This window comes from Rutidosis leptorrhynchoides, chromosome 8 (genome assembly GCF_046630445.1).
Source record: "Rutidosis leptorrhynchoides isolate AG116_Rl617_1_P2 chromosome 8, CSIRO_AGI_Rlap_v1, whole genome shotgun sequence".
NCBI lineage: Eukaryota > Viridiplantae > Streptophyta > Magnoliopsida > Asterales > Asteraceae > Rutidosis > Rutidosis leptorrhynchoides.
In genome coordinates this window covers 250,343,873-250,488,051 of record NC_092340.1, presented here as the reverse complement: position 1 = coordinate 250,488,051, position 144,179 = coordinate 250,343,873, and the positions used below count along the sequence as shown (strand labels likewise).

The 144,179-nt window shown below is 31.7% G+C and overlaps 1 protein-coding gene across 1 annotated transcript; it reads left to right on the top strand.

Annotated features, from left to right (window-relative positions):
- Nucleotides 1-101,842: 101,842 nt before the first annotated feature.
- Nucleotides 101,843-102,935, top strand: LOC139864101 (secreted RxLR effector protein 161-like). The gene is made up of 2 exons (XM_071852683.1): nucleotides 101,843-102,340; nucleotides 102,876-102,935. The coding sequence occupies exons 1-2, from the start codon at nucleotides 101,843-101,845 to the stop codon at nucleotides 102,933-102,935; spliced, it is 558 nt and encodes a 185-aa protein (XP_071708784.1).
- Nucleotides 102,936-144,179: the final 41,244 nt, after the last annotated feature.

The window sequence follows — 144,179 nt, the reverse complement described above, 5'->3', positions numbered from 1 at the left end:
CGGAACCTGAGCCAACGTTTAACATGTATCTGTGATAGCTCCTTTGGCGTTGTTATTACCCAAAATAACTTGGTGATTCCTTTCAAAGTAGCAAATTTTGTCACAGCTCCAGCAAGTCAGCTTCGACTTTTCGTTCAAAACAACCTTATTAACATCTTGATATATATGCGTGCTCTTTTGTTGTTACCGGGGAACCATTTATATCCCACCATATTATCAGTAGACGTACCAGCAACCTCGTTGCCCCGTGGTTTAAATCCCTCCGACAAATCACTATATTTATCTATTGAAGTCTCGTCAGTTACTCATCCGCATCTTGTAACGAGAACTGCCATATCAATTACCAGGAATCAGCAATCAGTACTTTAAAAACTCACAGCATATCTACATCAACAATTATATGTATGACATTTATCTCTTAGAATTATGATCTCTCATTCTGAAATTCTGAAAAGCACTCAGTCACAAATCAATACTCTGAATGTTAAAAAAAAAAAAAAAAAAAAAAAAACTGAATGAAGCAGCAGAAACCATAGACAACCGTAAACGACCATAACCATCGAAAGTTGATGATAAAGAATAGTATGTTGGAAAAGCTCAGAAACGTTGAAACTGGAAAACGGATAGAGTTAACCATGAAAGAGGCCAAGGACAAATATCAGGACCATACCCTATATTAAAAGAATCCAGATAAATCTGGATTCGTTGAAATTTTTAGAGAATATATTGCTCCGAAGTCATGTTAAAATCTTGCGGAAAATCTTTCTCCATCAACCATCGAACTTAGAAATTCCAAAATATCATCATCAATATTTTCGATATTTCTGAGGATATTTTCATAAATATTCTCGTCCGAAATTATATACCTCTTCGTGCTTCCTGTGTATCATTATATTGGAAACATTCAATAGAAAATTTAGTACCGAAAAGCAGATTATGCGAAACTATGAAGAAAGCCGTGGACAAATCACGAAGAATAAGTTTGACGTCAAAGAATCCAAATGATTCAATGTCTGCTAAAGTCTTTAGTGAATATCTTGCTCCTTACTCTAAACCCTTGCAGATAATAGTTTCTATCATCCTCTGATCTTGGATATTCCGAGATATTATCGTATCTTTCATTATAAATATCCTCCATATTTCGAAAGATATTTTTATAACTACTCTTATCTGAAATCATAAATCTCTTCGTACTATCAGTGTTACATCATATAGAAACTGTTAGTTTCTATATTCTGTAACTTTCGAGCTTAAAATATGAATGTTATTGAAGTAATGTTGGAAACTGATGCATGAGTTAGTATAATATAATAACACTTGATCAACGTGATTATATTACAGTAAGCCATGCTGAGTTTCTAAATGGAACATGATGATTCACAGATTATAACATCATCTTGTGTCATGTTACATAACTCTTTCATTCTGCTTAACTTCTAAACATATCAAGAAAATATATTCTTGATAGTTCTATTCTCAGTGATTCTAGTAAATTGACAAATCAAATCGTGTTATCACGTTCCTTCCTGCTTAGAACATTATAATCATTCGGGACTCTATATCTACAAATTCTGGACCATTAATCGCTTGACTTGAAGTCGGGAAGAGAAAATAAAAGCATAGAGCTTTGAAATATAAGGGAGAATATAAAGCCCGATAACAACACATAAATTACAAACCGTGTATATCAATGTTTATCGCAACATAAAGACACGGGAGAATTAAAAACATTATAATCCCGAGGGCGAAGTAAAAGAAAGCAGATTCCTCTGGTGGAAGTTGGAAAAATAGAATGATTGTTGCTATAATAAGGATGAGGACAAGGATCAGAACTGGATTAAGTATTTTCAAAATCTTTTGGATGTATGAAACAAGAAGGAAAGTATAGGAATGGTGAGAATAATGGAACAGAAGAGTTTAATTTATAATGGAAATATCAGACAAAGTAATCAAAGCAGATCACCGCATTTAATTCGAGAGATCTTAATTTCCTTATTCGCCGAAGAATCAAATCTTTTAAATTTCGAAAATTTTCTTTAAATCCCTTGAATTCCGGAACTCAACCCTCTACGTCAAAAGGTAAGACGCACCTTAATTTTCTAAATTCAACCATGACTAGTGAAAAGTTATGATAAAAACTTGTCTATCTCATTTCACTATTTTGTGATAGCTTCATTCGTACTCTTCGAATAATCGAATTATTTTATTCCATATTACTCAATGATGATAAAACTCAATTTGTCAACTCGTATTCGTCATGAAAACATTTTTATAGTTAGCCATGACGACTTCGATCAAATTTCGGGACGAAATTTCTTTAACGGGTAGGTACTGTGATGACCCGAAAATTTCCGATCAAATTTAAACTTTAATCTTTATATGTTTCCGACACGATAAGCAAAATATGTAATGATGAGTCTCGAAAGTTTGAAATCTATATTCATGTAATCAAATAAACTTTGACCATGCCTGACGATTCACGAACGACTATTTGTAAATAGATGCATACATATTTAAACATAAATGTAATTATATATATATATATATATATATATATATATATATATATATATATATATATATATATATATATATATATATATATATATTTTAATTTGAAATTCAATTTGAAATGAAATACAATGTAACTGCTTAAACCAAATAAATAAAATAAAATACAAATTAATCAGTAGAAATAAATATGTGAAATAATATAATATAATGAAGTTATTATTAAAAACAATATATATATATAAACATATATGATAACTATACATAACTATTATTATATGTATATTGTAATATAGATATAAAGGATATAAATGTTATGAATTGAAATTTATAAATAATATAGTAAATAGATATATAATGATTATATATAACATTATTAATATATTCACATTTACATATATAATATATATAAGGTAACAACAAACTAAAATATAACAGTAATGACAAATTATATTATACTACTTTCGTTATTATTAATATCATTATTTGTGATATTAACAAATGTTAAATGTAAAATTTTAATAAATTTAAGATTAAGATTATTAAGATAAATAATTAAATATAAATATTACTATAAGAATGATTAAAATTATTAATTAATTTAAATATTAACTGTTATCATGATAAATATTATTATGCTAATATTATATATATATATAAAACATAATACATGTAATTTGTTATATTAATATTGTTATTGTTATTTTAAAATCATTATTTAGAAAATAATACAATTTATTTTTAATATCACTAATAATATTATGATTATCATTTTTTTTTACTATTATTATTATTATTACTTATTATTATTATTATTAGTATTAATACTAGACATTAATAATTGTATTGGTAATAATATTAGGATTCGTTATATAAATAAAAATGCAGATACAGATATCGATATATATGGATATATTCATGAATCTGATAGGGATCCTTTTCAACTTTATTTTTTTTTCTTCCTTGTTTGTACGAACGATTCCATTCTGGCTACAAAACAACCGTGATAATTTCTGACTTGTCTCCTCAATTATTCGAATATTACAAGCTATAATCAACCACTTGTATCCTATTTAAAACCTACTGCAAATCGTGGGAATAAAAAAAAACTGAAAGGAACCCGTCGGTCCCTCTGTTGTGTCATTTTTTTTGCCAAACCACGAATTCAAAAACAAATTGAAAATCTGTAAACGCAATCTTGTTAGAAATCAAATACTCAAACTATCTTCAAAATTTGAAGTTCTAATTCTTCCAATCGAATGTTAATTTTCGAGTCAAACTTTGTTTTTTAAAAGTCAAACAAATTTTCTTTGAAGAAATTCGAGTTACATACTTTGTTCCAGGTAAAATTGATAATTTATAAAGTTTCCATGAATGATTAATAACCTAACTCGTGTTATAATCATAAGCTAAAAACACATGGAATTCGAAAATCATATTTTTTTTTTCTCAAAGCCGACGGCAGCAGCAGCAATACCTTTTTTTATATTTTTTTTTCGTGTTTAATTGATCAAGAACCCTTCCAACGAGTTTGTTTCTATTTCGTTTACTAGTATAAATCATACTTTAAATTAAATAGGAGGATTGATCTTCGGTTGATTAAAGAGAGATGAAGAAGAGAGAAACAGAAATGGGTAAATATGTTTTCGGCTTGAATTATTTCAGAAACAAAACAGATAGTGTAGTGGTTATGGGTTGATTCGAGTTTGCGAGAGGTCTCGGGTTCGAGCCTGGCTTGGGACTGCCTTCTTTTTTTTATATGGGGCTTATTTAAAGGTAGTTTGAATTTTATTCTCATTATTATGTTATTATTATTAATTATTATTATTAATATTATTACATTTATTATTATTATTATTATTATGATTATTATTATCAATATTGAATTGTTTAAAAGGTTGTTAATATTATTGTTATGAAAATAAAATCTAAGTACGCTTATTATTTTTTTTTAGTTTCACTATTATTATGATTAAGTGTTACTAAAATTATTAAAGAGTTAAAATTTTGATTAATACGATTTCTAATACAATTAAGATGTAAGCATAACACAAAATGGTTAAATTTCTAATCCTCCAAGAGGTAATAATACGGATTAAGAAGTATTAGTATAATGATAGTATTAAGAATAATATGATGATGGTCATAAACATTAAAATATTAATTATAAAGTTAATTACAAGTATAAGTTATTAAGATAGATATAAATATATATGAGAAAACTAACAATTTAATTTTGATTAATCGATATAATTACTACTAGTATTATAATTATTATTAGTATTATAATTATCATTATAAGTACCATAGTTATTATTATTATCGTTATAAGTATTATTATTTAGGTTATCACGTGTATTATTATATAGTTACTAAAATCATTATCATAATTAGCAGTAACAATAAAATTAATATTTTTACATTCACTATCATTAATATTATTACTAACAGAACTAATAGGACTATTAACATTATTATCTTATTAGTTATATTAAGTATTATAAACATTTTTATCACTATTAATATTATTTTTAGTATTATTCAAACTACTGTTATTAATATACAAATGATATATTTAATACATATAACATAACGAAAACTACTATTTTATCTAATAAAATGAATATAAGAAGCAAATATATTATTTATATATATCATTAATATAAAAAGGATATAGCTAGTAAATTTATATAAAAATTGTTCGATTACAACTGTGTATATTAATGAATATACAAATGATATAGGTTCGTGAATCCAAGGCCAGTCCTGCATTGTTCAATTTAGTCACATGTATTTTTACTACAAAATACAGTATGGTGAGTTTCATTTGCTCCCCTTTTACTCTTTACATTTTTGGGGCTGAGAATACATGCAATGTTTTAATAACTGTTTTACAATATTTATATTCGTGAGTTTCATTTGCCCTTTTTACTCTTTACGTTTTTGGGTTGAGAATACATGCAAATGCTTTATTAACTGTTTTACAATATCTATATGCGTGAGTTTCATTAATCCCTTTTTAAATGCTTTTGCAATATATATTTTTGGGACTGAGAATACATGCGCTGTTTTTATAACTGTTTTACGAAATAGACACAAGTAATTGAAACTACATTATATGGTTGAATGATCGAAATCGAATATGCCCCTTTTTATTAAGTCTGGTAATCTAAGAATTAGGGAACAGACACCCTAATTGACGCGAACTCTAAAGATAGATCTATTGGGCCCAACAAGCCCCATCCAAAGTACCGGATGCTTTAGTACTTCGAAATTTATATCATGTCCGAAGGAGGATCCCGGAATGATGGGGATATTCTTATATGCATATTGTGAATGTCGGTTACCAGGTGTTCAATCCATATGAATGATATTTTTGTCTCTACGCATGCGACTTATGTTTATGAGAAATGGAAATATGAAATCTTGTGGTCTATTGAAATTTATGAAATGATTATTTATGTTAAACTAATGAACTCACCAACCTTTTGGTTGACACTTTAAAGCATGTTTATTCTCAGGTATGAAAGAGATCTTCCGCTGTGCATTTGCTCATTTTAAAGATATTACTTGGAGTCATTCATAGCATATTTCAAAAGATGTTGCATTCGAGTCGTTGAATTCATCAAGATTATTATTAAGTCGTTGATAGTCTGATATATTATGAAATGTGATGCATGCTTGTCAACTTTCAATGTTTGTCTTTCGAAAACGAATGCAATGTTTGTAAAACGTATCATATAGAGGTCAAGTACCTCGCGATGTAATCAACTGTTATGAATCATTTATAATCGATGTGGACTTCGTCCGGATGGATTAGGACGGGTCATGAAACTATAAAGTGTCAACCAAAAGGTTGGTGAGTTCATAGGTTTATCGTAATCAATCATTTCCATATTTTAATAGACCACAAGATTTTCATTTCCATTTCTCATAAACATCATCTCATATCAGGCATTTCGCACTGCATAGAGATAAAAATCATTCATATGGTGAACACCTGGTAATCGACCTTAACAAGATGCATATAGAATATCCCCATCATTCCGGGACAACCTTCGGACATGATAAATTCGAAGTACTAAAGCATCCGGTACTTTGGATGGGGCTCGTTGGCCCGATAGATCTATCTTTAGGATTCACATCAATTAGGGTATCTGTTCCCTAATTCTTAGATTACCAGACTAAAAAGGGGCATATTCGGTTTAATAATCCAGCCATAGAATGTAGTTATAAGTACTTGTGTCTATTTCGTCAAACATTTATAAAGCAGCGCATGTATTCTCAGTCCCAAAAATATATATTGCAAAAGCATTTAAAAAGGGAGCAAATGAAACTCACTATACGATATTTTGTAGTAAAAATATGCATACGACGGAACTGAACAATGTAGGGTTGGCCTCGGATTCACGAACCTATATCATTTATATATATTTTAATACATATAATGGTAATCGAACAAATTTATATATTCTTATTAATTATTAGTTTAGTAAATTATATGTTTCATTAATAACTTAATTAACTATTTTTATTTTATATACTTCAGATAAATAGTTAGTATTTATTATAAAATATTCATATAGTTATGTTGTTAAATATATTTTTATATAACTAATATTTATTTGATAAAATAATATCAATAATAATAAGTAAAAAGTTGTTTTTGATTGTAATAATAATATTAATAATAATAATACTAATAATAATAATAATTATAGTAATAATAATATTAATGTTAAAAATAATTATAATGATGATAATAAAAATAAAATATTGACAATTCTAATAATAATAGTAACGATAGTTTTTAATGATAATAATATGATAATAAAATAAAAATTTTAATAAAAATATTTTTCTTAATAATAATTTTAAAAATGATAATTTTAATGATAATACTAATAATAATATTAATAAAAATAGTAATAGTAATCATAATAACGATAAAAACTATAATAATAATAATTTTACTAATAATCATAATAATAATGATATTAAGACTAATAATACTTATTTTAATAATAATAATGATATTAATGATAATAATAATATAATAATACTTATAATACTTAATGCTAATACTTATTAATGATAATAATATTAATCACATAAGAACAATAATTAATAATAATAAAAATAATAATAATAATTATAATAAGATAATAGGAATGCTACCTCCATGTAACAAGAGTTTTTAAAAAAATAAACACCCTTGCTCGGGCTCGAACCCGCAACCTCTCGCTCACCCAACACAAACCCAAACCAACTGCTCCGCTGACACTTTTCTGTATTATATAGTAATTCAATTTTATTAAACCCAACCGCCTGTTTCCTTCTTCTTCTTAAAATTTTTTTAATCGATCCCACCTCATTTCTTATTTATACGTATATCATATATACAATCCCCACATGTCTCGATCCAGTTTTTGGTCTGCCCAATAGGAAAGATAATTGGGTCACGACCCAATAGAAGAAATTCATGGTCTATGTTTCAAGAGTCCAAAAGTAGCCCAACTAACAGTCCATTAGCATAAATTTGTTTGTGTTCAGTTTGTAAATATAACAGGGAAAAGAAAACGAGTGAGCAGCCGTGAAACAAAAAGGTATAAAGGGTTTTCGGATTTATAATATAAATTAACAGGAAAGGCAAGTGGTAGCAGACACTTACGACCCCTTCCATCATTATCATACTCGTTCCATCATCATTCTTTTCTCTTTTCGTGTTTACTTTCTAGCAGAAAGAAAAGAAAAACAGTAGCAAGTAATAGTGGAATTTAAGGGTGATTTCGAATAGAAGGATATAGTAGTAACGGTTCATGATTGATTGGTTGGATGTGGGGTTCGTTTGTTAATGGGAACACAAAAGCGTTATCATCATTTGAATTATAATCCATCATCATCTTCTTTAGTCATCATCTCTTTTTATTCATCTAAACGTCGCCAGAATTACAAAATAGCAGCAGCAGGAATTTAATAATAGCCTAGCTGCAACCTGGTTCGTTTAGGTTTCGGTCTGAACGAGAACAATAAACAGAAACAATATCGTACAATACGTATCATCATTCTCTCATTACCGGATCATGTATCAGATCAGAGGAATGTGTAATGTTTGTAAAAGAATTTACACGGTTCAGTTTTCTTCTCCATTTATCATTTTCCTTTTCTGTTTAAGACAATTTAGCAGCAACAAGGGTGTATGGTCTGGTGCCCCTATCGAACCAGCAACACGAGGGAAAAAATATAAATAAATTACAGTAGCGTAGATCGTGGTTGTGATGGGTTAGTTACAGGAAGGTTTGCGTTGGTTTGTGATGATGGTGGTGGTTGTTTGTGATCCCATTCATAAACACAAAATAATAGTAATAATTAAACGTATAGCAGTAGTCTTGATGATCTTAATGGTGGTTGTTTCGAAGAGAGGGAGAGAGAAAGATGGATATAGTGATGGCTGTGGATGAAGAAGAGGTGGCAGTTGAGATGGTTTGCGAAAACAGAAAACACGATGTGGCTCATGGTGGTGGTAAGGGTGGATGTATTAATGGGGATTAACGGTGGTGACAGCAAGATAGAAATAGTTTCGAATAAGAGGTGTTCTAATAGTGGTTTTAGTGGGTTTCGAACAACCGATCCAGGAGCATATCGGTCAGTGATAGAAGGTTTTCAAAGATGATGATAATAGTGAACCAAAACAGAACTATAACTAGTAATAGATCGATGATTGAAGGTGTGTAAGAGTGTGGTGGAAGTGAGGGTTTTGTCATGTGGATGAAACAGAAAAACAGTATGGCTAATGGTGAAGTGGGTTTCAAACTAAACAAAAGTGGTGTTTTGTAGGTTGAAGATGGAGGTCACGGTGGTCGATGGTGTAGTGCAGGGTGGTGTGCTCGATGATATTGCAAAGTGAAACAGAAACTTGGAGATGTTGGGGTTCAATTGAAACATAAAGTAAGTGGGTTTTTAGATGAGTGATGTGTGGGTTTCATCAAATAATATAGTGGGTGTGGTTTGTAAATGAATGCAATTTAAGAACCAAAGAAAACATAAAGAGCACATGAGTGGACAAGTGGGTTTGATTCTTGTTTCTCCATATGAATGCATGTGTATTTATAAACTATTAATAATAATATAATGGTGATAGTAATTTAACCCGTGATACATAAATGGAATCCAGCTCATATTTGTTTGACAATTATTTGTGTAAAATATAGATATTCAATTCAAATGTTGATTGAAAGAAAACAGTTGAAAGATATAGGTAACTAATTTGCTATTGCATATATATTCATGGATATAATATATAATATAATATTCCCATATAATACTCTAATGCAGTGATGGAATAAAAATCAAACATTGTTTGAACTGGACAACAGTCATCACATGTGTAATTTAGTGCCGAAAGTTTACACTGATTATTATATCGTGGTTCATTGTTTACTCAGTGGCGGATAAAATATTTTGAAAAGAAATCCCATGTTTTTAAATTAAGTTCATGTATTTATTTTAGTCATAAAATGTGCGAAACATGATCGAGTGTCTCATCTATTATTTATTTTATTACACTCAGAAGCTCGCAACTTATTTAATATTAATCGAAATAATGGGCGTGTGTTATTATCATTTACTGAATAACTTCGGAACTATATTTATATATTAAATATACCTTATATATATATATAAATTAAATAATAATTATTATATATTGTTTTATTTTAAAAAGTTAATTCTAATGTAATATATTTCAAATTATTATTTATATATATTTAATATATACGCATCTATTTACAAGTAATTGTTCGTGAATCGTCAGGAATGGTCGAAGGTCAATTGAATATATGAAACAGTTCAGAATTTTTGAGGCTCAACCTAACAGACTTTTCTTATCGTGTCAAATATATTAAATCGTATCGAGAGTTTGATTTAAAATTAGTCGAAATTTTCTGGGTAGTCATAGTACCTACCCAATAAAGAAATTTCGTCCCAAAATTTGAGTGAGGTAATCATGACTAACAATAAAGATGTTTTCATGACGAATCTGAGTTGATAATAGAGTTTTATCATTATTGATTAATATAGATTAAACGATTTGATTATGTGAAGCGTACTAGTGAAGCTGTCACAAAAGATTGAGATAGAGATTTAACTTTTGACGTAGTCACGGGGGATTTCCGAAATTCAAGGGATTTAAAGAAAATCTTCGTAATCTGAATAAGATCTGATTCTTCGGTAATTAAGGAAATTAGGATCCTCTTTAATTTAATCCGGTAATCTGCCTCGATTGCTATACCTGATATTTCGCTATAAATTAACCTCTCCCGTTCCATTATTTTCACTACTCATATATTTTCTTCCTCAATTCATACTTCCAAAAGATTTTGAAAGTGCTAAATCCAGTTATGAGTCTTGACCTTATATTAACTATTGCCATAATCATCCTTCTATTTCAACTCCCACCGGAGGAATCTATTTACTTCTACTTTGCTATTGGGATTGTTGTATTTATAATTCTCCCGTATCTTTATATTGCTATACACATTGATATATACGGTTTGTAATTTTGTGTTGTTGTCATGCTTATATTCTCCCTTATATTATGAAGCTCCATGCTTTTGTTTTCTTCCCGACTTAAAGTAAAGCAAGTAATGGTCCATAATTCGTAGATATGAAGTTCAGATTGAACATAACTAATGTTCTACACAGAAAGAAGATGTAATAGCACGATTTGATTTGCAAATTACCAGAAATCACGGAAAGATAGAAATATCAAGAAAATATGTTCTTGATATGTTTAGAGGTTAAGTAAAATGAAAGAGTTATGTATCATGGCACATGATGAGGGTATGATCTGTGAACCATGATCACGTTCCATTAGAAATTCAGCATGACTTACTGTAATATAATCACGTTGGCCGGGCGTCATTATATTATACTAACTCATGCTTCAATCTCCAACACTTACCCAGAAATCATTCATAATTAACACTCGAAGGTTATAGAATTTAGAAACTAAAACAGTTTCTTTTATGATGTAATATGGATAACACGAAGAGATAACCAATTTCAGACAAGAAGAGTTATGAAAATTTCCTCAGAAATATCGAAGATATTTATGATGATATTTTCAGAATTTCTAAAATCGAAGGCTGATGAAGAAAGATTTTCCACAAGATTTAACATGAGTACGGAGCAAGATATTCTCTAAAGATTTCATCGGATACAGAATTATTTGGATTCTTTGAATATAGGGTTTGGTCCTTGTATTTGTCCTCGGTCTCCTTCATGGTTTGCTCAATCCGTTTTTTAGTTCCAAATCTGAGCCTTTTCAACACACTATTCTTTAGTATCAAGCTTTTGGCCATTAAGACCATCAATAGTTTTGCCGCTTCATCAGCATTCAAAGTTATCATAACTGGATCATTGGTTATCAGTCGAAGGTGTTTCAAGAATTTCGAAGGATTTGAACGCAGATTGTAATCGTCAAGATATATATGATGAAATCAAGTGGCAAACTTGAAGAATTATTTAACTGTAGTATATGTAACTTATTAATGATATTTTAAATTAAAATATGTTATAATTACTATTTCCTACTCTTTTACTACTTTTTTTTATTTGTCTAATCTTAGTAGTCCAATGTTAATAGTCCAATGTTAATAGTCCAATAGTCCAATATATTATCTCGAGATTAACTAAGACTAGTATATTATAACAGTATTTAAATGACAATATTTAAAATCGCAAATATTAAAATTGCGATAATTAATTTTGATAATTAAAATGACAATAATTAAAATGTAATAAGGAAATACTCATAACGGGTATAGGAAAGTTAGCTAGGATTTGGTTAGTATAGATTTAAAAAATTTTACTTAGTTAATTTAAATGGGTTACTAATCAATTTTATTTATTTTGTCCATTATTTTCTTCATTATGCCACTTGTCAAATGTTGACTTGGATTCTGATCGGTCAAAATCCGAATATGAAATTGAATTTGAATGAAAATAGTTGTTCTTTGGTGAACGGATACGTATATATGTAGAGTTGAGCAGTATTGTTAATGACTGTTGAATCTGAATTGAAGAATGTACAGTGTAACTTATTAATGTGAAATCTAAATATTCATCGGGTACTACCTACCCGTTAAAATATTTTCACCATTAACAGTTTGTACAAAAGAATTTTTAATTATAATCTTTATGAAAATATATATACATATATATATATATTCTTTAGATGTAATCATGGATTTAATGAGTCAATATGATATTAATTTCATTTGATTTATCGTTAGAACTAGAATACATAATCTCTAAAACATTAGAGGTTACATAGTTTCCATGTAGAACGAAGATAAATGATGTAGAACGATATGTAAAATGATGATTATGCTCGAGGTATAGATTGTGATGTTGAGGAGTGTGATGTTGAAACTTACATTGTTAGTGGTACTGGTGTTGATGTTAGTGGTACTGGTGTTGATGATTATTTTCCAAAGTCACTACTCGAGCGTGAAGCTCGTTGACTTCTTCTATTACTCCGGAATGATTGATGGTTTGAAAAAGCAGATGATTAAGGTTTAGAATTATAGATATTATGTAATCGTTGCAAGCTATTCTGGAAATGAGGTAAAAATAGTGTTTCGGACTGGTTCACTGGTAAGTGCTTCAAGTTCTTCGCCAAGAGGTTGTGACGACCCGGGAATTTTCAACCAAATTTAAACTTAATCTTTATATGATCTCGACAAGATAAGCAAAGTCTGTAATGTTGAATCTCTAAATTTATGGAATAGTTTACATGAAACCATTTGCCCTTTGACTAGTCCCGACGATTCACGAACAATTAATTGTAATTAGATATGTGTATGTATGTATGTATGTATGTATGTATATATATATATATATATATATATATATATATATATATATATATATATATATATATATATATATATATATATATATATATATATATATATATATATATATATATATATATAAATACGTGTATAAATAATAATGTGAAATATTAAAATACAAATTAATCAGTAGAACTAAATGTGTAAAATAATATAAAATAATGTAGTTATTAAAAAGAATCCATATATAAACATATATGACAACTATACATACTCATTATTATATGTATATTGTAATAAAAAAGGTATAAATATTATTTGTTGAAATGTATAATATGTATCTTTATTATGAACTAATGTAATATAGTAAATAGATATATAATAATTATATATATAAAACATTAGTAAAGTATTCATATTTACATATATATGATGTAACTAATATGTAAATACAATTACATAATAATAATATATATAAGTAATGTGTAACTATTAAATATTAAATATATGTTATTATATAATATATTATATTACATAAATAATAATAAATAAAATTAAGATATTAAATTAAATTATAAATTAAAACATAGTTACTAAAAATAATATTATTATCACCTTCAAGATTAATATCAATATTAGTATTATTAATATTGTTAAATATTATATAAATGTAAAATTTGATACATGTAATATATTATATCTTTATTATTATTATTATTAATATCAATTATTAATATCATTATTTTAAATTTATGACATAAATATGAAATTAGATGTGTATTAATATTATTATTACCATTTAATAAGTATTAGTATCATTTAAATTAGTATTATTAATAATATTATTTGTATCATTTTTATTATTAATTAATTTTTATTAAACTTATTGAAAATATCATTATTGTTATATTATTACTATTATTTATATAATAATAATAATTAGTATTATTATTATTATTATTAAGATATTTATTAATTTATTAATATTAATTATATAAGAAAATGGTACGAATTAGTTTAAGGTTCCAATCAAGCTTTTACATTTTGTTTGTGTCTGATTTTGTTATCTTTTCAGATCAAATAAAGTGTACGAATCTGTTTTGAGTCGTTGTCCAATTTTTTTATTTTATTATTTATTTATTTGTTTTTTTTTCTTCTCTGGCTCGATTTTCTTCTGACTAAACGTTGGTTATAAAATAATCAATCTTCATTGCAATTAGTCAATTCTTTCGTTATCTCCATTCTCTGTATCACTTACAACCAGTCTTAAACAGAATCAAATTGCCAATTTAATCATTTTTTTTATATATATCGATAACCTCTGTACATGTAACTTTTTCTTCATATCTCGATTTCGAATTATTTTTCAAAAACTAAAAATGGAATTTTGTTAGGAATTCATTACTAAATCTTTCTGCAAAGTTTCAATTTTCAATTCACTCTATCGAGTTCGAATTATTGAGTCAAAGGTTAAAATTCAAAAAGTCAAACTATGTGTTCATAGCAAAATTTGAATTTAATTTGATATTTTAGAAACAATTGAGGGTCCATAGAGTTTCTAGGAATGAAGAACTATCTAATTCATGTTATATATTTTATCTAAAACAACCTCTAGATCAAAAACCAATTTTTTATTTATTTATTGCAGCGACGTAGCAGGCCTTTTATATTTCTGTTTTTATATTTTTTTTCTTTGCTTTCTGTTAATCCAAAAACCATCCAATCAAGTCATATCTGTTCTATAAACACACCTAAACTCAACGGTTGATTCACGGTTATGGTTAATATGGGTCTGATCGAATTAAACTTCAAGGAAGAAGATGATGATTATGAGACACGGGTCAACTAAAATTGTGTACAGAGTTAATCAGAAAAACAGATGACAGAAGAGTGGTCTAGGGAGTGTTTGGGTAACCGAGAGGTCTCGGGTTCGATTCTTGGCTGGGACATTTATTTTTTTTCTACTTCCTTTAAAGGTAGCCCTCATTTCTCTTATTATTATTATTAATTATTATAATTATTATAATTATTATTATTATCATTACTATTAAATATTATAATTATTATAATTATTATTATTATTATTATTATTATTATTATTATTATTATTATTATTATTATTATTATTATTATTATTATTATTATTATTGTTATTATTATTATTATTATTGTTAAAATTATCACTTAAGTATTTATTATTGTTAAAATTATCACTTAAGTATTATTATAAATCTTAACATTAATAATAAAAAGATTATTGTTATTATTATCATCATCAAACTTTTCGTTTCATTTAGAAACTACAGTTATTATCATTATTATTATTAAGATTAGTAATAACACTAAACATTATTGTATGATTTTTATTTGAAGATATTTGAATATTAGGAAGAGTGTTGTGAAATAAAATATTGTTATTACCAATAAAAATTTCTATTATTATTATAATTATCAGTATTAACAATATTATTATTATTATTAAAGTTATTATTATTATTATTAGTAAATCATTATTATCGTCAAAAACTATCTTTTCAAATAGATAGATATTTCATACATAAATATAGTTATTACATGTACTATAATTATAATAAAATTTCGTGTAATTCAATATATCCAATTTATTAAGATTATTTATATAAATACTTACAAATAACAAACTATCGATTTTAAATGTAATACTAAACAATTATGAATATAAATATGGACATATTAATATAACTATACAAATATTAATTTAATTTGAATATATACACAAATCAGCTATACATAATATATAAATTAAAATATAATAAAGATATTTATTCAATTACTATTATATATATTAATGAATATTCAAATGATATAGGTTCGTGAATCCGAGGCCAACCTTGCATTGTTTAATTGTTTAATGTCTTTATATGTATTTTTACTACAAAATACAATACGGTGAGTTTCATTTGAATCCCTTTTACTCTTTTCGTTTTTGGGCTGAGAATACATGCAAATGCTTTATTAACTGTTTTACAATATTTATATGCGTGAGTTTCATTTGCTCTCTTTTTAAATGCTTTTGCAATATATATTTTTGGGACAGAGAATACATGCGCTGCTTTTATAAATATTTGACGAAATAGACACAAGTACTTAAAACTACATTCTATGGCTGGATTATTAAATCGAATATGCCCCTTTTTTATTAAGTCTGGTAATCTAAGAATTAGGGAACAGACACCCTAATTGACGCGAATCCTAAAGATAGATCTATCGGGCCCAACAAGCCCCATCCAAAGTACCGGATGCTTTAGTACTTCGAAATTTATATCATGTCCGAAGGAGGATCCCGGAATGATGGGGATATTCTTATATACATATTGTGAATGTCGATTACCAGGTGTTCAATCCATATGAATGATATTTTGTCTCTATGCATGGGACGTATATTTACGAGAACTGAATATGGAAATCTTGTGGTCTATTAAAATGATGATAATGGTTATTTATGTTAAACTAATGAACTCACCAACCTTTTGGTTGACACTTGAAAGCATGTTTATTCTCAGGTATGAAAGAAATCTTCCGTTGTGCATTTGTTCATTTTATAGATATTACTTGAAGTCATTCATGACATATTTCAAAAGACGTTGCATTCGAGTCATTGAGTTCATCAAGATTATTATTAAGTCAATTATAGTTAGATATATTATGAAATGGTATGTATGCCATCAACTTTCGATGTAATGAAATATTGTCTTTTCAAAAACGAATGCAATGTTTGTAAAATGTATCATATAGAGGTCAAGTACCTCGCGATGTAATCAACTATTGTGAATCGTTTATAATCGATACGGACTTCGTCCGGATGGATTAGGACGGGTCCTTTCAGTTGGTATCAGAGCGGTGGTCTTAGCGAACCAGGTCTTGCATTAGTGTGTCTAACTGATAGTCGTTAGGATGCATTAGTGAGTCTGGACTTCGACCATGTCTGCATGTCAAAAGTTTTGCTTATCATTTCTAGTCGAAAATCATCTGCTTATCATTCTTAGTCTAGACACATCTTACTGCATTGATTGCATGAATAGTGTATAGACAAAATTCGTATCTTAGCGTATCTGCTAATTCATATCTTAGCATATCTGTTATTGTAGACTTTGCCTGACAGCTTCCGTAGATTCCTCCGTAACTTATGGGATTTTAGTATTATATATGCATATGTAAATTATGTATTACAGGGTAGTAATCTACATCCTATAATCTATTTCTTATCGAAAATCCTTCATCTGATCATACGAGATGAATCCCTCAACCAGTTCGAGTCCCTCAGATTCCGATAGCTATTCCGATAGTTATTCTACAGCTATTCCGATATGGAGTTTCACCTAAGCTCCGAAAGCAGCGTCACCAGAATGAATCAACCAATCATCCATCCCCAAATTCATCTGATGGGTTCGTAGTCGACTTAATCAAGGGAGATGCGAAGAAGGCGATCCTTTCCACCTACCAAATTAACCTCTTGACGATGAACCTGAAGCACTTATCGGCGAACCTGTTCGAGACACCATTTTCTCTCTCATTTCCAGAATATCTCGCAATGATTATATAATATCACGAATTCTAAACCTTATTCATCCGTTCGTTCTGACCGACAATCATCTTGGAGTAATGGAAGAAGTCAACGAGCTTCGCACTCGATTAATAAATTTGGAGAATATGGTGCAAAATTTACCAGCTTCAACAACATCACCGGTACCAATAGTACCATCAGCAACAGCACCAGCATCATCAACAATCCATGCCTCAACATCTCATTCTGTACCTCAAGCATAATCATCGTTCTACATGATGTTCTACATCATTTATCCCCGTTCGACATGGCGATTAAGTAATCTCTAAAAGTTTTGGAGATTATTCATTCTAATTCTAACGGTAAATCAAATGAGATTAATATCATATTAACTCATTAAATCCATGATTACATCTGAAGAAAATATATATGTAAGTATATTTTTATAAAGATTGTAATTAAAAATTCTTTTGTACAAACTGTTAATGGTGAAAATATTTTAACGGGTAGGTAATACCCGAGGAATATTCAGATTTCACATTAATAAATTACACTGTACATTCTTCAAATCTGATTCAACAGTCATTTACTATCCTACTTACATCCACCGATATACAAATCCGTTCACCACAGAATAACCATGTTCATCAAATTTCATATTTGGATTTTGATTTATCAGAATCCAACAAGTGGCATAATGAAGAAAATATTTGACAAAATAAAATTTGTTAGAAACAAATAAATTAACTATGAGAAATTTTGTTAAGAATCCACGCTAACTGTTCCTAGCTAATTGTTCCTAGCTAACTGATTACATTTTATTTATCGCAATTTAATTTCTCGCAATTTACATTCTCGTAATTTTATTTATCGTCATTTAATTTCTGTTATTTACTTTAAACACTTTATTTATCGTCATTTAAATTCTGTTTTTATATACGCACTTTAAATATCGGGACACGTATACAAGGTTTTGACATATCATATCGACGCATATATATATATATATATATATATATATATTATTTGGAATAACCATAGACACTCTATATGCAGTAATGATTGAGTTCTCTATACAGGGTTGAGGTTGATTCTATAATAATATATATACTTTGAGTTGTGATCGAGTCTTAGACGTATACGGGTCACGACACGTATTAATTAATTCGAATGTTATATATTAAACTATATATGAATTATTTGACTATCAACTGTGGACTATCGACTATGGACTAATAACATTGGACAATTAAATGAATTAAAATATTGATTATAACATATGAAACTAAATAATTCTTCAAGTTTGCCACTTGATTTCATCTTAAACTTCATTTATATCTTGACGATTACAAACTACATCCAAACCTTTTATGATACTTGAAAACACCTCAATCAAGAGGATGAACCAACCACACTTCATCTACGGAAGGAAAGAATTATGCATATAGTTATGCATCTGGAAAACTCTCAGAACCTGAGTGAACGTTTAACATGTATCTGTACTAGATCCTTTAGCATTATTATTACCCAAAATAACCATACAATCCCTTTTCAAAATAGCCAATTTTGTCACAGCTCCAGCAAGACAACTTCGACTTTTCGTACGAAACAACCTTATTATTATTGTCAGTATTAACATTATTATTATTATTATTATTATTATTATTATTATTATTATTATTATTATTATTATTATTATTATTATTATTATTAAAGTTATTATTATTATTATTAGTAAATCATTATTATCGTCAAAAACTATCTTTTCAAATAGATAGATATTTCATACATAAATATACTTATTACATGTACTATAATTATAATAAAATTTCGTGTAATTCAATATATCCAATTTATTAAGATTATTTATATAAATACTTACAAATAACAAACTATCGATTTTAAATGTAATACTAAACAATTATGAATATAAATATGGACATATTAATATAACTATACAAATATTAATTTAACTTGAATATATACACAAATCAGCTATACATAATATATAAATTAAAATATAATAAAGATATTTATTCAATTACTATTATATATATTAATGAATATTCAAATGATATAGGTTCATGAATCCGAGGCCAACCTTGCATTGTTTAATTGTTTAATGTTGTTATATGTATTTTTACTACAAAATACAATACAGTGAGTTTCATTTGAATCCCTTTTACTCTTTTCGTTTTTGGGCTGAGAATACATGCAAATGCTTTATTAACTGTTTTACAATATTTATATGCGTGAGTTTCATTTGCTCCCTTTTTAAATGCTTTTGCAATATATATTTTTGGGACTGAGAATACATGCGCTGCTTTTATAAATATTTGACGAAATAGACACAAGTACTTAAAACTACATTCTATGGCTGGATTATTAAATCGAATATGCCCCTTTTTTATTAAGTCTGGTAATCTAAGAATTAGGGAACAGACACCCTAATTGACGCGAATCCTAAAGATAGATCTATCGGGCCCAACAAGCCCCATCCAAAGTACCGGATGCTTTAGTACTTCGAAATTTATATCATGTCCGAATGAGGATCCCAGAATGATGGGGATATTCTTATATACATATTGTGAATGTCGATTACCAGGTGTTCAATCCATATGAATGATATTTTGTCTCTATGCATGGGACGTATATTTACGAGAACTGAATATGGAAATCTTGTGGTCTATTAAAATGATGATAATGGTTATTTATGTTAAACTAATGAACTCATCAACCTTTTGGTTGACACTTGAAAGCATGTTTATTCTCAGGTACGAAAGAAATCTTCCGTTGTGCATTTGCTCATTTTAGAGATATTACTTGAAGTCATTCATGACATATTTCAAAAGACGTTGCATTCGAGTCATTGAGTTCATCAAGATTATTATTAAGTCAATTATAGTTAGATATATTATGAAATGGTATGCATGCCGTCAACTTTCGAGGTAATGAAATATTGTCTTTTCAAAAACGAATGCAATGTTTGTAAAATGTATCATATAGAGGTCAAGTACCTCGCGATGTAATCACCTATTGTGAATCGTTTATAATCGATACGGACTTCGTCCGGATGGATTAGGACGGGTCCTTTCAGAGGTGAATTTGGTTGGTGGAAAATATCGCCTTTTCTTGTCTCCATTGATTACGTCGACTTCGAACCCATCCCCAATTCATCCAGAATTGAAGATGATTAATTGGTTGAACCATTCTGGTTACACTGCTTTCGGGGCTCGGGTGAATATCCATGTCGGAATAGCTATCGAAATCCGAGGAATTTAAACTAGTTGCGAGTTTCATCTTGTACGGTCAGATAAATGATTTTCGATATGGAATGATTTTCAGATATCTGATGATATTCTAATTACATAGAATACCTATATATAGTACAGAAAATCCCGTAGATCACGGAGGAACTTTCGAAATCTGTCAGACAAGGTCTAATGTGATGGAATATGAATTCGTCTGTCACCATCTATGCAATAATTGCAATAAGATGTGTCGGGACTGAAAATGATAAGTAGGTATTTTTCGACAAGGAATGATAAGAAAAAAATTTGACATACAGACAAGGTCCAAGTCTAGACTCATTAATGTATCCTAACAACTACTAGGTCGAAGTCCAGACTCACTAATGCAAGACCTGGTTCGCTAAGACCACCGCTCTGATACCACATGTCAGAACCCGTCCAAATCCACCTGGATGAAGTCATCAACATTTGGTCCCATCGCGAGGTGCTGACCTCTATATGCCATGAACGAATCCATGTATTATCTTTAAATTGAGCAAATGCACAGCGGAAGATTTCTTTCATACCTGAGAATAAAATGCTTTAAAGTGTCAACCAAAAGGTTGGTGAGTTCATAGGTTTATCGTAATCAATCATTTCTATATTTTAATAGACCACAAGATTTTCATTTCCATTTCTCATAAACATCATCTCATATCAGGCATTTCGCACTGAATAGAGATAAAATTCATTCATATGATGAACAGCTGGTTACCGACCTTAACAAGATGCATATAGAATATCCCCATCATTCCGGGACAACCTTCGGACATGATAAATTTGAAGTACTAAAGCATCTGATCATTTGGATTTGGCTCATTGGGCCCGATAGATCTATCTTTAGGATTCGCGTCAATTAGGGTGTCTGTTCCCTATTTCTTAGATTACCAGACTAAAAAGAGGCATATTCGTTTTAATAATCCAGCCATAGAATGTAGTTTTAAGTACTTGTGTCTATTTCGTCAAACATTTATAAAGCAGTGCATGTATTCTCAGTCCCAAAAATATATATTGCAAAAGCATTTAAAAAAGGAGCAAATGAAACTCACTATACGATATTTTGTAGTAAAAATATGCATACGACGGAACTGAACAATGCAGGGTTGGCCTCGGATTCACGAACCTATATCATTTATATATATATATTAATACATATAATGGTAATCGGACAAATTTATATATTCTTATTAATTATTATTTTAGTAAATTATATGTTTCATTAATAACTTAATTAACTATTTTTATTTTATATACTTTATAAATAGTTAGTATTTATTATAAAATATTAATATAGTTATGTTGTTAAATATATTTTTATATAACTAATATTTATTTGATAAAATAATATCAATAATAATAAGTAAAAAGTTGTTTTTGATTATAATAATAATATTAATAATAATAATAATACTAATAATAATAATAATTATAGTAATAATAATATACATGTTGAAAATAATTATAATGATGATAATAAAAATAAAAATATTGACAATTCTAATAATAATAGTAACGATAGTTTTTAATGATAATAATATGATAATAAAATAAAAAGTTTAATAAAAATATTTTTGTTAATAATAATTTTAAAAATGATAATTTTAATGATAATACTAATAATAATATTAATAATAATAGTAATAGTAATCATAATAACTATAATAATAATAATTTTACTAATAATCATAATAATAATGATATTAAGACTAATAATACTTATTTTAATAATAATAATGATATTAATGATAATAATAATATAATAATACTTATAATACTTAATGCTAATACTTATTAATGATAATTATATTAATCACATAACAACAATAATTAATAATAATAAAAATAATAATAATAATAATTATAATAAGATAATAGGAATGCTACCTCCATGTAACAAGCTTTTTAAAAAAAATAAACACCCTTGCTCGGGCTCAAACCCGCAACCTCTCGCTCACCCAACACAAACCCAAACCAACTGCTCCGCTGACACTTTTTTTTGTATTATATCATAATTCAATTTTATTAAACCCAACCGTCCGTTTCCTTCTTCTTCTTAAAAAAATTTTAATCGATCCCACCTCATTTCTTATTTATACGTATACAATATATACAATCCCCACATGTCTCGATCTAGTTTTTGGTCGGCCCAACAGGAAAGATAATTGGGTCACGGCCCAATAGAAGAAATTCGTGGTCTATGTTTCAAGAGCCCAAAAGCAGCCCAACTAACAGTCCATTAGCATAAATTTGGTTGTGTTCGGTTTGTAAAGATAACAGGGAAAGAAAATGAGTGAGTAGCCGTGAAACAAAAAGGTATAAAGGGTTTTCGGAATTATAATATAAATTAACAGGAAAGGCAAGTGGTAGCAGACACTTACGACCCCTCCCATCATTATCATACTCGTTCCATCATCATTCTTTTCTCTTTTCGTGTTTACTTTCCAGCAGAAAGAAAAGAAAAATAGTAGCAAGCAATAGTGGAATTTGAGGGTGATTTCGAATAGAAGGATATAGCAGTAACGGTTCATGATTGATTGGTTGGATGTGGGGTTCGTTTGTTAATGGGAACACAAAAGCATTATCTGTAGTGACCTGAACTTTTCCATGTTTATATATATATTAAATGAAATTGTTATTTACATGATTAAGTGTTTCCAACATGTTAAGCAATCAAACTTGTTAAGACTTGATTAATTGAAATAGGTTTCATATAGACAATTGACCACCCAAGTTGACCGGTGATTCACGAACGTTAAAACTTGTAAAAACTATACGATGACATATATATGGTTATATATATATAGTTAACATGATTTTATTATAAGTATGTATCTCATTAGGTATTTTAACAATGAGTTATATACATAAAAATGAGACTATTAATTTAAGAAACTCAAAAACGATATATATATAACGATTATCGTTATAACAACGTCTTACTAGGTACATATGAATCATATTAAGATATTGATACACTTGGTTAATTATGTTAAATGATAAGTAAATATATTATTAAGTGTATTAACAATGAAATACATATGTAAAAATAAGACTACTAACTTAATGATTTCGAAACGAGACATATATGTAACGATTATCATTGTAACGACATTTAACTGTATATATATCATACTAAGATATATTATATATCATAATATCATGATAATATAACAATTTAACATCTAATTTGTTATAATAAACAATGGGTTAACAACATTCAACAAGATCGTTAACCTAAAGGTTTCAAAATAACATTTACATGTAACGACTAACGATGACTTAACGACTCAGTTAAAATGTATATACATGTAGTGTTTTAATATGTATTCATACACTTTTGAAAGACTTCAAGACACTTATCAAAATACTTCTACTTAACAAAAATGCTTACAATTACATCCTCGTTTAGTTTCATCAACAATTCTACTCGTATGCACCCGTATTCGTACTCGTACAATACACAGCTTTTAGATGTATGTACTATTGGTATATACACTCCAATGATCAGCTCTTAGCAGCCCATGTGAGTCACCTAACACATGTGGGAACCATCATTTGGCAACTAGCATGAAATATCTCATAAAATTACAAAAATATGAGTAATCATTCATGACTTATTTACATGAAAACAAAATTACATATCCTTTATATCTAATCCATACACCAACGACCAAAAACACCTAAAAACACTTTCATTATTCAATTTTCTTCATCTAATTGATCTCTCTCAAGTTCTATCTTCAAGTTCTAAGTGTTCTTCATAAATTCCAAAAGTTCTAGTTTCATAAAATCAAGAATACTTCCAAGATTGCAAGTTTACTTCCAAGTTTTCTAAATCCATTCCAAGTAATCATCCAAGTTTTCTAAATCCATTCCAAGTAATCATCCAAGATCAATTTCTATAACTATAACAATCTTATTTCGAGTGGAAATCTTACTTGAAATTGTTTTCGTGTCATGATTCTGCTTCAAGAACTTTCAAGCCATCCAAGGATCCTTTGAACCTAGATCAATTTTTCTCATTTCCAGTAGGTTTATCCAAGGAACTTGAGGTAGTAATGATGTTCCTAACATCATTCGATTCATACATATAAAGCTATCTTATTCGAAGGTTTAAACTTGTAATCACTAGAACATAGTTTAGTTAATTCTAAACTTGTTCGCAAATAAAAGTTAATCCTTCTAACTTGACTTTTAAAATCAACTAAACACATGTTCTATATCTATATTATATGCTAACTTAATGATTTAAAACCTGGAAACACGAAAAACACCGTAAAACCGGATTTACGCCGTCGTAGTAACACCGCGGGCTGTTTTGGGTTAGTTAATTAAAAACTATGATAAACTTTGATTTAAAAGTTGTTAGTCTGAGAAAATGATTTTTATTATGAACATGAAACTATATCCAAAAATTATGGTTAAACTCAAAGTGGAAGTATGTTTTCTAAAATGGTCATCTAGACGTCGTTCTTTCGACTGAAATGACTACCTTTACAAAAACGACTTGTAACTTATTTTTCAGACTATAAACCTATACTTTTTCTATTTAGATTCATAAAATAGAGTTCAATATGAAACCATAGCAATTTGATTCACTCAAAACGGATTTAAAATGAAGAAGTTATGGGTAAAACACGATTGTATAATTTTTCTCATTTTAGCTACATGAAAATTGGTAACAAATCTATTCCAACCATAACTTAATCAACTTGTATTATATATTATGTAATCTTGAGATACCATAGACACGTATAAAATGTTTCGACCTATCATGTCGACACATCTATATATATTTCGGAACAACCATAGACACTCTATATGTGAATGTTGGAGTTAGCTATACAGGGTTGAGGTTGATTCCAAATTATATATAGTTTGAGTTGTAATCAATACTGAGATACGTATACACTGGGTCATGGATTGATTCAAGATAATATTTATCGATTTATTTCTGTACATCTAACTATGGACAAATAGTTGTAGGTTACTAACGAGGACAGCTGACTTAATAAACTTAAAACATCAAAATATATTAAAAGTGTTGTAAATATATTTTGAACATACTTTGATATATATGTATATATTGTTATAGGTTCGTGAATCAACCAGTGGCCAAGTCTTACTTCCCGACGAAGTAAAAATCTGCGAAAGTGAGTTATAGTCCCACTTTTAAAATCTAATATTTTTGGGATGAGAATACATGCAGGTTTTTTAAATGATTTACAAAATAGACACAAGTACGTGAAACTACATTCTATGGTTGAATTATTGAAATCGAATATGCCCCTTTTTATTAAGTCTGGTAATCTAAGAATTAGGGAACAGACACCCTAATTGACGCGAATCCTAAAGATAGATCTATTGGGCCTAACATGTAGTGCCCCGTCCTAATCCATCTGGACGAAGTCTTCAACAGTTGGTCCCATTGCGAGGTTCTGACCTCTATATGCCATAAACGACTCCATGTAATATGAGCAAATGCACAGCGGAAGATTTCTTTCATACCTGAGAATAAACATGCTTTAAAGTGTCAACCAAAAGGTTGGTGAGTTCATAAGTTTATCATAAAACAATAAAATTCATCATTTTGATAGACCACAAGATTTAAATCCTGCATGGTACAAATGGGCCCGAATCCTATACCCACCTGTAATGTACATGCTATATCTTTTAAATACAGTACATGTTTCTCGTGTACGAAACCATTTTTATAAATCATAGTAACCGTACGCATATCTTTTGCACAAAAATAACATACACATAACCTGTTTATAAAATCATTCTCTCGATATATAACATTCACATCAACTGGTGGCAATTATCATGTCCACATAATTCAATGGTGGCAATTATCATGTCCACATAATTCAATGGTGGCAATTATCATGTCCACATAATTCAATGGTGGCAATTATCATGTCCACATAATTCAATAATAATTCGCAGAACTTCTGTCTGCATAATAATTCATTCGAGGAATTTTTTGCTTGTGTCTATCTCGTCAAACATTTATAAAAGCATTTCATGTATTCGCAGTTCAAAATATATTTCAAAAGCATTTAATAAAGCAGTTGTAAAAATAGCGCATGTATTCTCAGTTCCAAAAATGTAAAAAGTAAAAGGGAATCAAATAAACTCACCTAATGTATTTTGTAGTAAAAATACATATGATAATATTGAACAATGCAGGGTTGGCCTTGGATTCACGAACATATATCATTTGTATATATATTAGCACATATACTTGAAGTCGAATAAATTTATATATATATAACTTTATTAGTTATATCATTTTTATATTAATAACCTATATGTCTCGTATATTCATTTTATACATTTAAAATAAATAAAAATATAAATTTTGTTATGTTATATGTATTAAATATATTTTTGTATATATATATCGTTTGTTTGTTACAATTATAATAATACTAAAATAATATTAGTAATGATAAAAATAATAATAACGATAATAGAGTTAAAAATGATACTTTTTCATAAAATATTAATTTTCATAATGATGAATACTAATAATAATATCTATAAAAATAATGATTTTACTAATAATAATAATGATACTAATATTTATATTAATAACTATAATGATAATAATATTACTAATAATAATACTAATACTTATGATAATAATTATAATCAAAATTTTAATATTTATTGTTAGTTTAATAATAATAATAATGAAAATAATAGTTTTTATAATAATACTTAATACTTAATAATAATAATAATAATAATAATAATAATAATAATAATAATAATAATAATAATAATAATAATAATAATAATAATAATTACTAATAAATAACAAAATTTCTACCTCACATAAAAATAGGCTTCAAAAAGAATAGAATGCCATTGCCCGGACTCAAACACTCAACCTCCCGCTTAACCCAAACTCCCTCAACCATTACGCTGTCACTTACTTTTCTGAATTTAATCACATCTTAAATCTATTTATTCTTATTTTCTGTTTGTTTCTATTTTCTTCTTTTTCAAAAAAAAAAAAAAAAAAATGCCACAGTCAGGGATTGAACCCATGACCTCTCATTTAAACATAAACACGGATCCTAATTTAATAGTCTTTAGTCGATGATGAATAAAAGAGACCCAATTAATAAAATAACAGCCCAAGTATCCATTGCAGCTCATAATAAAACAATAGGAACGGTCCATAACCATATTCAGTTGAACTTGGGTTTCGACTAGAAAGAATAATACGCTAACCGTTTAAATTTTATCATCCCACGTGTTATAGCACTACACAAGAAAGATTAATTAAATATGGACCACTTTACCTGCCAATTCAATTATTAATCACTTTCCTTGCTCCACAAAACAAATCCACGTGATTTTTTTTATTGAGGAAGATAAGTGGTGACAGGCTGTTGCTTCGAGGAGAAAGAAAAAGACTAACATCAACAAAACGAATAGTACATGTTTGTGTTATGGGGTTTATCGAAAACAAAGAGACAAGCCAAAGTAGGAGGTAGGTGATTGTAGTGTGGTGATGTCTTGGTGTTGGAAACAGTGGTGATGGGTGGTTAAGCTCGACAAACGGAAAAAAAAAAAATGCAGGTGGTCGATGGTGGTTTCGTGGTAGTAGAAGGTGATGGTTGTGATCATGAAGAAGAAAGTGTTGTGAAGATGGTGAGTTAATTATAAGGTGGTGGCGGTTGGTTCGAATTAAGCAGAAACGTGAGAAGGTGTAGTAGTCTTGTGATCACGATAGTGGTGTTTCTATGAACATGGTGACGATGGTGTTGCTCCGGTTATATCTTGACGGGAAGCAGAAAAAGAAAAGTGGCAGCTGCAAGTTAAAAGTTGAAAGTGGGTTTGGAAATCAACGATGGTTCGATGTTCGACCGAAACAAAAAGAAAAAAACCGTAGCAGTAAGCAACATAGACGAGCAGTTTTTGTTAGTTTTCAATGATTAAATGGGTGGTGATTTTGTGATGGTTTTTATGTAGTTGTTCATGGGTTTTCCAAATAGAAACAAGGAGAGAGATGGAAACACAAAGAATAGAGGTGATGTGGGTGGAGTAGTTATCAACTTTTGTGAATGTTGCATCAATATTCAGTAATACGGAGTAATTATAAGGAAAAATGACCCCCTTTACACTATTAAAATAACAAACACATTGGATCTATCTTAAATTATTAAATCACGGGTTATCTAACTGTTGTTCTATATACATGATTTATAGGGGTGTTATTTCATGCTCCGTTGTTAATCAATGACGGATAAAAGTCTTCAGAAAAATTCTATATTTATAAATTAACCATATTTATTTATTTTGGTCATTATGGTATAAAATTTGAGCATCAACTTGTTAAATAAAAATTACCGCAACTGTCCCTCTCATTTAAGGGTGAAAAATAAAAAATGTTGAAATTTAATAACTAGGTCCTAAATATAATTTTAGTAAGCCTAAAATTTATAGAACTCATTTTCGTGTCACCGTTTATTTTAAAATAATATAAGTTCCTTTTTAATTCGTTTATTATCATTTGAATGACACATGATCGTTCGCTAAATAACTTCAAAATTCTTATATATATATATAAGATACTTTATATATTCACTTTTATAATAAATTTTAATATATCTTATATTAATTTACATATTTATTTATAACAAATTGTATATTGAATATTGTATATAATAGCTTATTAATATTCTTATGCATAATTATTTATGTTTAATTATTTATATATATTTATCTATTTACAAATAATGGTTCGTGAATCATCGGGCACAGACTAAAGGTAATTGATTTCATGAAAATAAGTTTCAAAAGTTTTGAGACTCACATTACAGATTTTGCTTATCGTGGCGAAATCATATAAAGATTAAGTTTAAATTTGGTCGGAAATTTTCGGATCGTCACAGTACCTACCTGTTAAAGAAATTTCGTCCCGAAATTTGAGTGGAATGGTCATGGTTGACAATAAATATGTTTTCATGACGCTTACGAGCTAGAAATTAGAGTTTTTATCATCAGTGAGTAATATAGATAAAATAATTCGATTATTCGAAGAGTACGAGTGAAGCTATCACAAAAGAGTGAAATGAATAAATGCAGATTCGTCTTGCCTGGTAGCGTAGTCACGGTTGATTTTAGAAAATAAAGTGCGTCTTGGCTTTTGACGTAGCCAGGGTTGAATTCCGAAATTCAAGGGATTTAAAGAAAATCTTCGAAATCTAAAAGATTTGATTTTTCGAAATTTAAGGAAATTATGATCTCTATAATTAAATACAGTGATCTGTCTTGATTACTTCGTCTGATATTTCCATTATAAATTAAACTCTTTCCGTTCCATAATTTTCGCCATTCCTATACTTTCTTTCATGGTTCCTACATCCACAAGATTGTGAAAATGCTTAATCCAGTTCTAATCCTTGATATTTTCCTAATTATCATTTCTGTCATCCTTCTTTTCAATCTATCACAAGAAGAATCCGTTTACTTCTACTATTACCTTGGGATGATACTATTCTTAATTATACCGTGTCTTTATATTGCTATTCGTATTAATATCTACTGTTTGTAACCTCCGTGTTGTTATTGGGCTTTATATTTTCTCTTATATCTTGGAGCTCTTTGCCTTTTTATTCTCCTCTCGAGCTCTAGCTAAGCTAGTAATAGCCCAGAATTTGTAAGTATGGAGTTTCAAATGAACATAACTAATGTTCTAAGAGAGAGATTGTAATAGCACGATCTTGATTGGTTAAGTTACCAGAATTTAAGAAAAAAGGTAGAACTATCAAGAGAATTTGTTCTTGATATATTTAAGGATTAGTTAGAATGTAAGAGTTGTGTAAATGGCACATGATGACGTTAGGATCTGTGAATCATCATGTTCCATTAGAAACTCAGCATGACTTACTGTAATATAATCACGTTGATCAAGTGTCATTATATTATATTAACTCATGCATCAATTTCCAACACTACTTCAAAATCATTCATATTGTAAATTCGAAGGTTTGCAGAATATAGAAACTAAAACAGTTTCCTGTTATGATATAATACGGATAGCGCAGAGAGATAATTAATATCGAACGAGAATATTTATGAAGATATCTTCAGAAATATTAAGGATATTAATAGAGAAAGGTACGATGATATCTTAGGATTTCAGAATCAAATTGTGATGTAGAAATTCATTCACAATAATTTAGAGTGGTTAAGGAGTAAGGTATTCGCTAAATATTTCATCAGAAACAGAATCATCTGGATTCTTTATGTACAAGTTTAGTCCTTGTAATTTGTTCAGAGTCTCCTTCATGGTTTGTTCAATCCGGTTCCAGTTCCAACTTTTCTGAGCTTTGCCAGCATATTATTCTTTATCTTTATACCTTCGACGGTTAAGGTCGTGTACAGTTTTTGCTGCTGTATTCAGCTTGTAAAGTTTTTGCTGCTGTATTCAGCTTTTTCAGAATTTGGAGTATTTGATTTGTAGACTAGGTGCTTTTCAAAATTTCAGAGTGGAAGATCATAATTCTAAGAGATAAGGATTATATGTATACTTATAGCTGTTGATGTAGACATATTGCGAGAATCCAAAATACTGATTTAATAATTCCCGGTAGTTGGTATAGTAGTTCTCGTTATAAGATGTAAATGAGTAAACGATAGGGTTTCACTGAATATATATATTTTTCGGAAAGTCAAAGATCAACGGAGTTGTTGGTAAATTTACTGCTATTGTGGTGAGATATAAACGGTTTCTCGGTATCGATGACGAAAAACAACTTATATATCAGGGTTATAATAAGCTAAACCGAATGAAAGGTTGAAGTTGACTTGTTGGAGCTGTGACAAAATTGGCTAATTTGGAAAAGGATTGCAAAGTTATTTTCGGTAATAATAATGCTAAAGGATCTGACACAGATATGTGTAGTTGGATCATCCTCTCGATTGAGGTGTTTCCAAGATTCGTGAAAGATTTGAACGCAGATTGTAATCGTCAAGATTCAAATGAGGTTTAAGATGAAATCAAGTGGAAAACTTGAAGAATTATTTAGTTTCATATGTTATAATCAATATTTTAATTCATTTTAATTGTCCAATGTTGATAGTCCATAGTTCAAAGTCCACAGTTAGCAATTCAAGAATTCATATATAGTTTAATATATAACATTCAAATTAATTAATACGTATCGTGACCCGTGTACATGTCTCAGACTCGATCACAACTCAAAGTATATATATGATTGTAGAATCAACCTCAACCCTGTATAGCTAGCTCCCGCATTACCGCATATAGAGTGTCTATGATTATTCCAAATAATATATATATACATGCGTCGATATGATATGTCAAAACCTTGTATACGTGTCCCGATATTTAAAGTGCGTAAATTAAATGACGATAATTAAAATTGCGAGAATATAAATTGCGATAAATAAAATGTAATCAGTTAGCTAGGAACAGTTAGCGTGGATTCTTAACAAAATTCTTCTCATAGTTAAATTGTTTGTTTCTAACAAATTTTATTTTGTCCAATGTTTTCTTCATTATGCCACTTGTTGGATTCTGATAAGTCAAAATCCATTTATGAAATTGAATGAAAATGGTTACTCTGTGGTGAACGGATTCGTATAGCTGTGGATGTGAGTAGGATAGTAAATGACTGTTGAATTCAGATTCGAAGAATGTACAATGTAACTTATTAATGTGAGATCTAAATATTTTTCGGGTATTACCTACCCGTTAAAATATTTTCACCGTCAACAGTTTGTACAAAAGAATTTTTAATTACAATCTTTATGAAAACATATATACATATATATTTTCTTCAGATGTAATCGTGGATTTAATGAGTTAATATGATATTAAACTCATTTGATTTACGGCTAGAACTAGAGTACATAATCTCTAAAACATTAGAGATTACATAATCGCCATGAAGAACGAAGATATTTGATGTAGAACGATACGTAGAACGATACGTAGAACGATGATTATACTCGAGGTACAGAATGAGATGTTGAGGCATGGATTGTTGATGGTACTGGTACTGTTACTGATGGTACTGTTGGTGCCGGTGATGTTGCTGGAGCTGGTAAGTTTTGCACCATATTCTCCAAATTTATTACTCGAGCGTGAAGTTCATTGACTTCTTCTATTATTCCGGGATGATTGGCGGTTTGAACAAATGAGTGAAAAAGGTTTAGAATTGTGGATAGAATATAATTGTGACGAGATACTCTGGAAATGAGAGAGAAAATGGTGTCTCGAACAGGTTCGCCGGTAAGTGCTTCAGGTTCATCGTCAAGAGGGTATTTTGGTTGGTGGAAAGGATCGCCTTCTTCGCATCTCCATTGATTAAGTCGACTACGAACTCATCAGATGAATTGGGGATGGATGATTGGTTGATTCATTCTGGTGACGCTGCTTTCGGAGCTTAGGTGAACATCCATGTCGGAATATCTGTCGGAATCCGAGGAATGCGAACTAGTGGAGGACTCCATCTCGTACGATCAGATAAAAGATTTTCGATAAGAAACAGATTATAGGATGTAGATTAGTACCCTGCAATATATAATTTACATATGCATATATAATACTAAAATCCCATAGGTTACGGATGAATCTACGGAAGCTGCCAGGCAAAGTCTGTAGTAACAGATATACTAAGATATGAATTTTGTCTATACACTATTCATGCAATTATTGCAATAAGATGTGTCTAGACTTAGGATGATAAGCAAGTGATTCCCTAAGAATGATAAGCAGGTAATTTTCGACACGAAATGATAAGCAAAACTTTTGACATGCAGACTTGGTCGAAGTCCAGACACACTAATGCATCTAAACAACTATCAGTTACACACACTAATGCAAGACCTGGTTCGCTAAGACCACCGCTCTGATACCAACTGTAGTGCCCCGTCCTAATCCATCTGGACGAAGTCTTCAACAGTTGATCCCATTGCGAGGTTCTGACCTCTATATGCCATAAACGACTCCATGTAATATGAGCAAATGCACAGCGGAAGATTTCTTTCATACCTGAGAATAAACATGCTTTAAAGTGTCAACCAAAAGGTTGGTGAGTTCATAAGTTTATCATAAAACAATAAAATTCATCATTTTGATAGACCACAAGATTTAAATCCTGCATGGTACAAATGGGCCCGAATCCTATACCCACCTGTAATGTACATGCTATATCTTTTAAATACAGTACATGTTTCTCGTGTACGAAACCATTTTCATAAATCATAGTAACCGTACGCATATCTTGTGCACAAAAATAACATACACATAACCTGTTTATAAAATCATTCTCTCGATATATAACATTCACATCAACTGGTGGCAATTATCATGTCCACATAATTCAATGGTGGCAATTATCATGTCCACATAATTCAATGGTGGCAATTATCATGTTCACATAATTCAATAATAATCTGCAGAACTTCTGTCTGCATAATAATTCATTCGAGGAATGTTTTGCTTGTGTCTATCTCGTCAAACATTTATAAAAGCATTTCATGTATTTGCAGTTCAAAATATATTTCAAAAGCATTTAATAAAGCAGTTGTAAAAATAGCGCATGTATTCTCAGTTCCAAAAACGTAAAAAGTAAAAGGGAATCAAATGAACTCACCTAATGTATTTTGTAGTAAAAATACATATGATAATATTGAACAATGCAGGGTTGGCCTTGGATTCACGAACCTATATCATTTGTATATATATTAGCACATATACTTGAAGTCGAATAAATTTATATATATATATATATATATAACTTTATTAGTTATATCATTTTCATATTAATAACCTATATGTCTCGTATATTCATTTTATACATTTAAAATAAATAAAAATATAAATTTTGTTATATTATATGTATTAAATATATTTTTGTATATATATATCGTTTGTTTGTTACAATTATAATAATACTAAAATAATATTAGTAATGATAAAAATAATAATAACGATAATAGAGTTAAAAATGATACTTTTTCATAAAATATTAATTTTCATAATGATGAATACTAATGATAATATCTATAAAAATAATGATTTTACTAATAATAATAATGATACTAATATTTATATTAATCACTATAATGATAATAATATTACTAATAATAATACTAATACTTATGATAATAATTATAATCAAAATTTTAATATTTATTGTTAGTTTAATAATAATAATAATGAAAATAATAGTTTTTATAATAATACTTAATACTTAATAATAATAATAATAATAATAATAATAATAATAATAATAATAATAATAATAATAATAATAATAATAATAATAATAATAATAATAATAATAATAATAATAATAATAATAATAATTACTAATAAATAACAAAATTTCTACCTCACATAAAAATAGGCTTCAAAAAGAACAGAATGCCATTGCCCGGACTCAAACACTCAACCTCCCGCTTAACCCAAACTCCCTCAACCATTACGCTGTCACTTACTTTTCTGAATTTAATCACATCTTAAATCTATTTATTCTTATTTTCTGTTTGTTTCTATTTTCTTCTTTTTCAAAAAAAAAAAAAAAAAAATGCCACAGTCTGGGATTGAACCCATGACCTTTCATTTAAACATAAACACCTCAACCATCCCACTGTCTAATCTTTTCTATTTTTATAACCCAGCTAATTGTTTTAACCCGTTTCCTGACTCTACCTCTTCTTCGTTAACATCAACATCGCTTACTCATCCTCATCAACGTTTTCGTGATCCATCATCTTCATCAACATTTCGGCATCATCATGAATTTATTATTATCAACGTCAACTTCTTAGATCAATAGTCACATGAAGTCACGGCCCAATAGATCTTTTACGGCCCAAAAAAAAATCTAATCACAATAGCCCAAATATAAAACGGATCCTAATTTAATAGTCTTTAGTCGATGATGAATAAAAGAGACCCAATTAATAAAATAACAGCCCAAGTATCCATTGCAGCTCATAATAAAAACAATAGGAACGGTCCATAACCATATTCAGTTGAACTTGGGTTTCAACTAGAAAGAATAATACGCTAACCGTTTAAATTTTATCATCCCACGTGTTATAGCACTACACAAGAAAGATTAATTAAATATGGACCACTTTACCTGCCAATTCAATTATTAATCACTTTCCTTGCTCCACAAAACAAATCCACGTGATTTTTTTTTATTGAGGAAGATAAGTGGTGACAGGCTGTTGCTTCGAGGAGAAAGAAAAAGACTAACAGCAACAAAACAAATAGTACATGTTTGTGTGATGGGTTTTATCGAAAACAAAGAGACAAGCCAAAGTAGGAGGTAGGTGATTGTAGTGTGGTGATGTCTTGGTGTTGGAAACAGTGGTGATGGGTGGTTGAGCTCGACAAACGGAAAAAAAATGCAGGTGGTCAATGGTGGTTTCGTGGTAGTAGAAGGTGATGGTTGTGATCATGAAGAAGAAAGTGTTGTGAAGATGGTGAGTTAATTATAAGGTGGTGGTGGTTGGTTCGAATTAAGCAGAAATGTGAGAAGGTGTAGTAGTCTTGTGATCACGATAGTGGTGTTTCTATGAACATGGTGACGATGGTGTTGCTCCGGTTATATCTCGACGGGAAGCAGAAAAAGAAAAAACCGTAGCAGTAAGCAACATAGACGAGCAGTTTTTGCTAGTTTTCAATGATTAAATGGGTGGTGATTTTGTGATGGTTTTTATGTAGTTGTTCATGGGTTTTCCAAATAGAAACAAGGAGAGAGATGGAAACACAAAGAATAGAGGTGATGTGGGTGGAGTAGTTATCAACTTTTGTGAATGTTGCATCAATATTCAGTAATACGGAGTAATTATAAGGAAAAATGACCCCCTTTACACTATTAAAATAACAAACACATTGGATCTATCTTAAATTACTAAATCACGGGTTATCTAACTGTTGTTCTATATACATGATTTATAGGGGTGTTATTTCATGCTCCGTTGTTAATCAATGACGGATAAAAGTCTTCAGAAAAATTCTATATTTATAAATTAACCATATTTATTTATTTTGGTCATTATGGTATAAAATTTGAGCATCAACTTGCTAAATAAAAATTACCGCAACTGTCCCTCTCATTTAAGGGTGAAAAATAAAAAATGTTGAAATTTAATAACTAGGTCCTAAATATAATTTTAGTAAGCCTAAAATTTATAGAACTCATTTTCGTATCACCGTTTATTTTAAAATAATATAAGTTCCTTTTTAATTCGTTTATTATCATTTGAATGACAAATGATCGTTTGCTAAATAACTTCGAAATTCTTATATATATATATATATATATATATATATATATATATATATATATATATATATATATATATATATATATATATATATATATATATATATATATATATATATATATATATATATATATATATATATATATAAGATACTTTATATATTCACTTTTATAATAAATTTTAATATATCTTATATTAATTTACATATTTATTTATAACAAATTGTATATTGTATATTGTATATAATAGCTTATTAATATTCTTATGCATAATTATTTATATTTAATTATTTATATATATTTATCTATTTACAAATAATGGTTCGTGAATCATCGGGCACAGACTAAAGGTAATTGATTTCATGAAAATAAGTTTCAAAAGTTTTGAGACTCACATTACAGATTTTGCTTATCGTGTCGAAATCATATAAAGATTAAGTTTAAATTTGGTCAAAAATTTTCGGATCGTCACATAACAAACCCCATCCAAAGTACCGGATGCTTTAGTACTTCGAAATTTATATCATATCCGAAGGGTGTCCGGAATGATGGTGATATTCTTATATATGCATCTTGTTAATGTCGGTTACGAGGTGTTCACCATATGAATGATTTTTATCTCTATGTATGGGATGTGTATTGAAATATGAAATCTTGTGGTCTATTGTTACGATTTGATATATATAGGTTAAACCTATTAATCACCAACATTTTTGTTGACGTTCAAAGCATGTTTATTCTCAGGTGAATACTAAGAGCTTCCGCTGTTGCATACTAAAATAAGTACAAGATTTGGAGTCCATGTTTGTATGATATTGTGTAAAAACTGCATTCAAGAAACTGATTTCGATGTAACATATTTGTATTGTAAACCATTATGTAATGGTCGTGTGTAAACAGGATATTTTAGATTATCATTATTTGATAATCTACATAAAGCTTTTTAAACCTTTATTTATGAAATAAAGGTTATGGTTTGTTTTAAAAATGAATGCAGTCTTTGAAAAATGTCTCATATAGAGGTCAAAACCTCGCAACGAAATCAATTAATATGGAACGTTTTTAATCAATAAGAACGGGACATTTCAGTTGGTATCAGAGCGTTGGTCTTAGAGAACTAGAAAATTTGCATTAGTGTGTCTTATCGAGTTTGTTAGGATGCATTAGTGAGTCTGGACTTCGACCGTGTTTTCTTTAAAAATGATTGCTTAACATTTTTGTTGGAAACTATATATTATTAACATGTATATATTATGTGATATATTAATCTCTTAACATGTTTGATATTGTGTGATAGATGTCTACCTCTAGCACAAATCTCATTGACTCACCTAATAATAACGAAGAGTCAAATATATATTGGACTGATTCACAAGTTCCCGAAGAAGAACCGGAAGAAGAATCAGAACCTGAAGACTAATCAGAACCGGAAGAGGAGGAACCGGAGGAGGAAATAGAACCGGTGGGGGAAATAATAAAACAGTTAAGTAAAAGAAAATCCTCAACTAACCGACCAAGGTTAATTATGGTCAATGGTGTTTCCGCCAAGGAAGCAAAATATTGGGAGGATTACCAATTCTCCGATGAATCGGATTCCGACGAGAATTCCGATGATGTTATAGAAATTACCCTAACTGAATTTAAAAAGGCAAAAGAAAATAATAAGGGAAAGGGCATAAAAATAGAGAAATCTAATTCCAACCCCGATGAATTTTATATGTATCGTCAACCCCCGAAGCCCTTAAGTTGTAACAATGACCCGGGAACCTCTAAACCACCAGGTTTTTCTAAACCGTTGTGGAAAACGACAGCTCGTATTAGGGGAACATCATATATCCCTAGAAACTTGGCAAAATGAACCAAAACCGAAGAAGAAGAAACGAGCGAGTCAGAATAAGATAGTTGTATTCGTGTGGTGTAATATATGTAATATAGTGTGCTTATGCTTTATGATATATGTAAAAATTGCTTGTATTAATAAGAGACCTACCCAGAGACATGATTGATGAAATCTTGTCTAGAGTCGGTCAGAATTCTTCAGCACAACTATTTACGGCGAAATCAGTTTGTAAGACATTCGAAGAACGTTCCAAGAATGTCTTGGTTTATAAGAGACTTTCGTTTGAAAGATGGGGGATATCACATTGGGAAACCCATAAGTTACGATGTGTTTACTTTGACGCATATATTGCGGGGAACCCAAATGCTATTTTACGCAACGGGTTAAGAAATTATTTTGACTCAATGTATCCGAATATAGGACTTCATGATTTAGAAAAAGCGGCTAACATGCAACATAAAGAAGCATTCTATGCTTACGGGTTAGTAATGTTTGCTTCTCACCAAAGTGAGAATAAGAACATCGGGCTACAACTATTAAACAAAACGTTCCCACAAGTGACGGAGTCGGTAATTGGGGTAAGAAATGAGGTTTTTAGGTTATTACGAGACTGTTGGTCATTACGTAACCCTTGTCCCTTTGACGACGTTACAACACGCTGTCTTATCAATGGCCATAACAGTTATGTTCCACAAGACCAAGTATGGGAAGTAGTCCTAGTAAAACCAGAATGCATGACTTGTTTTTGGACGTATGAATTATGTGTCTTTATTGCCTTTGCTGAACGACTTGTGTACTAGCTAGAATTATCTTCACAACTATCTTGTATCAAAGTTATTGTGTGCTATATTTCATGCTTTATGTAAAATAAGCGGTATTGTAAGTTTGTAAAATATTGTATAAAAGTTTGAACGCGAAATATTATTATAATCAGTTTTTCATATAGAATTGTAGTAGTTGAATTGTATATTAGCTACTAAGTATGAACTTAACGGGTAGGTACTACCAAAATTTAAACTTATAAAATGCTAATATGAAGAAAAAGCTTTTATAAATGAGTTCATATTATGCTACGAAATACTATTAACTACTCTTAATATTCTGTATGATTAACTTGTTCCATTTGACTATTTTGAAGGAAATCGCACCGACTACTCGACACACCGTGAATATGAATGAAGAGGAATTCTGTACTTTTCTAGCTTCAAACATAGCCGCAGTACAGGCTGCGCTACATACCAACAATAAACTTGGATCTAGCAGTACAGGAAATCGTGTAGGATGCACCTATAAAGAATTCACTGCCTGCAAACCTTTGAAATTTAATGGAACCGAAGGACCGATCGGATTGAAACGGTGGACCGAGAAGGTTGAATTGGTGTTTGCCATAAGTAAATGTACTGAAGAGGACAAAGTGAAGTACGCTACGCATACCTTCACAGGTTCTGCGTTAACATGGTGGAATACCTATCTAGAGCAAGTGAGACAAGATGATGCGTACGCACTACCGTGGTCAGCATTCAAGCACTTGATGAACGGGAAGTACCTTCCCAGAACCGAGGTCAATAAGCTCAAGACAGAACTTAGAGGGTTACGAATCCAAGGATTTGATATTACTACGTACGAAAGACGATTCACAGAATTGTGCCTATTGTGTTCGGGAGCGTTCGAAGATGAGGAAGAGAAGATCGACGCGTTTGTGAAAGGATTACCGGAAAGAATCCAAGAAGATATAAGTTCACACGAGCCCGCCTCCATACAACAGGCATGTAGAATGTCTCACAAACTAGTAAACCAGATTGAGGAAAGAATTAAAGAACAGACGGCTGAAGAGGCCAATGTGAAGCAAGTTAAAAGAAAGTGGGAGGAAAACGGTGATAAGAATCACCAATACAACAACAATAGCAATTACAATAATAATCGCAACATCAATCGCAACTACAATAAACGGCCCAACAACAACAACAACAACAACAACAACAGCAACTACAACAATCATCCCAACAACAATAACAACCGCAACAACAACAACAATCAGAAGCAGCTATGCCAAAGGTGTGAAAAGTATCACTCGGGGTTCTGCACCAAATTTTACAACAAGTGTAAAAGAAATGGTCATAGCGCGGCGAAGTGTGAGGTCTACGGACCAGGGGTTAACAGAACGAAAGGAAAAAATGGTGTCGGAATGAGTAATGGTGGAGCAAGTAGTGTCGGAGCAAGTTATGCCAATGTAGTTTGTTATAAATGTGGAAAACCGGGCCACATTATTAGAAATTTCCCGAATCAGGAGAACACGAATGGACAAGGCCGCGGAAGAGTTTTCAATATTAATGCGGCAGAGGCACAGGAAGACCCGGAGCTTGTTACGGGTACGTTTCTTATTGACAATAAATCTGCTTACGTTTTATTTGATTCGGGTGCGGATTGAAGCTATATGAATAGGGATTTTTGTGCTAAATTAAGTTGTCCATTGACGCCGTTGGATAGTAAATTTTTACTCGAATTAGCAAACGGTAAATTAATTTCAGCAGATAATATATGCCGGGATCGAGAAATTAAACTGAGTAGCGAAATATTTAAGATTGATTTGATACCAGTAGAGTTAGGGAGTTTTGATGTAATAGTTGGCATGGACTGGCTGAAGAAGATGAAAGCAGAGATCGTATGTTATAAAAATGCAATTCGCATTGTACGAGAAGAAGGAGAACCCTTAATGGTGTACGGAGAAAAGGGGAACATGAAGCTACATCTTATTAGTAATTTGAAGGCACAAAAACTAATAAGAAAAGGTTGCTATGCCATTCTAGCACACGTCGAGAAAGTACAAACTGAAGAAAAGAGCATCAATGATGTTTCCGTCGCAAAAGAATTTCCCGAATGTATTTCCGAAAGAATTACCGGGACTACCTCCACATCGATCTGTTGAATTTCAAATAGATCTTGTACCAGGAGCTGCACCAATAGCTCGTGCTCCTTATAGACTCGCACCCAGTGAGATGAAAGAACTGCAAAGCCAACTGCAAGAACTATTGGAACGTGATTTCATTCGACCAAGCACATCACCATGGGGAGCTCCTGTTTTGTTTGTCAAGAAGAAGGATGGTACATTTAGGTTGTGTATTGACTACAGAGAGTTGAACAAACTTACCATCAAAAACCGTTATCCACTGCCGAGAATTGACGACTTATTTGATCAACTACAAGGCTCGTCGGTTTATTCGAAGATCGATTTACGTTCTGGATATCATCAAATGCAAGTAAAGGAGGATGATATTCCAAAAACTGCTTTTAGGACGCGTTATGGTCATTACGAGTTTATGGTTATGCCGTTTGGATTGACTAACGCACCAGCTGTGTTCATGGACCTTATGAACTGAGTGTGTGGGCCATATCTTAACAAGTTTGTCATTTTTTTCATCGATGACATACTTATTCACTCAAAGAATGATCAAGAGCACGAAGAACATTTGAGAAAAGTGCTAGAAGTATTGAGGAAAGAAAAACTATACGCTAAATTTTCAAAGTGTGCATTTTGGTTGGAAGAAGTTCAATTCCTCGGTCACATAGTGAACAAAGAAGGTATCCAGGTGGACCCGGAAAAGATCGAAACCGTTGAAAAGTGGGAAACCCCAAAAACTCCGAAGCATATACGTCAATTTTTAGGATTGGCTGGTTACTACAGAAGATTCATCCAAGATTTCTCCCAAATAGCAAAACCCTTGACTGCATTAATGCATAAAGGGAAGAAATTTGAATGGAAGGATGAACAAGAGAAGGCATTTCAATTATTGAAGAAAAAGCTAACTACGACACCTATATTGTCATTGCCTGAAGGGAATGATGATTTTGTGATTTATTGTGACGCATCAAAGCAAGGTCTCGGTGTTGGGATTTAACAAGTTACATAATACTTAAAACCTTTTAAGAATCAAATTAAAGCGGAAGCATGAAAATATTACCAATTGAACTTGTTAATCTTTAACCTTTTAAAGTTAAATCCCAATTAGGATCAAGTTGTGAAATAAGCTTACAAACTACAAGCAAGAATAAGATGTTATACCTATTCCAAGCTAGTTGAAAGTGATGAAGATGATGATGTTGAATGGAGCTTCAAATGTATGAAACCTCAAGAGATTATACCCCAAACTTATGCACCAACACCTTAGCTTTGGTTAGGATTTTATTGACACTTGATAACAAGCTTGCAAAGAAGAAAATGAACCCACTTTTGACCTCCAAAGGCCACGGCCTAACAGCAACAAGAAGAGAGAAAAATGCAGTTTTTTTGCTTGTTATTTTGATGTGTACTTGCATGTGTATGTAACCTTGAGTCAAGGAACATGTTTATAGATATATGGAAAAGCATGGGCAACTAAAGATTGGAATCTCTAGCATGTGCATCTCATTCCCTATGCCACTTCCCTTTCATATTATAAAATAAGTTTTATAAAAGTATTAGATTTTATAAAACTCTTTATAATACTTCCATATATATATAATTGTCATGTACATTTATTTTTATAAAACCAAAACTTTATAAAATGTATCATAACAAAATAAATTATTTAACCTATAAATAATTTAAACTCTTGTTATATATATAAATTAATCCATAATTTATATATATATATATACACATCAAGTAATATTTCAGAAAACCATTTTTCTTAAAGTTCAAGTGTCGCGTATTTGATCAACGAACCAATCGTTAAAATCGAAGACGAATAAGGTGTCGGTAAGTTTGTTATTGGGTATGACCCGACTTGGATCATAACACGTCAGCCACGTTAATTTAATATGTCTCTCGGGCATACGAAATACCTTCAATCTCCCACTTGCACGAGAAACATAAGAAATTAATGCAAGTGATGGATACAGCCTAACACACTGTCCATCACCCCTAATATGTTATGACTTTGTGCCATTCAATAACATCATCCCTTTCGAGTTCCCATATCGAATATGAATAGGTGAATCTTTCATTATTTCCTTTCATCCTAGATGTCATGTTAAATCCAAGAGATACAGAGTGATCACTCTCTTATAGATTTGACTTTTCAGGCCTTAGACATCTGACTCTCAACGAATAAGAGGGACAAATTCCATCTTGACTACATACGTCCTAGATATACACTTTGTAATATACCTGAGTTCTTCCTTATGTACTACCATGTTTCAGAATAGCGAAGGAAAGAATCAAGGCACAGTACTTGGTGAATATCCGAACCCAATATGTATCTCAGGTCAGAGGATACAATGATATTCGCCTTTACTCAAGATTACATGTGATTAACCACAAAGGCTCTATACAGTAATTCTTGAGAGCGGGTCTTCCAATATTTGTTTCCCACAAATATCTATGAACCTTGGTTGCAACCTTGCCCCACATTCAACCTATGAATGTATACCAATCCAAGTTCATAATAGTCTAAACCTCACACTTGTTCCCACAAATGTGATCGACTACGGAAATTTAGAATAATTGCTTATTCATGGATGAAATATGCAAAATAGGAACATAACTCAAATAAATTAACACCATAGTTGTATTAATGAGTTTGAATAATTTCGTTCCGGTACAATACATAAAATAGATCATATCCAATCACTAGAATATCGAAGCCCTAATGCACAAACATGTCCCTCATGTTTTGGCCCATGTAAAAGCTTCGTGAGTGGATCCGCAACATTATGATCTGTATGAACTTTGCGAATACATATCTTTCCTTTTTCAACTTCATCCCTTATGTAGTTGAATCTCCGCTCAATGTGACGAGTCTTTTGATGGGCACGAGGTTCCTTGATTTGAGCAATCGCTCCCTCGTTGTCACAAAAGATCTCAAGAGGGTCCTGAATGGAAGGGACCACTCCTAAGTCGTCGATGAATTTCTTCATCCATGCAGCTTCCTGTGCTGCCAATGAGGCGGCAATGTACTCCGACTCTGTAGTGGATAACGCAACAACTTCCTGTTTCGAACTCTTCCAAGAGACCGCACCACCATTTAACATGAAGACATAACCGGATTGTGATCGAGAGTCATCTCGATCAGTTTGGAAACTCGCGTCCACGTAACCTTTTACAGCGAGTTCCTCCTCACCAGACCCATATATTAGAAACATATCCTTAGTCCTCCTAAGGTATTTCAATATGCTTTTAACAGCAATCCAATGACTGTTTCCTGGGTTGTTCTGGTATCTACTTGTCAAGCTTAGAGCGCATGACACATCCGGTCTAGTACATATCATTGCATACATGATAGACCCAATAGCAGATGCATATGGGACTTTCTTCATTCTCTCTTGTTCATTTTCCGTGGTAGGACACTGAGATGAACTGAGAACGGTTCCCTTTTGAATAGGTACCAAACCTCTCTTAGAGTTTTCCATCTTGAATCTTTTCAAGATTTTATCAATGTATGTACTTTGACTTAAACCTATCAATCTCTTGGATCTATTCCTATAGATCCCTATCCCCAATATGTATTGTGCATCTCCAAGATCCTTAATGGAGAAGCAACTCTTTAGCCAAGTTTTGACTCCTTGCATTGTGGTAATATCATTCCCAAATAATAATATATCATCCACATATAGTACAAGGAACATGATAGTGCTCCCACTAGCTTTCTTATATACACAAGCTTCATCACCATTTTTAATGAAGCCAAATTTCTCGGCTTCCTCATTAAAACGATGATTCCACATTCTAGATGCTTGTTTCAATCCGTAGATTGACTTCTTTAACTTGCATACCCTTTTAGGATATTTTGGATCAACAAAACCTTCAGGCTGAACCATATAGACATCTTCCATAAGATATCCATTTAGGAAAGCAGTTTTGACATCCATTTGCCATATTTCATAGTCGTAGTGAGCAGCAATGGCAAATAATATCCTAATAGACTTTAGCATTGCCACTGGCGAGAAAGTTTCATCATAATCAACCCCTTGAGTTTGAGTGAAACCTTTTGCTACAAGTCTAGCTTTATATGTATCCAAGTTTCCATGTATGTCGGTTTTCTTCTTGAAAAGCCATTTGCAATCAACTAGCTTAGAGCTAGGAGGTTGCTCAACAAGTTCCCACACTTGGTTTTCATACATGGATTGCATCTCGGCGTTCATGGCTTCCTGCCATTTATCTTTATCAATCCTTGATAAAGCATCTTCGTAGTTTGTCGGTTCATCCAAATCAACCGTATAGCAACCATCTACGAGAAACCCATATCTCTCGGGAGGATTACTAATCCTACTAGATCTTCGAACGTCTTGTGTATTTTGATCATCCATTTGATCACTATCAACATTTTCATGTTGAGTGCTAGTGTCAAGCAATTGTGTATCATCTACTTGATCTTGAACCTCTTCAAGATCTATCTTCCTTTCACTATTTCCTTCCATTAGGAACTTAGTTTCAAGGAATTCCGCCTTCCGAGCAACAAATACATTCTGCTCGGATGGATCATAGAAATAGTATCCCATATCATCCTTGGGATATCCTATGAAGATACACTTCGTGGATCGAGCATTCAACTTATTAGGGACGTAACGCTTAGGATAAGCTTCACATCTCCATACCTTTAAGTATGATAGAGATGGAGGTTTACCAAACCACATCTCGTGAGGAGTTCGTTCCACTTTCTTGGTTGGGGCCATATTTAAAATACGGGCCGCGGAGCTTAGACAATAACCCCAAAATGATAGAGGCAACGAGCTTCTTGCCATCATAGATCGAACCATATCCATTAGGGTTCGGTTCCTCCTTTCGGAAACTCCATTAAGCTGGGGTGTTCCGGGTGGAGTAAGTTGTGAGATAATCCCACAACTCCTAAGATGATCTTGGAAGGCATCGCTTAGGTATTCACCTCCTCTATCGGTACGAAGTACCTTAATTGTCCTATTGAGTTGATTTTGTACTTCGTTTTGATATTCTTTGAATGCTTCAAACGTTTCGTCCTTGTGTCTTAATAAGTAGACATATCCGAAACGACTAAAGTCATCAATGAAAGTAACAAAGTATCTTTCACCATTCCTAGTCATGGGTTTAAAGGGTCCACATACATCCGAATGTATTAATCCCAATAAATCTTTAGCCCTTTCATAAGTCCCTTTGAAAGGTGCTTTAGTCATCTTGCCTTGTAAACAAGATTCACATACATCAAACGAATCCATTTCATTTGATTTCAAAAGTCCATTCTTTTAAAGTGTATGCATTCGGTTCTTGTTTATGTGACCAAGGTGACAATGCCATAAGTAGGAATCACTCAAATCCCTTTTGAGTTTCTTGGTGCTTGTATGGTACATTGAGCTACTAGATAATGTGTCATCGTGAACCAATTCATAAATTCCATTTGAAGGTGAAGCCTTGAAATAGAATACATTATCTAAATAAATATGGATATCATCATTAAGAAAATTAAGATAAAACCCACATTGTTTCAAACGGGAAATGGAAATAATGTTTCGACATAAATCGGGTGCATACAAAACATCTTTCAAAATAAGTTCCAAACCACTTGGAAGCTTTAACACAAAGTCCCCTTGAGCCTTCACTTGCACTTTGGCTCCATTACCCATGTAGAGACTCGATGTTCCCGTTTGCTTGCTACTTCTTTTGAACCCCTGCAATGAATTGCAAATGTGAGTTCCACATCCAGTGTCTAATACCCATGTATTAGAAGAAGTAATACTAAGCTCTATATATACCATATATATATTACCTGAGGTTTGCCCTGCATCCCTCTTCTCCTTCAACTCCTTAAGGTAGACCGGACAGTTTTGTTTCCAATGACCCATCTCACCGCAACCGAAACATGGGTCTTCCTTGGGGTTTGCCTTCTCGGCTACCTTTTGCTTCTTAGCCTTGTTCTTGGTTGGGGTAACCATCTTCCCCTTCCCTTTGCCTTGATGGGCGGGTCCTTTCCTCTTAGCCACCTTTGGCTTAGAGGCGTTACCTTTGGATCCACCTTGATCGATTGCTAACACGGGTAAAGCCCTTTTACCCATGCTAGTTTCCGCCGTTCTAAGCATACCGTGAAGCTCACCTATGCTCTTATCCATCCCATTCATATTGTAATTAATTACAAATTGATCAAACCTTTTTGATAGGGAGTTAAGGATAAGATCGGTGGCTAACTCATTGGATATGTTTAGGTTAAGTCGGTTAGCACGATCGATAAGGCTTTTTATCTTGAGTACATAAGATGAAACCGATTGGGTATCGTCCATACGACAAGCATGTAGCGCCCGAACCGTTTCGAAGCGCTCGACACGCGCTTGTTGGAGAAACATCTCCTTCAATTGCGTTATCATGTCGTATGCACTATGGTGCTCGAAATCCTTTTGGAGTTCGGGTATCATAGTCCCAAGCATTAAGCATGAGACTTGAAGGGAGTCGTGGCAATACTTATCGTAAGAGGCCATTGCCTCCACATCATTCTCATCCGGTTGATCGGGAATGGGGTCCTCAAGCACATACATTTTATCCTCTTGTTTGAGGACAATCCGAAGATTGCGGAACCAATCCATAAAGTTGGTATGGTTGAGTTTGTCTTTCTCTAAGAGAGACCTTAATGATAGGTGGTTTAGGTTAAGTGGTGCGTTTGGAATGTTGTGGTTGTTATTGGCGGCCATCTACAAAATTAACAAAGTTCGTTTAAGTATCGATTTTAATTTAACATTCAATACCCTTTTAAATTTTAATTGACTTATTAAATATTAGAATCCAACGGTAAATCAAATTTCGGTTAGGTGACCTTTATCCCGTTATTTGATTTAGCTAGGTAGTCATTATATGACAATTGCAATCCTTTTGCAACTTCTAAGTTATGGGATCATGCAATCCTTTTGCATGGCATATTTATCCCATCAACGCCTATTTGTTCATCATGCTTCGGTGACCCTAAGTTCATGATTCCCAAATCAAGTCGTCCTACTTGTGTAAACATGTAGACTTAACATACAAGTGGTTAGGTGACCTTTATCCCACATGTATGCGAAGTGTACCTTATTCATATTAGTTCGCTCATGATGGTTAGGTGACCTTTATCCCATCAAGAGTTTCCTAATACGTCTAAGTGTTTCCATAAAAGGATGGCGTTTAACTTGTTTGCCTTGTTAATAAGGGATTTTAAGTTTTCATTAATTCTAGTTTGAGAAAACTTTTGCACCATACACCAACATGCATTTAGTGTATGGTTTATTTGAAAATCCATTTTCATGTTATGTAATAAAGCCAATTTTATTACTTTGATATAAACCATTTTATATGTATGATCCTTATCATGTTCTTAATAACCGATTATTAATGTCCTTTTAGCCGTTTTTAATTTAACCATTTAAATTGACGTTTTGCATGTCGTTAATAATGTCAATTTTAACCAATTTAAATTGCCATTTTAGTGTGTTGTTAACTTGTGTGATTAACTTGTAGCATACAAACATACAATCCACATAATCATACAAAACAACCACTCATGCAAAACAAAGATGTTCACAATCTAGCCATTTTGGTAGGCATTTGTTTAGCCGAAAACAAATGCCACCGGTTAAGGGGTTATAACACAAAGTAAGAGATTTCAAAATCTCCCACTCAATCTTGCATCCAAATGCTTCTTCATGTGTTCTTCAAGTCTTCATCATCTTCATCATTTTACAAAATATATCCTAATACATTTTGTCTAGAAAATGAAAATACAACCTAATCTATTTTACATACCAAATATAAAATAAATTACATAACCAAATGAATATTATTACAAACCAATTGAATAAATATTATTACAAACCATAAGAATGAATTAAATCAACCAAACATACATGCAACCATACACAAGGTCAAGGCTAGGATTGTGAACAACATGCAACCAAAATTTGAACCAAATAAAGAGCCCAAAACCCATTTTGGGACTCCTATAATTCGGCCCAAAATACACACCCACCCAAAACCATAAATTTTTTGCATTTTACAATCATGCATGTACATAAAATGCAAAGTTATGGTGAGTTCAAAAACCATCTCGAAGCATATTTCAACAACTTCGGCTCTAGATACCATTGTTGGGATTTAACAAGTTACATAATACTTAAAACCTTTTAAGAATCAAATTAAAGCGGAAGCATGAAAATATTACCAATTGAACTTGTTAATCTTTAACCTTTTAAAGTTAAATCCCAATTAGGATCAAGTTGTGAAATAAGCTTACAAACTACAAGCAAGAATAAGATGTTATACCTATTCCAAGCTAGTTGAAAGTGATGAAGATGATGATGTTGAATGGAGCTTCAAATGTATGAAACCTCAAGAGATTATACCCCAAACTTATGCACCAACACCTTAGCTTTGGTTAGGATTTTATTGACACTTGATAACAAGCTTGCAAAGAAGAAAATGAACCCACTTTTGACCTCCAAAGGCCACGGCCTAACAGCAACAAGATGAGAGAAAAATGCAGTTTTTTTGCTTGTTATTTTGATGTGTACTTGCATGTGTATGTAACCTTGAGTCAAGGAACATGTTTATAGATATATGGAAAAGCATGGGCAACTAAAGATTGGAATCTCTAGCATGTGCATCTCATTCCCTATGCCACTTCCCTTTCATATTATAAAATAAGTTTTATAAAAGTATTAGATTTTATAAAACTCTTTATAATACTTCCATATATATATAATTGTCATGTACATTCATTTTTATAAAACCAAAACTTTATAAAATGTATCATAACAAAATAAATTATTTAACCTATAAATAATTTAAACTCTTGTTATATATATAAATTAATCCATAATTTATATATATATATATATATATATATACACATCAAGTAATATTTCAGAAAACCATTTTTCTTAAAGTTCAAGTGTCGCGTATTTGATCAACGAACCAATCGTTAAAATCGAAGACGAATAAGGTGTCGGTAAGTTTGTTATTGGGTATGACCCGACTTGGATCATAACACGTCAGCCACGTTAATTTAATATGTCTCTCGGGCATACGAAATACCTTCACTCGGTTGTGTATTAATGCAACGGACGAAGGTGATTGCTTATGCGTCTAGACAATTGAAGATTCACGAGAAAAATTATACGACGCATGATTTGGAATTAGGCGCGGTTGTTTTTGCATTAAAGACTTGGAGGCACTACTTATATGGGGTCAAAAGTATTATATATACCGACCACACAAGTCTTCAACACATATTTAATCAGAAACAACTGAATATGAGGCAGCGTAGGTGGATTGAATTGTTGAATGATTACGACTTTGAGATTCGTTACCACCCGGGGAAGGCAAATGTGGTAGCCGACGCCTTGAGCAGAAAGGACAGAGAACCCATTTGAGTAAAATCTATGAATATAATAATTCACACTAACCTTACTACTCAAATAAAGGAGGCGCAACAAGGAGTTTTAAAAGAGGGAGGAAATTTAAAGGATGAAATACCCAAAGGATCGGAGAAGCATCTTAATATTCGGGAACACGGAACCCGGTATAGGGCTGAAAGAATTTGGGTACCAAAATTTGGAGATATGAGAGAAATGGTACTTAGAGAATCTCATAAAACCAGATACTCAATACATCCTGGAACGGGGAAGATGTACAAGGATCTTAAGAAATATTTTTGGTGGCCAGGTATGAAAGCTGATATTGCTAAATATGTAGGAGAATGTTTGACATGTTCTAAGGTCAAAGCTGAACATCAGAAACCATCAGGTCTACTACAACAACCTGAAATCCCGGAATGGAAATGGGAAAACATTACCATGGATTTCATTACTAAATTGCCAAGGACTGCAAGTGGTTATGATACTATTTGGGTAATAGTTGATCGTCTCACCAAGTCAGCACACTTCCTGCCAATAAGAGAAGATGACAAGATGGAGAAGTTAGCACGACTGTATTTGAAGGAAGTCGTCTCAAGACATGGAATACCAATCTCTATTATCTCTGATAGGGATGGCAGATTTATTTCAAGATTCTGGAAGACATTACAGCAAGCACTGGGAACTCGTCTAGACATGAGTACTGCCTATCATCTACAAACTGATGGGCAGAGTGAAAGGACAATACAAACGCTTGAATACATGCTACGAGCTTGTGTTATTGATTTCGGAAACAGCTGGAATTGACATCTACCGTTAGCAGAATTTTCCTACAAAAACAGCTACCATTCAAGCATTGAGATGGCGCCATTTGAAGCACTTTATGGTAGAAAGTGCAGGTCTCCGATTTGTTGGAGTGAAGTGGGGGATAGACAGATTACGGGTCCGGAGATAATACAAGAAACTACCGAGAAAATTATCCAAATTCAACAAAGATTGAAAACCGCCCAGAGTCGACAAAAGAGCTACGCGGACAGTAAAAGAAAAGATATAGAGTTTGAAATTGGAGAAATGGTCATGCTTAAGGTTTCACCTTGGAAAGGCGTTGTTCGATTTGGTAAACGGGGGAAACTAAATCCAAGGTACATTGGACCATTCAAGATTATAGATCGTGTCGGACCAGTAGCTTACCAACTGGAGCTACCTCAACAACTCGCGGCTGTACATAACACTTTCCACGTCTCAAATTTGAAGAAATATTTTGCTAAAGAAGATCTCACTATTCCGTTGGACGAAATCCAAATCAATGAAAAACTTCAATTCATTGAAGAACCCGTCGAAATAATGGATCGTGAGGTTAAGAGACTTAAACAAAACAAGATACCGATTGTTAAGGTTCGATGGAATGCTCGTAGAGGACCCGAGTTTACCTGGGAGTGTGAAGATCAGATGAAGAAGAAATACCCGCATTTATTTCCAGAAGATACGTCAACACCTCCAACTGCTTAAAATTTCGGGACGAAATTTATTTAACGGGTAGGTAATGTAGTGACCCGAACTTTTCCATGTTTATATATATATTAAATGAAGTTGTTATTTACATGATTAAGTGTTTCCAACATGTTAAGCAATCAAACTTGTTAAGACTTGATTAATTGAAATAGGTTTCATATAGACAATTGACCACCCAAGTTGACCGGTGATTCACGAATGTTAAAACTTGTAAAAACTATACGATGACATATATATGGTTATATATATAGTTAACATGATTTTATTATAAGTATGTATCTCATTAGGTATTTTAACAATGAGTTATATACATAAAAATGAGACTATTAATTTAAGAAACTCGAAAACAATATATATAACGATTATCGTTATAACAACGTCTTACTAGGTACATATGAATCATATTAAGATATTGATACACTTGGTTAATTATGTTAAATTATAAGTAAATATATTATTAAGTGTATTAACAATGAAATACATATGTAAAAATAAGACTACTAACTTAATGATTTCGAAACGAGACATATATGTAACGATTATCGTTGTAATGACATTTAACTGTATATATATCATACTAAGATATATTATATATCATAATATCATGATAATATAAAAATTTAACATCTAATTTGTTATAATAAACAATGGGTTAACAACATTCAACAAGATGGTTAACCTAAAGGTTTCAAAACAACATTTACATGTAACGACTAACGATGACTTAACGACTCAGTTAAAATGTATATACATGTAGTGTTTTAATATGTATTCATACACTTTTGAAAGACTTCAAGACACTTATCAAAATACTTCTACTTAACAAAAATGCTTACAATTACATCCTCGTTCAGTTTCATCAACAATTCTACTCGTATGCATCCGTATTCGTACTCGTACAATACATAGCTTTTAGATGTATGTACTATTGGTATATACACTCCAATGATCAGCTCTTAGCAGCCCATGTGAGTCACCTAACACATGTGAGAACCATCATTTGGTAACTAGCATGAAATATCTCATAAAATTACAAAAATATGAGTAATCATTCATGACTTATTTACATGAAAACAAAATTACATATCCTTTATATCTAATCCATACACCAACGACCAAAAACACCTACAAACACTTTCATTCTTCAATTTTCTTCATCTAATTGATCTCTCTCAAGTTCTATCTTCAAGTTCTAAGTGTTCTTCATAAATTTCAAAAGTTCTAGTTTCATAAAATCAAGAATACTTCCAAGATTGCAAGTTTACTTCCAAGTTTTCTAAATCCATTCCAAGTAATCATTCAAGATCAAGAAACCTTTGTTACTTATAGTAGGTTATCTTTCTAATACAAGGTAATAATCATATTCAAACTTTAATTCAATTTCTATAACTATAACAATCTTATTTCGAGTGGAAATGTTACTTGAAATTGTTTTCGTGTCATGATTCTGCTTCAAGAACTTTCAAGCCATCCAAGGATCCTTTGAAGCTAGATCTATTTTTTTCATTTCCAGTAGGTTTATTCAAGAAACTTGAGGTAGTAATGATGTTCATAACATCATTCGATTCATACATATAAAGCTATCTTATTCGAAGGTTTAAACTTGTAATCACTAGAACATAGTTTAGTTAATTCTAAACTTGTTCGCAAATAAAAGTTAATCCTTCTAACTTGAATTTTAAAATCAACTAAACACATGTTCTATATCTATATGATATGCTAACTTAATGATTTAAAACCTGGAAACACAAAAAACACCGTAAAACCGGATTTACGCCGTCGTAGTAACACCGCGGGCTGTTTTGGGTTAGTTAATTAAAAACTATGATAAACTTTGATTTAAAAGTTGTTATTCTGAGAAAATGATTTTTATTATGGACATGAAACTATATCAAAAAATTATGGTTAAACTCAAAGTGGAAGTATGTTTTCTAAAATGGTCATCTAGACGTCGTTCTTTCGACTGAAATGACTACCTTTACAAAAACGACTTGTAACTTATTTTTCAGACTATAAACCTATACTTTTTCTATTTAGATTCATAAAATAGAGTTCAATATGAAACCATAGCAATTTGATTCACTCAAAACGGATTTAAAATGAAGAAGTTATGGGTAAAACACGATTGTATAATTTTTCTAATTTTAGCTACGTGAAAATTGGTAACAAATCTATTCCAACCATAACTTAATCAACTTGTATTATATATTATGTAATCTTGAGATACCATAGACACGTATACAATGTTTCGACCTATCATGTCGACACATCTATATATATTTCGGAACAACCATAGACACTCTATATGTGAATGTTGGAGTTAGCTATACATGGTTGAGGTTGATTCCAAATTATATATAGTTTGAGTTGTGATCAATACTGAGATACGTATACACTGGGTCATGGATTGATTCAAGATAATATTTATCGATTTATTTCTGTACATCTAACTGTGGACAACTAGTTGTAGGTTACTAACGAGGACAGCTGACTTAATAAACTTAAAACATCAAAATATATTAAAAGTGTTGTAAATATATTTTGAACATACTTTGATATATATGTATATATTGTTATAGGTCCGTGAATCAACCAGTGGCCAAGTCTTACTTCCCGACGAAGTAAAAATCTGTGAAAGTGAGTTATAGTCCCACTTTTAAAATCTAATATTTTTGGGATGAGAATACATGCAGGTTTTTTAAATGATTTACAAAATAGACACAAGTACGTGAAACTACATTCTATGGTTGAATTATCGAAATTGAATATGCCCCCTTTTTATTAAGTATGGTAATCTAAGATTTAGGGAACAGACACCCTAATTGACGCGAATCCTAAAGATAGATCTATTGGGCCTAACAAACCCCATCCAAAGTACCGAATGCTTTAGTACTTCGAAATTTATATCATATCCGAAGGGTGTCCCGGAATAATGGGGATATTCTTATATATGCATCTTGTTAATGTCAGTTACCAGGTGTTCACCATATGAATGCTTTTTATCTCTATGTATGGGATGTGTATTGAAATATGAAATCTTGTGGTCTATTGTTACGATTTGATATATATAGGTTAAACCTATAACTCACCAATATTTTTATTGACGTTTAAAGCATGTTTATTCTCAGGTGAATACTAAGAGCTTCCGCTGTTGCATACTAAAATAAGGACAAGATTTGGAGTCCATGTTTGTATGATATTGTGTAAAAACTGCATTCAAGAAACTGATTTCGATGTAACATATTTGTATTGTAAACCATTATGTAATGGTCGTGTGTAAACAAGATATTTTAGATTATCATTATTTGATAATCTACGTAAAGCTTTTTAAACATTTATTTATGAAATAAAGGTTATGGTTTGTTTTAAAAATGAATGCAGTCTTTGAAAAATGTCTTATATAGAGGTCAAAACCTCTCAACGAAATCAATTAATATGGAACGTTTTTAATCAATAAGAACGGGAAATTTCATTATCATCATTTGAATTATAATCCATCATCATCTTCTTTAGTCATCATCTCTTTTTATTCATCTAAACGTCACCATAATTACAAAATAGCAGCAGCAGGAATTTGATAATAGCGTACCTGCAACCTGGTTCGTTTAGGTTTCAGTCTGAACGAGAACAATAAATGGAAACAATATCGTACAATACGTATCATCATTCTCTCATTACACGGATCGTGTATCAGATCAGAGGAACGAGTAATGTTTGTAAAAGAATTTACACGGTTCAGTTTTCTTCTCCATTTATCGTTTTCCTTTTCTGTTTAAGACAATTTAGCAGCAACAAGGGTGTATGGTCTGGTGCCCCTATCGAACCAGCAACACGAGGAAAAAAATATAAATAAATTACAGCAGCGTTGTGACAACCCAGAAATTTCCAACCAAATTTAAACTTTAATCTTTATATGTTTCCGACACGATAAGCAATATTTGTTAAGTTAAATTGCAAGAATTTTAAACTATGTTCATACATTCATTCAACCTCGACCAAGTTCCAACGATTCACGAACCATTAAACGAATATGATTATATATGTATATGTGTATATATATTATAACTTGAAACGTAAACAAAATATTAGATTAAATACTTTATATGATTGTATCTGTTTCAAAATGTTTATCAATGGAATTAGAAGATAAGATCAAATGATTGAATTATCAGATATATTAAATTATGATTACAAGTCTCTGTTGAAAGGCCCACGTTGATTTGAGAAATCTTTCCATTTTAACAATATTCGGAAAATGGTAAAGTGATTTATAAATAAGAACAAATTGTCTTTTATTGAGAACTAGACAAAGGATAGTGGAAGATTGAATCTCATAAAGACTCGATTGATCTATTTAGTTTCAAACGTACAAAAACGTTTTCAGTTTAAAAAGAACTTTATTATTAAAACGTATATAACTTTTATAAATATCTTGAACCACTTTTGACAACTCATTACTTAACTAGTATGATAAAGATAACGATATTTTTATTTTATTTTATTAAATATATATAACGATTTAAATTAATATTATATATATTTATACGCGTATTATACGTACATAGTTTTATATTTTTACTATACTTAAAATTTACCTTTACTTTATTTTTACTTTACTTTAACTTTAATAATTCACTTTAATAATTCACTTTAATAATTCATACTTTAATAATTCACTTTAATAATTCATACTTTAATAATTTACTTTAATAATTCACTTTAATAATTCAAAAATCTATTATAAATAGAATTCAATAGGTTTCATTATTTCATAGAAACTTGAAAATATTTTTCTCTAAACTCTCTCAATCGATTTACATATATATATTTACTCCGTATTATTTAAAGATATTATTAGTATACATAAAATATTACGATGGAGTGTTGTCCGAGTGTTTTCGAAATTATTTTTCGAGTAGGATAGGATTAAGGAAATTATGGGTTATAGCTATGGAGGTGATTGAGTATGGTTCATGGGTATGCTCGTGAGGTCAATTTAGTGTTTATCATTTCCGTTGCGTCTACGTACCTTTCCTGCAATATTGAATCTCAATATTGATACGTGAGTACTTATAATTTAACTTTTACATACTAATAGTGTATCCCTGACTAGTGCTCGAGTATTTAGGATTATGCATGCTTGTACTTTTGATATTGCCCTTAGACAGGTTAGGTTGAATATTGAATTAGTTACACTTGCGGTTGAGATAAGGTATAAGATATGCATGTCCTTGGAAAGCTAGCGAAAAATTAAGGACTTTTCCTTTAGATATCGAATGGTTTCGATGAACGGATTAGAAGTTATAATCAATTGAATTTTCGATATTTTTATTAAAAATGATTATTATTATCGTCGTTTTTATCGTCGTTCTAGTTTTATCTTATTATTATCATTATTATTATCTTTATCAATAAAAGGGATTTATCATTAAAAAAATTTATTTTTTTTATTATTACTATCGTTATTATCGTTAAAGTTATAATTAGTATTATTATTATCCAATTATTATTATTATTATTATTATTATTATTAGTAGTAGTATTATTATTATTATTATTATTATTATCATTATTAATATATATGTCATTATTTAAAAATGGTTATTGTTATTGTTATTATTATTATTACTATATTATCATTAAGATAATTATTAGTATTATCGTTAATAATGTTATAGTAACTATCATTATTAATATTAGTGTAATTAAAACAAATATTTTGAACACCTAATTATTTTGATTACTATTATTATCATTATTATGAACACGATATAAAAGACGATTAAAAGCTATTAAACGAAACGATTAGGAAATAATGAGTAAGAGTATCATGATGAAATTAAAATATTATAAGATATTGATTTAGATAAAATTATCGTTCTTATTATTTTTATCATTACTATTATTATTAAAAGTATCGTTAGTATTAAAACTATCATTTTAACAAAAATTATCATTTTAATAGAAATGTCATTGTTACTATAAAATATCATTATTATTATTATTTTAAATAGAATTATTATTTTAAAGATAATATTAAAAATTATTGTAAATATTAAAGTTATCATAATTAGAATTATCGTTTTATCATAATGTCATCTTAGTAATTATAATTATTGATATTTTTATAATAATAATTATTATTACAAAATAATACAACTTTTACTTACTATCATTATAGATATTATTTTATCAAATAAATATGTGATACAAATATATTTTACTACGTGTAATAACTTACTTTAATAATACCTATAATATTATCTTTATGATATTAAATGAACCCTATAAATTTTATTACTTAATATATATAAAAGTATATTATATTATATAAATTTAATATAATATTTTATTTATTAATAAATAAATTATATTATTTACTCTAATAAATCTTTTAAAAATATTTAAAAATATAAAACGATGATATTTAAACTATATATTAATCATGTATAGATTTTTGGAAATTATTTTGAGTCAAATTTACTTTTGTTGACTTTTGCATATTAGTCTCGAGCATTAGGATTGTGGTACACTATGACTTGACCTAATTTGTTAGACAAATATTGACCAACACATAATTATATATAATTAATTTAGGTTCGTGAATCCGAGACCAACCTTGCACTTGGTCAATGACGTTATATGTATTTTTACTACGAAATACAGTATGGTGAGTTTCATTTGCCTTTTTACCCTTTATATTTTTGGGACTGAGAATACATGCGCTTTTATAAATGTTTGACGAAATACACACAAGTAATTGAAACTACATTCTATGGTTGAATTATCGAAATCGAATATGCCCCTTTTTATTAAAGTCTGGTAATCTAAGAATTAGGGAACAGACACCCTAATTGACGCGAATCCTAAAGATAGATCTATTGGGCCTAACAAACCCCATCCAAAGTACCGGATGCTTTAGTACTTCGAAATTTATATCATGTCCGAAGGAGGATCCCGGAATGATAGGGGATATTCTTATATGTATCTAGTTAATGTCGGTTACCAGGTGTTCACCATATGAATGATTATTTTTTGTCTCTATGCATGGGACGTATATTTATGAGAACTGGAAATGAAATTCTTGTGGTCTATTAAAATGATGGAAATAAATGATTATGATAAACTAATGAACTCACCAACCTTTTGGTTGACACTTTAAAGCATGTTTATTCTCAGGTGTTAAAGAAATCTTCCGCTGTGCATTTGCTCATTTTAAAGATATTACTTGGAGTCTTTCATAGCATATTTCGAAGAACGTTGCATTCGAGTCATTGAGTTCATCAAAGATTATTATTAAATCAATTTATAGTTGGATAGTGGATATTATGAAATGGTATGCATGCCTGTCAATTTTTGATGTAAAGAAAGATTGTCTTTTAAAAATGAATGCAATGTTTATAAAATGTATCATATAGAGGTCAAATACCTCGCAATGTAATCAACTATTGTGAATCGTTTATAATGTATATGAACGGGTCCTTTCAGTTGGTATCAGAGCGGTGGTCTTAGCGAACCAGGTTTGCATTAGTGTGTCTAACTGATAAGTCATTAGGATGCATTAGTGAGTCTGGACTTCGACCGTGTCTGCATGTCAAAAGTTTTGCTTATCATTTCTAGTCGGAAATCATCTACTTATCATCCATAGGAAATTACCTGCTTATCATTATTAGTCTAGACACGTCTTGCTACATTAATTGCATGAGTAGTGTATAGACAAAATTCATATCTTAGCGTATCTGCTAAATCATATCTTATCGTATATGTTACTTTAAACTTTCCCTGACATATCCCGCAAATTCCTTCGTAATCTATGAAATCTTTTGATCTCTATATATAGATATCCTATGTAAATAGAATACCACCCGATAGTCGAAAAATCATTTTATATCGAAAATCCTTTATCCAATCGTACGAAATGAAATTTGTCATCAGTTCAAGTCACTCGGATTCCAAAATGGAATCTCACTCAAGCTCCTAAAGCAGTGTGACCGGAATGGATCAACCAATCAGTCATCACCTATTCTGGATGAATTGAGGATGGGTTCGTAGCCTCCTCAATCATTGGAAACAAGAAGAAGGCGATCCTTTCCATCCACCACATTGCCCTCTTGGCGAAGAACCTGAAGCACTTACCGGCGAACCTGTTCGAGACACCATTTTCTCTCTCATTTCCAGGGTATCTCGTCACGATTATATACTACATCAAATTCTAGATTTTATTTATCCGATCGTTCCGACCGACAATCATCCTGGAATAATAGAAGAAGTCAACGAACTTCGCGCTCGGGTAGTGGCTTTGGAGAATATGGTGCAGAGATTACAAACACCAGCAGCAGCACCAGCAGCATAACCAGTACCACCATCATCAATGCTAATAGTACCATTACCACCTCCAACCACAACCGCGTTTGTAAACCTCAACTTCACAATCTGTCCCACTAGCATCAACGTCATACGCACCATAGATACCAAGGAGTACCAACAACAATAATTGACAAAGTATTAATTCATAACTTCATTGGAGAAACATTTCGCGGCGATTATATAATCTCTAAAGTCTTAGAGATTATCTAATCTATCCCTAACCATAAATCAGTTAAGCGAACCAAAATGATAGAAGGAAGAGTAGAAACCCTGACAAAAATGGTGTGTGATTAACAAGTTAAACTTGTTTTACCAACAGCATCAACAGTACCGTCAACGTCACCAGCATCGTCAGTACAGTCAACATCAGAATCAACAACACCTATAATATCACAAACTCCGTCAGTTCAAGAATCACTGTGGACATCATTACGAATCAATAACGTGTATATTGTATCAACAAGTTATGAAGAATTAACTCATTTCCTCTGAAGAAATTATATATATATATATTATATATATATATTTTGAAATAAAAAATAAATCTTTCCGTGCTAAGCTATTGTGTGTGAATCTTAACTACTCGGTTAATTCATATTACAAATATGCGATAATGTACGTCCCTCGCCCGCGACTTAACCATCGTTAACTACAATCTCTGTCTCAATTCAACAAATTCCAATTCCTAATAAATCAAGTATATATTTGATTTTACACTTCATCATTGATGTAACCGAAACTTTTCAGATAACATCATTCGTACTTTGCGAAGTTCACGAGAATTTAACAAAAACCAACATCACATCTCAATAAATAACGAAGTATTGATTCATAATTTCAATATTATTGAAGAAATACTTATGTAACCTCTAAAGCCTTCAAGGAATTATCCAATTCTAGTTCCAACCGAAAATCGAATGAGTTTAATTTAGTATTAACTCATTAAAATCTATGTTACATCTGAGGAGAATATATACATATATATTTTCATAAAGACTGTAATAAAATTCTTATGTACAAAGTATTAATTGTGAAAAAAATTTTAACGGGTAGGTAATACCCGAGAGATATATATAAATTCACAATTAATATGTTACATTCTTCGAATCAGATTAAGCAAATTATCAATTATACTTCCTACTTTCACAATAATATACATTCTTTCATAGAAATCAAAACAACCATACTCATTCAAACCCAATTACATATTCTGATTTTAAAATCTCAGAATTCAATTCGAGATATAACCGGTACCATCACTTTTAGATTCCTACATCTTTCAAAGCTATACTTTGACTTCAAAAGTGTGTTAGAACATCAAATGTATACAAACAATTACAATCTGTGTTCAAACCCATCGAAAATCTCTGAAGACACTTCAAATAATGAGCAATCGAGATGATGATCCAACCACATATTACCCACATTTATGTACTTAAAAAGCTCTCGAAACTAAAGTCATAATTCAACACATATCTGTGTCAGATCTTTTGGCATTTATTAGCAAAAATAACCTTGCAATTCCTTTGCAAAGTAGCAAATTATATCACAGCTCCAGCAAGACAACTTCGATTTTTTCATTCGGAGTAGCCTTACCATAATTTTGATATATGTGATTACCCTTTTGTTACCGGAGAACCTTTCCACCACATTAGCAATAAACTTACCAACAACTTCACTGATCTTGGGCATTCCGAAGAATCTTTATATTTATCGAAACCTCATCATTTACTCATCTGCCTCTTGTAACGAGAATTTCCATACGAATCATTGGGAATTAGCAATCAGTATTTTGAAATCTCACAGCATGTTGACGCCAACAGTTATACATAACGTCTATTTCCAAGGCTTACATACTTCGAATGTGAAGTTTCTGAAAAACACTCTGAACCGCGAACTAGTTCTCGAAATGATGATGAAGCAACAAAAACTGTAAACGACCTTAGCAGTAAAAAGTTTGATGATAAAGATTAGTGTATTAACAAAGCTCAGAAATAGAGAAGTTTTGGAACTGGAAAACGGATTGAGCAAAGTATGAAGGAGGCTGTGGACAAATCACAAAGACTGAACCTGCCTTCAAAGAATCCAAATGATTCAGTGTCTGCTGAAGTCATTAACGAATACCTTGCTCCTCACACTAAACCCTTACAGACAATATTCTTCATCATCCTCTGATATTAGAAATTCTAAGATATCATCGTATCTTTCATTATAAATATCCTCCATATTTCTGAAGATATTTCCATAACTATTCTTATCTGGAATCATTTATCTCTTTGCGCTATTTGTATTACATCAAAAAGGAAACTGTTTAGTTCCTATACTCTGTAAACCTTTGAGTTTAAAATATGAATGTTTTTGAAGTAGTGTTGGAAACTGAAGCATGAATTAGTATAATATAATGACACTTGATCAACGTGATTATATTACAGTAATTCATGCTGAGTTTCTAAATAGAACGTGATGATTCACAGATCATAACATCATCATGTGCCATGTTATACGACTCTTGTATTCTATTTAACTTCTAAAATATCAAGAAAATATTTCTTGATGATTCGGCCTTTTCCAAGGTATTCTAGTAATTTGACAAGTCAAGATCGTGCCATCACAATTTCCTTCCTAAAACATTAACAATGTTCATTCCGAAATTCATATCTGTGAATTCTGGACCATTACAAGCGGTGCTTAATCGCAAGAAGAAGAAACGAAAGGACAAAACTCCGAAATAGAAATTGGGGTATAAATTGCAGCAAATAAAAGAGAGCATTAACTGTGAATGATAATGATTATAGAAGACAGAAGCAGAGACTTGGAAATATAAGGGAACATATAAAGCCTAACGACAAACCAGAAATTATAAACCATATATATCGATGCATATAGCAATATAAAGACACGGGAGAACTAGAAACACTATTGATAATGCTAAAAACGAACATATATTTCATAGCATTATTCCTCAAGAAAGACAAGCTTTTAGTTGCAATTGTTCTATTTACAAGTGATATTCGTTTAAATAATAAAAGGTGAAGACAAAAGACAGATTCGACGAATTGAAGACGCAAACGACCAAAAAGCTCAAAACGCAAAGTACAAGATATTAAATTGTACGCAAGGACGTTCGAAAATCCGGAACCGGGACCAGAGTCAACTCTCAACGCTCGACGCAACGGACTAAAAATTACAAGTCAACTATGCACATAAATATAATATAATATTTAAATAATTCTTATAATTATTTAATATATTATATTTATATTTAAACCGTCGGTAAACAAAGAGCCAAACTCCTCTGAGCTGTAAAAGTAAACTCCGCGACTCGCGGAGTTTGAAGGCCAAAAAGGCCGCGAGTCGCGGAGCCCCAAATTCAGAAACCCCCTATAAAGCTCGCGCATTCTGATCGTAAAATCATCATCTTTTTTCTCCTCATTCATACGATATATTTATATTTATAATTTATATTTTAATTTTAATTTTAATTATAATTCTAATAATAAGGGTATGTTAGCGAATATTGTAAGGGTGTAAGTCGAAATTCTGTCCGTGTAACGCTACGCTATTTTTAATCATTGTAAGTTATGTTTAACCTTTTTACATTAATGTCTCGTAGCTAAGTTATTATTATGCTTATTTAAAACGAAGTAATCATGATGTTGGGCTAATTACTAAAATTGGGTAATTGGGCTTTGTACCATAATTGGGGTTTGGACAAAAGAACGACACTTGTGGAAATTAGACTATGAGCTATTAATGGGCTTTATATTTGTTTAACTAAATGATAGTTTGTTAATGTTAATATAAAGATTTACAATTGGGCGTCCCTATAAATTACCATATACACTCGATCAGACACGATGGGCGGGGTATTTATATGTACGAATAATCGTTCATTTAACCGGACACGGGAATGGATTAATAGCCACTAGAATAATTAAAACAGGGGTGAAATTATGTACAAGGACACTTGGTATAATTGATAACAAAATATTAAAACCTTGGGTTACACTCAGTCGACATCCTGGTGTAATTATTAAACAAAGTATTAAAATCTTGTTACAGTTTAAGTCCCCAATTAGTTGGAATATTTAACTTCGGGTATAAGGATAATTTGACGAGGACACTCGCATTTTATATTTATGACTGATGGACTGTTATGGACAAAAACCAGACGGACATATTAAATAATCCAGGACAAAGGACAATTAACCCATGGGCATAAAACTAAAATCAACACGTCAAACATCAAGATTACGGAAGTTTAAATAAGCATAATTCTTTTATTTCATATTTAATTTCCTTTATTTTATATTTAATTGCACTTCTAATTATCGCATTTTTATTTATTGTTATTGTATTTAATTGCACTTTTAATTATCGTACTTTTTAATTATCGCAAGTTTATTTTATCGCACTTTTATTATTCGCAATTTCATTATCGTTATTTACTTTACGCTTAAAATTAAGTCTTGTATTTAGTTATTATTTTACATTTGGTTTTAACTGCGACTAAAGTTTTAAAATTGACAAACCGGTCATTAAACGGTAAAAACCCCCTTTATAATAATAATATTACTTATATATATATATATTTGTATTTTTATAAAAGTAAACTAATATAGCGTTAAGCTTTGTTTAAAAAGATTCCCTGTGGAACGAACCGGACTTACTAAAAACTACACTACTGTACGATTAGGTACACTGCCTATAAGTGTTGTAGCAAGGTTTAAGTATATCCATTCTATAAATAAATAAATATCTTGTGTAAAATTGTAGCATATTTAATAGTATTTCCTGCAAAAATTTAATAACTATTTTATACCACTCCGCTACCACATCAAGTATTTTTGGCGCCGCTGCCGGGGAACTCTCTTAAAAGCCGGAAGCGCAACACTAATATAAAAAAAAAAAAAAAAATTATTAAAATTCGTTTTTGTAAAAATACGTTTTAATTATTCGAAAATATAAAAAGAAAAACAAAAATTTATGTATTTTTAGGAGTTTGATAAATATACGTTTTATTTTGTAAAAATATGAGTTTTATTTAATTTATTTTATAAATATATTTTATAAATATAAAAAACCGAAAAAAAGAAAAAGAAAAAATATATATATATATAAATCTATTTTTTTTTATTGTTATAAAGTATTTTATTTTTATCTTAGTTATTAAAGATAAGTTTTATTTAGATTACATAAATATTTTAATAAGATAATATAAACAGAAAATATAAAAAAAAAAAAACGTCGAGTTTTAAACTGTTCCAGGGTTGAATTTTGAAACCCCGCGACTCGCGGGGTTTGTTGTTTGAAATACCGCGACTCGCGGAGTAATTCTGACACCGACAGAAACCCTACTGCAATTAATCACGGAGTAATTATTAATTAATTATTATTATAAACCCTAATTATTATTATTATTATAATTAGTTTTAGTTTAATTTAAGTTTTATTTAATTTATATTTTAGTTTATTAAGTTTAATTAAATTGTAAAATTAATAGTTTAATAAAATAAATAATATAAAAATAATATTTTTATAAAAATTGTACTTTTTATAACTTTTTGTATATTTTTATATTTTGTCCCTTTTCAATCGTTTTAATGTAATATTTGTATTTTTCGCTCATATTTAATTTTAAACTTAGTTTTTGCTATAGTTATTTTTACTCCTAGATTTTTAGGCTTTGCCGTAGAATTCCTTAAGTGCTTTTTCTTAGATTAAGATTTAGGTACTTTAGAATTTTGCGACGCCTTTTTAAGTTTTACTTTCTTTTTAAGTTATTTCCATTTGGGATATAGTTTTTCCTGTAAGCTTTAATATTTTTAGACGACTTTTACCTATGTATCAATTATCATTTCAATTAGTAATATCAATTTGCGATTATAATTTTAAGTTAGTTGTAGTAATAAGGTTAGGTTAGTCAAGTATTTTTAAGTTTTATAAGTTTCTTTTATTTTTTCGTCACCTTTTATTTTTCAACCATTTTTCTTTTTCGACCTTTTTCGACGAACTCTTTTTCTTTCTTATTTCTCGCTATTCTAGTTTTAGGACATAGATTTTTATTCTACTTCTTATCTAAATTTCTTAAAATTACGAAATTTTTTTTTTGAGTGGTTAAATTGATAGACATCAAAATTTTCTGGTTCGTAGTAATAGTTGGATTTGTACGTGGACCGGGTTATTGGAGCCAAACAGTCCTCAATTATATTGAGACCAAACGAATCCTGCCCCTCTGCTGCATCTTTTGGCTATTCGAAACGTGGGCAAAATCAGAAAAGTCTATTGATTGGATAACTTATTATAATTTTTCTTTCCTTTTTAAAACTAATAGGATATTCAGTGAATGCACCGAGCAAGACGTTCACCACCTTTTGTACGTTCACCACCTGTAACTAGATCAAGACATTTAGCAAATATAACCGCCGTTGATTTTTCTTTAGAATCGTCATCCAGTAGACCAAGTACTTCAGTTCAAATTTCCGATAATCCATTTTTTGAACCCGACCTCACAATTGAGAATCCGGAAAATATTCAGGAACGGTTCGTAGATCCTGAACCATTAAACTTTCCTCCGGAGCCACCAATCATTCAAACAGAGATTGTTGAGGAACGAACCATTAAATCAGAATCATCTAGTGATACCGATTCAACAAATTCAATTATGGAGAATCTGGAACCTTTAAGTATGGAAGACCGAATGAGAGCTAAACGCACTGGCCAAGGTCACGCAATTACTCATCCAGACATTAATGCGCCAGATTATGAAATTAAAGGACAAATTCTACACATGGTGACTAATCAATGCCAATTTAGTGGTGCGCCGAAGGAAGATCCAAATGAACATTTACGTACCTTTAATAGGATCTGCACATTATTCAAAATCCGAGAAGTGGAGGATGAACAGATATATCTCATATTATTTCCCTGGACTTTAAAGGGAGAAGCCAAAGATTGGTTGGAATCGTTACCTGAAGGGGCGATTGATACATGGGATGTTTTAGTTGACAAATTTCTTAAACAATTCTTTCCTGCATCTAAAGCCGTAAGACTTCAAGCAGAAATTGTTACGTTTACACAGAAACCAAATGAAACTCTATATGAGGCATGGACAAGATATGGAAAGTTGTTAAGAGGATGTCCGCAACATGGTTTAGACACCTGTCAAATAGTACAAATATTCTACCAAGGATGCGACATCACTACAAGAAAAGACATAGATATAGCAGCTGGTGGTTCTATTATGAAGAAAACCGAAACTGATGCTTACAAAATTATTGATAATACTGCTTCCCACTCACATGAGTGGCACCAAGAAAAAGATATCGTTAGATCATCTAAAGCAGCTAGAGCCGATTCTAGCCATGACTTAGATTCTATTTCCGCAAAGATAGATGCTGTGGAGAGACGAATGGAAAAGATGACTAAAGATATTCACTCAATACGAATTAGTTGTGAGCAGTGTGGAGGACCACATTTGACAAAAGATTGTCTCAGTATTGAATTAACAATGGAACAAAGAGAGAATATTTCATACATAAACCAAAGGCCTGGAAATAATTATCAGAATAATTATCAACTGCCAAGACCGATTTACAATCAAAACCAGAATTATAACAGAAATATTCCATACAACAACCAACAAGGTCCTAGCAATCAACAAGTATCCAATAATACTTACAATCAGCAAAGACCTAATTTTCAAAACAAGCCACCACAACAAACCGATGATAAAAAGCCGAATTTAGAAGATATGATGACGAAGCTAGTTGAAACTCAAACGCAGTTTTTCACATCTCAGAAACAAACAAATGAACAAAATGCTCAAGCACTTAGAAATCAACAAGCTTCTATTCAAAATCTAGAACAAGAAGTGAGTAACTTAGCAAGGTTAATAGGTGAAAGAAAACCGGGAAGTCTACCTAGTGATACAAATGCTAACCCCCGGAGTGAAACAGCTAAAGCCATTACCACAAGAAGTGGCACAACACTTAAACCACCTGAAATACCTGTAACTTCTGATGAAGCCATTCCTACTCCACAAGAACCACAACCTGATCAAGATAAGGAAAAAGAACCGGTAGTTGAAAAGGTTAATGAAGATAACACAGTTAAGGATAAACCTTATGTTAAACCATACCAACCACCACTTCCTTACCCGAGTAAAATGAAGAAAGAGAAACTTGAAGCCGAGCAATCCAAATTCTTGGATATGTTTAAACAGATAAATGTAAATCTTCCTTTCATTGATGTGATTTCAGGAATGCCTAGATATGCTAAATTCTTGAAAGATCTAATTTCAAATAGAAAGAAAATGGAAGAACTCTCGGCTGTTACTATGAATGCTAATTGTTCAGCAGTGCTGTTGAATAAGATACCAGAAAAATTATCTGATCCAGGGAGTTTCACAATTCCATGTTTTCTGGGTAGTCTTAGTTCAATAGAAGCATTGGCAGACTTAGGTGCTAGTATAAATCTAATGCCGTATTCACTATACACTAAACTAGACCTTGGAGAATTGAAACCAACCAGAATAAGCATACAACTAGCCGATAGATCAATAAAATATCCTAGAGGGATAATGGAGAACATGCTAGTTAAAGTTGGTACTTTAGTATTTCCAGTAGATTTTGTTGTTTTGGACATGGAAGAAGATTCTCAAGTTCCTCTCATATTAGGAAGACCATTCTTAAACACGGCTAAAGCAATGATAGACGTGTTCGGTAAGAAACTGACCCTAAGTATAGAGGATGAGAGTGTTACCTTTTCAGTTGATAGAGCAATGCAACAACCACAATCTGCAGATGATACATGTTATTATATTCAAACTATAGATGCACATGCAGAATTATTAGAAGAATTTCCAGAATTACAAGGAACAGGAGAATGTTCTTTAGGAGAAGGTAATGAACCAATTGATGAAGCTGAAATGTTAGCTACACTTATAGCTAATGGATATGAACCAACAACAGAAGAAATTCAAATGCTAAAAGAAGAAGACAGATATCGATACAAATCATCGATAGAAGAACCTCCGAAATTAGAGTTAAAGCCACTTCCAAACCATTTGGAATACGCTTATTTACATGGTGAATCTGAATTACCTGTAATAATATCGTCTTCTCTTACTGAAAATGAGAAATCACAACTCATTTCTGTGTTGAAAGCTCATAAACCAGCCATTGCATGGAAGATTCATGATATTAAAGGAATAAGTCCTTCGTATTGCACACATAAAATCTTTATGGAAGAAGGTCATAAAACGTATGTGCAACGCCAACGAAGACTAAATCCTAATATGCAAGATGTAGTTAAGAAAGAGATTATTAAACTGCTAGATACAGGTCTAATTTATCCAATCTCTGATAGTCCATGGGTAAGCCCAGTTCAATGCGTGCCTAAGAAGGGTGGCATGACTGTCATTACAAATGAGAAAAATGAGCTTATTCCTACTAGGACTGTAACAGGATGGCGTGTATGTATTGATTATAGAAAATTAAATGACGCCACCAGAAAAGATCACTTTCCCTTACCTTTCATAGATCAAATGTTGGAAAGATTAGCCGGAAATAGTTACTATTGTTTTCTAGATGGATTTTCCGGATATTTTTAAATTCCAATAGCACCCGAAGATCAAGAGAAAACCACATTCACGTGCCCTTATGGTACTTTTGCTTACAAACGCATGCCATTTGGACTTTGTAACGCCCCTGCAACCTTTCAAAGGTGCATGATGGCGATTTTTCACGACATGATAGAAGAATGCATGGAAGTTTTCATGGATGACTTTTCAGTCTTCGGTGATACATTTAAATCATGTCTAGCTAATCTGGAACGAATGCTTATTATATGCGAACAATCAAATCTAGTACTTAATTGGGAGAAATGCCATTTCATGGTTAAAGAAGGCATCGTTCTTGGACATAAAATTTCGAAGGAAGGAATTGAAGTGGATAGAGCTAAAGTAGATGTAATTGCTAAACTTCCACATCCCACCAATGTTAGAGGAATTAGGAGTTTTCTAGGGCATGCCAGTTTTTACCGACGTTTCATAAAAGATTTTTCTAAAATTGCCACTCCTATGAATAAACTCCTAGAAAAGGATGCTCCATTCATCTTTTCAGATGAGTGTATCAAATCTTTTAATATTCTTAAAGAGAAACTCACTAATGCGCCGATCATGATAACACCAAATTGGAATCTACCATTTGAACTAATGTGCGATGCAAGTGATTTTGCAATGGGAGCCGTTTTAGGACAAAGGATTGAAAAACGATTTCAACCTATATATTATGCTAGTAAGACATTACAAGGAGCACAAACGAACTATACAACTACTGAAAAAGAACTCCTTGCTATTGTCTTTGCTTTTGACAAATTTCGATCATATCTCGTTCTAGCAAAAACGGTGGTCTATACCGACCATTCTGCTCTTAGATACCTATTTTCAAAACAAGATGCTAAACCAAGATTAATCCGTTGGATCTTACTCTTACAAGAGTTTGATATTGAAATCCGAGATAAAAGAGGAGCAGAAAATCTCGCCGCTGATCATCTTTCTCGTCTTGAAAATCCCGAATTAGAAGTTCTGAATGAATCAGCTATACAAGACAACTTTCCTGATGAATATCTATTGAAGATAGATTATAAAGAAATCCCATGGTTTGCAGACTATGCAAACTACTTAGTTTGTGGATTCCTTGAAAAAGGATTATCGTACCAAAGACGAAAGAAATTCTTCAGTGATATAAAACACTATTTTTGGGAAGATCCACATCTGTTTAAAAGTTGTCCCGATGGAATAATACGCCGATGTGTATTTGGAGATGAAGCTAGTAAAATATTAAATCATTGTCACACAGGACCAACAGGAGGGCATTATGGGCCTCAACTAACAGCAAGAAAAGTTTATGATGCTGGATTCTATTGGCCAACAATTTACAAAGACGCACACCTTCTTTGCAAATCCTGTGATGCATGTCAAAGGGCCGGAAAAATAAGTCAACGTGATGAAATGCCACAAAATGTCATCCAAGTATGTGAAGTATTTGACATTTGGGGTATTGACTTTATGGGTCCATTTCCAAAATCTCATAATAATCTCTACATTCTCGTTGCCATTGATTATGTATCTAAATGGGCGGAAGCACAAGCTCTCCTAACTAACGATGCACGAGTTGTAGTCAACTTTTTAAAACGTCTTTTTGCAAGGTTTGGAACACCGAAAGCTTTAATAAGTGATCGGGAAACTCATTTTTGTAATAATCAACTTGAGAAAGTTCTTAAAAGATATGGAGTAACTCATAAAATCTCCACCGCATATCATCCACAAACAAGTGGACAAGTTGAAAATACCAACCGAGCTTTAAAACGTATTCTAGAGAAAACCGTAGGATCAAATCCGAAGGAATGGTCCATTAAATTGGAGGATGCACTCTGGGCTTTTAGAACAGCCTACAAAACTCCAATTGGAACCACACCTTTTAGACTTGTTTATGGAAAAGCATGTCATCTTCCAGTAGAGATTGAACACAAAGCATTTTGGGCTTTGAAATCATGTAATCTTGATTTACATGAAGCTGGACGTCTACGATTAAGTCAACTAAACGAATTAGAAGAATTAAGACATGAAGCATACGAAAATTCGTTAATCTATAAAGAAAGAACGAAGAAATGGCATGATAAAAGAATCAGAATTTCAAAAGAATTTAAAGAAGGAGACAGAGTTCTTCTTTTCAATTCAAGATTCAAGCTATTTCCTGGAAAATTGAAATCAAGATGGTCTGGACCATTCATAGTCAAAAGAGTTTTCCCATACGGAACGATAGAATTGATAAATTCAAATGGGATTGAATTTAAAGTTAATGGTCACAGAGTTAAACATTACATACATGGTCCGATGGAAGTCGACAACGAAGTTAATCACAATTTCGACACCACAGCTAACTAAGTGTGGGGAGAATCAAGTCTTTAAAGGATAATATGTATTTCTGTTAGAGTTAGATTGTCTGTTTTTAGTTCTCGAAAATGGAACCCGAATGGTCTTTCCCTAGCAGACCCTAAAGAACTAGTCTTCTCCCCCCATTCTGAATTTTTATTTTTTTTAGGTTTTTACAAAATGAAGACTACCTGTGAACTAAACCATGGTCTAATGCTACACGCTTTGATCACTAAACGTAATAATGACATACTACCGAGTGAAATAGTATCAGTAATCAGAGAAAGAATGGACGGAGTTAGAAAAGAATCCAGATGCGAAGATAATAAGTTACAATTTGGTAAAGGAAAATCAAAATCCGCAGCGAAAAGAAGAGCACGACACTTAGAAAGATGTCACAAATGCGGAAAATGGTCACATGGAGGTAAATGTTCAAATAATCAAACCTATTCAAATACCGAATTTGTTACTTTATGCAGAGACGGACCATTCATATGTTTAGAAGAAAAGACACTGAATGCTCGAGGTTACGCCTATGTAGCCATGGAAAATCAATTAAACCGACTATCTTATGAATGGGATAGATCATATAACTAAGAAATCTATCTCACAGGTATGTCTGTACAGTTTTTATTTTTATTTTTATTTTTAACCTTTTGATAATAAACGCTAATTTGTTCGCTAAAAAGTATTAAATTGGTATTGAATAAAATTAGGTTTGGCGACCGAAATTATTGATATCATTCAAAAATTTATTACATCACTGCGAAATTTAACGTTTATTCTTAAGGTATAAATATCTTTAAACAATCAACCCAAAATATTTCAAAAATTCGTCATGAGTTAAATTAGGTTTTGGAACCGAAATTACTTTACCGAAAAGAGGGGCGCATATTTTTGATAATATTTGATTGATTAAAGTGGTATAAAAAGATAAAAAAAAAAGATTTTTAATTTTATTTTTACCATGTTTTTAAAATTAATATTTAAATCTTAAATTAATATTGTAAACTTTGTAAAAACAATATATTTAAAATTGTAAATATTTGAATTTTTAAATTAAGTTTGGTGTGAATTTTTAAAGTATGAATTTTTAATTTTATGCATTTCAAATTTTAAGTTTGGTGTGAATTTTTAATATTAATTTTGAATTTTATATTTAAGTTGTGTGAATTTAAAAACAAAAATTTACTTTATCTCATTAAGTTAAAAATATGATTTTTAAAATTCGTCGTAAGTTGAAGACTAGGTCTTTGAACCGAAATTGCTTTACCCAAGGGAGGGACGAGAACTTTTATTATCATTATTTTTAATCTTATTGAATTAAAGTATGCCAAAAATATTAAAAAACCCAAAAATCTTAGCTTTTAAAACAATCGCTACAAAAAGACAAATTTTAAAATTTTATCGAGGGACGGACTAGGACATCGATCCGAAACGACCTCGTCCTAAATAACAAAGGAAACGAAATTTTAAAATTAAGTACTTAATTGTTTTATAAGTTAATGATTATAAAAAAAAAAAAAAATATCAAACTCCGCGACTCGCGGAGTTTGAAGGGTATTTCACCGCGAGTCGCGGAGGGACCAAAACCCAGAAAAAAATAAAACGTAAAAAAAACAGAGCAGTTTACTCCCCCACCCAAAAATACTGCGAAGAACAGCGAAAAAACCCACGAAAAACCCGAAAAAAACCCCCAAAATCACAATTTTTAACCGTTAATCACCAAATCTTTTACTAAAATCATGTTGAGAAGGATGCTATCTAGGAATTACTCAAGAAAAACGGTAAATTTCTACACCTAAACACCATTTAATCCTAAATTAGTGTTCTTGAGCAATTTTTTCCCCAATTTGATTTTGATGCTTTTTAGTGTAATTATGCTTAAATTGTTTATGTATTATGCTTGTATAACCTAGATTGATGCTGTTTAACAGGATTAGAAGCCTTAAACTTCAAATTTTGAGTAATCTAGGGTTTGTGTTCTTGAGAAAATTTGGGGCTTTTTGATATAAACAGGTTATGGCTGATTTTTGTCATGAATTGTTGCTAAATTGAGTAGTGTAACATGTCTAGGTAGTTAAATGATCCAAACTTTGAGCCTAAACATGATTTTGAGAATTAAAGTGGACTTTTTCAAGTCTAAAATTCATGACCTTGATTTTTGAAAGATAATGCCATTTGAGACTTGTTTAATCGCTAGTAATGATTATTTTGACATGTTATTTGAGTTAAATGCTTATGAACTTGGCGAACATTTTCGTATATGCTTATTTGAAAAAGTGTAGATTTGATGAAAATATGAAAATAAGCTTAAGTTTGATATAAATTGATCATGTCATTGTACTTATTTTGATGATGATTTTGCTGACACTAATGCATATTTAGATGCACAAAAAAATTGTGTTTGATGTGTTTTGCAGACTGAAAGGGGTGAATCTTCATCCCAAGCCCGCAATGCTCCTGCTGAGAATGTGGAACAACAGGAGGTAGATAACTACTACAAGCAGGATATACCTCATCCAGTCATGACCTTTTCTGATATGCACTTGGAAGAATTGCACCCGAACCTAAGATTTGACAGACTTTGGATAGATTATCCAAAATATCAAAGGGGTTTGCATACTCTTCATTCTAAGGTTGTTGAGGTACCGAGGGTCATAGAATGGGGACCCTTAGAAGCTGTAGAATTGGCCGGGCCAATTAGGGAATTACTTGTACAGAGGTATGGTAATTCTACTTTTAATGACTGGGTACGTTTATTCACCATTCGTAGACCTGTATATAAAGTATGGTGTGAAGAATTGTTGTGTAGTATAGAGTTGAATGATTGGGTAGCTAGTTTAACCGATCGTTCTTTTATTAAATTTTTGTTAGGCTGTTCGATGCGCCACATGTCTTTACTGGACATGGCTCAGGCTTTACGTATATATACGCCTGAGGAGTTAGCATCTGCCGATTGTAGAGGGTTGATACTAAACGGTAGAAAGATAGATGAAAATTTTGATACACACGGTGTGTGGAGTCAAATGACAAGCCATCACCGTTTCAAAGGGGGAAATTACTCTTATTTGGATATAGATAGAGCCGAATTAAGAGTGATTCATAGGTTTTTAGCTAATTCGATTACACAAAGGGGTAAAAACAAGGAAAAAGTAAATGAACAGGATTTGTTTTACCATATGTGTATTCGAGACCCACAAAGCGCTGTAAGTATACCATATTGTGTGGGTTATTATTTATCAGCTATGTTCGGGGGATGAGACCGCATAGCATAATAGGAGGTGGTATTTTTATTACTTTGATTGGTGAATATCTCGGTGTGGATATAAGTCGTGGGGGATTATTAGTAGAAGAACCGGAACCTCGCGATACTATAGGTTTAAATGTATACCATGGTGCGAAAGTTTTGAAGAGGCGAAATAACGCCGCAGTACAATACCATGGTAGACATCCACAGGTGGAGAGAAACCAACAGCAAGGTAATGTAGGAGGGGGGAATGAGATGCAAGAAATGCAAAGGTTTATAGCTTCTCAGGAATACGAAAATGCTAGACAGAGAGCATTTGAAGATTGGAAAGTTCATCAGAACCAAATCATAGCTCATTGCCAACATATAGGTAGAAACTATATTCCTACACCGAAACCCATCTTCCCTCCCTGGACTATAGAGATGCAACCACCGTATCCTACGTATAACCCTGCCGAAGCATTCTATAGCACCTATGGTTATGCCTGGAACCCCTATTGGTACCAGTATCATCCCTAGTATACTTTTTTTTTTTAATTTGTAATGATTGATACGTTTAATACTTTTGTTAATATTGTAATCATTTTTATAATTGTCTAACTTTTATAAAAAGACTGGCATTAAGTTCAGCAAAAGCAACTAATTTTGACGACAAGATGCAAAATATATGTGAAATAACAACAAGACGGAATGAACAAATGATGTGCACCATTTATCATTCAGCAAACAAACGCCAATATATTTGGAAACTTTGGTAAAATTTAATCATTTTCACACAAATCACCCTCAATAATTTAAATTGTTACTGATTTCTTGCAAATGAGGGCATTGCAAGATCTTAAGTGTGGGAAGGGGTTAAATTCTTTCGGATTTTAAAAATTTTTACTTTATACACTTGGTTACCATTAAAAATACTAGTAAAGCAGTAGTTGTATTAGAATCTAGTGCTCTCTGATAATAAAGAACAGCCCTGGTCTTATATACTGACTACCCAATTCTAGTAAAATTTTTCAAAATTTTCAATTAAATGAACTAAAAATCATGTTTATACATATTTATGAACGATAAAACTAGGTTTTAACACCGAAATTATTGTTACCTCAAAAAGGACATAAATTGAGAAACAAACCAAAATGTTAAAATTCATTTAAAATGGAATAGAGGACGATAAAAAGGAAAATAAAAGCCAAGTGTGGGAAAATTTACCAAGTTATCTTAAACATATGTCACATATATCTGTAACAAATAACTGAAAATACTTTTGCTTTGGACTAAACTAAACTGTTTTACCCGCTGAAAGAAAAGAAAAGATGGATCAACACGATGAATCAATTCCATCATTAAAAGGAAGTAAGTCTTCCAAAAAAGACACGCGCTTCTTGATTTAGGTCATGAAGTTGTCGTCCAGACCAGCTGTAGGTTGACGAAAAATCTAGAAAAGTCATCACTAAAATCAGCAGGAAATCCACGGACCTCAGCATTAAACAGGGTCGCCAAGTGGTCAGATTTATCCTAACCATGAGAAGGATTTATCTTGTACAATGGGGGGCACCATGCAAATTAGCTGGATAAGACTAATGAATCAGATCCCCAGAAAGGATAATCTCCTTAAAGATTAAAAAATCAGCTTTTAAGACTGATATCACTCAATCCTTGAGATTGACCTTAAAGATTGAGAATTACAAACTCATGGAATTCAATGATATCTAAACTCGAGTTTGAACGAGAAAATATTTTGATCAAAATTACAAACCGATTTGTTTTCTGAAAACCTTATTTTCAATGCGTTCATTACCATTGAACGTAAAATCCTAGGAATTCACCTGGAATTCATTAGGTCACCTGAACTAAATCGGGTGTCAACCGTAAGAACGGTGGTTGCATAGCATGGTCAAAGACAGGACCTTGTGCCAGACCGAAAAATCATAAGGGTGAGCTTTACTATTGCTCCTACCAAGGATAGTAATTGCGTTCGACACGTTATAGACCATAATTAAAAGCATGTCAGGGGACATAGCCTTAACAGTTGCTTGTTCAACGCTTTCCTTTACAACCGGACGGTAGTTTACCGAAAGGTAATATACGGGACAAGTGAACTGGACGTGTTGCTTTCCAAATACAAGGTTAGCAAGTGGGTGACACAAAACCATAAGTTTTGAGCTAAAATTTTCAAATCTGAAACCCACCAAACCCACAAAAATATTTTGCAAACACCGGTAAAGGGTTATCCCGGAAAACTTATCTAGGGTAAAAACTAGATTTAATTTTCAAAAGATCAAATGTTTTCATAAAGATCCAATTTCCTTAATGGATCTAAATTTTTATAGTCATGTGGGACTGTAAACCATATCGTTACTACCATTGTTCATACCACCGTATAGAAATCACTGATGTACAAAGTGTGAAGAATAAAGAAGTGATTCTAGTATTTCAAGACGATATTGCTTGAGGACAAGCAACGCTCAAGTGTGGGAATATTTGATAATGCTAAAAACGAACATATATTTCATAGCATTCCTCAAGAAAGACAAGCTTTTAGTTGCAATTGTTCTATTTACAAGTGATATTCGTTTAAATAATAAAAGGTGAAGACAAAAGACAGATTCGACGAATTGAAGACGCAAATGACCAAAAAGCTCAAAAGTACAAAAGATAATCAAAGAGGTTCCAATTATTGATAAGAAACGTCTCGAAATTACAAGAGTACAAGATTCAAAATGCAAAGTACAAGATATTAAATTGTACGCAAGGACGTTCGAAAATCCGGAACCAGGACCAGAGTCAACTCTCAACGCTCGACGCAACGGACTAAAAATTACAAGTCAACTATGCACATAAATATAATATAATATTTAAATAATTCTTATAATTATTTAATATATTATATTTATATTTAAACCGTCGGTAAACAAAGAGCCAAACTCCTCTGAGCTGTAAAAGTAAACTCCGCGACTCGCGGAGTTTGAAGGCCAAAAAGGCCGCGAGTCGCGGAGCCCCAAATTCAGAAACCCCCTATAAAGCTCGCGCATTCTGATCGTAAAATCATCATCTTTTTTCTCCTCATTCATACGATATATTTATATTTATAATTTATATTTTAATTTTAATTTTAATTATAATTCTAATAATAAGGGTATGTTAGCGAATATTGTAAGGGTGTAAGTCGAAATTCTGTTCGTGTAACGCTACGCTATTTTTAATCATTGTAAGTTATGTTCAACCTTTTTACATTAATGTCTCGTAGCTAAGTTATTATTATGCTTATTTAAAACGAAGTAATCATGATGTTGGGCTAATTACTAAAATTGGGTAATTGGGCTTTGTACCATAATTGGGGTTTGGACAAAAGAACGACACTTGTGGAAATTAGACTATGAGCTATTAATGGGCTTTATATTTGTTTAACTAAATGATAGTTTGTTAATGTTAATATAAAGATTTACAATTGGGCATCCCTATAAATTACCATATACACTCGATCGGACATGATGGGCGGGGTATTTATATGTACGAATAATCGTTCATTTAACCGGACACGGGAATGGATTAATAGCCACTAGAATAATTAAAACAGGGGTGAAATTATGTACAAGGACACTTGGTATAATTGATAACAAAATATTAAAACCTTGGGTTACACTCAGTCGACATCCTGGTGTAATTATTAAACAAAGTATTAAAATCTTGTTATAGTTTAAGTCCCCAATTAGTTGGAATATTTAACTTCGGGTATAAGGATAATTTGACGAGGACACTCGCATTTTATATTTATGACTGATGGACTGTTATGGACAAAAACCAGACGGACATATTAAATAATCCAGGACAAAGGACAATTAACCCATGGGCATAAAACTAAAATCAACACGTCAAACATCATGATTACGGAAGTTTAAATAAGCATAATTCTTTTATTTCATATTTAATTTCCTTTATTTTATATTTAATTGCACTTCTAATTATCGCATTTTTATTTATTGTTATTGTATTTAATTGCACTTTTAATTATCGTACTTTTTAATTATCGCAAGTTTATTTTATCGCACTTTTATTATTCGCAATTTCATTATCGTTATTTACTTTACGCTTAAAATTAAGTCTTGTATTTAGTTATTATTTTACATTTGGTTTTAACTGCGACTAAAGTTTTAAAATCGACAAACCGGTCATTAAACGGTAAAAACCCCCTTTATAATAATAATATTACTTATATATATATATATATATATTTGTATTTTTATAAAAGTAAACTAATATAGCGTTAAGCTTTGTTTAAAAAGATTCCCTGTGGAACGAACCGGACTTACTAAAAACTACACTACTGTACGATTAGGTACACTGCCTATAAGTGTTGTAGCAAGGTTTAAGTATATCCATTCTATAAATAAATAAATATCTTGTGTAAAATTGTAGCATATTTAATAGTATTTCCTGCAAAAATTTAATAACTATTTTATACCACTCCGCTACCACATCAACTATAAACCCAAGAGTATAGTAGAAGTAAATAGATTCTTCCTGCGGTAGATGAAAAAGAAGAATGAACGATATGAAAGTTAGAAGTATATCAAGAATCAGAACTGGATGGAGCATATTGATGAATACTTTAAAATATGAGTTAAGGGGGAAAGAATAGAAGGTGATGAAACATGACTAGGAACTTAGAAATCAACAGATTTAACTCACACAATGGCGGAATAAGTGAATCAAACCCTCTAGTGAATAGGTTAAGTTTTTTTTTGATTAATTTAGTCAAACCACAACTAAATCAAGTGTGATTAGATCAACACCTAGAGCTATTATTCACCACCTGGGTGATTTGGACTGAGAGAGAATCGGAGGAGCTCACTAGATCTGAGTGTGTGTAACAAATGAGAGGCTTAACCTAAAATGAAGAACATAAGACTTTATATACCCCTTCTGTTGACTCACCCATACGATTCATTCATTACACGTACGAGTTGGCTTCATCAGCCGTACGGGTGATCACTCACTCGTGTCTTCTCATTTAGGTTGTAATTGTGACTTAGCTCAGCATCAACCGTGCGTATGAGCCTGTCAGCTGTACTAGTGAGGCTTCACTCGTACGTCTGACTAAGTCTAACATAGTCAAACATCTAAATCTCGTTCCTGCAGTTCCTGTAACCACATACAAACACGGATAGGATAATAACGAGCAATCATGGTGGCCTGTAAACTGTTGTACCTGCAATGGACTTGGGTAGATGTCTAGGGACTTGCATAAAATGCATCAACTGAAGGTGTGAGTTGTAAGGAAATGAAGGAGGTGAATTTATAAGAAAATCTCCGACAGAACAATTAAAATGGATGATCGCATTTAAAGCGGATCCTAATTTCCTTGATTACCGGAGAGTCAAATCTTATTAAGAAGATTTTCTTCAAATCCCTTGAAATCTGGGAATCAATCATATCTACGTCAAATGATAAGATGAATCTACACTTACTCATTTCACTCTTCTATATTAGCTTCATTCGTACTCTTCATATAAATGGATTGTTTATCCAAATTATTCGCTGATGATAAAACTCTAATTTTCAGCCCGTATGCATCATGAAAACATACTTATTATCATTCACGACCTTTCCACTCAAATTTCGGGACGAAATTTCGTTAACGGGTAGGTACTGTGACAACCCAGAAATTTCCAACCAAATTTAAACTTTAATCTTTATATGTTTCCGACACGATAAGCAATATTTGTTAAGTTAAATTGCAAGAATTTTAAACTATGTTCATACATTCATTCAACCTCGACCAAGTTCCAACGATTCACGAACCATTAAACGAATATGATTATATATGTATATGTGTATATATATTATAACTTGAAACGTAAACAAAATATTAGATTAAATACTTTATATGATTGTATCTGTTTTAAAATGTTTATCAATGGAATTAGAAGATAAGATCAAATGATTGAATTATCAGATATATTAAATTATGATTACAAGTCTCTGTTGAAAGGCGCACGTTGATTTGAGAAATCTTTCCATTTTAACAATATTCGGAAAATGGTAAAGTGATTTATAAATAAGAACAAATTGTCTTTCATTGAGAACTAGACAAAGGATAGTGGAAGATTGAATCTCATAAAGACTCGATTGATCTTTTTAGTTTCAAACGTACAAAAATGTTTTCAGTTTAAAAAGAACTTTATTATTAAAACGTATATAACTTTTATAAATATCTTGAACCACTTTTGACAACTCATTACTTAACTAGTATGATAAAGATAACGATATTTATATTTTATTTTATTAAATATATATAACGATTTAAATTAATATTATATATATTTATACGCGTATTATACGTACATAGTTTTATACTTTTACTATACTTAAAATTTACCTTTACTTTATTTTTACTTTACTTTAACTTTAATAATTCACTTTAATAATTCACTTTAATAATTCATACTTTAATAATTCACTTTAATAATTCATACTTTAATAATTCACTTTAATAATTCATACTTTAATAATTCATACTTTAATAATTCACTTTAATAATTCAAAAATCTATTATAAATAGAATTCAATAGGTTTCATTATTTCATAGAAACTTGAAAATATTTTTCTCTAAACTCTCTCAATCGATTTACATAAATATATTTACTCCGTATTATTTCAAGATATTATTAGTATACATAAAATATTACGATGGAGTGCTGTCCGAGTGTTTTCGAAATTATTTTTCGAGTAGGATAGGATTAAGGAAATTATGGGTTATAGCTATAGAGGTGATTGAGTATGGTTCATGGGTATGCTCGTGAGGTCAATATAGTGTTTATCATTTCCGTTGCTTCTACGTACCTTTCCTACAATATTGAATCTCAATATTGATACGTGAGTACTTATAATTTAACTTTTACATACTAATAGTGTATCCCTGACTAGTGCTCGAGTATTTAGGATTATGCATGCTTGTACTTTTGATATTGCCCTTAGACAGGTTAGGTTGAATATTGAATTAGTTACACTTGCGGTTGAGATAAGGTAGAAGATATGCATGTCCTTGGAAAGCTAGCGAAAAATTAAGGACTTTTCCTTTAGATATCGAATGGTTTCGATGAACGGATTAGAAGTTATAATCAATTGAATTTTCGATATTTTTATTAAAAATGATTATTATTATCGTCGTTTTTATCGTCGTTCTAGTTTTATCTTATTATTATCATTATTATTATCTTTATCAATAAAAGGGATTTATCATTAAAAAAAATTTTTTTTTTTTATTATTACTATCGTTATTATCGTTAAAGTTATAATTAGTATTATTATTATTATTATTATTATTAGTATTATTATTATTATTTTTATTATTATCATTATTAATATATATATCATTATTTAAAAATGGTTATTGTTATTGTTATTATTATTATTACTATATTATCATTAAGATAATTATTAGTATTATCGTTAATAATGTTATAGTAACTATCATTATTAATATTAGTGTAATTAAAACAAATATTTGTAACACCTAATTATTTTGATTACTATTATTATTATTATTATGAACACGATATAAAAGACGATTAAAAGCTATTAAACGAAACGATTAGGAAATAATGAGTAAGAGTATCATGATGAAATTAAAATATTATAAGATATTGATTTAGATAAAATTATCGTTCTTATTATTTTTATCATTACTATTATTATTAAAAGTATCGTTAGTATTAAAACTATCATTTTAACAAAAATTATCATTTTAATAGAAATGTCATTGTTACTATAAAATATCATTATTATTATTATTTTAAATAGAATTATTATTTTAAAGATAATATTAAAAATTATTGTAAATATTAAAGTTATCATAATTAGAATTATCGTTTTATCATAATGTCATCTTAGTAATTATAATTATTGATATTTTTATAATAATAATTATTATTACAAAATAATATAACTTTTACTTACTATCATTATAGATATTATTTTATCAAATAAATATGTGATACAAACATATTTTACTACGTGTAATAACTTACTTTAATAATACCTATCATATTATCTTTATGATATTAAATGAACCCTATAAATTTTATTACTTAATATATATAAAAGTATATTATATTATATAAATTTAATATAATATTTTATTTATTAATAAATAAATTATATTATTTACTCTAATAAATCTTTTAAAAATATTTAAAAATATAAAACGATGATATTTAAACTATATATTAATCATGTATAGATTTTTGGAAATTATTTTGAGTTAAATTTACTTTTGTTGACTTTTGCATATTAGTCTCGAGCATTAGGATTGTGGTACACTATGACTTGACCTAATTTGTTAGACAAATATTGACCAACACATAATTATATATAATTAATTTAGGTTCGTGAATCCGAGGCCAACCTTGCACTTGGTCAATGACGTTATATGTATTTTTACTACGAAATACAGTATGGTGAGTTTCATTTGCCTTTTTACCCTTTATATTTTTGGGACTGAGAATACATGCGCTTTTATAAATGTTTGACGAAATAGACACAAGTAATTGAAACTACATTCTGTGGTTGAATTATCGAAATCGAATATGCCCCTTTTTATTAAAGTCTGGTAATCTAAGAATTAGGGAACAGACACCCTAATTGACGCGAATCCTAAAGATAGATTTATTGGGCCTAACAAACCCCATCCAAAGTACCGGATGCTTTAGTACTTCGAAATTTATATCATGTCCGAAGGAGGATCCCGGAATGATAGGGGATATTCTTATATGTATCTAGTTAATGTCGGTTACCAGGTGTTCACCATATGAATGATTATTTTTTGTCTCTATGCATGGGACGTATATTTATGAGAACTGGAAATGAAATTCTTGTGGTCTATTAAAATGATGGAAATAAATGATTATGATAAACTAATGAACTCACCAACCTTTTGGTTGACACTTTAAAGCATGTTTATTCTCAGGTGTTAAAGAAATATTCCGCTGTGCATTTGCTCATTTTAAAGATATTACTTGGAGTCTTTCATAGCATATTTCGAAGAACGTTGCATTCGAGTCATTGAGTTCATCAAAGATTATTATTAAATCAATTTATAGTTGGATAGTGGATATTATGAAATGGTATGCATGCCTGTCAGTTTTTGATGTAAAGAAAGATTGTCTTTTAAAAATGAATGCAATGTTTATAAAATGTATCATATAGAGGTCAAATACCTCGCAATGTAATCAACTATTGTGAATCGTTTATAATGTATATGAACGGGTCCTTTCAAGCGTAGATCGTGGTGGTGATGGGTTAGTTACAGGAAGGTTTGCATTGGTTTGTAATGATGGTGGTGGTTGTTTGTTATCCCATTCGTAAACAGAAAATAATTGTAATAATCAAATGTATAGCAGTGATCTTGATGATCTTAATGGTGGTTGTTTCAAAGAGAGGGAGAGAGAAAGATGGATATGGTGATGGTTGTGGATGAAGAAGAGGTGGTAGTTGAGATGGTTTGCGAAAACAGAAAACACGATGTGGCTCATGGTGGATGTGTTAATGGGGATTCACGGTGGTGACAGCAAGATAGAAACAGTTTCGAATAAGAGGTGTTCTAATAGTGGTTTTAGTGGGTTTCGAACAACCGGTCCAGGAGCATATCGGTCAGTGATAGAAGGTTTTCGAAGATGATGATAATAGTGAACCAAAACAGAACTATAACTAGTAATAGATTGATGATTGAAGGTGTGTAAGAGTGTAGTTGAAGAGAGGGTTTTTTCGTGTGGATGAAACAGAAAAATAGTTTGGCTAATGGTGAAGTGGGTTTCAAACTAAACAAAAGTGGTGTTTTGCAGGTTGAAGATGGAGGTCATGGTGGTTGATGGTGTAGTGCAGGGTGGTGTGCTCGATGATATTGTGAAGTGAAACAGAAACTTGGAGATGTTGGGGTTCAATTGAAACATAAAGTAACTGGGTTTTTAGATTAGTGGTGTGTGGGTTTCATCAAATAATATGGTGGGTGTGGTTTGTAAATGAATGCAATTTAAGAACTAAAGAATACAGAAAGAGCACATGAGTGGACAAGTGTGTTTGATTCTTGTTTCTCCATATGAATGCATATGTATTTAGAAACTATTAATAATAATATAATGGTGATAGTAATTTAACTCGTGATACATAAATGGAATCCAGCTCATATTTGTTTGACAATTATTTGTGTACTATATAGATATTCAATTCAAATGTTGGTTGAAAGAAGACAGTTGAAAGATATAGGTAACTAATTTGCTATTGCATATATATTCACGGATATAATATAAAATATAATATTCTCATATAATACTCTAATGCAGTGATGGAATAAAAATCAAACATTGTTTGAACAAGACAACAGTCATCACATGTGTGATTTAGTGCCGATAGTTTACACTGATTATTATATCGTGGTCCGTTATTTACTCAATGGCGGATAAAATATTTTGAAAAGAAATCCCATGTTTTTAAATTAAGTTCATGTATTTATTTTAGTCATAAAATGTGCGAAACATGATCGAGTGGCTCGTCTATTATTTATTTTATTACACTCACAAGCTCGCAACTTATTTAATATTAATCGAAATAATGGGCGTGTGTTATTATCCTTTACTGAATAACTTCGGAACTATATTTATATATTAAATATACCTTATATATATATATATATATATATATATTAAATAATAATAATTATATATTGTTTTATTTTACATAGTTAATTTTAATGTAATATATTTCAAATTATTATTTATATATATTTAAATATATACGTATCTATTTACAAGTAATTGTTCGTGAATCGTCAGAAATGGTCGAAGGTCAATTGAATATATGAAACAGTTCAAAATTTTTGAGGCTCAACCTAACAGACTTTTCTTATCGTGTCAAATATATTAAATCGTATCGAGAGTTTGATTTAAAATTAGTCGAAATTTTGCGGGTCGTCACATATGGACTTATGGCCAATAGAATTAACAGAGCAAATAATGCTATTACTTGTTTTGGATGTGGAAAGCCCGGTCACTTCAAAAGTGATTGCCTGAACCAGGGGAATACTAATGGACAAGGCTGTGGAAGAGTTTTCAATATTAATGCGGCCGAAGCACAGGAAGACCTGTAGCTTGTTACTGGTACGTTTCTTATTGATGAAAAACCTGCTTATGTTTTATTTGATTCGGGTGCGGATAGAAGTTATATGAGTAGAGATTTTTGTGCTAAATTAATATGTCCATTAACGCCTTTGGATAATATGTTTTTACTCGAATTAGAAAATGGTAAATTTATTACGGCGGATAAAATATGTCAGAACCGAGAAATTAAACTAGTTGGCAAAACTTTTAAGATTAATTTGATACCAGTAGAGTTAGGGAGTTTCGATGTGATAATTGGCATGGATTGGTTGAAAAAGGAGAGAGCAGAGGTAATATGTTACAAAAACGCGATTCGCATTGTACGCGAAAATGGAAAACCCTTAATGGTGTACGGAGAAAAGAGCAACGCAAAGTTAAATCTTATTAGTAGTTTGAAGGCGCAAAAACTAATAAGAAAAGATTGCTATGTCATTCTAGCACACATCGAGGAAGTCAAACCCGAAGAAAAGAACATCAGTGATGTTCCCGTCACAAAAGAATTTCCCGATGTATTTCCGAAAGAATTACCGGGACTACCTCCACATCCATCCGTTGAATTTCAAATAGATCTTGTACCCAGAGCTACACCGATAGCTCGTGTGCCATATAGACTCGCACCCAACGAAATGAAAGAGTTAAAAAGCCAATTACATACCGAAGAAAAGAACATCAATGATGTTCTCCTCGCAAAAGAATTTCCCGATGTATTTCCGAAAGAATTACCGGGACTACCTCTACACCGATCCGTTGAATTTCAAATAGATCTTGTACCAGGAGCTGCACCAATAGCTCGTGCTCCATACAGACTCGCACCCAGCGAAATGAAGGAACTTCAAAGCCAATTACAAGAACTTTTAGAGCGTGGTTTCATTCGACCAAGCACATCACTGTGGGGAGCTCCTGTTTTGTTTGTCAAAAAGAAGGATGGTACATTCAGGTTGTGTATCGACTACAGAGAGTTGAACAAACTTTCCATCAAGAAATGTTATCTAATACCGAGAATTGACGACTTATTCGATCAACTGCAAGGTTCTTCGATTTATTCGAAGATCGATTTACGTTCTGGTTATCATCAAATACGAGTGAAGGATGATGATATTCCGAAGACTACTTTCAGAACGCGTTACAGTCATTATGAGTTTATGGTTATGCCGTTTGGATTGACTAACACACCAGCTGTGTTCATGGACCTCATGAAGCGAGTGTGTGGACCATATCTTGATAAGTTTGTGATAGTTAAAGCTAAGGGGTATAAAATACTATTAAATTTTACTAGGAAATACTATTAAATACGATACAATTTTACACAAGATATTTATTTATTTAGAGAATGGATATACTTAAACCTTGCTACAACACTTATAGGCAGTGTACCTAATCGTACAGTAGTGTAGTTTTTAGTAAGTCCGGTTCGTTCCACAGGGAATCTTTTTCACAAAGCTTAACGCTATATTAGTTTAAATTTATAAAAATACAAATATATATATAAGTAATATTATTATTATAAAGGGGGTTTTTACCATTTAATGACCGGTTTGTCGATTTTAAAAACTTTAGTCGCAGTTAAAACCAAATGTAAAATATTAAAAATAAATAAAAGACTTAATTTAAAGCGTAAAGTAAATAACGATAATGAAATTGCGATAAATAAAAGTGCAATAATTAAAAAGTACGATAATTAAAAGTGCAATTAAATACAATAACAATAAATAAAAGTGCGATAATTAGAAGTGCAATTAAATATAAAATAAAGGAAATTAAATATGAAATAAAAGAATTATGCTTATTTAAACTTCCGTAATCATGATGTTTGACGTGTTGATTTTAGTTTTATGCCCATGGGTTAATTGTCCTTTGTCCTGGATTATTTAATATGTCCGTCTGGTTTTTGTCCATAATAGTCCATCAGTCATAAATATAAAGTGCGAGTGTCCCCGTCAAATTATCCTTATACCCGAAGTTAAATATTCCAACTAATTGGGGACTTAAACTGTAACAAGATTTTAATACTTTGTTTAATAATTACACCAGGTTATCGACTGCGTGTAACCTAAGGTTTTAATACTTTGTTAACAATTATGCCAAGTGTCCTTGTACATAATTTCACCCCTGTTTTAATAATTCTAGTGGCTATTAATCCATTCCCGTGTCCGGTTAAATGAACGATTACTCGTACTTATAAATATCCCGCCCATCGTGTCCGATTGAGTGTATATGGTTATTTATAGGGATGTCCAATTGTAAATCTTTATATTAAAATTAACAAACTATCATTTAGTTAAACAAATATAAAGCCCATTAATAGCCCATAGTCTAATTTCCACAAGTGTCGTTCTTTTGTCCAAACCCCAATTATGGTACAAAGTCTAATTACCCAATTTTAGTAATTAGCCCAACATCATGATTACTTCGGATTAAATAAGCATAATAATAACTTAGCTACGAGACATTAATGTAAAAAGGTTGAACATAACTTACAATGATTAAAAATAGCGTAGCGTTACACGGACAGAATTTTGACTTACACCCTTACAACATTCGCTAACATACCCTTATTATTAGAATTATAATTAAAATTAAAATTAAAATATATATATATATATATATATATATATATATATATATATATATATATATATATATATATTACGTTTACATATAGAGAAAGAGAGATTTTAGGATATATTTTTCGTCGAACTGCGTTGGCTTTTATAGGAATTTGAGTCCAGGTGAACTCCGCGAGTCGTGTAATTTTTTGCCTTCAAACTCCGCAACTCACGGAGTTTGAAATTACAGCTCACCCAGCTTTGGCTCTTTGTTTGACGACGATTTATAAATATATTATAATATATATATTAATTTTAAGAATTAATTATATATTATATTATATTTATATACATAGTTAACTTGTAACTTTTAGTCCGTTGCGTCGAGTGTTGAGAGTTGACTCTGGTCCCAGTTCCGGATTTTCGAACGTCCTTGCGTACAATTTAATATCTTGTACTTTGTGTTTTGAATCTTGTACTCTTGTAATTTGGAGACGTTTCTTATCAATAATTGGAACCTCTTTGATTGTCTTTTGTACTTTTGAGCTTTTTGGTCGTTTGCGTCTTCAATTCGTCAAATCTGCCTTTTGTCTTCACCTTTTATTATTTAAACGAATATCACTTGTAAATAGAACAATTGCAACTAAAAGCTTGTCTTTCTTGAGGAATAATGCTATGAAATATATGTTTGTTTTTAGCATTATCAGTTTGTCATTGTCTTCATCGATGACATACTTATTTACTCTAAAAATGATCAAGAGCACGAAGAACATTTGAGAAAAGTGTTAGAATTGTTAAGAAAAGAAAAACTGTACGCCAAGTTTTCAAAGTGTGCATTTTGGTTGAAAGAAGTTCAATTCCTCGGTCATATAGTGAGCAAAGAAGGTCATCAGGTTGATCCGGAAAAGATTGAAACCGTTGAGAAATGGGAAACTCCGAAAACTCTGACGCAGATACGCTAATTTTTAGGATTGGCTGGTTACTACAGAAGATTCATCCAAGATTTTTCCAAAATATCAAAACCCTTGACTGCATAAACGCATAAAGGGAAGAAATTTGAATGGAAGGATGAGCAAGAGAAAGCGTTTCAGTTGTTAAAGAAAAAGTTAACTACAGTACCTATATTGTCATTGCCTGAAGGGAATAGTGATTTTGTGATTTATTGTGACGCTTCAAAGCAAGGCCTCGGTTGTGTTTTAATGCAACGAAAGAAGGTAATTGCTTATGTATCCAGACAATTGAAGATTCATGAGCAGAATTATACGACTCATGATTTGGAATTGGGCGCTGTTGTTTTTTTTAATTAAAAATATGGAGGCATTACTTATATGGGGTCAAATGTACCATATATACCGACCAGAAAAGTCTCCAACATATATTCAATCAAAAACAACTGAACATGAGGTAGCGGAGGTGGAAAGATGTACCAAGATCTCAAGAAACACTTCTGGTGGCCGGGTATGAAAGCCGATATTGCTACATACGTAGGAGAATGTTTGACTTATTCTAAAGTCAAAGCTGAACATCAGAAACCATCAGGTCTACTTCAATAACCAGAAATCCCGGAATGGAAATGGGAAAACATTACCATGGATTTCATTACCAAGTTACCAAGGACTGTAAGTGGTTATGATACAATTTGGGTAATAGTCGATCGTCTCACCAAGTCAGCACACTTTCTACCAATAAGAGAAGATGATAAAATGGAGAAGCTGGCACGACTATACTTGAAAGAAGTCGTCTCCAAACATGGAATACCAGTCTCTATTATCTCTGATAGGGATGGCAGATTTGTTTCAAGGTTTTGGCAGACGTTACAGCAAGCATTGGGGACTCATCTAGACATGAGTACTGCCTATCATCCACAAACTGATAGACAGAGTGAAAGGACGATACAGACAATTGAAGACATGCTACGAGCATGTGTTATTAATTTTGGAAATTGTTGGGATCGACATTTACCATTAGCAGAATTTTCTTACAACAACAGTTATCACTCGAGCATTAATGCGGCACCATTCGAAGTACTTTATGGTAGGAAGTGCAGGTCTCCGATTTGTTGGAGTGATGTGGGGGATAGACAGATTACGAGTCCATAAATTATCCAAGAAACTACCGATAAAATCATTCAAATTCAACAACGATTGAAAACCGCCCAAAGTCGACAAAAGAATTACGCGGACAGTAAAAGAAAAGATATAGAATTTGAAATTGGTGACATGGTCATGCTTAAGGTATCACCTTGGAAAGGTCTTGCTCGTTTTGGAAAACGAGGAAAACTAAACCCGAGATACATTGGGCCATTCAAGGTTATTGACCGTGTTGGACTAGTAGCTTATCGACTTGAATTACCGCAACAATTAGCTGGCATACATAATACCTTTCACGTCTCAAATCTGAAGAAATGCATAGCCAAAGAAGATCTCACTATTCCTTTAGACAAAATTCAAATCAATGAAAAACAACAATTCATTGAAGAACCCGTCGAAATAATGGATCGTGAGGTTAAAAGACTTAAGCAAAATAAAATACCAATCGTTAAGGTTCGATGGAATGCTCGTAGAGGATCCGAGTTCACCTAGAAATGTGAAGATCAGATGAAGAAGAAATACCCACACTTATTTCCAGAAGATGCGTCAACACCTTCAACAACTTAAAATTTCGGGACAAAATTTATTTAACGGGTAGGTACTGTAGTGACCCGAACTTTTCCATGATTATATATTATATGAGATTCATATTTACGTGATTAAATGTTTCCAACATGTTAAGCAATTAAACTTGTTAATACTTGATTAATTGAAATGAGTTTATGTAGACAATTGACCACCCAGTTTGTCCAGCGATTCACGAACATTAAAATTTGTAAAAATGATATGATGAAATATATATATATATATATATATATATATATATATATATATATATATATATATATATATATATATATATATATATATATATAACATGATATTATGATAAGTAAGTATCTCACTATGTATATTAACAATGAGTTATATACAAAAAACGAGACTATTGAATTAAGAAACTCGAAATGATATATATAACGGTTATCGTTATAACAACGTCTTAATAAAACATATGTAGTGTATTAAGATATTAGTACACTATGTTTAACATGATAAAATGATAATTAAATATATCATTAAGTGTTTTAACAATGAACTACATATGTAAAACATGACTACTAACTTAAGGATTTCGAAGCAAGTTATATATGTAACGATTATCGTTGTAATGACGTTTTAAAATATATATATATATATCATATTAAGATATATTCATACATCATGTTATCATGATAATATGATAATTTAACATCTCATTAGATATAATAAACAATGGATTAACTACATTAATTGAGATCGTTAACTTATAGGTTTCAAAACAACACTTACATGTAACGACTAACGATGACTTAACGACTCAGTTAAAATGTATATACATGTAATGTATTAAGATGTATTGATACACTTTTGAAAGACTTCATGGCACATATCAAAGTACTTCTACTTAACAAAAATGCTTACAATTACATTCTCATTCATTTTTCATCAACAATTCTACTCGTATGCACCCGTATTCGTACTCGTACAATACATAGCTTCTAGATGTATATACTATTGGTATATACACCTCAATGATCAGCTCTTAGTAGCCCTCATTTAGTCAACAAACATGTGGAACCATCATTTGGTAACTAGCATGAATTATTACACTAAAAATCAAATTACAACTTGCATATATGGACTAGCCTTTTCACGTTTTTGGTCACACACGCATACACTTGCATTTTTCAAATTTCTTTAATCCATTTGATCTCTCTCTCTTGTTTTATGATGATGTTCTAAGTATTCTTCATCATATTCATCAAAATCTACATCAATCTAGCTCAAAAATCCAACTTTTGATCAACCTACAAAACAACTACTCAAGAACACTTCAAGAACACTTTCAAGTTTACTAGTTTACTTCCAAGCTTTCTAATCCATTTCAAGTAATCATTCAAGATCAAGAAACCTTTGTTATTACAGTAGGTTATCTTTCTAATTCACGGTAATATTTATATTCAAACTTTGATTCGATTTCTATAACTATAACTATCTTAATTCAAGTAGAAATCTTACTTGAACTTGTTTTTTGTGTCATGATTCTACTTCAAGAACTTTCAAGCCATCCAAGATCCTTTGAAGCTCTAGATCATTTCTTGTCATTTCCAGTAGGTTTACCTACTATACTTGAGGTAGTGATGATGTTCATAACATCATTCGATTCATATATATAAAACTATCTTATTCAAAGATTATAACTTGTAATCACTAGAACATAGTTTAGTTAATTCTAAACTTGTTCGCAAACAAATTTAATCCTTCTAACTTAACTTTTAAAATCAAATAAACACATGTTTTATATCTATATGATATGATAAATTAATGATTTAAAACTTGGAAACACGAAGAACACCGTAAAATCGGACATACGCCGTCGTAGTAAAATCGGGGGCTGTTTTGGATTGGAAAAATAAAAACTATCTTAATCTTTGAATTTGAAGTTTATTTTCTAGAAAAATGATATTTCATATGAACATGATACTATATCCAAAAATCATGGTTAAACACAAAGTTGAAGTATGTTTTTCAAAATGGTCATCAAGATGTCGTTCTTTCGACGAAAATGATTACCTCTTTCAAAAACGACTTGTAACCTGTATTTCTGACTATAAACTTATACTTTTTCTGTTTAGTTTCATAAATTTCAGTTCATTATGAAACCATAGCAACTTGATTCACTCAAAACGGATTTGAAACGAAGAAATGATGGGTAAAACAAAAGTGGATAAATTTGCTAGTTTAGCTACGAAAATTTTATAAAAAATCTATACTAACCATAACTTAACTAACTTATATTATATTATACATGTAATCTAACATATAGTATGTAATCTTGATAGACGATAGACACGTATACAATGTTTTGACATATCATATCGACGTCATCTATATATATTATTTGGAATAACCGTAAGTCAATTTATATGCAGTAATGCTCGAGTTAGCATATAAAGGGTCGAGGTTGATTCTAAAATAATATATATACCTTGAGTTGTGATCGAGTCTGAGACATGTATACAATGGGTCATGGATTGATTCGAGATAATATATTTATTTATGTACTACTAACTGTGGACTACTAATTGTAGACTACTAACGTTTGACTGCTAACTTAACAACTTAAATCGTTAACACGTAATAAAATATGATATGAATATATTTTTATCATACTTTGATATATGTATATATTTATTATACGTTCGTGAATCGACCCGTGGCCAAGTCTTATTTCCGACGAAGTAAAAATCTGTGAAAGTGAGTTATAGTTCCATTTTTTTACTATCTATATTTTGGGATGAGAATACATGCAGTTTTATAAATGTTTTACAAAATAGACACAAGTACTTGAAACTACATTCTATGATGGATTACGAATACTGAATATCACCCTTTTTAGCTTGGTAACCTAAGAATTTGGGAACTGGCCCCAAATTGATGCAAATCCTAAAGATAGATCTATGGGCACTAACGACCCCCATCCTGAGAGTTTGGATGCTTTAGTACTTCGATTTTTATACAGATATGTTTATCATGTACGTATACAGATGTGTTAATCATGTATCTTTGGGGATATTCTATATGCATTATGTTAATGTCGGTTACCAGGTGTTCATCATACGAATGATTTTTATGGCTATTTATGTAGAATGAAATCTCGTGGTCTATTATTACAATCTACGATATAGGTTAAACCTATAACTCACCAACATTCTTGTTGAAGTTTTAAGCATGTTTATTCTCAGGTGATTGTTAAGAGCTTCTGCTGTTGCATAATAAATTAAGGACAAGCTTTGGAGTCCATGTTTGTAATATATTGTTTAAAAACTGCATTCGGAGACTTAAATTGTTGTATTGTAAACCATTATGTAATGGTCGTGTGTAAACTCTATATTTTAGATTATCATTACTTGATAATCTACGTAATGCTTTTTAAACCTTTATCGATAAAATAAAGGTTATGGTTTGTTTTAAAATCGAATGCAGTCTATGAAAAATGTCTCATATAGAGGTCAAAACCTCGCAACGAAACCAATTAATATGAAACATTTATAATCGATATGAACGGGTCATTTCATCTGGTATCTTCGTTATAGAACTCTATAATTTTCCTAATAAAACTTGGGTGTATGACACTGGTTGTGGTACTCATATTTGTAATAATATGCAGGGACTTAGGAAAATTCAGAAGCTGAATAAGGGGGCTTTGGATCTGTACGTTGGCAATGGCGATCGTGCAGCTTTCGAAGCTATAGGAAGCTATGAGCTCATCCTCTCAAGTGGGCTTATTCTTATTTTAGATAATTGTCATTATGCACCTTCTATAACTAGAGGTGTTATTTCAGTTTCTCGTTTGAAGGATAATGGTTTAATCATGTATTCACAGATTATGGTATGCATAATATTGTTCCAAACGAAAGTTCTATATTTAATTGTAGCTCTAAGAAATTCAAGCATGATTTGAATTCCACATATATATGGCATTGTCGTCTTGGTCATATAAACAAGAAACACATAACAAAGCTGCAACATGATGGGCTTCTTGAGTCAACCGACAATGAGTCGTTTGACATATGCAAATCTTGTTTATCTGGAAAAATGACAAAGAAACCCTTTACCCACCAGGTTGAAAGGGCGAGTGATCTACTTGGACTCATTCATACTGATGTATGTGGCCCATTGAGGATAGTGTCTAGAGATGGAGCTAGCTACTTCGTTACTTTTACTGATGATTTTAGTAGATATAGTTATGTTTACTTGATTTGTAATACCCCGTCAGAATCCACTAACGGAATATTAACTCCTGGTCCCACAGTTTAGCGGTCACGCCCTCTATATGAGAAGTTTCTGAAAAGTATTCGCATTACTTATCAAATCAAGTCATTTTTTAAAAAAATGTAACTGGAAAACGTTTGATATAAATGACTAATGTATATGAACCCAAAACATCTTGAAACAAAATAATTTAAATGCGAATATTTGTTCTTGAAATGAAAATGATAAATATGCTGGATGCCGTCCAGTTCTAGCAGCAAACAGCATAATAACTTTAATTAAGCGGAAGCACTACCTCTATGTACATGAGATGAAACATGCAAAACGTCAACAAAAAACGTTGAGTGAAACTACAGGTTTAGTAAATCATTTCGTAAGTTAGGCCACAAGATTTTCTTGGAGAACATCATAGGAAAAGTATACATTATCATGAGCATTTGATTATAAAGCTTTAACCTTTGCGTGAGCCGAGAACACATCTTTAGTTTACCCTATCATAGCATACACCGATCAAGTGTACGAGTTACAACAAAATAGATGCCAGTTATGTTTAGGCGAGGTCTATCAAACCTAACGGTACCGTCCCTATAAGTCGAGCTTACAAAGTAACTAATATAATCAAGCTAAAGGATTTTTGATCTGAACTCATATGTATAGTCATTTAAGTTACTTGTGCTTAATATGTAAAACATTTGTAAAAAGCATGCATATCATCCCTGTAAAACATAGGTAGGGACTGTAGACTCACCTTAGCAAAAGCACTTGTAATTATCTTAGCAAAACGTACGATTGTCAAACAATCTCGACTAAACAACGCAACCTAAATAAGTAAATCATCTTAAGTACATACTTATAGGTCAAAACATGTCTACCCATAGTGTACGCAAAGTCCTAGTGCTCAGACTGACTCAACGAACAAGTAAAAGTCAACTAATCCAAGCAAGTCAACCAAAGTCAACCCTAAAGTCAACTCATTCAAAGTGGTCAACTAAAGTCAAAAATCTCAGTAGGTCATACAAACATGGTCAACATGTCAAACCTAGGTCAAGTATCACTTTACAAGTCATAATTAAGCATATTGCACTTTTGCACCTTAAAGCATGCCTTAGAAATTCGTACGTCGTAGAAAGATCCAACTATAGCTCATAGCACATAAATCATTAAATCATGAAAAACTCCAGATCATAACGAAACTTAAAATAAATTCCAAATATTCCGGCCAAAGCCTCATACGATAAATAAAATTCCAATATCAGAAAGGGTCTAATCATAGTTCATTACAGAAATTTCTGCCCGCACGTCATTTTTTAAACATTTTTCATAAAATATAGAAAATAGATTTTGATGAACGGCCAATTGGAGTCATCTCAAAACATCTCAAAGTTTTAGTGATAAATAATCAGAAACATTGATTTAGCCAATTTGTACAGTTTAGCAAACCTTTAAAGACTCATCAGTTTTTAATCATTAACCGGACACATCACGTAGACGAGCATATATCTCATGACAAATCACGTTCTCACTACTTCGCATACAATTGAAACATGTCAAGGAACACTTAACAAACATATTCCAGAATATCAAGGTCTCAATCAATTCCTAGTTCACTCTAGCAATTTTTATGTAACTTTGAAAAACGATTCAGCTCACTTTAGAAACCAAATCTTCGTTTTGACATAACGGGAGCATTACATAACCTTTTGATGCAAATCTTAAGTCTAAATTGCATAAATTTTCACAAAGAATACAGTAGTACACTTTATTTAAGCTAAAACACAAAGCATTCAACTCATAAAATTCGTATATCATGCAAACCCTAACGAAAACTTCGATTAAGAATATCTTGAGCATACGATAACGAAATCACGCAAAATCAAAGTCTAAAATTAATAACTTTTTGATATATTTCTTTTTAAACATATTACAAGATCAGATCCCATGTCAATTAAATTAGATCATTAAAATAAAAATTCGTTTTTCATGTAAACAACGTTAATTACGCAACCAAACGATAAACAACAACGCATGACACCATTAATTGAGGACTAGACTTGATTACACCATGTAATTGAACATAATTCAGATTTATAAAAACTAGGGTTAGCAATTATACCTTAAGAACACGAATTGCTAGTACGTACACATAGAGAACGTCGATTGGAATAACGTTTATGCTTAAGCTTTCTTCTAATTTTGAGTTTCGATGTGTGTATTGATGATGATGATGGTCGACGATGAAGATGGGGGGAGGGAGAGCAAAAAGTCGACTAAAATAGGGTTTAGGGATAAGTGTGGGTGTTTGCTTCTATTTATACATTTAAGTTAGGGCCTAAATATACCACAAGTGATCCCCTAGTCCAAGTTTTAGTCCAATAAGGGGTGCATGGTGGGGTTCGGCCGATGGGGCCCTTTAATGGGTGTCCTGGGCTCGTTTTGCTTACTTGATTGTTCGCGCGTGGTCCGTTTTGAGTGCCGTTAACCGTACTGGGTCTCCGGAACGTTAACTAGTTGTTGAAACAAAATCACCGAATTTAATTCATTAAATAAATAATAAATTAAATTATTTTTTCTTAAAGTTAATAATTATTAAAAATAATTATTTCGTCATTTTTCTGAGTTTCGTAAACTGAAAACTTTCTAGGGGATTAACTTAATCGTAATTTTTTCTAGTTATTTCACTTTCCAAAATAAGTTCATAAATTAATATAACCTATTAACTCAAGAATCTCTTTAATAAGCATGTATTTAATTCTACTAAACACACAAGTCTAAGTAACCACCGTTAAATACTTAACGGACAAGTAACGATAGTAAACGAAAAAAGTCGGGTTGTTACATGATTAAACATAAACATGAAGTATTTGAAACGTTCAAAGCATTTCAAAATGAAGTAGAAAATCAACTCGAAAAGACCATTAAGGTTCTACGGTCCGACCGTGGAGGCGAATATATGAGTCAAGAGTTTTTAGATCATCTGAGAGATTGTGGGATTGTCTCATAATTTACTCCTCCTTACACACCTCAGCATAATGGGGTGTCATAAAGATGAAATCGAACTTTGCTTGACATGGTTCGATCAATGATGAGTCTAACAACTATACCAGCATCCTTTTGGGGATATGCTCTAGAGTCTGCTGCATGCATTCTCAACATGGTTCCAACCAAGAAGGTAAACAAGACACCATACGAAATATGGCATGGGAAGGTCCCAAATCCGTCTTACTTGAAAGTCTGGGGTTGTGAGGCTCTCATGAAGCGTGATACACCGAACAAACTTGAGTTCAAAACTATCAAATGTATCTTTGTAGGATACCCAAAGGAAACGATGGGATACTACTTCTACTATCCAGCATAAAAAACAAGGTTTTCATTTCTAGATATGCTGAGTTTTTGGAGAAGAGTCACCTCTTACAAGAAGCAAGTGGGAGCACTGTAGATCTTGAAGAAATTCAAGAACAAGATACATTACCTTCTGAAGGCACTAGTGAAATTCGTACTTAGCCACAACATGAAAGTGTCGAGGTACAAGATGAATCTTGTCTCATTCGTAGATCTAGTAGAACCTCTCGTCCACCTGAGAGGTTAAACCTTATAGTTACAACAGAGGACTTGGAATTAGGGGATCCGGGCAAACCCGCTAATTACAAAGCTGCATTGTCAGATCCTGAATCTGATAAATGGCAAGATGCTATGAATATAGAGATGCAGTCCATGAAAGATAATCAAGTTTGGCGCTTGATTGATCTCCCACCAAACAGCAAGACTGTTGGGTGTAAATGGATCTTTAAGAAGAAGACCGACATGGACGGAAATGTACACACCTTTAAGGCCCGCTTGGTAGCAAAAGGTTATACTAAAACCTACGGGGTTGATTATGAAGAGACCTTTTCTCTAGTGGTGGACATTAAAGCTATTAGGATACTCATAGCTATAGCAGCGTATTATGACTATGAGATTTGGCAAATGGATGTCAAAACCGCATTCCGGAATGGTCACCTTAGCGAGGACGTATATATGGTGCAACCTGAAGGGTTTGTGAATCCCAAGTATCCTAATAAAGTATGCTAGCTTCAGAAATCTATTTATGGATTAAAGCAAGCATCAAGGAGTTGGAACAAGAAATTTGATGAGAAAATCAAAGAGTTTGGTTTCTCACAAAACCTTGATCAGCCCTGTGTGTACATGAGAGCTAGTGGGAGCGTTAAAGTCTTTCTGATCTTATATGTTGATGACATATTACTCTTGGGAAATCATATTCCAACGCTACAAGATGTTAAGTCCTGGCTTGGAAAATGTTTCTCAATGAAAGATCTGGGACATGCAGCGTATATCCTAGGAATCAAGATCTATATAGACATATATAAGCGGTTAATAGGTCTAAGTCAAAGTGCATATGTTGATAAAATCTTAAAGCGATTTAAGATGGAAGCTTCCAAGCATGGTAGTCTTCTGATGCAACCAAATGTAGTGTTGAGTAAGACTCAATCACCCTCTACACCTGAAGAGGTGAAGTGAATGAATGGGGTTCCATATGCTTTAGCTATTGGATCCATCATGTATGCTATGAGGTACACTAGACCAGATGTTTCTTTCGCTCTCAATATGACGAGCCGATACCAACAGAATCCAGGTGATTGTCATTGGACTGCTGTAAAGAATATATTGAAGTATTTGCGAAATACTAAAGATCGAGATGATAGTCGATCACAATCTGGCTACATTTTCATTATGAACGGAGGTGCAGTCGACTGGAGAAGCTCGAAGCAAAGCACTACAGCGATGTCCACAACAAAATCAGAATATATTGATGCATCTGAAGTTGCTCAGGAAGCTGTTTGGATCAGAAAATCCATATCTGGGCTTGGTGTTGTTCCCAGCATTGAAAATCCCATGGACATGTATTGCGACAATACTGGTGCTATAGTAATAGCAAATGAACCAGGAGTTCTACGTGGTGCCAAACACATCCTTCGCAAATTTCACTACATACGTGAAGTTATAGAGAGAGGTGAAGTATGTATTTAAAAGGTTCCAACAGAAGACAATCTAGCTGACCCGTTCACAAAGCCAATGTCTTGTACCAAGCATGTTGAGCATTCAAGGAACATTGGGCTTAGACCAGCTAATAGTTTTATGTAATTTTAGTATTTGGATAATAGGAACATGAAAGCAGTTTTTATTTGTAATGAATTGATATATTGTGATATGATCATTTTTATTCATAATTATTGTGTTCTATATTTGCATGTTTAAATCCGTGAATAATGACTTATTCTAAAATTTTCCATTGTCGATTGATGATACGGGAGTAACATCAAATTAAGAAAAATGTGAGTGTTTGATATGGTGTAATGTATTACTATCAAACTTGCATGTATTCATAAGATGAATATTAAAATGACCCAACCTTGAGATTTCACTGCATGGATCACGTCAAAAGTGAAACTCGCAAGTGGTTATGTCATAATGTCCTTCGACTTGAGATGTACGCAGGTTTTGATGTGTGAAGCATTATAATTTGATATGGTTAAACATTGTCCTGAATAAGGCTGTTATAAAGACTATTATTGGGTGTAATGTGAAGCTCGTGTCAGACACGTGTAGGTAAGATAGGATTTGTTCCTCCAACCTATTTGGAGTTAGATACTTTTGAGCTCCTCAATGAATGAATAAGATATTTGTGTGGCCACACCCAAATGTAATTGAGATGATACTTAATTAGTTTGGTGATCTAATTCACTTCTGAGAATCGAGAAACAAATTTCTTAAACAATTGAGAAAGACTGTTGATCCATGTCTCAAATTTAACTAAAGTATCTAAAACAAAGGGACAAATGACATTAAACACTTACAATGAGCAGTTATGAGAAACGACCCTCACATGAATTTTGTGACGACCCAAAAATTTATGACCAAATTTAAACTTAATCGTAACATGAATTCGACATTATAAGCAAAGTCAGTAATGTTGAGTCTCAAAACTTGTGAACTATTTTCATGGATTCATTTAACCTCTGACCGAACCTGACGATTCACGAACAATTAATTGTAACTTGATATGTGGATATATATATATATATATATATATATATATATATATATATATATATATATATATATATATATATATATATATATATATATATATAAATAAATAATAATTGGAAACATAATTTTAAATATTCCATGTTGTTCTTACTAAAATTCATTTATGTAAAGTAAAATAAAAATAGGATATTATAATGATTATTATTTAAAAAGTATATATATATATATATATATATATATATATATATATATATAAATATATATATAAAGTGTATTGAATATATATATATGTATATATATTTTTGAATTTATTTGGAAAATGATAGTAACACCCAATTATCATTTAATGGTTAATAAACAAGTTATCAACGAACTTATGTGATTTTAAAATAAATGGTGATCCAAAAATGAACTATATAAATTTTAGGCTTATTAATATATATTTGGAAGTTGCTTGTTAAATTTTAAATTTTTTGATTTTACTTGAGGGATAGGAGTGAATAATTAATGTAATTTTTTATTTAATAATTTATGATTGAATTTTATACCTTAATGACCAAAATAAATAAATAAAGTTAATTTAAAAATATGGGATTTTTCTGAGACCTTTTGTCCGCCACTGATTAACAACAAAGTACGAAATACTACCCTTGAAAAGCGTCGGTAGATTAAAAAAAAGTGCAGGCAGCCAACTATTCCAAAATGATGCATGTGATTTAAGATTATTATTATTTAATAATATAATTATTTTTAATTATATATAAATATATAATCCTATATAGATGTATTGATATATATGTACTCCTATATAACCGATCTTCACAACCCAAAATTCGATCACCAACCTCAAACCCTCAACGGTCAGCAACCATCTAACCGGCATTCACCATCATCGGCATCTACACCACCTCCAACAACCATCCTCCGCCAACTCCACCATTTAGAACCACCATGTAAGACCCTAATATTTATTATACAGAAGGGTAATTATGCTACATAAAGTGCAGGAAGCATTGTGTAATTAAACAAAGCTCAGATTCTGCCCAGACATGGGTGCGCGCCGCGCACACCCATGGGTGCGCGCCGCGCACGAGCCCAGCGACAGAATTCTGTTTTTTTAAAATTAGAGTTTAATGAGGGGATTTTTGGTCTTTTCACTTGAGTCCGGATGTGAGACCATATCAGCTGGTTGGATTTAGTTTTGGATCATATTTTACATCCACAAACACTCTCAAGTATCTTAGAGAGAGGGGGAGATTTCTAGAGAGAGAGATTTGGGGTTTTGGAGAAGAAGGAGCTTGAATTGATCAAAGTCTCGGGTTTTAAAGTTGTTCACCTCGTTCCTAGCTACGTTTTGGTGGTTGTGGTAAGTTCTAACTCCGAATTTCATTGTTTGATTTTGATAATCAAGTTAGGGTTTGAACTTAAATTGATGAGAAACCCATTTAAACTCTTGAAATGAGTTTAGTGATGCTAGTAATCGGGTTTATTGCTATTGTTGGTGGATTATGGGTTGGTGAACTAATTGGCCATGATCAAGACTTGAAATTGGGTTTAATCACTTAAGTTAGTGATTATGGAAGTATTGAAATCCATTTAGGGTTATTTGGTTGACTAGTTTTGACTTTGGGTCAAAATTAGGGTTTAGTGATGATTATGACCCAATTGGTGATTTAATGAGGTTTATAAACTTAAAATGGATTAAGTTTAAGTATAAAACCGAGTTAAAGGTGTTTTGGTGTCGAAATTTGTAAATGGTGAGATTTTGACCTTATGGGTCAAAATTAGGGTTTATGGGCAATTTGGAGATTTGTAAGTGTTTAACACTTGTGTTCGGGTTTAATTGGCGTGTTAGGACCATTCTCACTTGTGTTAGTAATTATTGGTTAATTTTGGGCGCGGTGTGTACTTGGAAGTGCATTTGGGTCGAATTTGCACTAAGTGTCAAATTGGTTTGGTTTGTAAATCCAATCTAAGTGTGTTGTTGAATTTGTGATAATGGAATAGGTACTTTCCATTGGCGAGTTGCGGTTAGCTTGGAAGCATTCATCAAGGCGATAAGGTGAGTGTTAATATCCTATGTGCATATGTATGTGTAGGATGGGTGCGAGTCGGGTGAGGTGGTTCTCGGTTATAGAGCTCACTTCACATATAGGTGGATTTGATGGACTTTTGTATGAGTCCAAATGGCACGGTTGTGCGTTTTGGTTGACCATCTTTGGCGAAGTACACGTTCGTGTGTACATTATCACACGTGGTTGTGATTTGGATGTTGTAGCCCCGATATGGTGGATTTTATAATCCCGTGACCGTGGGTTTGAGTTGGAGAAGTGAATCGCGTGTGGTTTCAGATTCACGATGACGCGTGTGGTTTCGGTCATCTTATCAAATGAATCTCGTGTAGTTCAGATTCATGGTGACTCGTGTAGTTCGGTCATCTTATTGAGGTAGTTATCTCGTGTGGTTTGGATTACTAAGGCTCGTGTAGTTCGGCCAACCTCGATGATGTGGTGATAGTAATCTCGTGTAGTTTCGGATTACTAAGGCTCGTGTAGTTCGACCAATCTTCATTGTGGTACTTGGTTCTCGGTATTGGGTTAAGGGGTTAACCTTGTGCGTTATATATATATTGTTATATATTAATGTATTGTTGTGGTGTAGCTAACCCTCTGGGTGTAGCTTCTTAGCGTTGTTCACATCGTCGTTGGTGAACTTATAATTGTTGTTGTATCTTTAGCTCGTTGCTTAGAGATCGTACGGTATGCTTAATGTAGTGCCTTATATATGGATGCTTCGGTATGCGGTATTTTTTATTTCGTGGCGTGTCCATTTTATGCATATATATGTATGTAGTATATTAACATTCACTAAGCATTAACTTACCCTCTCGTTGTTGACATTTTTATAGATTGCATGGATGCGGTGGCTCGGGTAAACGGGGACTAGTGGACTCGCATAGTTGCTCTAGAAGATCTTACTTTTGGATTGATTAGGATTGGGTAGCGTATCCCCAATCGCCATGCTCAGTCTTTATTTTGTGTTAAAAATCATGTGGTCGAAACTTGTATTTTGTACGACAGTCGTAAAACGGACGATGTGGGCCCGGTCTCGTAAAACTCATTTTATTATTGGAACGTGTTAGCTTTAACTAATATAAATTGTTGTGAAAAGCGTTTGGTCTAAAAGTGTCGGGAAGTCGAAGATCTTTTCGCGAAAAATGGACATTTTGATCAGAACTATCACAGGCCTTGTGCGCGCCGCTCACAGGCAGTGGTGCGCGCCGCGCACCCTTCTGTCCAGTTTAAAAAAAAAATTATTCCGCGTTTTTGGTTGGTTAACGGGTTGGGATGTTACAAGTGGTATCAGAGCATGGTCTAAGGGATTTAGGTGACTTGAGATAGGTGCCTAGACTTAGACTTTTGTGTGTGCTTAATTATTGCGGGACTTGTAGGATTACGGGTCGGAATGAGTTATAGTTAGTGCCTTGATTGTAGGTGGACTAACGTTTATATTAGTAATGCGGATATTATTAATATATTATTTGTGTTGTGGTGTAATTCTCGCGTGTGTTTATATCGCGTAGAATTCTGTTTGTGTTTGTTTATATCATCAAAAGAGGCGGTTGTTGTACTTACGAGTTGATGCGGCGTGTGTACGTAATAAGGACTTGCAAACCTTATTACGGGTGCAAATCGTGTCTAACAAGTGATGTACGATGAGTGTTTAGCAAGATGGGCCGGTGTTGTGTGTGTGGTTTTATACGTTCGTGATCTAATCGCTTTGCATTCCTTAGAATGGCGACGGGAAGTGGGATCGAGATGAACGATTTGGAGTTTAACGCTAGAGTTGCGGCCGCCATTGCAGAGCAAATGAGTGCGTTTCGAGAAGAAATGGATAGGAAGTATTCCAAACTTCAAAGTAGTAGCGAAATGGAGCGTTGTCTTAAGAGCTTCATGAGGACTAAACCCCCGATGTATGACGGGAAACCAGATCCTTTGTTAAGCATAACTTGGATTTCGGACGTCGAAGGGTGTTTCCGTACTATTGATTGCCCTCCTGAGAGAAAGACGAGACTCGCTACGAGTTCGTTGCGGGGTAGGGCAAGGGATTGGTTGGATGGTAAGATTGATCTTGTCAGTGGCGAGACGTTTATGGCTTTATCGTGGGACGACTTTAAGGAGGAATTCTTCGAGGAGTTCCAGACTTCGGTCGATTTGTGGGAAATGCGTAATGAGTACTCTCAAGACGACCATTATGGCGAAGGCTCGTTTTTGTCCGGAGTATTTGGGGAATGATCGTTTGTTGATGGGGGATTTCTATCGGACCTTGAATGATGACTTGAAAAGTAAAATTAGTCGGGGTCAAGCGAAATCATTTTCGGAATTATTCGACTTGGCTAGAGGTTTCGAGTCGTATTCACGATTGAAAAAGGGTGAACCTTCAAGTGAGCGAAGGGTCGTTTCTTATGGTGCTTCGAGTAAGAGGGCTAAGGGTCCGAGTTTGAGCACGGGTGGTACGCGAACGGGTATGTCGGATTCTAGTGCGGCTAGATGTTACAATTGTGGCGTGAGGGGTCACAAGTCTTGGGAATGTTCGGTACCAAAGGGTGATGGTATGGTGTGCTTCAATTGCCAAAAAGAAGGACATCGTAAGTCGGAATGTCCCAAGTTAGCGGGGACGGGTACGGCAAGGAGACGTTAAGGTACATTTCATTTTAATAAATATGTCTTTTGATTATTTATTAAATGCCGTTTGAGTTTGAGTTGTATGCCTTTGTTGTGCATGTTATGCTATGGGTGACGTTCCTAATGGAAGTACCCTAAGTTGATGTTTGATTGACGGGCGAAGGGCGTAAGACTTGGTGCAACCAAGCATTCCTTAGTATTTGGGAAACGTTTCTACCAAGCCACGGAAATGGTTTTGGTGTTTGGTTGTTAAGCGCGTGTTCGCTTTTATGTTGAAATGACGAATCATGAGGTTCGTCAGTTGGTTGGAACCCTTGAGATCGAGTGTTTTAAATCTCGATGTGTGTTGGTAATGGAGTCTTTATGACGCGACATTAGGTGCCTCTTTTATACCTACTAGCGTGGTGTTCGACTCCGATTGGGTTGTGGTTACATTGTACTTAGGGTACCTGGAGAAACCCTTAGGTACATGAGTGACTAGGTGAAATTTGACAAACTAAAGCAATTGGATGATTGCGAGGGTATGGTTTGTGAAATCGTAGTACACTTTTCGTTCGAAGTATTTAAGGATGGTTTGAAATCCATCGTGTGCTCAAGGTTGGAGCAAGATGTGGTAATGGGTCGTGTGAGCCCAATTGTTGGTAAAGTCTACCTGTGGTAGCATTGTGCGGTTGTAAGAGTTGTGATATTGGGACGTGGTTCCAAGTGGGGGAGTTACACTCCCACACGAGGAAGATTTAGTGTGATATTTCGGATGATGTTTTTGGTAGATCCGGAAATTTGGTCGAGACCTAGTTTGGATCGATTTGTAGTAGAGTGCAATTTCGGTTAACTTGTACTTATGATAATGGATTTGTAGATTATCACAGAGGTGGTAAGTTGGTGAATCTCGTTGGGAGATAATGGACGTGTTTGGCGAGCAAGGTGAAATCCTTTGGTTAAGGGAGGTGTGTGTCGGGTTCTATTTTGGAGAATTATTGTTTGGTACCTATGTTTGGTATAGGTGGTTCTTGCTCGATTATGGATGGTTAGTGGTCCGCTAGGGTTCATTGTAGTGTAGCAGAGCGCGATGTTGCACGACTCGGTGATTGAGGCCGAAAGTGCGTATGTGATAGATGAAGCATGACCTTCGGGGTCCGCTGACTTCATCGTGGGATTGTTGATTGATGAAGCATGACTTTCGGAGTCCGCTGGCTTCATCATGGGATTGTGATTAATGAAGCATGACTTTCGGGGTCCGCTGACTTCATTATGGTATGGTTGATTGATGAAGCATGATCTTTAGGGTCCGCTGACTTCATCATGGGAGTACGTGATTGGTGGAGCATGACTTTCGAGGTCCGCTGACTTCATCATGAGTGTGGCATTATATCGGTGAAGCATGATCTTCGGGTCTGCTGACTTCATCCGGTGTTGAGATTGGTGAAGCATGATCTTCGGGTCAGCTGACTTCATCATGGTTGTGGATCGCGTGTGTTTTCGGATTCGCGATGACGCGTGTGGTTCGGTCATCTTATCGGAATGAATCTCGTGTAGTTCGGATTCATGGTGACTCGTGTAGTTCGGTCATCTTATTGAGGTAGTAATCTCGTGTGGTTTCGGATTACTAAGGCTCGTGTAGTTCAGCCAACCTCGATGTTGTGGAAGTGAATCTCGTGTAGTTCGGATTCACAAATGACTCGTGTGGTTTCGGTCATTGTGTGGAGGAGTGAGTCTCGTGTAGTTCGGATTCACAAATGACTCGTGTAGTTCGGTCATTCCTCTGGGTTAGTGACTCTCGTGTAGTTCGGATTCACTATGGCGCGTGTAGTTCGGCCATTCCCGATTGTTGTTGTAGTGAAGGTAGTGAGTCGCGTGTTGTTCGGATTCACTAAGGCGCGTGTGTTTTCGGCCAGCCTTCGTGTGTTGCGTGATCCGTCAGTTGTTTGATACACTGATGGTGGGGTCGTAAGGACCGGGATGTTTGATCTATTGGTTGTTTTATACACCAATGGTGGGGTCGTAAGGACCGTGTTGTTTGATCTATCGGTTGTTTGATACACTGATGGTGGAGTCGTGAGGACCATGTTGTATGTTTAGTGATGCGTTAGCCATGTTTCGCTCACATGTTTGTTACGGGTGTGACGATGGTTGATTTCGTACACCTTGGGTTTTGCGTTTCCATAGTCGTTTTGGGCGCTATCGGTTCTAGCCGTTGGATTATGATGTTACGGTAGTTGCGTATTGGTCGTATGGCGCACTACAAGGGATGTTTAGTGATTGGTGTAATCCGTAAGGGTTCGTTTGGTTCGGTCTTCATCGTTTCGGGTTGTTGACCTTAGGTTCAGACTTGGTTATTTTTAGCGTTTTACTCGGTAAGTGTACGCTAAGAGATCTATATCTCGGTACGAGATTTGGTTGAGTTTTCCCGATGTTAGGGAATGAGCATGGTTTTAGTGCTCAGATTGGTGGATTTGATAAATCGCGGGTGACGATTTAGTTTTTAAAGGCGATTCATTGGGAAGAATTGCCTAGGAAGGTCGGTTGGGACTTATGTTTGAGGACTGTGGAGTGTGGTCCGTTTGGTTAAGTGACGAGGATCACGAGGACGTGATCGATTCTAAGTGGGGGAGAGTTGTAAGACCCTAATATTTATTATACGGAAGGGTAATTATGCTACATAAAGTGCAGGAAGCATTGTGTAATTAAACAAAGCTCAGATTCTGCCCAGACATGGGTTCGCGCCGCGCACACCCAGGGGTGCGCGCCGCGCACGAGCCCAGCGACAGAATTCTGTTTTTTTTTCAAATTAGAGTTTAATGAGGGGCTTTTTGGTCTTTTCACGTGAGGCCGGATGTGAGGCCATATCAGCTGGTTGGATTCAGTTTTGGATCATATTTCACATCCACAAACACTCTCAAGTATCTTAGAGAGAGAGTGAGATTTCTAGAGAGAGATTTGGGGTTTTGGAGAAGAAGGAGCTTGAATTGATCAAAGTCTCGGGTTTTAAAGTTGTTCACCTCGTTCCTAGCTACGTTTTGGTGGTTGTGGTAAGTTCTAACTCCGAATTTCATTGTTTGATTTTGATAATCAAGTTAGGGTTTGAACTTAAATTGATGAGAAACCCATTTAAACTCTTGAAATGAGTTTAGTGATGCTAGTAATTGGGTTTATTGCTATTGTTGGTGGATTATGGGTTGGTGAACTAATTGGCCATGATTAGGACTTGAAATTGGGTTTAATCACTTAAGTTAGTGATTATGGAAGTATTGAAAACCATTTAGGGTTATTTGGTTGACTAGTTTTGACTTTGGGTCAAAATTAGGGTTTAGTGATGATTATGACCCAATTGGCGATTTAATGAGGTTTATAAACTTAAAATGGATTAATTTTAAGTATAAAACCGAGTTAAAGGTGTTTTGGTGTCGAAATTTGTAAATGGTGAGATTTTGACCTTATGGGTCAAAATTAGGGCTTATGGGCAATTTGGAGATTTGTAAGTGTTTAACACTTGTGTTCGGGTTTAATTGGCGTGTTAGGACCATTCTCACTTGTGTTAGTGATTATTGGTTAATTTTGGGCGCGGTGTGTACTTGGAAGTGCATTTGGGTCGAATTTGCACTAAGTGTCAAATTGGTTTGGTTTGTAAATCCAATCTAAGTGTGTTGTTGAATTTGTGATAATGGAATAGGTACTTTCCATTGGCGAGTTGCGGTTTGCTTGGAAGCATTCATCAAGGCGACAAGGTGAGTGTTAATATCCTATGTGCATATGTATGTGTAGGATGGGTGCGGGTCGGGTGAGGTGGTTCTCGGTTATAGAGCTCACTTCACATATAGGTGGATTTGATGGACTTTTGTATGAGTCCAAATGGCACGGTTGTGCGTTTTGGTTGACCATCTTTGGCGAAGTACATGTTCGTGTGTACATTATCACACGTGGTTGTGATTTGGATGTTGTAGCCCCGATATGGTGGATTTTATAATCCCGTAACCGTGGGTTTGAGTTGGAGAAGTGAATCGCGTGTGGTTTCGGATTCACGATGACGCGTGTGGTTTCGGTCATCTTATCAAATGAATCTTATGTAGTTCGTTTATCTTATTGAGGTAGTAATCTCGTGTGGTTCGGTTATCTTATTGAGGTAGTAATCTCGTGTGGTTCGGATTACTAAGGCTCGTGTAGTTCGGCCAACCTCGATGATGTGGAGATAGTAATCTCGTGTAGTTTCGGATTACTAAGGCTCGTGTAGTTCGGCCAATCTTCATTGTGGTACTTGGTTCTCGGTATTGGGTTAAGGGGTTAACCTTGTGCGTTATATATATATATATTGTTATATATTAATGTATTGTTGTGGTGTAGCTAACCCTCCAGGTGTAGCTTCTTGGCGTTGTTCACATCGTCGTTGGTGAACTTATAATTGTTGTTGTATCTTTAGCTCGTTGCTTAGAGATCGTACGGTATGCTTAATGTAGTGCCTTATATATGGATGCTTCGGTATGCGGTATTTGTTATTTCGTGGCGTGTCCATTTTATGCATATATATGTATGTAGTATATTATCATTCACTAAGTATTAGCTTACCCTCTCGTTGTTGACATTTTTATAGATTGCATGGATGCGGTGGCTCGGGTAAACGGGGACTAGTGGACTCGCATAGTTGCTTTAGAAGATCTTGCTTTTGGATTGATTAGGATTGGGTAGCGTATCCCCAATCGCCATGCACGGTCTTTATTTTGTGTTAAAAATCATGTGGTCGAAACTTGTATTTTGTACGAAAGTCGTAAAACGGCCGATGTGGGCCCGGTATCGTAAAACTCATTTTATTATTGGAACGTGTTAGCTTTAACTAATATAAATTGTTGTGAAAAGCGTTTGGTCTAAAAGTGTCGGGAAGTCGAAGATCTTTTCGCGAAAAATGGACATTTTGATAAGAACTGTCACAGGCCTTGTGCGCGCCGCGCACCCTTCTATCCAGTTTAAAATTTTTTTTTATTCCGCTTTTTTGGTTGGTTAACGGGTTGGGATGTTACACACCACCTCACTCTCTCTATATATATCACTCTCCCTCTCTCATTCAATCTCAATCGACAAACACTCCTGCATCTTGTTTATGTTCTGTCCGAGGCTCCACACCACCACTACCAGTCACCCTTAAACCACCATCTCCTCCATCAAGAACCACCTTGAACCACCATCTTCTATCTCTCTCTTTTTCTTGTTTTATCTCGTGAAGCCACCTCTTCATCACCCCGATAACCACCTACACTTGATCACCATCATCTTCACCACCAAGTACCATCGATCACCACCACACCTGCATCAGGAAGTTTAATTCCTTCTTTCTCTTTTCCTGTACGCAGGTCACATCACCACCATAAACCTCCACTTCTCTCTCTCTCTTTCTCTCTCTCTCTCCCTTTCTTCTTCAATGAAATCATCACTACCATGGAAAACCAATATCGAAACCCAGCTGCAACCATCTGTCAATATACGTTTCTGTTTTCTTTCGCAAACACCACCAACAAACAGCAACCACGAGAACCACCATCATTGCTATGTTGCTGTCACTTTTCTCGGTTGCAGGCCACATAACCCAAAAACACACACTGTTACAACAGTCCTACGTACGTTTATGTTTCAAAAGATCTATCAACCAAACAACTTCATGTATTAAGAAAGTGATTTAAGGTAGCCGACAACAATTAAACAATAAACCCCACATGCTATGTAAATCGGTTGCTACAAGGTTGATTCGTTGGGCCAACATAGTCCAAGTGTTCGATTGGGCTGTTAAGTTCCGTAATCCTTTCTGTTGGGTCATGTTCCTTTCTCTGTTGAGCTGCTTAAAATCTATTGGGCCTATAACAAACTTCACACGAACAAACTGGCCTTCAAAACCTTTCTATCGTTGCATATTGATTGCATACTTTTTCTGTTTCTATTCTATTCTGTTGTGAATCAAACGATTACATGATGATATTATTAAACTAAGATGATCACGAGGTTGAAGATAGCAGAAGTGATTGTGACTTTATGAAGATGAGATGATAATGATTATGAAGATTCCAGGTGATCACGATTATGTGTGATGACAATCATGATTAAATGATAATGACCTCTGATCGATTAAGTTTGTGGAAAAAGGAGAAAACTTGATACATGGGTCATATAGATTAATTCGTGAATTAAGCAGATAAAAATGAATTAAAGGAATGGTTAGGGGTATTTGCGTGGAACGAGAGGTCTCGGGTTCGAACCCGGCCTGTGACATAATTGTTATCTTTTAAGGTAGTTTTCTTATTATTATTTTAATTATTATTAATATTATTATTACTATTAGTTATTGTTATTATTAAGATAATTGTTATTAATTCCTAACATTTAGAAGTATAATTATTATTATCATTAATTTAATTAATAGTAATATCATTATTGTTATTACTAGTATTATCATTAAGTATTATCATTATTATAGTTATTAGTATTATTACTTGTATTAGTATTATTATTATTATTATTAACATGATTTTAAGACTATTATTGCTAAAATTATTATGAAAGGTAACATTTTAGTAAAAGTACTATATTTATTAAGATTATTAATATTATTATTACAAATAATATTTTTATAAAAATTATCATTTCAATTAATATTAGGATTATTATTATTATTATTATTAGTATTATTTTTAGAGACATTATTGCTATTTTTATCACTATTATTATTACTACTATAATTATTATTATCATCAGTATTATTATTATTGATATTATCATTATAAACAAACACAACTTTTATTGCTATTGATGTAAAAATATATTTATAAGTAACATTACATATGAATTAATTATATTAACAACCTTTATATAAATATTCATATATATAACCAATTAGGTATTTAAAATAAATATATATATATATATATATATATATATATATATATATATATATATATATATATATATATATATATATATATATATATATATATATATATATATATATATATATATAGATATAGATATAAAACTATACAAATAATAATCAATTTTCAAATATATATATATATATACAAATTAAATATATAATATATAAAGTTATAATATATGAAATTGTTCAACTACGAGTATGTGTTTTAATATATATATATATATATATATACATATATATATATATATATATATATATATATATGAACAATATAGGTTCGTGAATCCAAGGCCAACCCTGCATTTGTTCAGTGACGTCATATGTATTTTTACTACGAAATACAGTATCGTGAGTTTCATTTGCTCCCTTTTAAATGCTTTTGCAATATATATTTTTGGGACTGAGAATACATGCGCTTTTATAACTGTTTTATGAAATAGACACAAGTAATTGAAACTACATTATATGGTTGAATGATCGAAGCCGAATATGCCCCTTTTAGCTTGGTAGCCTAAGAATTAGGGAACAGACCCCCTAATTGACGCAAATCCTAAAGATAGATCTATCGGGCCCAACAAGCCCCATTCTGGAATTTGGAATGCTTTAGTACTTCAATTTTATCATGTCCGATGGGTGTCCCGGAATGATGGGGATATTCTATATGCATCTTGTTAAGGTCGGTTACCAGGTGTTCTATCCATATGAATGACTTTTTAAATACTTGCGAGTGTATGATTATTGAATAAAGGAAATCTTGTGGTCTATTAAAATTATGGAAATCATTGATTATGATAAACTAATGAACTCACTAACCTTTTGGTTGACACTTGAAAGCATGTTTATTCTCAGGTATGAAAGAAATATTCCACTGTGCATTTGCTCATATTAGAGATATTACTTGGAGTCATTCATGACATATTTCAAAAGACGTTGCATTCGAGTCATCGAGTTCATCAAGATTATTATTAAGTCATTTATAGTTGGATATATTATGAAATGGTATGTATGCCTATCAACTTTGGATGTAATGAAAGTTGGTCTTTTAAAAACGAATGCAATGTTTGTAAAATGTATCGTATAGAGGTCAAGTACCTCGCGATGTAACCAAATGTAATGTATTCGCCCAGAAGGATTAGGAAGGGTCGTTAGAGTTAGTATCAGAGCGGTGGTTTTAGCAAAACAGGTCTTGCACTAGTGTGTCTATCTGATATTGGTTTAGATGCATTAGTGAGTCTGGACTTTGACCGTGTCTGCATGTCAAAAGTTTTGCTTATCATTTCTTGTCGGAAATTACATGCTTATCATTCTTAGTCTAGACACGTTTTACTGCATTGACTGCATGAATAGTGTATAGACAAATTCATATCTTAGCGTATCTGATAATTCATATCTTAGCGTATCTACTACTGTAGACTTTGCCTGACAGCTTCCATAGATTCCTTCGTAACTTATGGGATTTTAGTATTATATATGCATATGTAAATTATGTATTGCAGGTGAAAGGACCCGTTCATATACATTGTAAACGATTCACAATAGTTGATTACATCGCGAGGTATTTGACCTCTATATGATATGTTTTACAAACATTGCATTCGTTTTTAAAAGACAAACTTTCTTTACATCAAAAATTGACGGCATGCATACCATTTCATATTACATCCAACTTTAATTGACTTAATATTAATCTTGATGAACTCAACGACTCGAATGCAACGTCTTTCAAAGTATGTCATGAATGACTCCAAGTAATATCCTTAAAATGAGCTAATACACAGCGGAAGATTTCTTTAATACCTGAGAATAAACATGCTTTAAAGTGTCAACCAAAAGGTTGGTGAGTTTATTAGTGTATCATAATCAATCATTTCCGTAATAGTAATAGACCACAAGATTTCATATACATAAACGTTTTAATAAAAATATTCTAAGTGGTTGAGCACTTGGTAACCATACTTAACATTTAATCAACGTCGCATATTCCCTTTATTATGAAATCTCACTACACTGTACCAAGTGTAGTCACTGAAATGAAGTACTGTGCAACCGTTGAATACTGGTCGTCTAGTCCGGTTGGGGTTGTCAGACCCGATAGATCTATCAACAGGATTCGCGTTTACAATACCACATGTAAATAGTAGTTACCAAGCTATTAGGGAAGATATGCAGGGTGGTACAACTCAACGTAAAATATATTTTAAGTACTTGTGTCTATCTCGTAAACATTTATAAAAGCAGCGCATGTATTCTCAGCCTAAAAATATATATTGCAAAAGCAATTAAAAAGGGAGCAAATGAAACTCACAATACTGTATTTCGTAGCAATTATGTATATGACGGCACTGAACAAGTGCAGGGTTTGTCTCGGATTCACGAACCTATATTAAGTATATATATTTATATGTTGGTCAATATCTGTCTAACAATTTAGGTCAAGTCGTAGTGTATCACAATCCTAATGCTCGAGACCGACATGCAAAAGCCAACAAAAGTCAACTTGACCCAAAATGACTTCCAAAATCTATACATGTTTATTATATAACTTATATATAGCCGTTTTATATATTTAAATATATTTATCAGATCTTATTATACTAAATAATACAAGTCATTTATTAATAAATAAAAATTTATATTAAAATTCATATATGATAAAAATATACTTTTATATATCTCAAGTAATAAAATTTATAAAATTCACTTAATATCATAAAAATATAGTGGTATGTATTATTAATGTAATTATATTACGTGTGGTAAAAATATCTTTGTACGTATATTTATTTGATAAAATAATATTGATAATAATAATAACGATAAAAATAATAAAATGATAGTTTCAATAAAAATGTTAATTTTTAGTAATAAAGATAATTTTAGTAATAAAATCAACTGATAACAATTATAATAATCGTTTTAATAATAATATTAAAATTAATGATAATTCAGTTGACCATATCTTTTAATCCGTTCATCGAAACCACACGAGTTCAAAATGAAAAGTTATTAATTTTTCTTCAGCTTTTCAGCGACATGCATATCATATACCTTATCTCAGTAGTATATGTATTAAATTCGTGATTTATCATAAACTGTTTAATGACGAAACTAAGCATACAAACATGCATAATCATATATACTCGAGCACTAGTCAGGGATACACTATTAATATATAAAAGATAAGATATGAATGCTCACGTATCAATATTGTGATTCAATATTGCAGGAAAGTACGTAGACGCAACAAAAATGATAAACGTTAGGTTGACCTCACGAGCAATACCCTCGATCAATACCCATAACCTCCATAGCTATAACCCATAATTTCCTTAGCTCTATCCCGTTTGAAAACTTATTTTGAAATCGTCTGAATATAACTCTGTCATAGTATTTTATGTATACTAATAATATCTTGAAATAATAAAATGTAAATATATATATGTACTTCGATTGAGAGAGTTTAGAGAAATATATTTTTAAGTTTCTATGAAATAATGAAACCTATTGAATTTTATTTATAATAGATTTTTGAATTATTAAAGTGAATTATTAAAGTATGAATTATTAAAGTGAATTATTAAAGTATGAATTATTAAAGTGAATTATTAAAGTATGAATTATTAAAGTGAATTATTAAAGTATGAATTATTAAAATGAATTATTAAAGTATGAATTATTAAAGTGAAATTAAAGTAAAAGTAAAGTAAAGGTAAAGTTAAAGTATAGTAAAAGTATAAAACTATGTATGTATAATACGCGTATAAATATATATAATATTAATTTAAATTGTTATATATATTTATTAAAATAAAATATAAATATCGTTATCTTTATAATACTAGTTAAGTAATGAGTTGTCAAAAAGAATAGATTTCTTAAATCACAGTGGACCTCATAACATAGGCCCGTAATCATATCGTAATGTATCTGATACTTCAATCATTTGATATTATCTCTTAATTCTGTCAATAAATATATCGAAACAAATACGTTCATGTAAAGTATCATATATGTAATACTTTGTTAATGTTTTCAGTTAATATTATATATTATATATACATATCTATATACACATAATTGTTCGTGAATCGTTGAACACGGTCAAAGGGAAATTGATTACATGAATGTAGTTCCAAACTTTTTGAGATTCAACATTACAAATTCTGCTTATCGTTTCGGAAACATATAAAGGTTAAGTTTAAATTACGTCAGAAATTTTCGGGCCGTCACAGTACCTACCCGTTAAAGAAATTTCGTCCCGAAATTTGATCGAGGTCATCATGGCTAACTATAAAAATGTTTTCATGACAAATATGAGTTGATAAATAGAGTTTTATCATCATTGAGTAATATAGATAAAACAATTTGATTACGCGAAGAGTATAAGTGAAGCTATCGCAAGAGAGTGAAATGAGTAAACGTAAATTCGTTTTAACCGATGACGTAGTTATGATTGATTTCCGGAATTCATGGGATTTAAAGAAAATCTTTGCAATAAGATTTGGTTCTTCGGCAATTAAGGAAATCAGGATCTTCTTTGATTAAATGTGATAATCTGTCTCGATTTCTCTGTCTGATATTTTACTATAAATCCACCCCCTTCGTTTCTTTATTTCCACAGCTCACACCTTCTAGTCTTTCTCCCCAATTCATACTTTAAAGCATTCGTTAATATGCTTCATCCAGTATTGATTCTTGATATACTCTTAACTTTCATATCTATCATTCTTCTTTTTCATCTACCACCGGAGGAAGTTATTTTCTTCTACCATTACCTTGGGGTTATTATGTTTTTCGTTCTCCCGTGTCTTTATATTGCTATATGCATTGATATACACGGTTTGTAATTTCGGGGTTGTTATCAGGCTTTATATTCTCCATTATATTTCGGAGCTTCATGCTTTCGTTTTCTCTTCCCGACCTTAAGTCAAGCGGATAATGGTCCAGAATTCATAGATATGAATTTTTGGATGAACATAGTTAATGTTCCAAGAAGAAAATCGTAATGGCACGATCTTGATTTGGCAAATTACCAGAATATCCGAAAATATAGAGCTATCAAGATGATATGTTCTTAATATATTTGGAGATTGGGTAGAATGTAAGAGTCGTGTAAATAGTACATGATGACGGTATGTTCTGTGAATCATCACTGTCCATTAGAAACTCAGCATGACTTACTGCAATATAATCATGTTGATCAAGTGTCATTATATTATACTAACTCATGCTTCAGTTCCCAACACTACTTCAAAAACATTCCTATTTTAAATTCGAATTTTTTTTCTTCAGAATTTAGAAACTAACACAGTTTCTTTTTATGTTGTAACGCAGATATTGCGAAGAGATAAAAAATTTCGGATAAGAATAGTTGTGAAAATATCTTCAGGAATATCGAAGATATTTATAATAAAAGATATGATAATATCTTAGAATTCTTAACATAGATGGATGATGAAAAAGATTTGTATGTGAAGGTTTAGAATAAGAAGTAAGGTGTTTGCTAACAATTTCAGTAGACACTGAATCATTTGGATCATTTGAAGGAAGGTTTAGTCTTTGTGATTTGTCCACAGCCTCCTTCATGGTCTGCTCAATCCGTTTTCCAGTTTCAAACCTTCTCTTTTTCTCAGCTTTACCACCATACTATTCTTTATCATCAAACTTTTGACAGTTAAAGTCGTTTACAGTTTTTGCTGCTTCATAAGCATTTTTCCAATTTCGGATAACTAGTTCATAGTTTGGGATGTTTTTCAGAAAATTCACATTCGAAGTATGTAAGTCTAGGAGATAGACGTTATATGTATACATATAACTTTTGACGTAAAATTGTCGCGAAATTCAAAATACTGATTGCTAATTCCCAGTAGTTGGTGTGACAATTATTGTTACAGGATGTATGTGAGTACATGATGGGGTTTTAATAAATAAGTATAGTAGCTTTTCGGAGAGGCTTAAGTCGAAGGTTAATGAAGTTGTTGATAAGTTTACTGCTAATGTGGCGAGATATGAAAGGTTTCCCGGTAACAATGATGAAGGGGTAATTGTTCGTATAAACAAATGAAGGTGATTTGCTGGAGCTGTGACAAAACTGTCTATTTTGGAAAGAGATTGAAAAATTATATTTGGTAATAAATGTCAAAGGATCTGACATGGATACGTGTTAAACTATAACTTTGGTTTCGAGAGCTTTTCAGGTGTATGACAGTGGGTAATATGTGGTTGGATCATCATCTCACATATCTTTAGTAATTTCGAAGTGTTTGAACACATATTGTAATTGTTAATATACATATGATGTTCTAAGATTTTGAATGATACAAATATTTTTGTGAGTTCCATGAATAGAAATGAGGTTCTAGGATAGTTTTGAATTCAAAGTATAGTTTTGAAAGATGTAGGAATCTAAGAGTGATGATTTTGGTTATATCTTGAATCGAATTCTGAGATTTCAAAATCATAATATGTAATTAGATTTTGAATGAGTATGGTTGTTTTGATTTCTATAAAAGAATGTATATTGTTGTGAAAGTAGAGAGTATAATGGATGATATCATATTCGAAGAATGTATCATATTAATTGTGAATTTATATATCTCTCGGGTATTACCTACCCGTTAAAAAAAATTCACATTTAATATTTTGTACAAAAAAATTTTTATTACAGTCTTTATGGAAATATATGTGTATATTTCTTCAGATGTAATATAGATTTAATGAGTTAATATTAAATTAAACTCATTTGATTTATGGTTAAGGCTAGGATAGATAATTTCTAAACTTTAGAAATACATAATCGCCGTAGAATGTTTCCCCAATGAAGTTATGAATCAATACTTCATCGTTGTGGTATTCCTTAGTATCTACATGGCGTATGACGTCGATGCTCGTGGGAAAGATTGTCAAGTTGAGGTTTGTGATGCAGTTGTTGTTGGTGGTGGTAATAGTACTGTTGATGTTATTGATGGTGGTACTGGTTATGCTGCTGGTGCTGCTGCTGGTGTTTGTAACCTTTGCACCATATTCTCCAAAGCCACTACCCGAGCGCGAAGCTCGTTGACTTCTTCTATTACACAGGGGTGATTGTCGGTTCAGACGAGCGGATAAATAAGATCTAGAATTTGGTGTAGTATATAATCATGATGAGATACTCTGGAAATGAGAGAGAAAATGGTGTTTTGGACAGGTTCGCCGGTAAGTGCTTCAGGTTCATTGCCAAGAGGGCAATGTGGTGGATGAAAGGGATCACCTTCTTCTTGTATCTAATGATTAAGTAGATTACGAACCCATCCCCAATTCATCCAAAATAGATGATGGCTAATTGGTTGATCCATTCCGGTCACGCTGCTTTCGGAGCTCATGTGGAAATCCATATCGGCATTGCTGTCGGAATCCGAGGAACTCGAACTGGTTGAGGGATCCATCTTATATGATCAGGGAAAGAATTTTTGGTATGAAATAGATTGTAGAATTTAGATTTGGTATTCTTCAATACATAATTTACATATGTATATATAATACCAAAATCCCATAAATTACGGAGGAATATTTGAGAGATGTCAGTCAAAGTTCACAGTAACATATATGCTAAGATAAGAATTCGTTTATACACTATTATGCAATAAATGTAGGAAAACGCGTCTAGACTTAAGAATGATAAGCAGGTAATTTCCTAAGGATGGTAAGTAGATGATTTTCGACTAAAAATGATAAGAAAAAGTTTTAACATGCAGACACGGTCGAAGTCCAGACTCACTAATGCATCTTAATAACTATCAGTTAGACACACTAATGCAAGACCTGGTTCGCTAAGACCACCGCTCTGATACCAACTGAAAGGACCCGTTCATATACATTATAAACGATTCACAATAGTTGATTACCTCGTGAGGTATTTGACCTCTATATGATACGTTTTACAAACATTGCATTCGTTTTTAAAAGACAAACTTTCTTTACATCAAAAATTGACGGCATGCATACCATTTCATATTACATCCAACTATAATTGACTTAATATTAATCTTGATGAACTCAACGACTCGAATGCAACATCTTTCAAAGTATGTCATGAAAGACTCCAAGTAATATCATTAAAATGAGCTAATGCACAGCGGAAGATTTCTTTAATACCTGAGAATAAACATTCTTTAAAGTGTCAACCAAAAGGTTGGTGAGTTCATTAGTGTATCATAATCAATCATTTTTGTAATAGTAATAGACCACAAGATTTCATATACGTAAATGTTTTAATAAAAATATTCTAAGTGGTTGAGCACTTGGTAACCATACTTAACATTTAATCAACGTCGCATATTCCCTTTATTATGAAATCTCACTACACTGTACCAAGTGTAGTAACTAAAACGAAGTACTGTGCAACCGTTGAATACTGGTCGTCCAGTCCGGTTAGGGTTGTCAGACCCGATAGATCTATCAATAGGATTCACGTTTACAATACCACATGTAAATAGTAGTTACCAAGCTATTAGGGAAGATATGCAAGGTGGTACAACTCAACGTAGAATATATTTTAAGTACTTGTGTCTATCTCGTAAACATTTATAAAAGCAGCGCATGTATTCTCAGCCCAAAAATATATATTGCAAAAGCAATTAAAAAGGGAGCAAATGAAACTCACAATACTGTATTTCGTAGCAATTATGTATATGACGGCACTGAACAAGTACAGGGTTTGTCTCGGATTCACGAACCTATATTAAGTATATATATTTATATGTTGGTCAATATCTGTCTAACAATTTAGGTCAAGTCGTAGTGTATCACAATCCTAATGCTCGAGACCGACATGCAAAAGTCAACAAAAGTCAACTTGACCCAAAATGACTTCCAAAATCTATATATGTTTATTATATAACTTATATATAGTCGTTTTATATATTTAAATATATTTATCAGATCTTATTATACTAAATAATACAAGTCATTTATTAATAAATAAAAATTTATATTAAAATTCATATATGATAAAAATATACTTTTATATATCTCAAGTAATAAAATTCATAAAATTCACTTAATATCATAAAAATATAGTGGTATGTATTATTAATGTAATTATATTACGTGTGGTAAAAATATCTTTTTACGCATATTTATTTGATAAAATAATATTGATAATAATAATAATGATAAAAAAAATAAAATGATAGTTTCAATAAAAATATTAATTTTAGTAATAAAGATAATTTTAGTAATAACATCAACTGATAACAATTATAATAATCGTTTTAATAATAATATTAAAATTAATGATAATTCAGTTGACCATATCTTTTAATCCGTTCATCGAAACTACACGAGTTCTAAATGAAAAGTTATTAATTTTTCTTCAGCTTTTCAACGACATGCATATCATATACCTTATCTCAGTAGCATATGTATCAAATTCGTGATTTATCATAAACTATTTAACGACGAAACTAAGCATACAAATATGCATAATCATATATACTCGAGCACTAGTCAGGGATACACTATTAATATATAAAAGATAAGATATGAATGCTCACGTATCAATATTGTGATTCAATATTGCAGGAAAGTACGTAAACACAACGAAAATAATAAACGTTAGGTTGACCTCACGAGCAATACCCTCGATCAATACCCATAACCTCCATAGCTATAACCCATAACTTCCTTAGCTCTATCCCGTTTGAAAACTTATTTTGAAATCGTCTGAATATAACTCCGTCATAGTATTTTTTGTATACTAATAATATCTTGAAATAATAATAAGTAAATATATATATGTAATTCGATTGAGAAAGTTTAGAGAAATATATTTTCAAGTTTCTATGAAATAATGAAACCTATTGAATTTTATTTATAATAGATTTTTGAATTATTAAAGTGAATTATTAAAGTATGAATTATTAAAGTGAATTATTAAAGTATGAATTATTAAAGTGAATTATTAAAGTATGAATTATTAAAGTGAATTATTAAAGTATGAATTATTAAAGTGAATTATTAAAGTGAATTATTAAAGTATGAATTATTAAAGTGAATTATTAAAGTTAAAGTAAAGTAAAAGTAAAGTAAAGGTAAAGTTAAAGTATAGTAAAAGTATAAAACTATGTATTTATAATACGCGTATAAATATATATAATATTAATTTAAATTGTTATATATATTTAATAAAATAAAATATAAATATCGTTATCTTTATCATACTGGTTAAGTAATGAGTTGTCAAAAAGAATAGATTTCTTAAATCACAGTGGACCTCATAACATAGGCCCGTAATCATATCGTAATGTATCTGATAATTCAATCATTTAATATTATCTCTTAATTCTGTCGATAAATATATCGAAACAAATACGTTCATGTAAAGTATCATATATGTAATACTTTGTTAATGTTTTCAGTTAATATTATATATTATATATACATATCTATATACACATAATTGTTCGTGAATCGTCGAACACGGTCAAAGGGTAATTGATTACATGAATGTAGTTCCAAAATTTTTGAGATTCAACATTACAAATTCTGCTTATCGTGTTGGAAACATATAAAGGTTAAGTTTAAATCTGGTCAGAAATTTCTGGGCCGTTACAGCAGGGTACTAATCTACATCCTATAATCTATTTCTTATCGAAAATCCTTCATCGGATCGTACGAGATGAATCCCTTAACCAATTCGAATTCCTCGGATTTTGACAACTATTCTGATATGGAGTTTCACCTAAGCTCCGAAAGCAGCGTCACCAGAATGAATTAACCAATCAGCCATCCCCAATTCATCTGATGAATTCGTAGCCTCCTCAATCATTGGAGACAAGAAGAAGGTGATCCTTTTCATCCACCACATTTCCCTCTTGGCGAAGAACCTGAAGCACTTACCGGCGAACCTGTCCGAAATACCATTTTCTCTCTCATTTCCAGAGTATCTCGTCACGATTATATACTATACCAAATTCTAGATCATATTTATCCGCTCGTCCGAACCGACAATCATCCCGGGGTAATCGAAGAAGTCAACGAACTTCACGCTCGGGTAGTGGCTTTGGAGAATATGGTGCAAAGGTTACAAACACCAGCAGCAGCACCAGCAGCATAACCAATACCACCATCATCAACGCCAACAGTACCATTACCACCACCAACAACAACCGCGTCGCAAACCTCAACTTCACAATCTGTCACACGAATATCAACGTCATACGCACCATAGATACCAAGGAGTACCAACAACAATGAACGATGAAGTATTAATTCATAACTTCATTGAAGAAATATGCTGCGAAGAATATGTGGTTTCTAAAAGTTTTAGAGATTAATTATTCTAACTCAAACCGAAAAGCAAATGAGATTAATATCATATTGACTCATTAAATCCATGATTACATCTGAAGAAAATATATATATATATATATATATATATATATATATATATATATATATATATATATATATATATTTTTCATAAAGATTGTAACTAAAAACTCTTTTGTACAAACTGTTAATGGTGAAAATATTTTAACGGGTAGGTAATACCCGAGGAATATTTAGATTTCACATTAATAAGTTACACTGTACATTCTTTCAATCTGATTCAACAGTCATTTACTATCCTACTTACATCCACCGATATACGTATCCATTTACCGCAGAATAACCCTTTTCATTCAATTTCATATTTGGATTTTGATCTATCAGAATCCAACAAGTGGTATAATGAAGAAAACATTGGACAAAAATAAAAATTGTTAGAAACAAACAAATTAACTATGAGAAATTTTGTTAAGAATCCATGCTAACAAAATCCTAGCGAACTGTTCCTAGCTAACTGTTAATTCTTTATTGTACATTTAATTATCGTAATTTATTTTATCGCAATTTAATTCTCGCAATTTTATTTATTGTCATTTACATTCTGTTATTTATTTTACGCATTTATTTATCGTCATTTAAATACTGTTATTTACGCATTTTAAATATCGGGACACGTATACAATGTTTTGACATATCATATCGACGCATCTATATATATATTATTTAGAATAACCATAGACACTCTATATGCAGTAATGATAGAGTTAGCTATAGAGGGTTGAGGTTGATTCTACAATAATATATATACTTTGAGTTGTGATCGAGTCTGAGACATGTACACGGGTCACGATACGTATTAATTAATTCGAATATTGTATATTAAGCTATATATGAATTATTGGACTGTTAACTGTGGACTATCAACTGTGGACTACTAACATTGGACAATTAAAATGAATTAAAATACTGATTATAACATATGAAACTAAACAATTCTTCAAGTTTGCCACTTGATTTCATCTTAAACCTTATTTGTATTTTGACGATTACAATCTACGTTCAAAGCTTTCATGATTCTTGAAAACACCTCAATCGAGAGGATGAACCAACCTCACTTCATCTACGGAAGAAGAGATTGACACATATTGATATACACCTAAAAATACTCAGAACTTGAGTAAACGTTTAATACGTATCTGTGCTAGCTCCTTTGGCCTTGTTATTACCAAAAATAACTTTGTGATCCCTTTCAAATTAGCCAATTTTGTCACAGCTTCAGCAAATCAACTTCAAACTTTTCATTCGGATTAGCTTTTACGTTGCCTATATGACATTGTTATTGGAGAACCGTTTATATCCCACCATATTAGCAGTAAACTTATCAACAACTTCATTATTCATTGGTTTAAGCCTCTCCGAAGAACCATTATATTTGTTCATTAAAACCCTATCATATACTCATTCGCATCTTGTAACGAGGACATCCACACCAATTACTGAGAATCGGCAATCAGTATTTTGAAATCTCGCAGCATGCCTACATCAACAGTTATATGTATACATATAACCTTTATCTCTTAGAATTATGATCTTCCATTCTGAAATTCTGAAAAAGCACCCAGCCTACGAATCAATACAGTGAAACTTTGAAAAAGTTGATGAAGCAGTGAAAACTGAAGACTACCTTAACAGTCAAAAGTTTAATGATAAAGAATGGAGGGTTGGAAACACTCAATGTAAAATTTGTACTGGAAAAATGGATTGAGCAAACCATGAAGGAGACTCTGAACAAATCACAAGGACTAAACTTGTACATAAAGAATCCTAATGATTCTGTTTCTGATGAAATCTTTAGTGAATATCTTGCTCCTTAATCGCTCTAAATCATCGTGAATAAATTTCTTCAATCACAATTTGATTCTGAAATTCTAAGATATCATCGTATCTTTCTTTATTAATATCCTCAATATTTCTGAAGATATCTTCATAAATATTCTCGTTCGATATAAATTATCTCTCCGCACTGTCTGTGTTATTTCATAAAAGGAAACTGTTTTAGTTTCTATATTCTGTAAATTTTTGAATTTAAAATATGAATATTTGAAGTAGTGTTGGAAATTGATGCATGAGTTAGTATAATATAATGACACTTGATCAACGTGATTATATTACAGTAAGTCATGCTGAGTTTCTAATGGAACGTGATGATTCACAGATCATACCATCATCATGTGCCATGTTACATAACTTTTTCATTCTATTTAACCTCTAAACATATCAAGAACATATTTTCTTGATAGTTCTATCTTTCCCGGATATTCTGGTAATTTGACAAAACAATTCGTGCTATTACCATTCCTTTCTACTTAATATATTATAATCATCCGAAACTCCATACCTACGAATTCTGGACCATTACTCGTCTTACTAGAGGTCGTGAAGAGAATAAAAAGGCAAAGAGCTCCAAAATATAATAGAAAATATAAAACTCAATAACAACACGGAGGTTACAAACTGTGGATATTAATACGAATAGAAATATAAAGACACAGTATAATTAAGAATAGTATCACCCCAAGGTAATAGTAGAAGTAAACAGATTCTTCTGGTAGAAGATTAAAAAGAAGGATGATAGAAATGATAATTAGAAAAATATCAAGGATTAGAACTTGATTAAGCATTTTCACAATCTTTTGGGTGTGTGAACTAAGAAAGAAAGAATAGGAATGGTGAAAGTAATGGAACGAATGAGGTTAATTTATAGTGAAAATATCCGATAGGGCAATCAGGGCTGATAACCGCATTTAATTAAAGAGATCTTGATTTCCTTATTCAACGAAGAATCATATCTTGTAAATTTTGAAGATTTTCTTTATTTCCCTTGAATTCCGGAATTCAACCCTGGCTATGTCAAAAGTTAAGACGAATCTTTACTTCTCCTATTTCAATCTTTTGTGATAGCTTCACTAGTACTCTTCGAGTAGTCAAATTATCTTATCCATATTACTCAACAGTAATAAAACTCTATTTATCAACTCATACTCGTCATGAAAATATTTTTATTGTTAGTCATGACCACCCCACTCAAATTTCGGGACGAAATTTCTTTAACGGGTAGGTACTGTGACGACCCGGAAATTTCTGACCAAATTTAAACTTAATCGTAATATGAATTCGACATGATAAGCAAAGTCGGTAATGTTGAGTCTCAAAACTTGTGAACTATTTTCATGGATTCATTTAACCTCTGACCGAACCCGACGATTCACGAACAATTAATTATAACTTGATATATGGATATATATATATATATATATATATATATATATATATATATATATAAATAAATAATAATTGGAAACATAATTTTAAATATTGTATGTTGTGGTTAATAAAATTCATTTATGTAAAGTAAAATAAAAATAGGATATTATAATAATTATTATTTAAAAAGTATATATATATATATATATATATATATATATATATATATATATATATATATATATATATATATATATATATATATATATATATATATATATATAAAGTGTATTGAATATATATATTTATATATATTTTTGAATTTATTTGGAAAATGATAGTAACACCCAATTATCATTTAATGGTTAATAAACAAGTTATCAAAGAACTTATGTGATTTTAAAATAAATGGTGATCCAAAAATGAACTATATAAATTTTAGGCTTATTAATATATATTTGGAAGTTGCTTGTTAAATTTTAAATTTTTTTATTTTACTTGGGGGATGGGAGTGAATAATTAATGTAATTTTTATTTAATAATTTATGATTGAATTTTATACCTTAATGACCAAAATAAATAAATAAAGTTAATTTAAAAATATGGGATTTTTCTGAGACCTTTTGTCCGCCACTGATTAACAACAGAGTACGAAATACTACCCATGAAAAGCGTCGGTAGATTAAAACAAAGTGCAGGCGGCCAACTATTCCAAAATGATGCATGTGATTTAAGATTATTATTATTTAATAATATAATTATAATTATATATAAATATATAATCCTATATATATGTATTGATATATATGTACTCCTATATAACCGATCTTCACAACCCAAAATTCGATCACCAACCTCAAACCCTCAACGGTCAGCAACCATCTAACCGGAATTCACCATCATCGGCATCTACACCACCTCCAACAACCATCCTCCGCCAACTCCACCATTTAGAACCACCACCTCACTCTCTCTCTATATATATATCACTCTCCCTCTCTCATTCAATCTCAATCAACAAACACTCCTGCATCTTGTTTATGTTCTGTCCGAGGCTCCACACCACCACTACCGGTCACCCTTAAACCACCATCTCCTCCATCAAGAACCACCTTGAACCACCGTCTTCTATCTCTCTCTTTTTATTATTTTATCTCGTGAAACCACCTCTTCATCAACCCGATAACCACCTACACTTGATCACCATCATCTTCACCACCAAGTACCATCGATCACCACCACACCTGTATCAGGAAGTTTAATTCCTTCTTTCTCTTTTCCTGTACGCGGTTCACATCACCACCATAAACCTCCACTTCTCTATCTCTCTCTCTCTCTCTCTCTCTCCCCCTTTCTTCTTCAATGAAATCATCACTACCATGGAAAACCAATATCGAAACCTAGCTGCAACCATCTGTCAATATACGTTTCTGTTTTCTTTCGCAAACACCACCAACAAACAGTAACCACGAGAACCACCATCATTGCTATGTTGTTGTCACTTTTCTCGGTTGCAGGTCACATAACCCAAAAACACACACTATTACAACAGTCCTACGTACGTTTATGTTTCAAAAGATCTATCAACTAAACAACTTCATGTATTAAGAAAGTGATTTAAGGTGGCCGACAACAATTAAACAAAAAACCCCACATGCTATGTAAATCGGTTCCTACAAGGTTGATTCGTTGGGCCAACATAGTCCAAGTGTTCGATTGGGCTGTTAAGTTCTGTAATCCTTTCTATTGGGTCATGTTCCTTTCTCTGTTGGGCTGCTTCAAATCTATTGGGCCTGTAACAAACTTTACACGAACAAACTGGCCTTCAAAACCTTTCTATCGTTGCATATTGATTGCATACTTTTTCTATTTCTATTCTATTCTGTTGGGAATCAAACGATTACATGATGATATTATTAAACTAAGATGATCACGAGGTTGAAGATAGCAAAGGTGATTGTGACTTTATGAAGATGAGATGATAATGATTATGACGATTCCAGGTGATCACGATTATGTGTGATGACAATCATGATTAAATGATAATGACCTCTGATCGATTAAGTTTGTGGAAAAAGGAGAAAACTGGATACATGGGTCATATAGATTAATTCGTGAATTAAAATAGATAAAAATGAATTAGAGGAATGGTTAGGGGTGTTTGCCTGGAACGAGAGGTCTCGGGTTTGAACCCGGCCTGTGACATAATTGTTATCTTTTAAGGTAGTTTTCTTATTATTATTTTAATTATTATTAATATTATTATTACTATTAGTTATTGTTATTATTAAGATAATTGTTATTAATTCCTAACATTTAGAAGTATAATTATTATTATCATTAATTTAATTAATAGTAATATCATTATTGTTATTACTAGTATTATCATTAAGTATTATCATTATTATAGTTATTAGTATTATTACTAGTATTAGTATTATTATTATTATTATTATTATTATTAACATGATTTTAAGACTATTATTGCTAAAATTATTATGAAAGGTAACATTTTAGTAAAAGTACTATATTTATTAAGATTATTAATATTATTATTACAAATAATATTTTTATAAAAATTATCATTTCAATTAATATTAGGATTATTATTATTATTATTATTAGTATTATTTTTAGAGACATTATTGCTATTTTTATCACTATTATTATTACTACTATAATTATTATTATCATCAGTATTATTATTATTGATATTGATATTATCATTATAAACAAACACAACTTTTATTACTATTGATGTAAAAATATATTTATAAGTAACATTACATATGAATTAATTATATTAACAACCTTTATATAAATATTCATATATATAACCAATTAGGTATTTTAAAATATATATATATATATATATATATATATATATATATATATATATATATATATATATATATATATATATATATATAAAACTATACAAATAATAATCAAATTTCAAATATATATATATATATATATATATATATATATATACAAATTAAATATATAATATATAAAGTTATAATATATGAAATTGTTCAACTACGAGTATGTGTTTTAATATATATATGAACAATATAGGTTCATGAATCCAAGGCCAACCCTGCATTTGTTCAGTGACGTCATATGTATTTTTACTACGAAATACAGTATCGTGAGTTTCATTTGCTCCCTTTTAAATGCTTTTGCAATATATATTTTTGGGACTGAGAATACATGCGCTTTTATAACTATTTTACGAAATAGACACAAGTAATTGAAACTACATTATATGGTTGAATGATCGAAGCCAAATATGCCCCTTATAGCTTGGTAGCTTAAGAATTAGGGAACAGACCCCCTAATTGACGTGAATCCTAAAGATAGATCTATCGGTCCCAACAAGCCCCATTCTGGAATTTGGAATGCTTTAGTACTTCGATTTTATCATGTCCGATGGGTATCCCGGAATGATGGGGATATTCTATATGCATCTTGTTAAGATCGGTTACTAGGTGTTCTATCCATATGAATGATTTTTTAAACACTTGCGAGTGTATGATTATTGAATAAAGGAAATCTTGTGGTCTATTAAAATTATGGAAATGATTGATTATGATAAACTAATGAACTCACCAACCTTTTGGTTAACACTTGAAAGCATGTTTATTCTCAGGTATGAAATAAATCTTCCGCTGTGCATTTGCTCATATTAGAGATATTAGTTGGAGTCATTCATGACATATTTCAAAAGACGTTGCATTTGAGTCATCGAGTTCATCAAAATTATTATTAATTCGTTTATAGTTGGACATTTTATGAAATGGTATGTATGCCTGTCAACTTTTGATGTAAAGAAAGTTAGTCTTTTAAAAATGAATGAAATGTTTGTAAAATTTATCATATAGAGATCAAGTACCTCGTGATGTAACCAAATGTAATGTATTCATCTAGATAGATTAGGACGGGTCATTAGAAATTTGGGAACAATGGCAAGTTGCTAGATGCTAACCATTGTTTGTATAGTTACTTGGTGTTGTGCCGTGCACAAGTGGGAGTCTATAGGATTTATGCGCAATGTATAACACATAACTATATGGCTAAATTCATTTGAGCCTTCGAGGTCACACACTTATACACCTAGACGTCAAATAATAATAAATATGTGATATATATTATTCAAGTAATAAATAAAAGTAATTAATTAATTAGTTAATTAATTAACAAATCAACTTTCTTATTGAACAAGTTTTACGTTTGCATGTTTGCAAGTTTGCAAATAAGGAAATAGATCTTTTTAATATCAAACTCATATAAACTCCTTATATGGATGGATTTGTTTAGCTTGCAACTACCGACCGACTTTATACTTTGCTATATAAATACCCATGATGGGTTATTAATTTTATGTGAGCACAAAAAATTCCCAGCCAAATTTTGTTCGACTTTTCATACGCAAATACCCCATAAAGCTTTAAAGGTTTTTTCATTTAAAAAATATAAAACCCGTAGGTACTCACTTTGTGGTACGAACGAAAGTGATATGAAACAAGAAGTTATATTTTCTATCTACACGATTTAATAAATAATCCTTGTGATTATTTATTATTACTTGACGGGACTAGCACATCCGTTTGATGTTGTTCGAAGTGTAGTGTGGACTACCCTAGAGATAATCATACTTTTGGTTGTTAGTTTCTCTTCCTTCAATCCGATTCTTCAAGAAAGGTATAATCTTTAAACTCCTTTGTTATTTATTTATTTAACCGTATAAATCATATGGATCCGTTTTGGTAATTTATTATTAATATAATTAATATGCTTCTGCTTAAATTATTCTTATTATTATATCAAAATACATGATAATATTAAGGCTATGCACATACATATTATGTTTTGTTATGTTTGGTTGCATTTTATATGTTATGTGATTGTGTATAATTTGCCATGATAATTAAAAATCCAAACATAATTAAAATCAAGTTAAATCGTTTTTAACTTGTGAGGCGAATATTGTATGCTTGTAATATTCGTAACACAATTTTTCTAAAAATTATTAAAATTGTATAATATACCCAGTAAAATTTAAGTCGTGCCGTCCAATTCGGTTGAAACACTTGTCGTTATTTTTGACTATGCGTGAGACCTAGTTGAATTATAACCCAAGGTGATCATTATCTATGCGTGAGACCTAGATTAATTTTTACACGCTTCATAATTAGATGACTTAATCGAGTTGAGAGGTGAGACCGCAACCCGAGGCAAGGATGGGACTAAACATGCCAGCATGACACTAGTGTTAGACACTAAATGTCGTGAGTCCCATAAAGATCTAAGAGTTACACTTGTAATGCAATTGGTGCCCGCCGTCTACCGATTGAATCCACCATTGCTAACAGATCAACTGATGTGATGGTGGAAGCACAATGTGGATCTTAGACTTTTACGTAAATTAAAAGTTTTATAAGTTTTTTTTTTAAAACATAGGTAGTTAATTTATAAAAGGATCATTATTAAAGATACTAAAAGAACCTTGTTTATTTTGTAGATGACATCAAACGCAATTCAATCAGTAAACAACATGACCATATGGTCAATCCTTGAGAAGGAAAAATTGAATGGTAACAACTTCATAGACTGGTATCGAAACCTTCAGATTTTCTTAAAGTCTGAAAGGAAGTTGCACCATCTGGAAAATCCTTTACCTAAAGCCCCACCTGAAACTGCCAGTGCTACTGTTCGTAATGCTTATCCTAAGCAGTATAACGAACAACTTGAAGTAACATGTCTTATGCTTGCTAGCATAACCTCTGAGATCCAAAGGAACTTAATGGACTACAATGCATATGACATGATTGAGGAACTCAAAACGATGTTCCAACAGCAGGCAGAACAGGAATTGTTTGAAACTGTGAAAGCGTTTCACGCTTGCAAATATGAGTTAGGGCAGCCGGTTAGCCAATAGTCTTGAAGATGAAAGGCTATCTGGATCAATTGGAGCACGTAGGTTATGCTATGTCACTAGTTCTTGAAGTTCACTTGATACTTACTTCACTATCCAAGGACTATGATGGATTTGTAATGAATTACAATAAGCATAGCATGGGAAAACCATCCCTGAGCTGCATGCGATGCTCAAGCAAGCTGAAAAGGGGCTACCAAAGAAGACTCATGCAGTCCTAACAATAAAGGAAGGTAAAATCCAGAAAAGAAAGCCTCAAGCTAGAAGTGGAAAGGGAAAAGGAAAGAGGAAGCAAGCTTACACACCTAAGAAAAAAATTCCACCACTAGCAAAGAAAGAGCATCCCGCAAAGAACATGTCTTGTCACCACTGTGGCCAGATTGGTTATTGGAGACAAAACTGTGTCCTTTACTTAGAAGAGTTGAAGAAGGGAAAGGCTGGTTTGACCAGCACTTCAGGTATCTTCGTTATAGAACTCTATAATTTTCCTAATAAAACTTAGGTGTATGACACTGGTTGTGGTACTCATATTTGTAATAATATGCAGGGACTTAGGAAAATTCGGAAGCTGAATAAGGGGGCTTTAGATCTGTATGTTGGCAATGGCGATCGTGCAGCTGTCGAAGCTATAGGAAGCTATGAGCTCATCCTCCCAAGTGGACTTATTCTTATTTTAGATAATTGTCATTATGCACCTTCTATAACTAGAGGTGTTATTTCAGTTTCTCATTTGAAGGATAATGGTTTTAATCATGTATTCACCGATTATGGTATTTCAGTTTCTAAGGATAATGTTTTTTATTTTAATGCTATTCCTAGAGATGATATTTTTGAAATTGATATGCATAATCTTGTTCCAAACGAAAGTTCTATATTTAAATGTAGCTCTAAGAAATTCAAGCATGATTTGAATTCCACATATGTATGGCATTGTCGTCTTAGTCATATAAACAAGAAACGCATAACAAAGCTGCAACATGATGGGCTTGTTGAGTCAACCAGCAATGAGTCGTTTGACATATGAGAATCTTGTTTATCTGGAAAAATGACAAAGAAACCCTTTACCTGTGACGACCCAGAGATTTTCGACCAAATTTAAACTTAATCTTTATATGATTTCGATACGATAAGCAAAGTCTATTAAACCGAGTCTCAAAATGTTGGAACTATTATTCATAAATGCATTTGACCTTAACTATTCCCGACGATTCATGAACATTGGTTTGTAAATTAATATGTATATATATTATATATATGAAAATAAGTATGTGTATATATATAATATGCTGAATTAATAAAGTATACTTTAATTAATTAAAATTTAAAATGTAAAATAAAACTTAGAATAACTAATTTATTGTTACAATATATATATATATATATATATATATATATATATATATATATATATATATATATATATATATATATATATATATATATATATGTTATTATGAATCTATATAGAATTTCTAACAAATATATGAAAACATTAACTTTTCAATAAATGTCAACATGTAATATATATATATATACTATGTATAAATAATATTAAAGATATAATATAAATAAAGTGTTTAAATAACAAATAATAAATATATCTTATCATATAATATTAATGATTAGAAAAATTGAATGTAGTTGTTAGATTAAAATCATTACCAATATATTGTCATTATAAATGATAATATTAATATTTTTAATATTAATATTTCTAATATAATATATATATATATATATATATATATATATATATATATATATATATATATATATATATATCTAAAATTTGATATATACAAGTATTGATAAAATTATTGATATTATTATCATTATTATTTCTATTATTATTATTATTTATTAATAAAATTAATAGAATTATTAGTATAAGGAATTATGTAGTAAAAAAAGTTGAGTTTGTTACAGATCCTTATCAATCAACCTGTATATGATTTGTACTACTGTCCCCAATCCAACTCAGTAGCAAACAAAAATTTTTAAGGGTCGACATCTGTTTTCATTTTTTTTATTTTTTTAGTCTTCATTCGTACCTGAGGGAACTGTAAATGACGACCTCATTTGTTATAAAATTCGGATAATTCAAGTGCTAGTAATTTGTTCAACTCTCTATCATCAGTTATAAATTATACATTCCATATATCTGCTCTAGTTTAATCAAATTCAACAGAAAAAAAATGAAGAACACAAGCTTCTGCTATGTCGTGGTTTAATTTTTTTGAAAGCTCGATTTTGAAATCAATTACAAAATCTATTAATACATTTCTACTAAGAATCCTCTGTTAAAACTTTCTGCAAAAAATTCAAGTTTCAAATCTTCATATCAACTTCTAATTTTGGAGTCAAAGATTGAATTTTAAATGTCAAACAATTTTTCTTCGATTCAATTCGGATTCCCTGTTATGATTCAAATAAAATTAATGGATTCAGAAGTTTCTTTAGACAATTTACAAATTTTTTTGTGTATAAGTCGTGGATTAAAACGGCTTTATTTCCAGAATCACGGTTTATGTTCATATATTTTTTTTTCAACAAACAGCGACTGTTATATTTATTGTTTAATAAATTTGTTTTCGGTTCTATTAAATTAAAATCACATAAATAAGATGTTTTCTGTTTTAATTACGAATCACAAAAACCATTTCAAAGTCTTATTGATGGTGATAAATGGATTCTGGTTGATTTATAATGTGGGAATGAAAACAGATAAACAGACGCAGTCCATTGGTTTGGTTTGGTGTTGGTTGAGCGGGAGGTCGCGGGTTCGAGCCCGTACTTGGACGATTTTTTTTAAAACAGCCTATTTATTAAGGTAGTCATTTAATTATTCATTATTACTATCATTATAATTACTATTATGATTATTATTATTATTATTATTGTTATTATTATTATTATTATTATTATTATTATTATTATTATTATTATTATTATTATTATTATTATTATTATTGTTACTATTACAAGAAATATAGTTACTATTATTATTATGCTCACTAGAATAAGTATTAATAACCATTTATTATCTATCAAAATTTAAAATTTCAAGTATGATTATTATTATTGTTATTATTAATATTATTATCATTTTTGTTATTCAATAACATAATTAAGTATCATTAGTGTTATTATTAGTATTATTAATATGGATATATGTATAATTATGATTGGGATTATTATTATGATTACTAGTATTTTTTTTTTTTATGAATATCATCCTTATTATCATCATTAATCTAATTAGCATTATTATTATTATTATTATTATTATTATTATTATTATTATTATTATTATTATTATTATTATTATTATTATTATTACTATTATTATTATTATTATTATTGTTACTAAGTATTATTAGTATAAATTTAAAAATTTTAATAATATTATTACTATCATTATTAGTACTAGTATTATACTAATTGTATTATTATAAATATGATTATTTAAAAGATCTATCAAGACCATAATTATTATTAAACTTACTACTATCATTAAAAATATTATTGTTACTAAAACTATCATTTTTACTTTACTAGTGAAACTATCATTTTAACAAATAAATATTTTGCATATTATATATATACTTATTACATATACTAAGATTATATTAATTTTTTTTTTCATATAACAAACTAATGATATTTCATGAATACAATATTTATCATATATAGATATATAGGTATCTTAATATAACTAAAAGTATAAATATTAATCATTATAATTATATATACATAACATCAGTATATATATACAATGTAATATAGAATACAATATAAATATACATTTCAAAATGAAATTTAGTATAAATTATATATAACTATAAACATATAAATAATACATAATAATAAATGAAATTTTGTGATTTACACTATATGTATTAATAGATATACAAATGATATAGGTTCGTGAATCCGAGGCCAACCCTACATTGTTCAGTTGTTCAATATAGTCATATGTATTTTTACTACAAAATACATTAGGTGAGTTCATTTGAATCAGTTTTACTCTTTACATTTTTGGGCTGAGAATACATGCAAATGCTTTATTAACTGTTTTACATATTGTGAAGGAGGATCCCGGAATGATGGGGATATTCTTTTATGCATATTGTGAATGTCGGTTACCAGGTGTTCAATCCATATGAATGATATTTTTGTCTCTATGCATGGGACGTATGTTTATGAAAAATGGAAATATGAAATCTTGTGGTCTATTAAAATGATAGAAATGATTATTTATGTTAAACTAATGAACTCACCAACCTTTTGGTTGACACTTGAAAGCATGTTTATTCTCAGGTATGAAAGAAATCTTCCGCTGTGCATTTGATCATTTTAAAGATATTACTTGGAGTCATTCATGTAATATTTCAAAAGACGTTGCATTAGAGTCGTTGAGTTTATCAAGATCATTATTAAGTCAAATATAGTTGAATATTATGAAATGGTATGCATGTCTGTCAACTTTAAATGTAAATGAAAGATTGTCTTTTCAAAACGAATATAATGCTTGTAAAATGTATCATATAGAGGTCAAGTACCTCGCGATGTAATCAACTGTTGTGAATCGTTTAAAATCGATATGGACTTCGTCCGGATGGATTAGGACGGGTAATTTCAGTTGGTATCAGAGCAGAGGTCTTAGCGAACCAGGTCTGCATTAGTGTGTCTAACTGATAAGTCGTTAGGAGGCATTAGTGAGTCTGGACTTCGACCGTGTCTGCATGTCATAAGTTTTGCTTATCATTTCTAGTCGGAAATCATCTGCTTATCATCCTTAGGAAATCACCTGCTTATCATTCTTAGTCTAAACATGTCTTACTGCCTCTATTACATAGACAATGTATAGATAAATTCATATCTTCGCGTATTTGTTATTGTTACCTTTGCCTGACAGCTTTCTGAAGATTCCTCCGTAACTTATGAGATTTTAGTATTTTATATATATATATATATATATATATATATATATATATATATATATATATATATATATATATATATATATATATATATATATATATATATATATATATATATAAATATATAAATATATATATATGTAAATTATGTATTGCAGGATACTAATCTACATCCTATAATCTATTTCTTATCGAAAATCCTTCATCTGATTGTACGGGATGAATCCCTCAACCAGTTCGAGTCTCTTAGATTCCGATAACTATTCCGATAGTTTTTCCGACAGCTATTCCGACATGGATATTCACCTAAGCTTCGAAAGTAGCGTAAACGAAATGGGTCAACCAACTAGACATTTTAAATTCATTTAATGGGTTCGTAGTCTACTTAATCATTGGAGACAAGAAGAAGCGATCCCTTCCATCCTTCATATTGTCCGCCGGGCAAAGAACCTAAAGCATTCACCGGCAAACCAACCCGAAACACCATTTTCACTCTCATTTCCCGAATATTTCGCCACGATTATATTCTATTTAAAATTCTAAACCTTATTCATCCGCTCATTCCAACCGACAATCATCCCGGGATAATAGAAGAAGTCAACGAATTTCGCGCTCGAGTAATCAATTTGGAGAATATGGTGCAAAACTTACCAGCTTCAGCAACGTCACCGGCACCAACAGTATCACCAACATCAATACCAGTACCACCAACAACCCAAGTTTCAACATCACACGCCTCAATATCACCATCTGTACTTCGAGTATGATCTTCGTTCTACTTATCGTTCTACATCATTTATCTTCGTAAGACATGACGATTATGTAATCTCTAATGTTCTAGAGATTATATATTCTTGTTTTAACGGTAAATCAAATGAGTTTAATATCATATTGACTCATTAAATCCATGATTACATCTGAAGAAAATATATATGTATATATATTTTCATAAAGATTGTAATTAAAAATTCTTTCGTACAAACTGTTAATGATAAAAATATTTTAACGGGTAGGTAATACCCGAGGAATATATAAATTTCACATTAATAAGTTACACTGTACATTCTTCGAACCTGATTCAACGGTCAATTACCATCCTACTTGCATCCACAGATATACGAATCTGATTCACCACAGAATAACCATTTTCATTCAATTTCATATTTGGATTTTGACCTATCAGAATCCAACAAGTGGCATAATGAAGAAATAATGGACACAATAAAAATTCATTAGAAACAGACTAATTAACAATATGAAATTTTGTTAAGAATCCACGCTAACAAGATCCTAGCTAACTGTTCCTAGCTAACTGTTTATTCCGTATTACATTTTATGTTATCGCAATTTATTTATCGCAATTTAATTATCGCAGTTTATTTATCGCAATTTATATTCTTGCAATTTTATTTATCGTCATTTAATTTCTGTTATTTATTTTACGCACTTTAAATATCGAGACACGTATACAAGGTTTTGACATATCATATCGACGCATCTATATATATTATTTGGAATCAGCATAGACACTCTATATGCAGTAATGATCGAGTTCTCTATACAGGGTTGAGGTTGATTCTATAATAATATATATACTTTGAGTTGTGATCGAGTCTGAGATGAATACGGGTCACGATACGTATTAATTAATTCGAATATTATATATTAAACAATATATGAATTATTGGACTGTTAATTGTGGACTATCGACTGTGGACTAATAAGATTGGACAATTAAAAATGAATTAAAATATTGATTATAATATATGAAACTAAACAATTCTTCAAGTTTGCCACTTGACTTCATCTTAAACCTCATTTGTATCTTGACAATTACAATCTACGTTCAAACCTTTCATGATTCTTGAAAACACCTCAATCGAGAGGATGAACCAACCGCACTTCATCTACAGAAGAAAAGATTGATGTATATAATTATGCACCTGAAAACACTCAGAAACTGAGTAAACTTTTAACATGTATCTGTGCTAGATCCTTTAGCATTATTATTACCCAAAATAACTTTACAATCCCTTTTCAAATTAGCCAAATTCGTCACAGCTCCAGCAAGTCAACTTCGACTTTTCAGTCGGACTAGCTTTACTATAACCTTGATATATATGCGTGCTCTTTTATTGTTACCGGGAAACTTTTTATATTCCGCCACATTAGCAGTAAACTTACCAGCAACTTTATTACTCATCGACTTAAGTCTCTACGAACGACCATTATATTTGTTCATTAAAACCTTATTATATATTCGTCTGCAGTTTGTAATGAGTATTGCCATACCAATTATCGGGAATCAGCAAATCTGTATTGTGAGTCTCGCAACGTTTCCACATCAACACTTATATGTATCCTTATAACATTTATTTCTTAGAACTATGATCTTTCATTCCGAAATTCTGAACAGCACTCAGTCTACAAACTAATACTCTATGTTGAAAAAGCTGAATGAAGCAGCATAAACTCTAGACAACCGTAAGAGACCTTAATCGTCGGAAGTTTAATGATAAAGAATAGTATGTTAGAAAAGCTCAGAAAAGTTGGAACTGAAAAACGGATTGAGCTAACCATGAAGGAGACCAAGGACAAATACAAGGACCATACCATATATTCAAAGAATCCAGGTAATTCTGGATCCGATGAAACCTTCAACGAATATCTTGCTCCGTACTCATGTTGAAATCTTGCGAAAAATTCTCCTCATCAATCATCGAACTTAGAAATTCCAAAATATCATCATAAATATCTTCGATATTTCTGAAGATATTTTCATAAATATTCTCGTCCAAAATTATTTATCTCTTCATGCTATCTATATTACATCATAAAGGAAACTACTTTAGTTTCTAAAATTCTTTAAAATTCGAGTTTAAATTATGAATGTTTTTGAAGTAGTGTTGTGAATTGATGCATGAGTTAGTATAATACAATGACACTTGATCAACGTGATTATATTACAGTAAGTCATGCTGAGTTTCTAATGGAACGTGATGATTCACAGATCATAACGTCATCATGTGCCATGTTACACGACTCGTTCATTCTACTTCACCTCCGAACATATCAAGAAAATATATTCTTGATAGTTCTATTCTCAGTGATTCTGGTAATTTGACAAATCAAATCGTGCCATTACGATTTCCTTCTTAGAACATTAACAATGTTCATTCCGAAGTTTATATCTGCGAATTCTGAACCATTACAAGCGGTGTTTAATCGCAAAAAGAAGAAACGAAGGGACAAAGCTCCAAAATATAAGAGAAAATATAAAGTCCAATAACGACACGGAGGTTACAAACCCTGGTTATTAATACAAATAACAATATAAAGACAGGGTATAATTAAGAATAGTATTACCCCAAGGTAATAGTAGGAGTAAACAGATTCTTCTGGTGGAAGATTGAAAAGAAGGATGACAGAAATGATAATTAAGAAAACATCAAGGATTAGAACGGGATTAAGCATTTTCACAATCTTTGAATGTATGAACTAAGAAAGAAAGTATAAGAATGGTGAGAATAATGAAACGGAAAAAGTTTAATTTATAATGGAAATATTAGACCGAGTAATCGAGGCAGATCACCGTGTTTAATTATAGAGATCTTAATTTCCCTACTCGCCTAAGAATCAAATCTTTTAGATTTTGAAGATTTTCTATAAATCCATTGAATTCCGGAATTCAACCCTCTACGTCAAAAGTTAAGACGCACTTTATTTTCTAAATTCAACGGTGACTACATCA

What these genes read in the sequence shown, in the direction of transcription:
- LOC139864101 (XM_071852683.1), top strand. Translation starts at nt 101,843, where the DNA reads ATGAATGGGGTTCCATATGCTTTAGCTATTGGATCCATCATGTATGCT. An exon ending in AAGTTATAGAGAGAGGTGAA is followed by an intron (nt 102,341 to 102,875) that starts GTATGTATTTAA and finishes GTCCTGAATAAG; the next exon opens with GCTGTTATAAAGACTATTAT.